The sequence below is a fragment of the Martes martes genome (genome assembly GCF_963455335.1).
Source record: "Martes martes genome assembly, chromosome: 4".
Classification (NCBI taxonomy): domain Eukaryota; kingdom Metazoa; phylum Chordata; class Mammalia; order Carnivora; family Mustelidae; genus Martes; species Martes martes.
Genome location: NC_137891.1, coordinates 100566803 through 100710981, shown reverse-complemented (window position 1 = coordinate 100710981; position 144179 = coordinate 100566803). Strand labels below are relative to the sequence as shown.

Sequence of the window (144179 nt, the reverse complement as noted above, 5' to 3'; positions counted from 1 at the left end):
CACCATATCATCTGACCTGTATGGACTTCCATTTTGACCAGCGGATTGCAGTGGCATTTTGTAACCCTAGGAGGTAGTGTCAGCTCAGAGACAGCGGGCAGTTATCCCAGAAAAGTCTTGTAATTTTTCAGTAGAAGACATAAAATATAGTTATAGCAAGGGTCATAGGATTCTTCCTCCAAGAGACTGACTTTCCCTTCTAATCAAGGGGTTATAGATTTGAGAACCAGCCCAGGTCTAGAAATACTAAAAAACATTAGCTCTCCATTGTGATTAAAATTAAGCCTCTATTCACAGACCTAGAACTTTTCTATTTTATAGATGAAGTAAAACCTTGTCACAAAAAAGTAATGTTGACCATCTGTATCAGTCTTAGGGATCAATTTTTCACGTCTTCATGATCAATTAGCCATCTTTAAAAATGTCTATAGATTAAACCACTGTAATTATCACTATTTGGTCTCAGTATCACCTTGTCTTGGCATTATCAGTTGCCACTCTGTCACTGAGATCCATCATCCACAATGAAATCAAAGAGACCATTTCTATGGCACTACCTTCAGCTGTCAACTCAAGGCCTTCAGGGACAGACACTAGAGCTCTTTCAAAGAAAACTGGTGCTCCTTTAACTAATGTCTTTCCCAAAGTTTTGATAAAGGTAAAATCCTCTGAAAGGATATTATTAGTTTACTAGAGCTGTCACAGCAAAATACTACAGATTGAGTGACTTAAACAACAGAATTGTTTACAGTTCTGGAAGCTGGAAGTCCCAGATTAAGATGTTAGCAGGTTTGGTTTCTATTGAGACCTATTTCTTGCATCCCTGGTGTCTCTTCCTCTTCCTACAGGAGTACCAGTCATAGTGGGTTTGGGCCCTACCCTTATGACCTCATTTAACCCAAACTGCCTCTTTAAAAGTCCTATCTCCAAATACAGTCACATTGGGAATTAGGGGTTCAACACATGCATGGGGAGAGGGGCACAATTAAGTCCATAACACACTCTTTTGTAATATGTTCTACCTTCTTTCACATATCAGACTTCTCGAGGTAATAAATGCACTTGTTTTGCAATTATTCCGTGTGTAAGATCAAACTTTTGGTCATTTTTGTTACACTGTTTTCTTATACTGTTTTGTTACATTGTTACATAATTCTAAAAAGTAAGCTTTTATTTGGGGGCAGTCATGTAAGTATTCTGGTTTTCTGAGAATATTTTGAGGAGACATTTTACAACCCTGAGCTCATCATTTCTTTCTGTAATCTCTCCAGCGCACCCAGAAATATCCAATCTACTAGTTCCTTTGCCCTCACTCCAACAACATCCAAATATTGCAGGAGCCACTTTGTCTCCCAAAACTGTCCCTTTAATCTTAGGCACTTCATGCTATGCAAGTACAGGTAATAATTTATGCAACTGTTTTGTCATTAGCTAATAATAATCACCACTAGGTAGGTCATCATTTCTTCAAATATTAACTACTCCAAATAACAAAGTTTAAATTTATTTATTTATTTATTTGTAAGGGAGAGAGAGAGTACACACACGAGCAGGGAGAGGGACAAGCAGAGGGACAGGGAGAAGTAGGCTCCCCGCTGAATGGAGAGCCCGATGTGGGACTTGATCCTAGGACCCTGGGATGATGACCTGTGCCGAAAGCAGATGCTTAACCAACTGAGCCACCCAAGCGTCCATATATTCCCTTTTTTTAAATGATTTTATTTTTAAGCAATCTCTATACCCAATGTGGGGCTCAAACTCACAGCCCTGAGACTAAGAGTCTCATGCTCCACTACCTGAACCAGCCAGACACCCCCTAAATTCCTATTTTAGCATGTCTATTTCTTAAAGCCCTCTTAGTAAGTGTTCAGTCAGAAAAAAAAAAAATATCTATCATAGGGAGTCCAAACAGGAAATTATCTAATGTAGTCATCTCATGTTGTTGAAAGGGCTAAAGTGGTAGGAAGGAGCTACTAAGCAATCAGGAAACCGCATAACTCTGCTGGTAAAATTACAACTGCTAGGTCTAATAGCAAAATGTAAGAAAGCTACTGCAAAAGCTCATGTTAATCTGTCACCATTTCTTTTTTTTTTTTTTAAGATTTTATTTATTCTGTCACCATTTCTGATGAGAGAGGAATAAACCCTATCCTACTTCTTCCTCCCAAATTTTACATAAGTACCTTTAATTGGTCTACTCTAAACAAGGATGTTGCTAGCAAAGAATTCTGGGAAAATTAGTTGCCTCTCTCATGTAAGGGAAAACCATAAAAGTTACTAAAAGCCAGCAGATATACTTAGCACACCTTTTTTTCCAGAAGCTCTGAAGGATATGCTCCACAGAAATGAAAATTTAAACCAAAAAGTTGGAAATCCTGAGATTCTAGAAACTAAGAATTCAGAAGAGAAGAGAGGCAAAAGAATTTCCCAGGAAGATGGGAACAATAAGTTCTAGGATGACAGCTGTGTTAACTGCCTATAGAGTAGCCAATCCAGGTTAGAAAAAGAGGATGTAGGATTTTTTTTAAAGATTTTATTAATTTATTGACAGAGAGAGAGAGATCACAAGTAGGCAGAGAGGCAGGCAGAGGGAGAGGGGGAAGCAGGCTCCCTGCTGAGCAGAGAGCCTGATGTGGGGCTCCATCCCAGGACCCTGAGATCATGACCTGAGCTGAAGGCAGAGGCTTAACCCACTGAGCCACCGAGGCACCCCAGGATATAGGATTTTAAGAAAGGCATCCAAGGAAAACAAATGAAACTGATAGAATATTTTAACTGTGTTCATAGGATTTTTACAGTACTGTTGGAGAGATAAGGAAGAATTAGGTCTAGGTACAGGTACATAAAAATCTAAACAAATTAACAAAGCAGGGCAATAATTCAGGAAAAAATTCTAAAAGTACACTACTTATTTTAACAAATAATGTTTATAGTCATAACACTATAAATACTAAATATTAGTTTAATCAGAACTGTATTATAATTATGTTGGATGAAGGGAAAGGAAGGAAAGTCAAGGTGGTTGTGTAAAAATGTCAAATTTTTACCTTCTGTGATAGGAAGCACAGGTTAGTTCTAAAATAGACAAACCTATAAATAGCAATGTGATCATATTAATTTTCGAGTTAGAGGTAACTATTAGAAGAAATGACTGAAAGATCTAAAAGTGGTTAATTCTAGGAAGTGATTAGTGGCAATGGAGAGGGACAGAAAAGGGGTCTGCCATTTTTTCGTTATTTGACTACTAGAACTATATACACACATTAGTTAGTTATATTATATATTGTATATTGTTATATTGTATATTGTATAAAATACAATAAGCCCTTTCAAAAGACTGAAAGGGAGATAAAGGAATGGAGCACAAGTGGTAGCCTTGTGCTTCTCAAATTGCATCTACACAGAAAGTATCTGGGGCTCTTGCTTCAGTAGATCTGGGTGGGATCTAAGAGTCTACACTTCTTTCAAGCTCCTGGTCCATGGACCATACTTTGAGTAACAAAATTATATACTCTTCTTTGTCTTAGGGAAAGATGTGTGAGAGAGAAATAATTAGAGAGATACCAAGGATAAAATTGAGGTTTTAGTTAGTTACCTTTTCTGCCTGAAAATCTGGTTCCTTAAGACCTAATTCATATATCATCTTCTCTATGAAACCTCCCTGATCTTTTGCTCCCTCTCAGTTGCAAGCAAAATTACTTTCCAGTGTGGTGACTTCCAGAAAAATCTATAGCCATAGGAGCATTTGTCTCACTGTATTGCTGTAGTTGGTACTTGTCATTCTTCTCCCATTAAGGTGTGAGAAATAAATCATGATTTCCCCCCAAATCTGTATAATTCTTGAATTCAGCATAGATATTAGAAATACTAAAGTTTAAACAAATGCTTAGAAGAAACAAATCATGATGGATGAACACAATAATAAACTATAGTCACTAGAAATATTTGGAAGACAGGGGTCATTGTAACATCATAGAAAAGATTTCTTTATGCCATAGGAAGATACTGATCCTATAAATCCCCTCCAGGATTCCATAATTCTATGACCTTGATATTATAAAATAATAACAATATGAATATATGAAATAATATTTTTGAAGGAGATATGTTATCATACTTTCATTAATTTATTTGGCAGAATATTTTAAGGTTTTAACATATCTGGTTACAGTTGATGACCTGAGTAATAAGAAAAAATATCCTCTAATATGGTAGAAATAGATTCAACACAAAGTTTTAGCTGTCAAGGTCACTTTGGTAAGATTCAGATCCCACAAACAAAACTGACCTCAGCTTGGCAGCTTCTGCACCCTAAATTATAGGACTAAAAGGAAAGCCAACACTCCTTCTAATTAGGGTGATAACCAGCTGTTAGTAATGAGCAAATGTCCTAGAGAGAGTACACTGCCAGCGCAATTTTTAAATAGCAGGAAGTTCATTAAAATGATCAGGAAAGAGCAGTAAAAGACTGACACATTGTTTCAGCTAGTCCTGGGAGGTGGGAAGTGCAGGCTCCAGCTGGACATATCATTCCAGATACTGGATTTAAGGCTACAGACGTCTGCCAATGCAGGAGCTAATTATCATAATTAGAAAAAAATTAACAACAAAAATAAATTGTCACACCGTGGCAGCTAACGGCCTGTCATCTGCCAGAATTTAAGCTTCAATTTATACCCCAAGATCTAGAAGCGAACTTACAGTTACTAGTCACTGGTTCTCATACCTGGATGCATGTTAGAATCACCAGGATGTTTCAAAAAAAATTCTGATGCTCAAATCCACAACCACTAATTTTTATTTATTTGGTTCCTGCTGGGGCCTGGTCTCAGGGTCATTAATGTACTCAAGGTCACCAGTTTTGGGTTAGCTGCAGGCTAGAGGTGATCATTGTTGGTATCCAGACCTGCACATGTTTTCCTCTACCCTGCTTCTATTTGTAACTATCCCCTGATAGGCCAAAGATGTAATGGATAAATGGCCTCGCTCAGCATTTCATCTTTCATGGTGAGATCAAAAGTGAACTCAAAACCATGTGTGGTTCAGTCCAATTGGAGAGACCATGTCAAAAGAGCCTTGTTTCTATCAGGTAGAATACTGTCCATTCCTCTTTACTCATATCACAAGCCAATCTTGCAGAACCCAGGAAGTTCTGAGTAAGGTCTGGGCAAAGAAATAATAATTGTACAATTCCCTGTTGGCCTGCTTCATCCTGTAACCAAACAGCTGTTGTCTGTTTGTTGAGTATGCGTGTCCACACAAACACACACACTCACACGGATTGTAACTCACACTCAGATATAACCAAACAGTTCTCTCATGCCTCTAAAATCCAGAAAGATTCTAGCATTGATGTATTGGCACTTCCCCCAAAATACTAATACTTAATTCTACCTAACCCTGATAAACACCTTGATATCTATATTATAGATAAAGAAATCTAGGTGGCCAAATAGTTTTTAAATGTTCCAAATGAACAAAAACACATCATGGTAACCACGACTTATCATGTCACCCATTACCGTTATGTGAAATCTGCTCTCCCTCTCCAGATGGTAGTACCACATCCTTCCCTGCACCCCAGGCCTGAGGACTCCCAGGCAATCAGCCAGGGTCATCCCAGGGCTCACCTCAGTTCCTTCTCATTCCTCAGATCACCATTCCTTGGTGACTGATGTTTTGACATCTTGAAAACTGTTATTTCGGGCACCTGGGTGGCTCAGTCGTTAAGCATCTGTCTTCTCCTCAGGTCATGATCCTGGAGTCCTGATCGAGGCCCGTTTTACACTCCTGCTTGGTGGAAGGCCTGCTTCTCCCTCTCCCACTCCCCCTGCTCATGTTCCCTTTCTCTCTGTCAAATAAATAAATAAAAAATCTAAAAAAAGAAAACTGTTATTTCATATATTTTGTTCCATTTCTTTAGTTGTTTCAGGCGAGGGTTAAATATAGCCCCTCTTATTTTATCTTGACCCTAAAGCAAAAGCCTTGGAGGCAATTTTAATTTTAAAAGAGTAATATTAAATGCATGTTTAGAATTTGATGAAGAGAAAATAAAATTGCTTTGTAATGGTCCTCACTAGATTCACAGGGGAAATGATTCAGAGACTGTTCTTTTCACCTCCCATAGATGTTTTGACTGCCAGATCTTCTCAATTCTTAAGGTGGATCACCTGTAAGACACATCATTAATTTAAAAGTAATTTGAGAGGGTTTGGTGAGAAACACCACACTGAATGTATACACCAACTGTAAGGTATATCTTTTTTTCAGAAATATAAATTGTGAGAAAGTATTCATCTTAAAATTGAGGAAATGTAATTTCCTTTTTTAAAAGATTTTATTTATTTGACAGGGAGAGAGAGAGAGAGAGCGCGCGCAAACGATCACAAGCAGGGGGAGTGGGAGAGGGAGAAGCAGGATCTCTGTTGAGCAAGAAGCCTGATGAGGGAATTCCATCCCAGGATCATGACCTGAGCCAAAAGCGGACACTTAACTGACTGAGCCACCCAGGGGTCCCTGGATTGGCTTTTTTTGTGTCTCCATCCCTCTAATAACCATAGTTCCAGGTTCACTGTCACTCCACTTTGTTAGCCTACATTTTCCTAACTGATGTGACATAATGAATGAAACCTTTATTGAAGACAGATACTCAGAGACCAGCCAGCCACTACATGGTGACTCAACACCTGGGAAGCAGAGAATAAGCCGGTGCTGGGAGCACACTTTAAGAGTTAATGCTCTGGAGCGTTGCAGGTGCGTAAGGGTGAAGACAACCCACGGTCTTAAGGAACACTCTTCCCTCTTCTAGATTTAGTTAATAAGCACAGACTAAGCTTCATACATACAGGGCATTTATAAGTCAGATATTGTCACTTTGAGGAATCCTCATCCTTAGGGACACAAGCTTGTTTATCCTAAAATTTTGTCACATTTTATCTATTTTACTTTTTAAGGAAAGAGAAAGAATGAATTTAAGATTGCTATTTCCCATTACAATACTGCAGGGGAAAATATACAGGTTGTTTTTACCCAAGAGAAGAGAAGATACTAAGCCAATTATTCCTTCTAATCTCTTCTAGTTTTGTTATCCTGTCATTCAATAATCAAAAGCCAGTAGTGAACATGGAAACTGTCAACTCTCAGAAGCCAGGACTATCTTTATAATTACATATGGCTGATGACAATTTGAATGCAAATCTCATATGGTAACAAACAGTCCCACTAGCTGTCTCTAGCCCCCAAATTGTGAGAGTTTAAAAACCTTCACGTCTCTCCCACTTCCTTTCTGCAGAGCTGTCATATGCTTCCCCTTCCAGAATCAGACAGCCTCTTCTACCTGATGAACCCAGCTGAGGAGACAGATGTCTTAAAAAAATGCAAGATTCACTAAGATCTTATGTTTGCTTTTTAGCATATTAAAAGGTATATGCTGACCCAGTAAATGGCCTAGAAGTCAAGCTTTCTTTTGGCTTTGGAACATTTTGATGATAAGTAGTTTTCATACTTTGAAGTGTATCAGAATCTTCCAGTGGGAGCTGGGAATGTGTATTTTTTGAATTGGTGTTTTTATGAATAGCCTTTATTTTTTAGAACAGTTTTAGATTTACAGAAAATAAAGGCAGTAATACAGGGAGCTACCAGTGTTCCCTACACACAGTGTGCCCTGTTAACATCTTATATTACTATGGTGCATTTGTTAATATTAAGGAACCAATACTGATATATTATAATTAACTAAAGCTGCAAAGTGTATTTAGATTTCCTTAGTTTTTACCTAATGCTCTTCTTCTGTTTCGGGAAATCGTATTATAACATGCTTGTCATGTACCCTTAGGCTCCTCTTAGCTGTGACAGTTTCTCAAATTGGTTTTTGATGCTGTGGCAGTTTTCAAAAGTATTGGTCAGCTATTTTGTAGGAAGGCCCTCTATTGGAATTTGTCCAATCTTTTGCTCATGATTAGACTGTGCATTATGAGTTTTGGGGAGAAAGATCACAGAGGTAAATTTGCATTTTCATCGCAGCATGTAAATGATACATATCATCAACATTATTTATGACCATTGCTGACCTTGATCATCTGGCTTAAATAGTGTTTGTCAGGTTTCTCTACGATAAAGTTACTCCTTCCCTTGGAAGGAAGTCATTATGTGCAGCCCACAAGTGAGGAGGGGAAGGTATGCTCTCCCTCCTATAGGATGGAGGATCTACATAATTAATTTGAAGTTTTTCTGAATGGAAGATTTGTCTCTTCTCCCCAGTTTATTAATTTACTCAATATTTATATCTGTATGTACTTGTGGATATTTATTTAATACTTGGGATTATAATCTAAAGCTACTGTATTTTGTTGCTTAAAATGTTCTGGCTTTGGCCATTGGAGCTTTCAGTTGGCCCCTGTGCACCTTTGCCCTTTCTATGTGTGTTTATACGTATCTATAAATATTTCTATGTTAACCATCTGGATCAATAGTGCCATGAGATTTTATTAAAGCCCCCAATTCTAACACATTACACACGGGTCATTTTCCCTTCTCTGAAAACTCCCACTCTAACAGTCAGAAACTTGGCAACCACCAGCCACCATTCATTTACTTTATTGTTCAATCCCAACATATATATACATGTATAATGGTATCAGAATAGTTAACTCTTACCTCGGTGAGAAACAACTTTCTGACTGGAGGCCAGTACTTTTGTGCGCTCCCTTTTGCCTTGGATCTTACAAACTCTGCTCACTTCCAAAGCCATCAGGTCACACTCCAGTGAGAGTGTTTTATGCATCTGTAACACCCATAGATTGTCTTGTCACAGTTTGCCTTCTTCCCTGGGACCCCCTAACCTCCTAAATGGTTTTTTCCAATTTTCACATGTTAAGGTTCACTCTTATGTTGTAACTCCCTAACAGGCTTTCACAAATGCATAATGACATGTACAAATCATTATGGTATCATACAGGATAGTTTCATCACCCTAAAAATCCCCTGTGCTCTCCCTACTCCCTCTTTTCCCCCTGTCCCCTAAGGCCCTGGTAACCATGGACTTAGACTGGCTTCTTTCACTTAGCAATGTACATTAAAGTCTCTTCAATGTCTTTTCATGGCTTGATGGCTCATTTCTTTTATTGCCAAATACTATTCCATTGTATGGATGTACCACCATTTATTTGTCCATCCACTTAGAAAATACCTTGGCTGCTTCTAGTTTGGGGTGATTAGAATTCAGGCTGCTATATAAGCCTTTGTGTGCAGGTTTTCATGTGGACATAAGTTTTTGACTCAGTTGAGTAAATACCTCCTCAGTTGAATGGAAAGGTGTGATTGCTGAATCCTATGTAAGGCTATTTTTAGCTTCGTAAGAAACTGTGAAACTGCCTGCCAAAGTGGCATTTTGCATTCCCGCCAGGATGAATGGAAGTCCCTACTGCTCCACATCCTCACCACATTTGTGGTTTTGAGTTTTTGAATTCTAACAACTCTAATAGGCATGTGGTGATATCTCATTGTTGTTTTAATTTGCAATTATTTAATGATAGATGACACTGAGCATCTTTCACCTGCTTCTTTGCCATCTGCATGTCTTCTTTGGTAATGTCTGGGAATGTGTATTTTTTAACAAGTCTTCTAAGTGATTCTGATGAACACCAAAGTTTGAGGACCATCACTCCAAACCCATCATTTGCCACTGTCACCTCTACATCCCTGCTTGTTCCTTATTACAGTCATCCTAGACAACAGAAATGTTTTCCCTTTTACCTGATACCAGAGCTAAACATTTTTTGTACTTGAAAATTCACCACTTGCCTAGTCATTAACAGTCTGTTTAAATAGAAGAGTGATCAGCTCTTCAAGGCCTGAGATGGAAGTACGCATGAGGATGCCTATGCGTAAGGATGGGCTCTTCACTTATACTATAGCTTAGAGACACACTAGTTTCTATAGTTTGATGAATCTATCCCCAAAGAAGTGTGATTCCCTGGGCTGCCAGTGCAGTATCTCCCTAAATGGAGATTTCTGGTGTCATAGCTTTCAGTTTACAGTTTAGGACACATGCTTCTTCTGGAGAAATACAGTTGTTGTTGTTGTTTTTTATTTATTTTTTTTAATAAACATATAATGTATTTTTAGCCCCAGGGGTACAGGTCTGTGAATCGACAGGTTTACACACTTCACTCACTTCACTCACCATAGCACATACCTTCCCCAATGTCCATAACCCCACCCCCTTCTCCCAACAGCCCCTCCCCCCAGCAACCCTCAGTTTGTTTTGTGAGATTAAGAGTCACTTATGGTTTGTCTCCCTCCTGATCCCATCTTGTTCCATTTACTCTTTTCCTACTTCCCAGCCCCCCCACATTACATCTCCACTTCCTCATATCAGGGAGATCATATGACAGCTGTCTTTTTCCAATTGACTTATTCATTAAGCATGATACCCTCTACTTTCATCCACGTCATCGCAAATGGCAAGATTTCATTTCTTTTGATGGCTGCATAGTATTCCACTGCGTATCTATACCACATCTTCTTTATCCACTCATCTGTTGATGAACATCTAGGTTCTTTCCATAGTTTGGCTATTGTGGACATTGCTGCTATAAACATTCGGGTGCACGTTCCCCTGCAGATCACTACATTTGTATCTTTAGGGTAAATACCCAGTAGTGCAATTGCTGGGTCATAGGGTAGCTCTACTTTCAACTTTTTGAGGAAGCTCCATGCTGTTTGCCAGAGTGGTTGCACCAGCTTGCATTCCCACCAACAGTGTAGGAGTGTTCCCCTTTCTCCGCATCCTCGCCACATCTGTCATTTCCCGACTTGTTAATTTTAGCCATTCTGACTGGTGTGAGGTGGTATCTCATTGTGGTTTTGATTTGTATTTCCCTGATGCTGAGTGATGTGGAGCACTTTTTCATGTGTCTGTTGGCCATCTGGATGTCTTCTTTGCAGAAATGTCTGTTCATGTCCTCGGCCCATTTCTTGATTGGATTATTTGTTCTTTGGGTGTTGAGTTGCTAAGCTCTTTATAGATTTTGGATACAAGTCCTTTATCTGACATGTCCTTTGCAAATATCTTCTCCCATTCTGTCAGTTGTCTTTTGGTTTTGTTAACTGTTTCCTTTGCTCTGCAAAAGCTTATGATCTTGATGAAATCCCAACAGTTCATTTTTGCCCTTGCTTCCCTTGCCTTTGGCGACGTTCCTGGGAAGAAGTTGCTTCGGCTGAGGTCAAAGAGGTTGCTGCCTGTGTTCTTCTCAAGGATTTTGATGGATTCCTTTCTCACATTGAGGTCTTTCATGAATTTTGAGTCTATTTTCATGTGTGGTGTAAGGAAATGGTCCAATTTCATTTTTCTGCATGTGGCTGTCCAATTTTCCCAGCACCATTTGTTGAAGAGGCTGTCTTTTATCCACTGGACCTTCTTTCCTGCTTTGTCGAAGATTAGTTGACCATAGAGTTGAGGGTTTATTTCTGGGCTCTCTATTTTGTTCCATTGATCTGTGTGTCTGTTTTTGTGCCAATACCATACTGTCTTGATGATGACAGCTTTGTAATAGAGCTTGAAGTCCGGAATTGTGATGTCAGCAACTTTGGCTTTGTTTTTCAATACTCCTCTGGCTATTGGAGGTCTTTTCTGGTTCCATATAAATTTTAGGATTATTTGTTCCATTTCTTTGAAAAAAATGGGTGGGATTTTGATAGGGATTGCATTAAATGTGTAGATTGCTTTAGGTAGCATAGACATTTTCACAGTATTTGTTCTTCTAATCCAGGAGCATGGAACATTTTTCCATTTCTCTGTGTCTTCCTCAATTTCTTTCATGAGTACTTTATAGTTTTCTGAGTATAGATTCTTTGCCTCTTTGGTTAGGTTTGTTGCTAGGTATCTTATGGTTTTGGGTGCCATTGTAAATGGGATTGACTCCTTAATTTCTCTTTCTTCTGTCTTGTTGTTGGTGTAGAGAAATGCAACTGATTTCTGTGCATTGATTTTATATCCTGACACTTTACTGAATTCCTGTACAAGTTCTAGCAGTTTTGGAGTGGAGTCTTTTGGGTTTCCACAGATAGTATCCTATCATCTGCAAAGAGTGATAGTTTGACTTCTTCTTTGCTGATTTGGATGCCTTTAATTTCTTGTTGTTGTCTGATTGCTGAGGCTAGGACTTCTAGTACTATGCTGAATAGCAGTGGTGATAATGGACCTCCCTGCCATGTTCCTGACCTTAGCAGAAAAGCTTTCAGTTTTTCTCCACTGAGAATGGTATTTGCGGTGGGTTTTTCATAGATGGCTTTGATAATATTGAGGTATGTGCCCTCTATCCCTACACTTTGAAGAGTTTTGACCAGGAAGGGATGCTGTACTTTGTCAAATGCTTTTTCAGCATCTACTGAGAGTATCATATGGTTCTTGTTCTTTCTTTTATTAATGTATTGTATCCCATTGATTGAGTTGCGGATGTTGAACCAACCTTGCAGCCCTGGAGTGAATCCCACTTGGTTGTGGAGAATAATCCTTTTAATGTACTGTTGGATCCTATTGGCTAGTATTTTGGTGAGAATTTTCGCATCTGTGTTCATCAAGGATATTGGTCTGTAATTCTCTTTTTTGATGAGATCCTTGTCTGGTTTTGGGATCGAGGTGATGCTGGCCTCATAAAATGAGTTTGGAAGTTTTCCTTCCATTTCTATTTTTTGGAACAGTTTCAGGAGAATAGGAATTAATTCTTCTTTAAATGTTTTGGTAGAATTCCCCTGGGAAGCCGTCTGGCCCTGGGCTTTTGTTTGTTTGAAGATTTTTGAGGACTGTTTCAATCTCCTTACTGGTTATGGGTCTGTTCAGGTTTTCTCTTGAAACTACCACAACCTTCAAGGTTGTGGTAGTTTATATGTCTCTAGGAATGCATCCATTTCTTCCAGATTGTCAAATTTGTTGGTGTAGAGTTGCTCATAGTATGTTCTTATAATTGTTTGTATTACTTTGGTGTTGGTTGTGATCTCTCCTCTTTCATTCATGATTTTATTTATTTGGGTCCTTTCTGTTTTCTTTTTGATAAGTCTGGCCAGGGGTTTATCAATCTTTCAAAGAACCAGCTCCTGGTTTCGTTGATTTGTTCTATTGTTTTTTTGGTTTCTATTTCATTGATTTCTGCTCTGATCTTTATGATTTCTCTTCTTCTGCTGGGTTTAGGCTTTCTTTGTTGTTCTTTCTCCAGCTCCTTTAGGTGTAGGGTTAGGTTGTGTATTTGAGACCTTTCTTGTTTCTTGGAGAAAGGCTTGTATCGCTATATATTTTCCTCTCAGGCCTGCCTTTGCTGTGTCCCACAGAGTTTGAACCGTTGTGTTTTCATTATCATTTGTTTCCATGAATTTTTTCAATCCTTCTTTAATTTCCTGGTTGACCCACTCATTCTTTAGAAGGATGTTGTTTAGTCTCCATGTATTTGTGTTCTTTCCAAATTTCCTCTTGTGATTGAGTTCTAGCTTCAGAGCATTGTGGTCTGAGAATGTGCAGGGAATGATCCCAATCTTCTGATACCGTTTGAGACCTGACTTATGACCCAGGATGTGGTCTATTCTGGAGAATGTTCCATGTGCACTAGAGAAGAATGTGTATTCTGTTGCTTTGGGATGGAATGTTCTGAATATATCTGTGATGTCCATCTGGTCCAGTGTGTCATTTAAGGCCTTTATTTCCTTGTTGATCTTTTGCTTGGATGATCTGTCCATTTCAGTGAGGGGAGTGTTAAAGTCCCCTCCTATTACTGTATTATTGCCGATGTGTTTCTTTGATTTTGTTATCAATTGGTTTATATAGTTGCCTGCTCCCATGTTAGGGACATAGATATTTAAAATTGTTAGAGCTTCTTGTTGGACAGACCCTTTGAGTATGATATAGTGTCCTTCCTCACCTCTTATTATAGTCTTCGGCTTAAAATCTAATTGATCTGATATAAGGATTGCCAGCTTTCTTCTGATGTCCATTGGCATGGTAAATTGTTTTCCACCCCCTCACTTTAAATCTAGATGTGTCTTCAGGTCTAAAATGAGTTTCCTGTAGGCAACATATTGATGGGTTTTGTTTCTTTATCCATTCTGATACCCTGTGTCTTCTGATTGGGGCATTTAGCCCATTTACACTCAGGGTAACTATTGAGAGATATGAATTTAGTGCCATTGTATTGCCTATAAGGTGACTGTTACTGTATATTGTCTCTGTTCCTTTCTGATCTACTACTTTTAAGATCTCTCTTCACTTAGAGGACCCCTTTCAATATTTCCTGTAGAGCTGGTTTGGTGTTTGCAAATTCTTTCAGTTGTTGTTTGTCCTGGAAGCTTTTTATCTCTCCTATTTTCAATGATAGCCTTGCTGGATATAGTATTCTTGGGGGCATGTTTTTCTCATTTAGTACTCTGAATATATCATGCCAGTTCTTTCTGGCCTGCCAGGTCTCTGTGGATAAATCTGCTGCCAATCTAATATTTTTACCATTGTATGATACAGACCTCTTTTCCCGGGCTGCTTTCAGGATTTTCTCTTTGTCACTAAGACTTGTAAATTTTACTATTAGGTGACGGGGTGCGGACCTATTCTTGTTGATTTTGAGGGGGGTTCTCTGCACCTCCTGGATTTTGATGCTTGTTCCCTTTGCCATATTAGGGAAATTCTCTACAATAATTCTCTCCAATATACCTTCTGCTCCCCTCTCTCTTTCTTCTTCTTCTGGAATCCCAATTATTCTAATGTTGTTTCGTCTTATGGTGTCGCTTATCTCTCGAATTCTCCCCTCGTGGTCCAGTAGCTGTTTGTCCCTCTTTTGCTCAGCTTCTTTATTCTCTGTCATTTGGTCTTCTATATCACTAATTCTTTCTTCAGCCTCATTTATCCTAGCAGTAAGAGCCTCCAATTTTGATTGCACCTCATTAATAGCTTTTTGATTTCAACTTGGTTAGATGTTAGTTCTTTTATTTCTCCAGAAAGGACTTTTATATCTCTAGAGAGGGTTTCTCTAATATCTTCTATGCCTTTTTTGAGCCCGGCTAGAACCTTGAGAATCATCATTCTGAACTCTAGATCTGACATATTACCAATGTCTGTATTGATTAGGTCCCTAGCCTTCAGTACTGCCTCTTGTTCTTTTTTTTTGTGGTGAGTTTTTCAGCCTTATCATTTTGTCCAGATAAGAGTATATGAAGGAGCAAATAAAATACTAAAAGGGTGGCAAAGACCCCAGGAAAATGCGCTTTAACCAAATCAGAAGAGACCCCAAATCGTGGGGGGGAGAAAGGGGATAAAAAGAAGTTCAGAAAAAAAAAATTTAAAAAAGAAAACAAAGAAAAAATATAAAAAAGAAAAAATATATATATATTAGACTGGTGACTAGAACAGGGTCACCCACTTAATTTTGGGGGTATTTTGGTCTCTTAGAAGAAACTAGCTCCCAAAATTTTAAAGAAAGAAAAACGTATATAAGGGTAAACACAATGAAGGGATGGAATATGCCTATAAAGATGAAAAAAAATTTTTTTTTAATTTCTAAAAAAGGAGTTGATAAAATAAGTTGGTTGGGAGAATAAAGAAAAAGAAAGTGGAGAGAATTTGCTTGGGCTGGAGACTAGAACAAGTCCGGAGCTAGATTTAGTGTATATTTTGATCTATTAGAAGTTGTACCCCAAATTTTTTAGAAGAAAAAACCCTATGTGTATACAAAAAATAAAGTTAAATACAATGAAGGATAAAATATGACTTTCAGTAAGTGGTCTATTTTCTGTTTCTAGAATTGCTGTTCTTCTTCTCTTCGATCTCCCACTGGATTTGTAGGTGTTTGCAATGGTTTGATAAGCTATCTAGCTGATCTCCTGCTACCTGTCTCAGCCTGCTACTTCTCCGCCATCTTGATTCCTCCCCTCCCAGAAATATAGTTCTTGAATAAAATAGAGCCTGTATTGCATGCATATTAGACATCAGCATGACATGCAATTTAGAATAAGGCTTAAAACTTAAGTAAAAATAAATAGCTTCCCACACCATAAACATCAATTCTTAAACAATGGTCACTGAATCTAACACTGTTTCTATTTTTTATTTTAGAAAGAACTTTCTATTTCTCTTATGCTTTGATATCTAAAGTTAAGGCCTGTGTGACTCAGACTTTCTGGAGACTCATCATTTCACACACTGTTCTCAGGAGCTGCAGAGGGTATTATGTTCTTCATAGAGGAGGGGGTTTCATCTCCTCACCTTTTCTTTTTTCAAAGATTTTATTTATTTGAGAGAGAGAGGGGGGAAAAAAAGAGAGAGAGAGGGCATGAGCAAGGGGAGGGACACAGGGAGAAGCAGACTCCCTACAGAGCAGGGAGCCCGACAAAGGGGTGAGGGGGTTTGATCCCAGGACCCTTGGATCATGACCTGAGCTAAAGGCAGACGTTTAACTGAGCCACCCATGCGCGCCCCCCCCTTATCTTTTCTAATCAGCAGTAAGCTGTCCTTACCCTCTCAGAAGGGATCAGTTTGCCCCACCTGTTCTATTTACTCTCTTTAAAAAGTGAAACCACAACAAAATAATAATCATCTTGTTACCCTTATGCATGCCTAAACATCGGCAGGTATCACTAACCACCTTTTCTTTGCACCCCCAAAAAGGATGGGTTTGCATTCTTGAAGATCAAGTTCCTGCTTTCAGTTACCTGTCCCCATGTCTTGCAGCTCTGGGCATCTATGAATATTTTTGTAACTAATTCCTTAAAATTATCTGGTAATTAGCCCTACCACCTCCTCCTAAAAACCACCTCTTTTGACCTCCCATTCCTTAAAGCCTTTTTAAAAAATCTCTCCCCCCAAAATATGTTTTTTCTGAATCTCTCCAAAATTTTTAACATGTTAGAGTGAGCCATTCTTAAAGAGTTATGATGTAGTTTCTTCACAAGGACCTAGCAGTAGAAATCAAGGTCATATCTACTGCCTTTCCCTAAGGAACACAAGCCACCGACTTTCTGTATTAATTGCCATTTGCCTTGGTTTATGTGGAAATCCATTTGAATGGGGACTATATTTATTTATATGCTCTGTATTATGTATTCAGTCTGAGATAACTGTTAAAGATGTATACCTGTCAAATAATGGCACTTGGTTATTCTTGGCTGCAATGCTGACTTCAGCTATGACCTTCCTCAAGTCACATAGATTTCTCTGTTTTTCAGGTTTCTCCTGTAAAAATACTGACCTACTTAAGCAGAAACACTCTGAGGCTTAACCAATAGATTGTTCTGAATATGTCAGGATCTATAAATATTATTATTAATGTCTTAAGCTATAAATACACACACACACACACACACACATATCTTGAAGTAAGTTCTTGATTTTTAATTTAAAAAACTGTCAGCTTGAATAATGTTGTTACCTATACTTCCCAAGAATAATGCTAGATTTTAAAAAAAAGACAAAACTGTAATATTTTGTTTTCCCAAGACACTGGCCAATATATACCAAGGATTTTTTTTAGTTGTCTTTCATCTTTCTCTCTCTCTCTTTCTTTCATTTTTTAGAGAGAGGAAGAGGGAGACACAAAGGGAAAGGAAGAGAGAGAGGGAATCTCAAGCAGGCTCCACCCCCAGCATACAAAGCTGGGTGTGGGACTCAATCTCATGACCCTGAGATCATGACCTGAGCGAAATCAAGAGTCAGAAACTTAACTGACTGAGCCACACAGGCATTCCTGTTTTTCATTTTTTAATGTTTACATTGAATAGTTTCCTAGACTCTAAGACTAGGAAGAAAGAAAATGACCATGATATCAAGCCTCCTACACAAAGTAGGGCTACAATTTTATTAAACTATTTAAAGATCTGTCATCTAACCTCTTGAAAAACTAAAGAATCGCCCCACTTCATACAGTGACCCTCTCAAGTGTGGTGGAAGCTAATTGTTAGAAATATCTTCCTTCACACCAAGATGAGTTCTTCTTCTTTTAAATTCCCACTCTCTGGTCTGCCTTCTGGAGCTAAATGCAGTAAACCTCATCACTCTTCCACAGGACAGACAGCCTTTCAATGGGATGGTTGTCAGAACCACCCAAAAGCTTTTCTTCTCCCCATTCCCAGTTCCTTCTTTCACTCCTAATGTGACATGATTTCCTGAATCCAGCCTCCTTTCTGTTTACTCTCTCAAGACAGGCCCAATTTGTCATGCTTCTTTTCAAATGTAGCACCAAGGACTGATGACAGAACTCTACAAGTAGCTTCCCTCCCAGTGGGAGATTACACTGGGGCCATCCCCCTTCCTGTCCTTCCCCGGCATTAGCACCCAGCTGCAGGCAGTGATAAGATGCTCTGCACCTGGGCCCTGCTTCAGGCCGGCCTGCTGGCCAATGGCTTCAGCTGCAGACCATCAGTGCTCCCCAGACTCGGAGACCCCGCTATACATCCTGCGCCCTGGGTGCCAAAAGCAGGTGCCACTCAGCACTCACCCCTACCCCGTGTCAGCCTCAGTAGTGAAACCTCTGTACCCCCAAGGACTCTTCGTTCACTAGTGATCCGCCAGCCTGGCGGCACACTGGAAATCCCTGGGGCCTTTACAACATAGTGCTGCTGCGCCCTACTAATGCTGCTATCAGACATTCCGATAGAAATGGACTGGCACAGGACATTCTAACGTGCAGTCAGGGTTAAAAACCATTGAGGAAATCTGGATCCTTCCTAAGCCTAATCCTTCCCATGTGAGATGTTTTAGCTCCCTCCCCCCACTTATCACGGAGTCAATAGGTGGTTCCCCCAGTTATGCTCCACTGATCCCCCTGGTCGTGAATGTAGCCACTTAATATTGAGTCTTAAGTGAACAGCCCCTTATTCCTTTGAGACCCATGCCCTCCAAGAGTGACAAGCTCTTCTCATCTCCTCCTCTGCGGTATGCCCATCTCTTGTCTACTCCTGCATGTTCGCCATCAGCTTCAGATTGTCATCTTTCTCACCATCTCACCATGGTCTGCTTGAGGATCAATGGGCATTGACAGACTGTTTCCACATACAGGCCTACACTTCCTTGGCCTTGACTCCAGTGACTTCGTTCATTTTGTACCCCTCAGTCACCCACTCCCAAGTCCCCATGCAAACCTTGTTGTCACTCAGAAAAACTCCCTCAGAGATTTTAAACCCCACCGTGTTTTCTGACCATTCCCTGTTCGGTTCCCATACTCTTTCTCACTCCTATCCCAAATATCTCTTTTCTTGCACAGCCAAGCTTTTTAAAAAAACAAAAAACAACAACAAAAAAACATAGTTTTCACTCACCAACACCCATTTCCCTACTTCCCGGCCACTCCCAACCCACCTCACACTGGCTTCTCAGCCCAAGGTGTGACAGAAAGTACTTTTCCTAGGCACACTTCTAAATTTTCATTCACTTGAATGTTTCACAATAGATGGTGCTTCTCTTGAAACCATGTCTTCCTTCAGTTTCTAGAACCATATCTCCTGGATCACCTGTTACTTCAACTGACCACTGTCTTAAGTGTCCTAACGAGCTTCTCTTCTGCCAGACTCTTAAACATTGCTGGTCCTATGGCTCCAATCTGTTCTCCTAATAATGTTTAAACTCATTTAAGCATGCGCATTGCCTCAACGACTGCTCTTACACAGATGACTCCCAAAACTCAGATCCTGGCCTAGACCCCTTACTTGATGTGTGAACTGAATTTCAGGTTACTACGTATCTCCACATCCCACAGACTCCTTAAATTAAGAACATCCCACAGTCTCCTTAAATTTTGTATATTCAAAGAGGAACTCATTATCTTCTCCCCACTGTCACAGGATTCTAAGGCCAAAAGGAACTGCAGAGGCTGTCTCAGCTTCACCCTTCAATCCCATAGCTTTAAGAGTCCTATTGTTGGGTCCATTATCAAAGGAATGAGACTGAGACAAAGTGAAAGTTAAGCAAAGTCTTATTCTATGCCAAGCATTAGAAGTCAGACTGACCGGCCAGGGCCGCCTCCAAAGAGAGCGACGAACCCTTGGTCTTATAGTCTAGTTTTATAGGGCACAATCGCAGACCTCTACATAGGTAGCTTTGGCTAATTGGATGTTTCCACCTGTCTGGTCTTGTTTTAGGTGTGTGTTTTAGTAATAGTTCCTGGAACTGATATTAATAACTGTTGAGGCGTTTATTAAACAAAATGGCCTTGTTTTAGGTGTGTGTTCAGTAAGTTACCTGGAACCGATATCAATAACTGTTGAGGTGTTTATTAAACAAAATGGCCTTGTTTTAGGTGTGTGTTTTAGTAACAGTTACCTGGAACTGATATCAGTAACTGCTGAGGCATTTATTAAACAACAAATTATCTACCTCAGCAACATGGACTCACTATGGCTAAGTAGGCCCAGGCAGGCCCTAAGGGTTTAAAAGGTTTTAACGTGGAATTGGCCCCAACTCTATGAATATAAGCATTACAGCATAAGAGCTGCCTTGTGGTTCATTCAACTCAATATCATCCTGGAAAGAGCCCTTTTGGGAAGTACACCCTAACTGGTCCCCTCCCAGATCCCCTATCTTAGAATATGACACCAAATTCACCCGGTTATAAAAGGTTAAAAAAAAAAAAAGAATGAGGTCCTGCTTGTTGTACCCTTCTCTCCTAATTCCACATTCAGGCAACCACCAAGTCCTATAAATTCTGCCTCTTAAAGTTCTTCAACTGTTTCATTTAAAAATATTTATTGAGCATCTACTATGTTCTACTAGTTCTAGGCACTATTTTAGACTCTGGGGACACGGTGGTAAATAAGAAAGTCACAGTCTTCCCCTGACCATCTTCATATTCAGTATCAATCAGGGTTCAATCAGAAAAGAGAAAACCACTCAGAGTGAGGAGGCCTAGTCCAGGGATTTGACTTAGTGCCATTTTGGGGAGCTGGTTAAGGAGTTAATGTACAGCTACTCCTTCTTCATTTGGTGCTGGCCTATAGTCAGCAGGGCAGGCAGCTGGTAAGGAGAGGTGGACAGGAAGTGGGGGAAAGCAAGGACAAACTGGAACCCACAAGGGGAGGTTAGAGCCCAAGAGGACAAGCTGAAACTCCCCTCATCTCCCAGCACCTCAAAGCTTTCACCTTTTATCCAGAATCTAAACCACAGCTGGCCCAGAGGCAGAGGAGCTGAAAGAGGAGATCAATGATAGCGGGACTAGATGCAGACCCAACTGCTCCCCACAGCCAAGAATATGAACCAGCAAATTCCTGACCATGTGTGAGCTGCAAAGGCACCCAGCCCTACATCCACTTCCCATATAAACATTGCTGCTGTTCCCCACTTCCCTTCCAAATCCTGTGAAATTTCTCTTGAGGTCAGCCCTAACTGACAACCACACAGGGAAGGGAAGTTTAATTCCAGTTTAGCTCATCTGACCCAGTACAGAGCCACTGCATCTTCATCAAATGGCCCTACCTATGCTCAGGTGGTCCCCCCTAATCCATCCTTCACAGTGTCCTCATGAGATGGCTGTCTTATGCAACCCCGATGATGATGCTGTCTCAAATTGCAGCAATTCACCCATCAAATTTCCCACTACCTATCCATCAGCAACAGCACAAAATCTAAACTCCTTTGCATAATGTATTAGTTAGGATCAGGTATGTTTGCAAGAGAGAGAAAAGTTGACGTAATAGTTGTTTAAACGAAATAGAAATGTATTTCTCTCTCAGGGAGAAATCTGCATAGGTGGTCTGGAGCTGTAAGGTTACCCATAGCATCAATGACCCAGGCTTGCTTGCTTTTTTTTTTTTTTTAAGATTTTATTTATTTGCCAGAGAGAGAGTACACACAGCAGGCAGAGAGGCAGGCAGAGGCAGCGAGAGAAGCAGGCTCCCCGCCGAGCAAGGAACCTGATGCGGGACTCGATCCCAGGACCCTGGGATCATGACCCAAGCAGAAGGCAGCGGCTTAACCAACTGAGCCACCCAGGCGTCCCGACCCAGGCTTTCTATCTTTTTTTTTTTTTCCCCCAGCCTTTCTATCTTGGTCCATATGGTTGGCATTATTTGCTTTTCAGAATTTAGATGGAGAAAGGGACAAAGACAAAACAAAGAAAAAGGATGTTCTCATGCTCACTGTCTTTAAGGGCCCAGAGGCAGACTCCCTGGACCTGCCATGGTATCTTCTATTTAGGGAACTTAGCCACCAGGCCACACCTAGCTTCAAGGAAGTTTGGGAAATGTAGTCTTCAATCTGAGCTTCTATGTGCCCAGCTAGCATGTTTATTGCTAACTGAAGATGGGAGGAAACAAATATCAGGGGACAATTAATAGTCTCTCCCACATGTGACATATGAGACCCCTCATCACATGTCCCCGACTACTCTTCTAACCTCATTTCCTGCCCACCCACCTTCATAGTTTAATAGCAAAACTAAAATACTCGACGTTTAACCCAATACTTCATGAACTATTACAATTTCATGACTTCTCACATTCTGTTTCTTTGCCTGGAATCTCCTCATCCACTCATCTGCTGGGCAAACACCTATTTATACTCCAAGAAAAGCTCATTGGCCCTTTGTCCAAGGTGTTCCATCTCCTTTCACACCTCCTACCCTTTGAACAAATATCCATTATAAATTATAGCATCATAGAATAAATACTTTCTGCTGTATTTGCCTCCCGTCTGTCTGAGTTCCTTAAGTGTGTTCCTTTTCCGCCCTGAATCTCAACATTCAGCCAGGTGTCCAGTGCATAATGCATAGGAAATGTCTGCAGATCGAAGACTTGCAGAGTACAAAGGGGTTGGCATTTTATTCTGTCCATATGCTGCAATTCTATTAATGCATTCTAAAGTTGCTGGGGTAGCAGCCGGCCACAGGCTTCTATGGTGGTGGAACTGCTACATTGTCCCTACTATTTACTAAGGAGGGATCAAGGCAGAGCCTTCCTGACAGAAAATGAGCTTACCTGAGGAAAGAAATAATTGCTTCTTTATCTCTTAAGTACAGTGTTGAAGGCAAGCACAGATGATTCTCTAAGTCTCCCTGTGCCTTTAAAGAAAAAGACAAAATGTCAAGTCTAGAGCCAACATGCTATAGGGTGCATAAAAAGGTTAGAAGAGGGTCCCAGGGGACAAACTAATAGCCAAAATGACAAACATCACACATTATTAGGACATAGTGTTCTTAATGCTACAGTCTGATGGGAGAGGTAGCTAGCTCTATCCCCACCAGGAAATACTTCCTGACCTCTCCAGGCATCTCCCCAAGAACACGAAAAACTTTGAGATGCAACTTTGTTCCAACCCTCACCCCACCACATTTGCTGTTCTTTTGGAAGTATATAAAGATTCTGCTTTTGACACACAAATACTCAGAGCATTAGGAAAAACCCTTCCTGGAAGTTATTAGTATTACAGCTTTCATTATATTTTGCTAAAGAGCAAATATTAAAGATATATTCAATAAAAGATATATTGAGAGAGAACAGTTAACTGTACTATCTAGTTTGTTATCCAGGGACTTCGAAGTAGCTGTTGTATGTGAACAATTCTAAGCTTTAATTGCATTCTCTTATGGACCATTTAAAAGAAAAGCCGTAAGAGAATGTCTTCTGAGTTATTTCCTATGACTACTGACAGCCCTTTGCAAAGGCCCATATGCTTCTGGTCTTGGAGTACAGTGGAGTGCCCTTTGGCCCACAAATTCCACTTCTGGGAAATCATCGCAAGGAAATAATCAGTAGTATATCCAAAGATGTTTGTAAAAGGGTATTTATCTCATCACTACTCAACATAGTGAAAAAACTCAAAATATATGCCTCAAATTGTTGTAGCAAGATGTTCATGAAGTTAAGTAAAAACATGAAGGTCATAAAAGAGAATATTCAGTGTGATCCAAATTTTGTTTTTAAATCAAATTATTGTATCACATATTACAAGATAATTTGGCAGGGCAGGTGCTGGCCCAGACTCAGGACGATGGCAGATTTGCATAAAGCCCCTCCTAATATATCCATTTGTGTTAAAGCTTAACAATTACCGAGAATCTGACCCCAAGCTTTATGTACCCACAAATTAATAAAGGGAATAAAGACTTCTGGAAGACCCCAAATCCTTCCCCTTCAGATTCAGTTTTTGTAAATTGTCTGATGGGTTAGAAATGAGAGGGTCTGAGTTTGAACTTTAAGGAAGAATAGTGAGAATCCTAAAAAGAACAGCCCATGTAGGTGAGAGGAGTCAAGAGCAGTAGACTGTCCTTGTCACAAAGGGCCAAGGATTAGGATAGTATTACTGTCTCAGAACTCCCCCCAACTCAGCTGCCCTGGAAGTGGACTTATAAGAGTTTTAACCCTTGTGGACTAGGCATATTTCTGTGGGGCATAAAAGGCAGAGAGAAGACAAGCTGTCCCTCATCCAGAGAGATACCATGGCGGTCATCTGTCCTACCGATGGGTAGATAACAGAGGTGGACGATGAGGTCAGCAGGAGTGGGAGTCCAGTTAGCCAGACCCATACAGGTCTGCCAGGGTCTCCACAAAACTGGCAGTGACCACCCAGTCTGTCCCAGAGGCAGGGTTAAGAGCTACAGAAACAAGATGCCTTGGGGCATAAACAACTTTGCTTAGAGGCTCCTCTCCACCACCTCCTGATTCTCATTTAATTGAGCCTATCACAGAAACTTACCCTATTAGAGTGAAATTTGGATTTCTCTGTTAGTAGGCAACACATTTCTGTCCTGCCGATTTCAAAGCAGGCTATTCTCTCTGGAGAACCAGCCCCATGGCCAACAGTAGTCTCAAAGTGGCATCCAGGTTCTTAGATTACCTGTAAGCAGTAGAAGGATCAGGACAATTTTTTTAAAAAAATATTTTATTTATTTGACACAGAGAGATCACAAGTAGGCAGAGAGGCAGGCGGCGGGGGGTGGGGGGAAGCAGGCTCCCTGCTGAGCAGAGAGCCCAATGCAGGACCCGATCCCAGGACCCTGAGATCATGACCTGAGCCGAAGGCAGAGGCTTAACCCACTGAACCACCCAGGAGCCCGGATCAGGACAATTTTTAGGAACAAATTAGCCCCCACAGTAATTCCAGAAATATCGGGAAAGAAAAAGAGTGGGAAAAGCTGGGCTTTTGCTACTTTGGCTAGTGCGATCTGGGAGTCATATCAAGTGATAACACTTGAGGTATCAGTGTAAGGATGACTGTGAGGAAAGGGGACAGGGCACCGTCCAGAATGATAATGGACCTTCGCTCAGTATATACTTACCCCACAGACTAATTATCTAGAACAAGAATTATGTGATGTTGGGAACAACTGTATGTACTTTTAAGTGTGCAGGAAAGAGTATGGACTCTCCAAGGTGACTGGTAGACCCCAGTGACAATGAAATTTAAGGAATATTACCAACGTTTCAAAGGTTTACTTATAAGAGGTTCAAGAAAAACAAGGACAAAAGTTAACCCTATTACAAAAATAGAGGGGCTTTGGTACTCTAGAGGGCTCAATTGCAACAAATGACCATAATTTTGAAATTGTCCTGATGACCACCTAAGCCCTTCCTGTTGCAAGCATTGTATGGATTGGGATTCCATGGCCAAGTCCAAATACCTCTCTTTACTTCAGGTGTGGGAGTTGGAATCTCCTGAAAGAGGGGTGGGGATAAAGGGGATATGGTTACATGCCTGGATAAGGGATGGGATGGTTCACCAACAAAGTACAACCCCAGTCCATCCAAAGGACTTGCCTAGTACTATAGGTGAGAGGTTGGGGAACTTCTGGATATTCTTCTCATCCTTGTCTTGAGTGCAGATTTTGCTAAAAGACAGAAACCACTTCTTTTCCTGAAGCTTCCACAACTGAGACACCTTGTTTAAATCTTGAAATTAAAGACTCTTCAATCCCCAGACTGTGGAAGAAAAAACAGTAGGAAGATACAAATAAGGAGTAAGGTTATATTCTTCCTGAGTGTAACAGAATCTGTGTTCAGAGTAACAACATAAAATAGAGATATAAGAAACTTGACCCTGAAAAAAGCACCATAAAAAGTTCTCTGCCTTAAGTTAACATCTGGTTAGAGCCAGCAATCAATGACATCACCTCAAGGGGGACACAGGTCTTGATCTCAGAGTTGTGAGCTCAACCCCACCTTGGGCTCCACACTGGATATGCAGCCTATTTAAAAAAGAGAGAGAGAAAGACCCCAGGGAGTTCCTTTGTCCCTACTGCCATGTGAAGACACTGCAAAAAGACAACTATCTATGAACCAGAAAGTGGGCTTGCACCAGATGCTAAATTGGCCAGCACCTTGATCTCCAGAACTCTGAGAAACAAATTTTTTTGTTTATAAGCCAGCCAGTCTGTGGTAAGCTGTTAAAGCATTTCGAACAGACTAAGACAGGGAACATGGCTGCTCAGTTTGCTGGGTTCCCAGACACCTATGAGATGTCCCAAGGTCTCCATAAATAGATGCAACCTTTTTTCAAACAATGGAAATTCTGATAAAGCTAGAAGGGTAAGTTTTAAAATGTTGTGCTGATGTGTCTTGCTAAATATAGATTCCACAAATAAGACACTCTGTCTGTTTTCTTTCATTTTTTCTTCAATTTGTGTGATTTTATGAATACGATGTTTTTAGTTACAGCTAGATTCAAAAGAATTCTGTTTTGATTATAGTGCTTGTTATTTTACTTCCCATTGCCAAAACAAAGACAGAATACAAAACAATATGTGCACTGTTATTACAACTATCTAAAAATATGCAAGCGTAAGGGCAAAGACCAAAAAGTAAGATACAGAGAAAGAAAAAAATTGCCTTTTAAAACTTGGAGACATGATAATTAAAACCACAATTTATTGTCAATATATATATTTCTAGTTATAATAATTTCTAGTTACTGGTATTTCAGAACAAGTTTGTTTTTTTTTTTCCAAAATCTCTTATCAAAACAGTTTTGAAATAAATAAGATTACTTTTGCCATAAAAATGTCAGATTTGACAATTACATACTAATATTTCAGTGAGTCCTCCCCATTTTCTAAGTGTTGGATGTTAGCTTAAAATGTGTTAGGAAATAAGATAGCATCTGAGTGAAAAAGCAATGGATGGCGCCTGGCTGGCTCAGTCAGTAGAGTGCGCAACTCTTGATCTCAAGATTGTGAACTCAAGCCCCACAAAAGATTGTGAAATCTTTTAGGGGTGCCTCGGTGGTACAGCTGGGTAAGCATCCAACTCTTGGTTTCGGCTTAGGTCTTTTTTTTTTTTTTTTAAGATTTTATTTTTATTTATTTGTCAGAGAGAGAGCACACAGGCAGGCAGAGTGGCCGGCAGAGGCAGAGGGAGAAGCTCCCTGCATGGCAGGGAGCCTGATGTGGGACTTGATCCCAGGACACTGGCATCATGACCCGAGCCGAAGGCAGTCACTTAACTGACTGAGCCACCCAGACGTCCCTTGGCTTAGGTCTTGATCCCAGGGTGGTAAGATCAAGCTCTGCATCTGGCCCTTGCTCAGTGGGGAGTTTGCTTGAGATTCTTCTCTCTCTCCCTCTGCCCTTCCACCCACACATTCTCTCTCTCTAAAATAAATAAATTTTCAAAAAATGAAATCTTTAAAAAAAATTTTTAATAAAGGGAAAAGAAGACTTTCTCTTGGAATGTTATTAGCTTAATATTGATAGTTACAACAGTTTTATCTAGAAATTGGTTTCAAAAATGTGACTCCAAGTCTATTGATTATTAAGTGAAAGGGCAAAACTATAACCCTGGCCTCCTGTCTCCTTGCCCAACACCATTCTAAACCCCTCCACTGCTCTGAAACACAGCTAAATCCTTGTTCTTGTGCTATCAGAGCAGAAACATCCTTATTTCAAAAGATGTATACATTCCCCATTGGACCATGCCAAACTTGATAGCCAAATAGCACACAGGAAGTTCTTGTGCTTTTGACAATGAGAGGCTTCCAGAAACAAAACATATCCGTTCAACTCTAATAGATTAACTCCAGTAAGAATGGATAGACAATTTTGGATATTACCATAGTTAGATGTATAGGAATTCTCCAGAGATGGTGAAATGGCAACAAGACTTCTAGGAAACTCATCTGTTTATGATGTTAGAAATCCAGGCACTTCCGTAAACAAGAAAAAAAAAACAAAACCAGGCACTGACCTCATGAGAAGCACCTTACACCACTTCTCACTTTAGCAAATATCAAGGCCCAGAGGTTGGGTCAATAAGTGGAACTCTAAGAATTTTTTTTTTACATCTATGCAAGGTCAAGGCCTGAAGACAGTAAGCAACAGCTGGATGTTGCACTTGGAAGTGTGGTATGTAAGCCAGCAGGAGTCCCAATTACCTTGCCAAATAGTACATGTTCCTTCCCTGATAGTCTGGGTTCCTCTGTATCTGTTTGAGTATCTGATTCAGAAAATTCCCCCAGAAATCAAAAATTAAAGAAAAACTAAATCAATACATAAATGAACTGTATTTCATGGTATTCAGTACTTGCCGCAAACACAAAACCTTAAAGAAATGAGAAAGAATTCCTATAGGAAGGGAATGCAAAATTGGAATCAAAGTTATTTTCAGGGATAGTGAATATCAAGTCCCACTCCCTCCCCCTTCGTTAGATAAGTGAGCAATGACCCAGAAAGGCAGGTAGAAGGATGGGGAAATGAAAATATGTTCACGTTTATGTATAAATGAATCCTAAACCACCTACCTGAATTCCCTCTTCTTTTTCTTTCATCATCTACCAATATAAAAAGGGAAAGTGGAAGGAAGTTAAGAAGTAATCTTTATTGTACAACTACTAAGTGCCAGAAACTCTAATAATCACTCAAAAATATTATAAAGCATATTCTAAATGTGAAGCATGATACTAAGGACACAACCATGAATGAGATGCAACAAATGCCCTCAAGATTACATTGGAAATCAGTTAGGAAGTAAATAGGCAATTACAATACAATTAATGGTTGCTCTTTTGGAAGTATATACAAACCACGAGGGAAGCACAGAGAGTACTTAACTCTAGCAATAATTAAAAGCAAAATAGATTATAAGACACCTAGGAATAAATTTTATTTATTTATTTATTTATTAAAGATTGTATTTATTTATTTGACAGACAGAGATCAAGGTAGGCAGAGAGGCAGAGAGAGAGGGAAGCAGGTTCCCCGCTGAGCAGAGAGCCTGATGCGGGGCTCGATCCCAGGCCCCTGAGATCGTGACCCAAGCCAAAGGCAGAGGCCCAACCCACTGAGCCACCCAGGCGCCCCATAGGAATAAATTTTAAAAGATAGGGGTATGATATTTATTAGAAAAAAAAAAAACCAAGGGACACTTGAGTGGCTGAGCCGGTTAAGCATCTGCCTTCGGCTCGGGTCATGATCCCAGGGTCCTGGGATCAAGGCCCACACCAGGCTCCTTGCTTGGTGGGGAGCCTGCTTCTTCCTCTGCCTGACACTCCCCCTGCTTGTTCTCTCTCTCTCTCTCTGACAAATAAATAAATAAAATCTTAAAAAAAAACCACACCAAAATAACAAAATAAAATTTTGCTAAAAAATATAAAGGAAGACCCAAATAAATGGAGATTCAAGCCATGTTCCTGGTTAGAGAGCTGTGACACCATAACAATATCAATTACCCCCCCATTCACCTATAAATTAATGTAATTCCATCAAAATCCCAGTTGGATAAAAGGTGCTGTGTAGAGACACTAGTTTTCAATCCCAACACATGTTTTTAAAAGTCTCTTTCTTAGTAATAAATCTTCCAAATTTAGGCTGCGCACTGGCCATACAGGACAAAGAATATATTTCCAGGCTTTGCAACAATTAGGTGCACATATGGCACCAAGTTTTGTCAATAATGTATAAATATAAATGTTATATTGCAGCCACAAGGAAACCCCCTCAAAGGCAGCCAGCATGCCCCCTTTGCCTCTTCGTCCTCACTTGTCACTTCCCATGTTGCGGTGGGAACTTGAGCAGTCATTTTAGAACATGAGGTCGAAGCCAAATACTGAGGATAGTGAAAGAGTAGGATAGAAAATACTGATCTCCTATTAATCATGTACCCACCATAGTATCCCTGGACCAAGTTTTGTTTGATGGAGAAATAAATACACTTTCATCTAATTTAAACCACTGTTGGTTTTAAGTTTTCAGCTGATTCTGGTCCTAATCAGTCGCATGCCCAAGAGTGAATGAACAATAACAGCTAAAAAAACTCTGACAAAGATGAATGAAAGACTTGACATCTTATCTGTTAAAATATACTCCAAAGCTCTAGTAATTAGACAGGGTGGCACTGGCACAGGAATAGAAAAAAGCTCAACAGGACAGATTTTAGAGCCTAGAAATGGACCTGTGTGTGTGTGTGTGTGTGTGTGCATGTGTGTGTGTCTGAGACAAAGTAAACATCTCCAAACAGTGGGGGAGAAAAAAATAATTCAATGTAAAAACAATAAATAAATAAATAAATAATCACTAAATCCCCATCTCACATCATACAAAAGAATTTACTCCCGATGGCTTAAAAAAATCCCTAAGTATAAAAATAAATGATTATAAGAAAATATAGAACATTTCAAATTGTGAGATAGAAAAGGTCTTTTTCAAAAAAACATAAAACTCAGAAGTCATAAAAAATAAAGAGGTATCACAATATAATTTTTAAAATTCTATATAAGCTATAAACAAAGTTACTAGACAAATGACAGACTGGACATAAAGATTTGGAATATGTTCAAGAAAGAGTTCATACCTACAGTATATAAGAGTTTCTGTAAGGTAAAAAGAAAAGGTTCAATAGCAATGTATATACACACCGTACAGGCAATACAATGACACTAAATTCATATCTCTCAATAGCTACCCTGAATGTAAATGAGCTAAATGCCCCAATCAGAAGACACAGGGTATCAGAATGGATAAAAAAACAAACCGATCAATATGCTGTCTACAAGAAACTCATTTTAGACCCGAAGACACATCTAGATTTAAAGTGAGGGGGTGGAAAACAATTTACCATGCCAATGGACATCAGAAGAAAGCTGGGGTGGCAATCCTTATATCAGATCAATTAGATTTTAAGCCGAAGACTATAATAAGAGATGAGGAAGGACACTATATCATACTCAAAGGGTCTGTCCAACAAGAAGCTCTAACAATTTTAAATATCTATGTCCCTAACATGGGAGCAGGCAACTATATAAACCAATTGATAACAAAATCAAAGAAACACATCGGCAATAATACAGTAATAGGAGGGGACTTTAACACTCCCCTCACTGAAATGGACAGATCATCCAAGCAAAAGATCAACAAGGAAATAAAGGCCTTAAATGACACACTGGACCAGATGGACATCACAGATATATTCAGAACATTCCATCCCAAAGCAACAGAATACACATTCTTCTCTAGTGCACATGGAACATTCTCCAGAATAGACCACATCCTGGGTCATAAGTCAGGTCTCAAACGGTATCAGAAGATTGGGATCATTCCCTGCACATTCTCAGACCACAATGCTCTGAAGCTAGAACTCAATCACAAGAGGAAATTTGGAAAGAACACAAATACATGGAGACTAAACAACATCCTTCTAAAGAATGAGTGGGTCAACCAGGAAATTAAAGAAGGATTGAAAAAATTCATGGAAACAAATGATAATGAAAACACAACGGTTCAAACTCTGTGGGACACAGCAAAGGCAGGCCTGAGAGGAAAATATATAGCGATACAAGCCTTTCTCCAAGAAACAAGAAAGGTCTCAAATACACAACCTAACCCTACACCTAAAGGAGCTGGAGAAAGAACAACAAAGAAAGCCTAAACCCAGCAGAAGAAGAGAAATCATAAAGATCAGAGCAGAAATCAATGAAATAGAAACCAAAAAAACAATAGAACAAATCAACGAAACCAGGAGCTGGTTCTTTGAAAGATTGATAAACCCCTGGCCAGACTTATCAAAAAGAAAACAGAAAGGACCCAAATAAATAAAATCATGAATGAAAGAGGAGAGATCACAACCAACACCAAAGTAATACAAACAATTATAAGAACATACTATGAGCAACTCTACACCAACAAATTTGACAATCTGGAAGAAATGGATGCATTCCTAGAGACATATAAACTACCACAACCTTGAAGGTTGTGGTAGTTTCAAGAGAAAACCTGAACAGACCCATAACCAGTAAGGAGATTGAAACAGTCCTCAAAAATCTTCAAACAAACAAAAGCCCAGGGCCAGACGGCTTCCCAGGGGAATTCTACCAAAACATTTAAAGAAGAATTAATTCCTATTCTCCTGAAACTGTTCCAAAAAATAGAAATGGAAGGAAAACTTCCAAACTCATTTTATGAGGCCAGCATCACCTCGATCCCAAAACCAGACAAGGATCTCATCAAAAAAGAGAATTACAGACCAATATCCTTGATGAACACAGATGCGAAAATTCTCACCAAAATACTAGCCAATAGGATCCAACAGTACATTAAAAGGATTATTCTCCACAACCAAGTGGGATTCACTCCAGGGCTGCAAGGTTGGTTCAACATCCGCAACTCAATCAATGGGATACAATACATTAATAAAAGAAAGAACAAGAACCATATGATACTCTCAGTAGATGCTGAAAAAGCATTTGACAAAGTACAGCATCCCTTCCTGGTCAAAACTCTTCAAAGTGTAGGGATAGAGGGCACATACCTCAATATTATCAAAGCCATCTATGAAAAACCCACCGCAAATACCATTCTCAGTGGAGAAAAACTGAAAGCTTTTCTGCTAAGGTCAGGAACATGGCAGGGAGGTCCATTATCACCACTGCTATTCAGCATAGTACTAGAAGTCCTAGCCTCAGCAATCAGACAACAACAAGAAATTAAAGGCATCCAAATCAGCAAAGAAGAAGTCAAACTATCACTCTTTGCAGATGATAGGATACTATCTGTGGAAACCCAAAAGACTCCACTCCAAAACTGCTAGAACTTGTACAGGAATTCAGTAAAGTGTCAGGATATAAAATCAATGCACAGAAATCAGTTGCATTTCTCTACACCAACAACAAGACAGAAGAAAGAGAAATTAAGGAGTCAATCCCATTTACAATGGCACCCAAAACCATAAGATACCTAGCAACAAACCTAACCAAAGAGGCAAAGAATCTATACTCAGAAAACTATAAAGTACTCATGAAAGAAATTGAGGAAGACACAGAGAAATGGAAAAATGTTCCATGCTCCTGGATTAGAAGAACAAATACTGTGAAAATGTCTATGCTACCTAAAGCAATCTACACATTTAATGCAATCCCTATCAAAATCCCACCCATTTTTTTCAAAGAAATGGAACAAATAATCCTAAAATTTATATGGAACCAGAAAAGACCTCCAATAGCCAGAGGAGTATTGAAAAACAAAGCCAAAGTTGCTGACATCACAATTCCGGACTTCAAGCTCTATTACAAAGCTGTCATCATCAAGACGGTATGGTATTGGCACAAAAACAGACACACAGATCAATGGAACAAAATAGAGAGCCCAGAAATAGACCCTCAACTCTATGGTCAACTAATCTTCGACAAAGCAGGAAAGAAGGTCCAATGGATAAAAGACAGCCTCTTCAACAAACGGTGCTGGGAAAATTGGACAGCCACATGCAGAAAAATGAAATTGGACCATTTCCTTACACCACACACGAAAATAGACTCAAAATTCATGAAAGACCTCAATGTGAGAAAGGAATCCATCAAAATCCTTGAGAAGAACACAGGCAGCAACCTCTTTGACCTCAGCCGAAGCAACTTCTTCCCAGGAACATCGCCAAAGGCAAGGGAAGCAAGGGCAAAAATGAACTGTTGGGATTTCATCAAGATCATAAGCTTTTGCACAGCAAAGGAAACAGTTAACAAAACCAAAAGACAACTGACAGAATGGGAGAAGATATTTGCAAACGACATACCAGATAAAGGGCTAGTATCCAAAATCTATAAAGAGCTTAGCAACTCAACACCCAAAGAACAAATAATCCAATCAAGAAATGGGCCGAGGACATGAACAGACGTTTCTGCAAAGAAGACATCCAGATGGCCAACAGACACATGAAAAAGCGCTCCACATCACTCAGCATCAGGAAATACAAATCAAAACCACAGTGAGATATCACCTCACACCAGTCAGAATGGCTAAAATTAACAAGTCGGGAAATGACAGATGTGGCGAGGATGCGGAGAAAGGGGAACACTCCTACACTGTTGGTGGGAATGCAAGCTGGTGCAACCACTCTGGCAAACAGCATGGAGCTTCCTCAAAAAGTTGAAAGTAGAGCTACCCTATGACCCAGCAATTGCACTATTGGGTATTTACCCTAAAGATACAAATGTAGTGATCTGCAGGGGAACGTGCACCCGAATGTTTATAGCAGCAATGTCCACAATAGCCAAACTATGGAAAGAACCTAGATGTTCATCAACAGATGAGTGGATAAAGAAGATGTGGTATAGATACACAGTGGAATACTATGCAGCCATCAAAAGAAATGAAATCTTGCCATTTGTGACGACATGGATGGAACTAGAGGGTATTATGCTTAGCGAAATAAGTCAATCGTAGAAAGACAACTATCATACGATCTCCCTAATATGAGGAAGGGGAGATGCAACATGGGGGGCTTGCGGGGTAGGAAAAGAATAAGTGAAACAAGATGGGATCGGGAGGGAGACAAACCATAAGAGACTCTTAATCTCACAAGACAAACTGAGGGTTGCTGGGGGGAGGAGGGTTGGGAGAGAGTGGTGGGTTTATGGACATTGGGCAGGGTTTGTGCTATGGTGAGTGCTGTGAAATGTGTAAACCTGGCGATTCACATACCTGTACCCCTGGGGCTAAAAATATATTATGTTTATAAAAAAATGTATATGCAGTATTTAAAAAGGAAATTTATAGCTAAATAATGGTGGTCAATAAATAGTTGAAAAGATAATCACTCTTACTTATGAGGCAACTTTATAACTGAATGTGGTATCTTTTGCCCTTCATGTCAGCAAATATTTTTTTTAAGATTTTATCCATTTATTCGACAGAGAAAGAGATCACAATTACGCAGAGAGGCAGGCAGAGAGAGAGAGGGAGAAGCAGGCTTCCCGCTGAGCAGAGAGCCCAACGTGGGGCTCGATCCTAGGACCCTGAGATCATGACCTGAGCCAAAAGCAGAGCCAAAAGCCTTAACCCACTGAGCTACCCAGGCACCCCAGCAAATATTTTTTAAAGATTGATAGTAATCTGGGGAAATTAGTGCTCACACAGAATTGGTAGGAGGATAAATCGATAACCTTTTTGGAGAGCAATTTGGTTTTTCCTTTTAAAATGTTCATATTTACTCCTACAAATTTATGTGTCAGAAATACTCCCTCGACTGCCCAAAAATATACACTTAAAATTCTTCCTTACACCACTATTTGTAATTACAAAATTTGGAAGCCATGCTAATATTCATCAGTATGGAAATAATTAAATACACTTGAGTTCACCCACACCATGAGCCATGTAATGTAGAAAGATGCCTTGGAAATACTACTTAATTTAAAGAAGCAAGCTGCAAAAAAATATGTATGTAGCATAATCCCATTTTCACAAAATAATAATATGTATAAAAAAATCACTGGATAAATGGAGGTTAAAATGTGACCATGATTATTTCTGGGGTTGGATTTGCTGGGGACTTACGTAGCTATTTTGCTAATGTTCGAATATTGCCTATGTACTGTATTTGTAATCAGAGAAAAAACAAACGTCATGGCTTAAGGAACTCTTCATGATCTGGAAACTACCTCTCCAATCATCTTCACTTCTCCCTACCCATCAATTTATGCTCTAGGTCACACAGAATCACATACAACTTGTTTCTCACCTCCTTGCTTTAGTTGATGCTATAATTCCCATTCTCTGAGCCACAAAAGACTCAGACACAAAAACATACCCAGCTTTTATTCATCACTTCATACTCAGCTGAGCTGTCTGCATCTCCAGAAACCCCTCCTTAGATGTCCCCTCTCCACTCTGGCTGGCTTGGGTGCTCCTTGTCAAAGGTATCACAGCATGTACTTCATTATGTCAACATTTGTTACAATGTTAGGTCAACACTGCATTGCAATTATCACTTAACATGTCAATCTCCCCCATTAAACTGGGAGATCTTGAAGGTAGGGATGTACTCAGTGCTCAGGGCACTTAGGTTACAAATTCCAGGAAGGATCATGGCACCATTATTCACTAACCTAGTATCTGATAGGTAGTGGGCACATTGATGAATGAATAATGAATCATGAATGAATTAACTGCCCACCTACCTGACGTACCTTTGTAGTCATCTCTTCAGTTGGCCTGTCAATGCCCAGCTCCATTCAAGAACTTGAATTTCAGGCATAGACTTAATTCTTAATTAATCAATTCTTAATTCAGCAGAGGTGGAAAAAAATGGATGCACAGTTGTTCACAGCACTATTTTATTTATTTATTTATTTATCTTCTCATTTTTTTTCACAGCAATATTTTAAATAATAGAAAGAGAAAGTGCAGGTAACCAAACAACTGAGATGTCTAACTTAAAACACGGGTCTTAACCAAGGGAACATTTACCAAGCATCCACTCTCTAGTAAAAGAAAAATGAGATTTAGTCCCTGCTATGGGTTGAATTATATTCTCTAAAACGATATGTTGAAGTTCTAAACCCCAGTACCTCAGAATGCCACCTTATTTTGTATGAGGGTGATTGCAGATGGAATTAGTTAAGATGAAGTCATATTGGAGTAGAAAGGATCCTTAATCCCATATGATTGGTGTCCCTAGAAGAAGAGAGAGACATACAGAGAGAAGGCCATGTAATCACAGAGGCAGAGACTGGAGTGCTGCAAACCCAGAACTCCAAGGACTGCAGCCACCAGAAACCAGGAAGAAGCAAGGAAGGATTGCCCTACAGCTCTCATAGGGAACATGGTTCTGCTGACACCTGGATTTCAGACTGCTAGCTCCAGAACTGCAAGATAATCCATTTCTGTTCTTTTCAAGCCACCCAGTTTGTAGTACCTTTTTACTGTAGCTCTAGGAAACTAATATAGTCTCTATCTTCAGAAACCATAATAAGAGACACACATACAAACAAATAGTTACACCATAGAGTGATAAGACAAAAACAAAATAAAATTGTGTACAACACTCAAATGTAATAACAAGTAGTGGTTAACTCTGCTGGGGATCTATGTGGGGAGTGGAGAACTCATGGAAGGCTTCACACAAACAGTGATGTTAATTTGGGGTGTGGATGATGACTACTGGAATGCAAGGTGGGCATGGGGAATGAGAGCATGTTCTTCCAGACATAGAGACCAGCCTGTGCAAAGCCTGTGAAGTGTGAAATGGCACTGTGGATCCAAGAATGGCAAGTAATTCATTACTGCCCTAGTTTAAGTAGAATGGTGAAAGAAAATATTGACCAAAGAAAAAATTGCAAGAAACAAGGACTAGATTGTGCAAAACCTTGTATGCCTCGTCGAGGAAACTGAAATTTATCCATTTCATGATGGGAAGCACTGAGGTTTTGAAGGGAAATACAGGGTGAGAATAGAAAAGTCACTCTGTGGAGCAAAATGAAGAAGGAATTGGATAGAATATGGAAAGCCACAGGCCCGACAGAATGACAAATTAGTAGGGGACTTTTTTTCTGTCCCTCATGATGCCCTCTCTTTCCTCTCACAGCTTCCACCCCTTACCCACTGATAGTCCTCAGTGACCACCATACAGGTTTTCATGTGGAAAGGAGATTACCCATTCTTTTTCAGTGGCTCCAGGTCACAATGAAAACTAATTGCTGTACGTGTAAGAGAAGATATAAAAATACAAATTTCTCTCATTATAAAGAGTTTTATAATCCGCTTTATAACATTTTTCAAGTATGTCTTCGGATCCCTACTATGAAGAGGTAGAAGTTCCATGGCTAAATGTGTGGAAAATTTTGGTTTAAACAAAATAGTTTTCTTCCCTCCTGATCTTTGCAGAGCTCTTATTACTCTAATTTACATGATGGCTCTCCAAGAGCAGGGAATTCTGTAAAACGCTTTCCTAATAATTCATTTGATCTCATAACCTTTTTCTGCAAATTTTCACTTTCCAAAATGGAACAAACTTGGGGAAATGTTGAATAGAATTTTCTAATGAGGTGGCGGTCCCTGCTTGGCTGCATTTTTGTTATGAGAACTCAGCCCTCTCAAGGATGATGTAAAAGGAGATTTCTCCATAGAGTGGAACGTTGGATTAAACTACTTCTGAAGTCACTTTCAACTCTACATGCCATTATTCTGTGGCTATTGATGATTTCCTCATTCAGAACCTGAAATCTGATTTGTTCTATCTTCAAGACTTCATTGTATTATTGATTTTTTTAAAGGGGAGGAAATTTCACCCATTAATTAAATGGTAAACATAACTGGGCAATGAAGATTGGATTTTTTTCCCTGCCTAAGATCACTTACTCCCAGGATCAGACCACAAGAGCTTCCTTAGTGAAGAAACCCAATGCTTTCTGCTCCAGAGAGCCACTGGCTCCAACATCATGCCCAATTGTGTGGCTTCTTTACAGACATGCACCTCCAAGACTCCTAGTAACTTAAGCTGTTCTTGATTTTTCCCAGGGAAAATGAGATTTAAATACTTGACTGCTTCAAAGGAATGCTGTCATCAATGATGTGAGGAGTGCTGAAGAGAAACAAAGAGAACCACTGTCTAAGGGCATGCTGGCAGGACATACCTCCTGCCAGAGAGGCTGTGTGGAATGTAACTGAGGATGACAGGCAGGAAGATGGGAATGAAGAAATCAAGGAGGAAAAGTAATTTCTTTGCTGACTGAAGAACCTGCTGCTCTATCACAATCCCAGTCAGCCCAGTGGAGGTTTCAGACCCTGACCCTCCTCCCACTTAACTCAGTTCTAAGTTACAAGTGCATTTGATTGGCAAAACCTAAATTGCAACTAGTTAAGGGAGCCTTAAAAATGTGATCTTTAGCTTTGTAGCCTCTGGTGTCCAAGAAGAACAGGAAGACATGCTAGAAAGACATTATGAAAGGTAGAGAGAAGGCCAAACAAACTACAATATATGCCACCCAATAGATAGATATAACAATACTTAGAGAAGGCAGATATTTTTGAAAGAAAACAGAACAGACTAGAAAGAGTCAGGTGAGATTCGATGACAAGTCATAATCTACTTAAGGAAGCTGCTGGTGATCTAGTTACTCTACCAGTCATTAATAGTCAGTCGCACCTAAGTTGAGTCTGAGTCAGGTTGGACCGTATATAGCAAACATCCTTCCACTTTCCCTTTCCAACCCTGCAGCAGACATTAATAATCGATCACATCACTTTTGTGGTAAACCTAGACTCCGTTTTAGAAAAATTTTCAGAACAATGCATCAGGCAGCTGGTAATATCAATCAGAGCAAACAGAAAACTTGGAAATTCTCATCCTTCATGCAGAGTCTTTATAACATTTTACTTTTAAAAATGGTCTGTCTGCTGGTCTGTTAGCTATTGCCACAAAAATTATATGCAAAAATAAAACAAAACAAAGAAACAAATATAAAACAAAATTCAGTGATTTAAAAAAAATTCATTTATTACTGCTAATGCATCTGCCATTTTGGCTGACCTAGATGAGGCATGGCTAGAGCACCTCTGCTCCGCCTGTCCCTCATTCTCCCTGGACCAATGGGCTAGTCCAGGCACATTCTTCTCATGAAATGACCAATGCACAAGAGGGGCTACAGAAATGCACAGCCCAGGTTTGGAACTGGCACACTATCATTTCTATGCACAGGTCCCTGGCAAGAACAAATCACAAAGTTGGGCCCAAATTTAAGGGCAAGGAGATACAGTTCAGCCTCTATGAGGCACCAGTAAGGGTGCAGAAGCAAGGGGTGACAGGAAATTGGGTACAATAAAGCAATCTACCAGAGGTCCTTGTCAAAGGTCATTGTCAGCTCACAATAAAATTGAGTATAATCTCTAAGTTTCATTGCCAACAACCTTGAGAAATTCTGCCCTAATTTGTAAGGCACTGCATCTTGTCAACTAAGAAAGCTGATCCACATCAGAGGCCCATGGCAACAGTGCTGGCATCTAAAGACATCAATTTGTCTCCATTATTCAGTGCTATTTATGAAGGAAGTTAATACATTTAAATTTGTGATGTTGACAGTCTCAGGAAACAAATATAGCCTGACGGTAATAATAAGTCCTAGAACATATACGGTGTTATAAATTTTTAGTTTATTGATGCCATGATTAAAAGAATTGTTTTTTTTTTAAAGATTTTATTTATTTGTCAGAGAGAGAGAGAGAGAGCGCGAGCGAGCGAGCACAGGCAGACAGAATGGCAGAGGGAGAAGCAGGCTCCCTGCGGAGCAAGGAGCCCGATGTGGGACTCGATCCCAGGACGCTGGGATCATGACCTGAGCCGAAGGCAGCTGCTTAACCAACTGAGCCACCCAGGCGTCCCGATTAAAAGAATTGTTAACAAAATATGTTTTAACCATATAGTAGTATAAAAACATGCCATTTAACTATAAATCTTCACAACATGAAAAGCAACTATGTGATTTGGTGTTATATACTGCATTCATAATCACTATTTTGGTACCAGGTAGTAGAAAACTATGACTACATTTACTGAATCCACCAATGCTATAAATGCATTTGAATAATTTTTCTACCAAAAAAACTACATTTCAGAACACTTCATGTTCCTGATTCCTTTTAACAAAGCTTAGTCTTAGTACTTGCATTAAAGATTGTCTTTCCTCTTTCTCCCTCCATGCTCAAATCTATAATCACCAGTGATCATGCAAGGTGGGGAAAAGGGAAGGAAAAGATGTTAGTTTAAAAAAACTAACAGAGAGAATACTTTTAAGAGAAAAATTATCTTTCATTTATAACATCTTGGGTTGCCTCTTGGGTTGTTGTAGAAAGATATCCCTTAAGATTATGCAGGATGGTCCAGGAGTGAAGAAAAGAGAATTAAATTGTTCTATGCAATAAGTAAGAAGTTTTTGTGGGAGTCAGGGTGGTGGTGTCCGAGAACATAGTAGAAACTGGGGAAGAGATAAAAGCGGTTGAAGAGAGAAAAAGGGGTTCATGGCAGGAGACCAGAGAACAGATGGCTATGTGGAAGTCCAAAGTTGTGAGCATAGCTACTGATCTTAAAGGAGAGGGGTAGCTGATATTCTATTTTAAATTGTTTGCTGGCTCTGCTGCAGTATCACACAAACCTGACATCAACCTCCAAGTCACTGGTAAAAGTCTACAGTATGTTTCATAAAAATCAGGAAAAGGAACTCTTCCTTTCAGGTTAACCAAAAGCAGAGAAAAGGAATATCCACAAAAGATGAAATTAAGAAGCAGCAGAATTTGGTGGAAGCAGAAAACATGAGCAAAAGGTGACTAGACGAAATGAGAGCAGGGTTGCCAGGTAGAATAAATGACATCCATTTAAATTTTAATTTATGGTAACAAAATTTTTTGCAATGTCTCAAATATTGCAGGGACATACTTATTCTTAAAAAATTAGTATTGTTATTTAATAAATCAAGCACCTCTAAATGTAAACCTCTTCTACAAAAAAATCCTCAGCTCTGTTGTAGCAAGTTTGTGCTTCCTTTTTTTAACTTACAATGGGGTTTCAGGTCAGTTTTATTTAAATTCATTAAACATTATTCCCCACCTTCCAAAAGACAGGAGGACCTGCGGAATTCCAGAGAAGTGAATAATACTAAACTAATCAATTGACCTTGTTATTAGCTATTAATCTATGTTAACCTAGTTACCTATTCCCTATGTCTTTTTGGTGTGATCATAGCACTTTAAAATGGGGACTATGCTCCCAGTGACTTTTGCCTCCTATGCAACAGAAAGAATAAAAACTAAAAACTAAATTTAAAGACTAGACTTAGACTTCCTTTTCTAGCATTATAGACAGATTAGATACTCTGAACAACCCTCACAACTGAATCAGCTGAAATGCAGGATAAAATGTTTCTTAAAATATTTTAAATGTATCATTGAGCTGTCACAAAGGAATCTTAAAGAATCCAAAAATGAAATGAAAGCAGGAACTCTAGGTGGTAAGCAAACATGAAACTCTGCATGGAGAATCTGTACTAAATCCTAGAGACACATTTAATAAAACTGCAGAGTGCATGGCTGGTGGGGGTGTGTGTAAATCCTAGCTACTCCCCAAGGTAGGGCATCAAATGGAAGACCCTGCACAAAGTTGAGATCACCAAGGCCTACACCCTCAGAAAAAAATAATAAAAAACCAACCCCTACATGCTGAAAGTGATAGTCCACCTCCACCTTGACACTGGGTGGAAAAGGAAAAAATACTCTCCTTGAGCTCTCATAATCACAGAGTGCTCTCATGGGTTCACAGTCTAAATTCACACCAACTCTGTGGTCCAAACACCCAAGCAGAGAATTTCAAGTGGCCCCAATGCACTTCTGAAAAAGAACAATGACCGCAGCATGAAGTTGTTGAATCTCCCCCAAATCCATCCTGAAACCTAGCCAAACAAACAAAAAAGCCTTGCAAAGACTCCCCACCAAAAGTAGACCCATCCAATAGAAATGTGGGGACCAGGTGTGAGGACCACCTGGTGAAATTGAGAGGAGCCTTCCTTGGCTTCAAGTGTCAGTGCAAGAACTATCCAGGGGGATGGGAGAGGACCAACTCTGGTACAGTGGGCTTTCCTTTCAGAATCTCAGAAATACCCCATCCTTTCTCCCCAGTGCTTTCCACTGGCACACCCATGAGAAGCCAGCTGACATGGAAGGTGTGTCAGCTTCTTACACTACAGAGCAAAGCAGGAGAGAGATGAAGAATAGGGGCACAGGCAACCACACAAGCCACCCCTTTCCTTCTCGCTGTGGGGCAACACTTGCCAGTGACTGTGAGGGGCAGAGCCTCTGAGACTACGCTGAACTCTTTGAAGTCATCTGGTTAGTACTGTGGCACAGCTTTGACAGGCACAGAAATCGGTATCAGAAGGGGGACTCTGCTAACAAGAAAAATGCCCTCAGTCAGTGACACTGGTTTTGTGCTCAGTTGGTCAGCAGCAGGGAACCTGAGCAGAGTCCAGAACGGCAATCTATTTTATACATCAGGAAGCCTTTGGTGGAATTATCACTATAGGAACCTGGAAGGCAGCTCATATATCTGGTGAATTTATAACCCTAGCAGAAAATTTCAGAAGACAAAATGTTAGCTGTATGTTTTGGTTACAATTGGATGCATTCAATAAGGTGCCACAGGGAAGCAAGGAGCTTGGAGAAGACTTGGTTGGCTTTCAGAAAAGGATGAAAGAGAACACCGTCCACAAATTCAAGGATTCGTATGGTACAGGACGCAACTGCCTCTCAACCCCAAACAGTAAAAGGTAACATTGAGCAAGTTTTGGCATACCACAGCCAATTAAAGCTCAGCTTTGGGGCAAACATCTGGTCAAGCTATGGACATCTGAATTCAGAGATCAAATTCTTCAAAATGAGAATGGTGGCAGGGAGTAGAGGTTGAACTAACAGTGTGGTATTCAATAAACACTGTCATTGGAAAATTGGCTCAGGGAAAAGATATTGTGCCTATCTGAGATTTGGGGTTGTTTTTTAAAATAGAGATACTAAGATTAGAAAATGGTGACCAACTTTTTGTAAATCTGAAAACCAGATGAACCATTTCAATCCCTGGTGGGGGGGCAGTCCTTACCAACAATAACTGAAGAAATAGAAAATCTGGATAATCCTATAACCATTATATAAATTTAATTAATATTTTAAAACTGCCCCCCCAAAAGTAGGCCCTGAGAGCTTTACAGGCATGTTCTACTAAATATACAAGTAAAAAATAACTCTAATCTTACATAAATTCTCTCAGAAAACATAAAATGAAGAGATGCTACTCAACTCATATTCTGTCATAATTTCATACTCAACTCACACAAAGACAGCACAAGAAAGAAATCAATCACACAGGTCAGGATAAACTCATGAGCAAAAATTTAAATATCCTAAGGAAAATACTGTAACTTTGAAGCCCAAAATGTGTAAAACGATCATGTAATATGATCAAGTCAGTTTTCCTTCTCAGGAATAAAAGTCTGGCTTAAAATTAAACATCAAGTAATCTAAATGATCATAGATGTAAGAAAAATAGATGTAAGAAAAGCATTCAATAAAATTCAATATCCACCCATGATTTTCAAAAAGAAAACCTCAAGAAACCGGAACTAGAAAGTCTTTAACTTATCAAAGTATATCTAAAAATAACTGACAGCAAAGCATACTTAAACGTAGTGCTTCCAGCATTTCACTGTCATACACTGTCTGGTAAAAGTCATGGATGCCTATTTAATACAGTTTCTATTTAACATTGTACTAGAGATCTTAGCCTGTATAGTAAGACAAGAAAAACAGACCAAAATGGATTTGAAAGGAATAAATATGTCAGTATTTGCATATCCTATGATTATCTACATAGACGTCCAGAACAGCTGCAAAAATCATTAGTAACAGAGTTTAATAATTCCTGTTTATAATGCCAATTGCATTGCTCTACACCCTCATCAATCAGTCAAAAAATCATAATTTTTAAGATACTTTAAAAAAAAAAGATGCTTTTAGCTAGGGAAAAAAGCTAACCAAAGAAGTAAAACGTTTTACTGAAAAAAAATATAAAACTTTACTGCAGGACTGTGGGAGACTTAAACAAATGGAGAGAGATGCAAGATTCTTAGATAGAAAGATTTAACATCATAGTGCAGTTAATTCTCACCAAAGTGATATTTAGATTCACCTGTATACTTTTCAGAGCCCCCAAATATTGTTCAGAGAAACATGCAAAAGGAAAACAACTAGGAAGAGGAAAGTTAACATAAATGTCAGGGCAGTTTCCTTTGGGTGGGGCCGAGAAGAGAATTAAATTCAGAAGGGGTTCACAGGAGGCTTCTGAAAGCTTAGTTTCTGTTCCTTAAACCTAGACACAGGCCTTTGTTTTATTATTTTTCATTAAACTTTACATTTGAGTTTTACACACTTTGACTATATGTTTCCAAATTGAGATTTTAAAAATAATATTAAGTAATTTTCCCAAATTGTCTACCAGCCTATGGTTTCCCCCAAAATTCCTGGTAATGTTAACCCACTAGACTTGGTAAGTACAAGAGGGTCGACACTTCTTCTTCAACCTATTTTCTATTGCCTAGTACAGTACCTGGGATGGAAAAATAGCTCCATAAATTTTTTTTAATGAGTGAATAAACAAAGACTCATTAATAATCCTCTATACTGGCATGCAACCGTGCCAACGCCAATTATTCTCATCCTTAGAACTATGCTTCGTATTCATGTATCTCTAAGCCCTGCTGGTGTTCCTATTATTTCCTGCCCACTGTCTACTGGATTTCCTCTCTGCTGAAATGCTTGACTCACTTCCTCATATATGTTTAATGAAGTTGTCAGCAAAGCACTTTCTCATCAGACAGCCTGGCATACGTTTTACTTAAGTATGCCTTATTAGCATGCCTAATTCTACTTCTAGAAAACACAGTTAATTAAACTACCAGATCTGTGAGTGTGGCCTGGCATCACTCTTGGCATTTAGTAGCATTTATACACCAAGGGAAATTGAGGAACCCAGCCCCTCTGCTGGGACTTGAGTAGCATGGCAAAGGCTAGGCTTGTCCATGAGGAAGGAGCTGAGGCAATAGTTGGACGACTGTATGAGCTTGGGCTCAGACACAAGCAGCAACAGTGACTGGAGCCCATTCACTGCAGCCCCCTCCCCCCAAACAAATACCTGAGGCTCTGGGTTCAGTCCCCACAAAAAAGCTGCCATTGCATTTTTAATGCATTTTTTAAAAGAGACTTATGGTATCATACTTCCCAGGGGTTCATGTTCATGAGTGACTTTGGGATAAGGTGTCTTCTGATAAACTTGACAGAGTAACATTAAGCAACTTGGGGATTCTGGGCCTTTTGGGGGAGAAACTGGCACTATGGGACAGATGTGGCCAAGTTGACGTATATCCAGACTAGTCCACTCTCAGGTGGCCACAGAGATCTGAGTCTATCAGAGGTTCCTCCTTCTACCATTCCTCCCCAAGCTTTCCTCCAGGGTCCAAGGCTACATATGTAAATGAAGTTCTTGCATTAGGTTTCAAAACTTTCCAAGGAGTTTTGTGGTTCAGGGTTAATTAGATAAAGAAACATAACAAATTCAGAGTAGGTAAGTAAACTTCATAGAATTCTAGTTCTTGGGTCTCAATTGCTTCATAAATGCGGTTTATGCCAGAATCATGATGTTGAGACCTCCAGCAATATGTCCTCCAAACAGCACCAGCAGTTTATGACCCTGGTAACAGAATTCAGGTGGTACTACTTTGCCTGACAATCCAAGCTGCCTCTCCCCCTAAAGATGTATAGCTTTGAGTATGGTCATGCAACCCCTCTTAGCCTCTCTTCTCATTTGTAAAATGGGGATCACACGGCCCTCCCTGTGGAGTTATTGAGAGGGTTAAGGATATGACATATATGAGATGAGTTACACAGAGTAGGTACCCAATAAATGGAAGTTATCTGTACTATTATCATTATTATTTCATTACACTCTCACAATGCCTTCTGGCCTTGCATAGATGATCCCTCCCTTCCTTCACATAAAAGTGCTCAATGAGACATAAGCATTGACGACGCTGAAGTCAGAATATTCTGGGTTCCAATTATGACTCTGTCAATTAATAGGGCTATGACCTTAAGCAAGTTACTTACGCCTTCTTGAAATCCATTGGGATAATAATAGTACCAGACTCAAAAAAATCCTTACCAGCTAATTCATGCAATCAGTTTCATAGGTTCTATGTAAACAGTAATCATTATTATTACTCCCTCAATTCCTCAACTCCAATTCCTATTATCCCAATGCAGATATTTATACTAAGAAACAAATTATTAACAGATTCAACCCTAAGAATAGGTATTTGTTAACGAAGAGAAAGTTCTTGTTAGTGGGAACACCGGAAAGACATTTTTGAATAGGAGGCTCTCCCGGCCCCATGGGTCCTTCCTTCCATACCCACAGGATTGAAAGCACAGCTTCGGAACTGCCCCTGACATCCAAGAGGAGCCTGACACCTGCTCTGAATGCTTAGAGACCAAAAAGACTGTTCCTGTTCATATTCTTAGAAGAGTACAACAGGGGTTATTAAGCAATTATTTCCTTGATATGATGGTCTCTCCAATTTTTTTTTTTTTTGGCAGTTGTTCCCTCTTCTTTTAATTTGGCCATTTAACATCTCTAATTAAAGATACTTCTGTAACCCAAAACCACTGTGAATGTATCTTGCATATCTACCCTGGGGACACATACACATAGGGTATTGCCAAGGCTCACTTTGCGCAGTGCCCCTGTGCCTTGTGGGAAATGGGATGTTGTTGTGGGGGGGACGTACTGGTGGGGGTGTCTTTGAGGCTATTTGAGGGCTGGCTGATCTACCTGAGCAACAACAGTGACTTTTTTTTTAAGATTCTATTTATTTATTTGAAAGAGACAGAGAGGGCACACGCACAAGCAGGCAGAGCGATAGGCAGAGAGAGAGAGGGAGAGAGAGAAGCAGCCCCCCGCTGAGCAGGGAGCCTGATGCCGGGCTGAACCCCAAGTCCCTGGGGTCATGACCCAAGGGCAGACGTTTAACTGACTGAGCCACCCAGGTGCCCCAACAACAGTGACTCTTATAGCACTTTTCTTTCATAGTAAAATTCCTTTAACATTTGTAATAAACTAATTGGGGGATCATCTATTTATTGACTATACACACACTCTGGGTATTGCCTCCACAATGCTGGATTTAGTTACCACAACACGCCCAGCACCTAGCACCATACTGCCCACCAAGTACGTACTCAATAAATATCTACTGACTAAATGAGCAAATTTGAAGTTTCCACTGCAAGGAGATTCTTTATGTCCCTCTCTTCTTTGGAATAAATTCCATTGATGGGTTAGGATTTTAGGGGCCAATAATTCAGAACTATTGAGAGAGAGGAGGAAAAAAGGAATCAGCTTTATTACTTATATAACTGGATTGAAGCATGTGGCCTAGATGTGTAACTACAATGACTTACCAGCAGCCACTCCTCATCCACAGCTGAGCCATCAGAGGCCTCCTTGACTGGTCAGGGAAAACGGTATATAGCAGAAAGCAGACCAAAATAAGTCTATTCTATAGACAGGGTCTCCAAAGAGACTGAAAAGTGGAGGGTGGCTGGCAGAGCCACAAGTATTGAGTGCCTCCCGAAGGCAATCACTAATTGCCTCCTCCCACCTGCCATGCATGGGGAGAAATGAGTGGAGTGATGGATTAAGAACAAGGCCAGATGCATCATTTCCAACTGGAAAAACCCGCCTCCATCAGCAAGCCATTAACATGGGTCCAGTGAGCCCCAGACTGTGGTCATGATGCTGAGTCTACAAAGGGCCAGCAAACTCATCATGACAGGTGACCAAGAGTGGACCATCCAGACCTGGCCTGGGCTTCCCCTCAGGAGACAGAGAGAATGAGGCTTTCATGCTGTGAGTCCTTAGTGCCATCAGAGACAGAAAAACACACACACACACACCCCACTATCACTTTTCCTAGAACCCTGCCTAGCCAGCTTGGAAAGTATCCCCAGGTTTCCATGTAAATAGCACTGGAACAGTTGAGATGGTGGCCCCATCCTGAAGATAAAGTGACAGCTTAGGCTTTTCTGGAAATGGGACTCTTATCAAAGATCCCTGAGGGGTAGGGAGGGAGCAGGGCATGTCCTACATACTGTTCAGAGGCATTCCTCATCTCCCTTCCCCTGTACCTCTCTCTCATTTCCCTCCCTCTCTTCTGGCAGGAGGGCTCCCCCACAAAGTTCCCAGTGCTCTCACTAGCTCCCAGAGCCCACTCAGATCTGGTCTCCCTGAAGTGTTCCCCCAAATCACAAAATTAAGTATCACTTTTTTGCATCATTATTCTCATCCCCCAAACTCAGTCTCCCTCAGGAAAGCTAAACTAGGAACCGGGATGAAAACCTCTCATTGAATTCGTTCACACAAAAGTTCCCCTTTTTTTGTCCAAAACACAACCGAGTAGAATTTCACCAAAGGCATGTCCCTTCTTTGCCTCTGCACATAGTCACATCTGAATGTCATTCCTGGAATACTGTCGCACGCAGCAATCTCATGGGAAACTAGCCTTGGCAGATGCTGAAACTGGCCTTGGGCTGAAGCTGATGTGGAAGAGAGCAGAACAAAAGATGAAAGGAATCTGGGTCCTGAAAGACAACTGAGCTGATGATTGTAATATGCCTAAAGCCTGCCCTTTTCTTCCTATAGATTTCTCCTTTGTAACATAGGAATTTCTTATTGTTTAAGGGCCAGGATTAGGAGAAAGTGAGTAAACGAAGCAGGTGCAAGATCAGATTCTGTTGATATTCTATTCATCACAGATTTTTTTTGCATCAATGCTGAAATTTTAAAGCAGTACATTAAAATGCTATAAATCTGTATTACTGTTTTTTGGTGTCCCTCTCCCAAAAGTGCACCCAAGACAAGTCCCTTAGCTGCACCACTCAAGTCCTGACCCAGCTACTTTCAACTGCAATTTTTGTTACTTGCAGTCAAAGTCACATTCAAAGTGGGAAAAAAAAAAAAGAGTTTGATAAAAAGCTGTCAGGGAAATTTGTTATCCATATGGGATAAATGTTTGAGTAAGATGCTAACCAGACAGACTCCAGGAAAAGCCCATATGCTAGCACTGCATTGTGGGAGAGAGGGAGAGCTAATGCATGGAGGGGAGTTACTGAACTGGCCACAGCTTTGCAACCAACACAGCTCATTACTTGGTCTCACAGGATGTCTGCAAGAAGGCCGTATGAAACCACTGCATCTTGGAACTCCATGGGAAGAGGACAGGCAAGGAAACAGATGGCCACATTCCCTCTTTCCCTCTTCTCGTTCTTGACAGAAGTCCACCGGCTAGGGCTTTCACACTCTTCCACGTCCTTGTTTTGCCCACTCCGGTCAGCCACTGGAGAAATCTGAGCCTCCACAGGTCCCATCTAACCAGGGTGCCATTATGACAGACTCTCCTTGTCAGTCTGTGCTGCACAAGGGGCTCCTCAGGCTATGGCCATCAGTGGCCATGGCTTTATGCCCATGAGAGCAAAGTGAGCCATTGCCATGGTCCCAACTGGCCAGGAAGCAGAGCAGGTGGCCAGCATCCTGGCAGAGCCTGGTCGATCTAGATCCCTACCTCCCCTTTTACACAAAACTAATTTCTAGGGCACTAAAGACCTATTTAAAGAATAATAAACTATAAAAGTACTAGAAGAAAATAAGAGTGTGCTTCTATTATTTAGGGTAAGACAGACTTTCTTAAACAAGACACAAAAAAGCAAAATCATAAGAAAAAGCCTTACTAATATAACTGTACCAAGAATTAAGCTTTGTGTAAATAATTTCTTGACTGGGACAATTTTGCTCCCTAAGGAACATCTGGCAACACCTGGAAACATTTTTGCTCACCAAAACTGGGGAGGGGAGTTTGGATATTACTGACATCTAACGTACTGAGGCCAGGGTCACTGCTAAATATCCTACAGTGCACAGGACAATCCCACATCAAAGAATTATCTAGCCCAATATTTCAACAGTGTAGAGGTTGAGAAAGCCAACCATAAACAAGGTTAATAGGCAAGTTAAAGACCAAGAAAAGTTGTCTGGCATATATATCCCCAATAAAATTTAGTTTGAGATGGAGAGAGAATTACAAATCAATACCCAAAAAAATTCAACAGAAAAAAGTGAGATCATTTCTCATCCTTTCAATTAGTAAAAATTTTCTTAGACCCAATAATATCAAGTGATAACGAGACTATAGGATTGGAAGACTCTCATATCCTCCTGGCAACTGGGTAAGTAAGTACGACTGCAGAAAGTACAGAAAGGTATTCAACAGAATTTTTAAAAATCTGGGATACTCCTATCACACCAGCTGAACATCTGCAAAAGTGAGGTGTGCCCCTTTTAGGTCTATTCCTTAGAGCACCTAGTGAGAGGTCCTCCATGCATTTCCTCTCTTCATGATGATGGAATTTAGAGCTACCTTTGACCTAGCTTCAATCATGCCTAGAAGGCTAAGACAGCAGGAAGGTCTGTGACTGGCCGCATGGACAAAGCCATCTTTTTATCTGAACTGTTCACCTTGGGACCATTATGTGAGAGAACACACATGTCAACTTTCTTTAAAAGTTTAAACTATATTTGGGGGCCCCTCTGCGGAAATAGCTTTCCTTACTCTAACGAAGACATTATATCTGTGTGCAGTGTGTGTAAAAGCAAAGGAAAAGGTCTGGGAGACTATACACAGAACTCAGGAGTTTCCTCGTGGCTGGGGGATGGGTTTGGGAATCAGCAGTCAAAGAACTCTTTCTGTGATGTTTTTCTTTTAAATAAGAGACAACAGTCAGTGCATTTTAAAAACTGTGCATTTTTAAAACAACTGACTAGATTATGTTGCCAAAGCACATTCAACAAACAGCAACAACTAGTAGCAAGAGGCAGATGCAAGATAATAGAAGCATATATTTGCACTCAGGAGATCCAGGTCTGCAGATATGTTCCAAAGTCCGTTTGCTGCCAGACCTTGGTCAAGCTGCTTCATCTCTGAGGCTAAGCCTTTCCATGTATAGCATAAAGACAATAACACCTCCCTCACACAACTGTTGTGAGGAATAAAGAGAATCATGTGTGTAAAATTCTTAGAATGGTGCCTGGTCTTTAGAAAACACTCAATAATTGAAATGTTTGTTGTTGTTGTTGTTGTTGTTGTTAGGATATGTGTGAAAAGCAAAAGAAAAGCTATCTATTCTGCTAGAAATATATACATGAGAATAAAAATCAAGGGGTACATAGCTGATAAGGAAAGAACAAATGAAACAAAATTCAGCTCCACTTAACATGCATACATTGAGCACATATTATGTGCTAAAAGGTCAGGATGGGGGCAGGACAGGCAAGCAGGAGGCCATGTGCAAATAGATTAAACAGGGAACCACATCCCGTTTTTGGAATCTCAACATGAAAGTAGGAGGGCTGAAGGGTGAGGAAGTAGGAGGGGTGAGCGGCCAAAAAAGGAGGGGCTTTGAATGCCCTGTTGGAGAATCCAGTGACATTGTGGAGGGTGGGTGTGCAGGGGACATGGCTGGGAAGCCAGAGAAACAGGAGAGGCTATTGCTACATCAGTGAGCATAGAAAGGGCAAAGGCAACCCAGAAGAAAGTCTATTTAGGTGGCAAAAGCCAAGTAAGAGATGATCCACTAGACTTGGGGGAAGAGACAAGGAGCTGAGGAGGACACACTGGCTTTCTAGTGATGATGACTGATTGCACCTCTGAACTACAGAGATCAGGAGGTGGCCGCCTCCCCAGCAGGAGGAGGGTCTTTTCACAAAGCCATCCAATTCCTGGGCTACCAGGTCTGAGAGTGTGAATACTTGGGTGGCACTACCAGATCCTGCGGAGGGATGCTCACAGGATCAGGAATACCTTAGAGGAGGAGAAAGACAGCTGCTGGCCTCTGTCCTCCACAGACCCCTGGAAAGTGGCATCTGTCTCATGGCCAGTAATCTAGGGCTTCCATATACCCTAGAATGGCCCAAGTCCATGTCTCAGCTCATCTCTGTCTTTCACGGGCATTTCTAGCTGCATTTAAGCCTCACAGGTTGCAACGGCTAGAGAGACAAAAGATGGAAATGTGTTACCCTGTATTAGAGTCCCTGGTATCTGTGTGCTCAGTCGTTCATATTTTCAATTAAACCATGAGGAAATAATTATGCAAACCAGAACTTCACCATCCATAGGGAAATGATTTAGTTTATTATCCTTGAGAGGTTTGTACCAGGGCATCTAAATCTTTAGATAAGGAGCTAATTTAATTTTGGTACCCTTCTGCTAAGATTTCATACTCTGGGGTAATATATCAAATAAAAAAAGAGAGAGAGAGAAAGAAAACATGTGAGATCTCTGGGTCAAGAAAATTAACATGATTATCAATAAACAGAAAGTTGACTGTTATACCTCAAAAGTCTACAAAGTTCTTTCTCACATGCATTTCCTCTTAAAGAATACACATTTATTCTTAAAGATAATAGGAAGCAAAAATTCCAAAAACGAAACACCTGAGTTATACTTAAGGCCAACTATTCTAGGAAAAGTCCTTATTTTTATACGTTTATTTCACCAAATTTATAACACCTTGAATTATAGAGTTTTCAAGCTGAAAAAGACCATTGCACAGAACTACACTCACTTCAGAGGTGAAATGAAGGCTCCAAGTAGAGCAATAGCTTGGTGAATCTCACTCAGTTGGTTAGTAATGCAGCTGGGACGAGGACCCCGGTTTTCTATTCTCAATCCAGCATTTTCTCCTCTAGACTATACTATCTCCATTCCTGACATCTAGCCATTTGTTTAAAAATTAAGTGTTAATTAGAATTTAGATTCTAGGGGCACCTGGGTGGCTCAGTTGGTTAAGTGTCCAACTCATGATCTCAGCTCAAGTCATGATCTCGGAGTGAGTTCGAGCCCCACATTGGGCTCCACACTGGATGTGGAGCCTACTTTAAAAAAAAAATTAGATTACAGGCATTGGGGAGGGTATGTGCTATGATGAGTGTTGTGAAGTGTGTAAGCCTGATGATTCACAGACCTGTACCTCTGGGGCAAATAATATGTTATATGTTAATAAAAATAATTTAAAAAATAGATTCTAGCACTTTTCATTTTATATGGAAATTTTTGTGTTCTTCACGTCTGTCTTTCCAACAGACCAAGTTCTGAGAACCAAAAATACGTATTATTTATTTTTTATATACGCCTATTGCCCAACAAAGGCTCTGTGAAGTAGTTAGCACACACCAACAAAATCTTGTTGAATTGATTACTCTGTTCTCAGTGGTACCATGAATACTTGCTGCCGGTCCTTCCTATCAAAATCTAGCATGTTCTGGGTTGATTTTATGTCTTTACAATTGTCTACATCTCACTACTTCTTTTTGTTCTATTTATGTACTTCAAGTGGAAAAGGCAAAACCTGACCTCTTTTCTTATCCCCCAGGCTCCTCTTCTTTATTAGGCTGAAATCAAAAATATTAAACCACAAAAAAGGCTTTTGGTTCATGCCCCTCCTCCTGTAGATAGCAACGAGCACAGATGTTCTTTCATTGGATTTGATTAATTCGTTCATAATGGAATAAAAATTAACTTCACAGAAACAGTACATACAGCCAGAGGTAATTCAGTGCCTAATGAATGAAATATTACATAACCAAACAGCTTAAGTGGCTATTCTTGATTCAAAAGGCACAGCCTCTCTATTTTACAACATTTAATTTCCTCTCATTCTTTCTAATTTTGTCATTGTGTAGTAATTACTACTCTTTGAAAACCATGCCTTCCGCTCATCCCATTCCCACCCTTGTAAATGAACCCCGCCCACCCACACTAGACTTCACTGGGCTTGATTTGAAAAGTCACCGCACACAAAAGCAGGTCATCTCTGTCTCCAGGATGCTCCCAGGCCCCCTCCTGCTTTCCCATCCCTCAATTTCTCCCACTCAGTTTCCAGGTTCCTCCACACCCTGACATTTGGGATTTGTGCCGTGGCCCCATACTTTCACAGTAATGTGGACAGATGATTCAGTTTGGACTTGCTGTCCCTACAGGATGGAATTTCTCAGCTCTGCCTTCTTGCTCCCCTCTTTGACAGCCAGAAAGCAGAATTCTACCTCTGGCCACAGCACTCTTGGGAACACAAGCTCCAAAGAGCCCCCATCTCACAGAGGAGGAAGCCTAGCAGGCATCAACACTGCTCACATTCCTATTTCCACTCATGAACCCCACATATCTTAAATTCTCCCCCTCATCAGCTTCCCTAAAACCTTAGCCTATAAAGCTCTGTACCCTTGTACCTTGCCTCTCCCATCCTCCCCTTTCCTTGGAAAGCCTGCCTCTCCCATGATGACACCCATGGCCCTTTGCAGGGTTGGGGGTGGCTATGGGTGCTCCTCACTGATCTCTTCTACTTCAAGACCATTGTCCACATGTACCCTCTCATTAAAGGGCTGTTCCACCAAGGTCCTGCCTTCTGACCACTTATTCCCTTTGTCATCAACATTTTCCCCTACTTCCTGGTTACTCCCTCTCATGCATTAAAGTATCTAGATCACTAGAAATTGTTCTCACCCCACACTGTTTCTCTGTTAGAGTTATAACTCAAAATCTCAGTCCCACCCAAGCTCTTTCTTTCTGTGGTCATTCCCACCATCTCTGTTCTTCAGATCCTTTAGGACCTGTGGGCCATCAAACCACGCCCTTCTTTATGCAACAGTCTCTCCTCCCATTATGCTACTTTGATTCCAACGTCCTAAGGGATCTCCACCTTCCTTTCTTCTCTGTGCTCTCATACCCTGCCTAACCCTAGGTTAATCAAGCTATCTGATGCTAAATACTGCTAGAGAAAATCCTGTGTGCTGTGGTAGTATTTTCTCTTTTGTCATACACCTCTGTTCCTCTCCTTCCTCTGGCCACCTCCATGGAATGAAAACCAAGGGTCCGTTCTCAGTCTCTGCCTTACCTAATGTGACCTCCAACACACCCCATGTTCTGGCTTTCCTCCTACCTCACAGCTGCTCCCTTGTCATCTCTCTGACCTCTCCCTGGAGCTGCATCAGGCCTTGATCTTCAGCCCCTATCTCCTTCCTCCCCCTTACCTATACTTACTGCTTAGGTAACCATCTGAGCTCACTGCTTTAAATACCACCTCCATGCTGAAGACTCCCAGATGTGTGTGTCTAGCCTGGATTCCAGAACAGCCTTATTGAATTTTTGCCTAGGCTACCTCAAAGGCATCTTGAACTTCATATGTCCCAAACCTAGTCCTCCACCTCCCCACTGGGCCCCACCTTTTGTGGGATTCATGCAGTCTGCCCATTCAATAAAAGGCAGCTATCATTCTCTCTCTTGGATCAAAAACTTGACTCAACAATTTCTGTTAAACCTGTACTTCACCTCATCTGTCAGCTAATCCTGTCAGCTCTCCCTCCCAGTCTCCTTTCCATAGGAGGGCACTGGACAGCATCACCCTCCTGATATCCTTTCATCTCAACCATTCGTAACATCTTTATATACAATGGTCAGGAGGCGACTGGTTTGCAATGGTTCTCAGCGTTGGCTGTACCTGGGAATCATCTGGGGTGGCAGTGCCTTTAAATATTCTGGTGTCCACATCCCACCCCCAGAGATTCTTATTTAAATGATCTGGGGTATGGCCTGAAACTTTTAAAAGTCACTCTTGGGAGCAGGGTGGGGGAATCGGCTAAATGGGTAATGGGTATTAAGGAAGGCACTTGTGAGGAGGACTGGAAGGGATATGGAAGGGATGAATCACTAAATTCTACTCCAGAAAACAATAGTACACTACATGTTAACTAACTAGAATCTAAATAAAAGGGGGGGGGGGCAGAAAATAAATAAATAATAAAATCTACTCTTGTCCCCCCACCCAGGTGGTTCTAATGAGCTACTAAGTTTTCCAGCCACTGTGCTAGGGCTTTATAAGAGAGACCTGGTGAAAACCATTAGTTTATGAAGTAGATTTCAGAATCGGTATCACACATTAAAAATAATATCCCCAAATCAAAATAAATAATATAATAAAATAAATAATATATTTATATCACTATAAATATATAAGCTATATCACTATGCTCTAGTTCCATGAACAAGCCTTATAATCTCAATCTTTACTTTTATTTCATTTTTTTAAAAGATTTTATTTATTTGACAGAGATCATAAGTAGGCAGAGAGGCAGGCACAGAGAGAGAGGGGAAAGCAGGTTGCCCGCCGAGCAGAGAGCCCGATGTGGGGCTGGATCCCAGGACCCTGGGATCATGACCCAAGCCAAAGACAGAGGCCCAACCCTCTGAACCACCCATCTCTCTGACCTCTCCCTGGAGCTGCATCAGGCCTTGATCTTCAGCCCCTATCTCCTTCCTCCCCCTTACCTATACTTACTGCTTAGGTAACCATCTGAGCTCACTGCTTTAAATACCACCTCCATGCTGAAGACTCCCAGATGTGTGTGTCTAGCCTGGATTCCAGAACAGCCTTATTGAATTTTTGCCTAGGCTACCTCAAAGGCATCTTGTTTTTATAAGAATCTTTTTTTATTCATTTTAAATAGTGATCATTTGGTGAGAAAACCTTACCACTGGCTAAAAGATTGGCTAGAATATCACCAGATCTCAGTTCCGGATCTTCTGTATTTTCTTTTCAAGCACATTTTTCTGTGAATTTTGAGGGAAATGAGCTGAGAAGCTCATCACAGTTTTAGGCCGGGTTGAAGGAGTTTAACAATTTAACAAGGTAGGGGCTCCTGGGTGGCTCAGTGGGTTAAAGCCTCTGCCTTCGGCTCAGGTCATGATCCCAGGGTCCTGGGATTGAGCCCCGCATCGGGCTCTCTGCTCAGAGGGGAGCCTGCTTCCTCCTCTCTCTCTCTCTGCCTGCCTCTCTGCCTACTTGTGATATCTGTCTATCAAATAAATAAATAAAATCTTAAAAAAAAAAAAAACAATTTAACAAGGTTGGTTTCATCACCTTGACTTTCTTTTTCAATTTTTGCTCACTTTTCTTGCAAAGGCATACAGGCCATGGTGTACAGGCTTCTCATGGGTGACCCGTCTGCAGTTTTTTAGTGCTAAGTTAACAAACAAGAGGAAAGAGAGAATTGGGAAGTAAAGAAGGATCACTAAAAAAACACTCAAGAAGTGGTGAGGTGGGGAGGAAGGAGAAAGGAAGAGGCAAAGGCGGCCAGGGCCTGGCACCTCTTCTCAGTTCCCACAATGGGGTGGGGTAGGGGGAGCCAGTAAACACCTAGTAGACCCTGTGAGTAGGGGGGGACCCCACAACACAACTGAATCTAACAGTTCTCTTCCCACCCTAATTTCTATTTTCCTCTGATCGAAATTTGTAAATATTTCCACCTGTTTAATGGAATTCATGAACACCCCAGATTAACCCAAAAATACAGATTGAGTTACCTGATTTTCTTATTAAATTCTTCTTCTGGTACTCATTGTTCCAGGGACACCAGAACATGTTTATCTTAATCTCAGTCTGAAACCTGAGTCGTATTTCTTTTAAAACATGTCAGCTAGAGGGGCGCCTGGGTGACTCAGTGGGTTAAACCTCTGCCTTTGGCTCAGGTCATGATCTCAGGGTCCTGGGATAGAACCCTGCATCGGGCTCTCTGCTCAGCGGGGAGCCTGCTTCCTCTCCCTGCCTCTCTCCCTACTTGTGATCTCTGTCAAATAAATAAATAAAATCTTTAAAAAACAACAACACAAACAACACGTCAACCAGAGAACTACGCAAATTAATGAAAACAACTTTAAAAAAAAATCCCAAAAAGAAAATGGAGCAAATTCAATTTTCTGGTGCATTTTGCTTATTTGTTTTATTTTATTTTTATACTTATTTTACTGCCCTTGCACTTCAAGCTGGAATTATGAGTATACTTCTCAAATTATTTTAAGCAAATGAGAAAAGATTCATCACACTATGAAAACAAATATCAAAATATCTCCTATGGTCGCAATGTTCATATCAGCACATTTAAGTATAATCCTGCATAGGATCAGTAATATTTGTGTGTGGTTTTTTTTCAATTGTTTGTAATTGGACTTGTAAAACATGAAATTTTTCAATTTTTGAAGAACTGTCTAAAAAAAAGAAGGAGCCTCTCTCCAGTGTTACATATAAAAGACCTCTTTGTCGGGGCGCCTGGGTGGCTCAGTGGGTTAAGCCTCTGTCTTCAGCTCAGGTCATGATCCCAGGGTCCTGGGATCGAGCCCCATGTCGGGCTCTCTGCTCAGCAGGGAGCCTGCTTCCACCTCTCTCTCTCTGCCTGCCTCTCTGCCTACTTGTGATCTCTGCCTGTCAAATAAATAAATAAATAAATAATCTTTAAAAACAAACAAACAAAAAAGACCTCTTTGTCACCTTCTCCCATGGAATCGGAACAGACCAACCCTACCCTCACTCCTCTAACAAGGTAATGATGGTTTGTGCTGGAAATCTAAATCTGGCCCTAGGCTGCCTAGTGATTTTCCAGACAGAAGCAAAGGGAGAAAGCAGCGCGAAGAGAGGCTTTGTGTCCCTCTGCCGGGCGCCTGCAGCTGGCAGAACTGGGGGAAGTCTGCCACCTAGTGGAAGGTCGAGGCCAAGGCTGGTTTCTTGAAATAGTCTTGTGCCAGGGCCTTGTGGCTGTCAAGAACCGCTTCTATAAATGGAGCCCTGGGGCTGTAGCTTCCGTTCGGGACATGGTGTACTATCCAGAGAATATCCAGCACCATCTATAAACAATATGCAAACCCAAGACACAAAACGTTCCTTCCTATAAATGAAAACCACACAGCGGCGCCCTACATAAAGCCTCTTCATAAAGTGGTGCCTCATGAGGTATTGTTTTACTTAACAATCCCATCCCATTGCCACAGTGATTACTAATGTATTCTGTGTGTCTTTTCCTACACAGTGAAAACACGAGGTGGGAAGTATACTTAAACCCCCATTATTATGATTAAAGTTGTACATGTGAATTTTCTGCACAGAGAGTATTTTCCGGCTGTTCATACCCATGCAATACTTTATCCCAGTTTATGGATGCCACTCAAAAATGACTAACATTTTCAAATAAAGTTAAGAGATTGGGAGCTGGATCCCAGGCCAGGCCATGCAGATATGTTTGTGCTCTCTTGTTTTGGTCCCATTCCTCACAGTATTCTAGTTTGCTTTATGTTTTAAATGCTTGTTTTAAATTTATGTTAAAGTAGCACATGTCTGCAGCCAATTAAGCCAACTGTGCTTTTTCTCCATGGGGGCCCAGTGTGCCATGGCTGCAAATGGTAGCCTCCCTGGCAGTGTATACAGCCTGTTGATTTTATGGGTTACCCGAAGGGACCTTGGAGATAGCCCTTTCCAGTAGACATTGAGGTCTGACCACATGTTATCTCTAATCTAGGCTGCAGACAGGTATGTGGGGTACCTTTGGAAAGTGCCAGAGCACAGTAGCCTAGGTGTACATTGGTCAAGTCATCGTGTCCATCCATACCAAGATGCAGAACAAGGAGCATGTGACTGAGGCCCTACACAGGGCCAAGTTCAAGTTCCCTGGCCACCAGAAGATCCAGATCTCCAAGAAGTGGGGCTTTACTAAGTTTAATGAGGATGAATTTGAAGACATGGTAGCTGAAAAGCAGCTCATCCCAGATGGCTGCAGGGCCAAATACATCCTTAATTGTGGCCCCTTGGACAAATGGAGGGCTCTGCACTCATGAGAACCTCGGCACTGCCCCCTCCCTATCCATGCCCACCAATACATCCTACTTCCTGTCAAAAAATAAAGTAGCACATGGATAGGTACCTATTTGAAGGCATCAGTCCCCTGTTCTACCCCTTCCTTCTGTAGTCCTATTCCCTAGAAGTAACTACTTGTTGGTCTGTTAAATGCTTCTTTTGCTATGTTCCTCCATAATCTCAAAATAAAATGTGTTTGCTGCGATGACCGGATCTATTGGTGGTGGACTATTTCGGTTTGTGTTCCCTCTGAAGTATACCACAAGGTAAGGTATTCCTGGGCAGGATGGGGAAATACAACGAGGCAGGGAAGGAAGCCAGGAAAGGGTAGGCATCAAACCAGCTGCCGCTGTAGGAACCTAGAGCTAGAGCCCAGTGCAGAAATGGGAGCCAGTGAAAAACTGTGTGCAGTATCAGCAGTTTAGAGCTACTCTTGTCAAATGGGCAGCCAAGTGAGCTCCAGCAGCAGGAGAAACTCCAAAGCAAAGAAATGCAGAAGCCTAATTGGACACAGGGCCGCTGTGTGCAATTGTGGTCAGGGTCAGGTATCTGGGCAGGGCACTGTTGGCACCCACTAAGGCCATCTTACCTAGATGGGCAGGTCCCTAGCACACAGCCACCTCCCCTTCCCATCTTTCTGATTCATCATTTTTAGTCCTTCCTTGGAAACCTACGTCACTTAAAGGATATACTAACAGCTTTCTTTTTTGTTCCCATCCACACTAAGCAGTATCCTCAAACATGAAGACTTTAGGGCCCCCATACTTCCCTTGAGCCCCTCCTCCTCTCTCCAACCTCTCCGCTTCTGATTATATTTGCTTTCTCATTTACCTTATTCAATAGCTATATTTAAGTCCCAAATGCTCAGCCTATAGATTCTAAAAGGATACAGATGTGTTGGAACAGTATTTTTCACTGTAGAGCTAGTGTTCTCTATCATTACATTTCCTTCGTATTTGAGCTTTTTTATGTTTCCTGAAATTCTAACTACTAATTCTTGCATCTTTTGTTTGCCTTTATTTTATATTGACATTTCCTCCTGACCTCTTGTGCCACTCAGGGATCGAGTACTCTTTTGAGCCCCTAGTTCTCTATAGAGTCTCTCTGCAAGCCCTCCATCATCCTGCTCCATTCTGGAGTTCTTCTCTCTGCCTGCTGCCATCTTGATTGAGATCCCCTGGTATTGCTTTCCCATGATGGAGCCACTGTTGCCTGTATTCCATTCCCTCTTTTTTCTTGGTATTCTCACTTTGCTTGAATATATCCTAAAGAGCTATGTGGGAAGTAAATTTCCTTTCACTTCGAGCATTTATTTTTCTTATCTTTAGCTTATAAATTAATGCTTTTAATTCTAAGTTAAAAGTCACTTTTCTACTTTCTAGGGCTACAGTTCCAAAATCTGATGTTTCTTATTCCTTTGCAGATGATCTGTGTCTCCCTGACCACCTCAGAAGCTTTTAAGATTGTTTACTGCTTTTCTAATTTCTAATATAATCTCATATTGCTTTTTACAGTTTTAAAGATTATAAAAGTAAAACATCTGTAAAGTATGGTGTTTTTTGGCTATGTCATGGGTTTTTGTTGGCTTCGTACATATTGCTATCAAACTACAAAGCACTACTGAGAGAAGGTTTTAAAATTAATACATGGAAAGGTATGCCTCTTTCATGGGTCAAAAAATGTCATTTCTCTCCAAATTAATCTATACATTCCATATAATACCCAATCAAATTTCCCACAGGCTTTATTGTAGATATTGAGAAGCTAATTCCAAATTTCTTATGGAAATGCAAGGGACCTAAAATAGCCAAATCAACCTTGAAAAGGAAGAATGTTGGATGATTTACTGTACTTGATTTCAAGACTTACAAAGCCATGGTAACAAAGACAGTGTCATGCTGACTTAAAATACACAAGTAGATCAACAGAACAGAAGAGAGTCCAACAATAGAAGCACATACCTATGGACAAATAATTTTCAACAAGGTACAAAGGCTATTCAGTAAAGAAAAAATGGTTCTTTCAACAAATAGTACGAGAACAATTGAATATCTATTTGCAAAACTGTGAACTTTAAACCATACCTTGCACCAGATATAAAAAAATTAACCCAAAACAGGTCATAGACCCAAATTTAAAGGCCTTTAAACTACAAAGCTTCTAGAAGCAACACAGTGGAAAAATTTTGTGACTTTAGTTTAAGCAAAAGTTTCTTAGATACAATACTGTTATTCATAAAGAACAAATTAATAAATTGGATTATATCAAAATTTAAAACTGAACAAATTGATAAACCAGACTACATCAAAATCAGAAACTGTTCTCCAAAGCCACAGCTATGGAAATAAAAAGACAAGCATCTGAGTGGGAGGAAATATTGGCAAAAATATATATCTAATAAAGGACTTTTATGAAGAATATATAAGGAACTCTCACTATTCAATAATAAGGAAACAATTTTTAAAAATGGTCAAAAGACCTGAGGAAATACTTCAAAAAAATGAAACAGAGTTTCTTAAGTTTTAACTTAGGTATACACCCATAAACACAGTGGGAAAAAAACTAGCGCAAAAAAAAAATGCCTAAGAAAACACTCAACATCATTAGTCATTACGGAAATTTAAATTAAAACCACAAGAAGATGGCACTACTCCTACTAGAACGGTTAAAATTTTAAAAGACTGGCCACAATCAAGAATGTGAAGTAACAGGACACCTGGGGGGGGGGCGGTGTCAGTCAGTTAAGTGTCTGCCTTTGGCTCAGATCACCATCTCAGGTCCTGGGCTCCACCCCTACATCCTGCTCCCTGCTCCACGGAAGTCGGCTCCCTCTTCCCCCTTCTCTTGCACTCTCTCTGTCAAATAAATAAATAAAATCTTAAAAAAAATGTGGAGTAACTAGGACTCTCAGTGATGGTAATAAAAATAGTATAGAAACTTTGGTAAACAGTTTGGCAATTTATGAAAAAGTTAAACATATACTACCAGATGATCCAGTCATGCCACCCCTAGGTATTTAACCAAGAGAAATAAAAACATATGTCCATACAAAGTTTGTACATCAATGTTCATAGCAGCTTTATTGTAATAGCTGGACACTGCTCTAACATCCATCAGCAGGTCAGTGTCCATCAACAAACTGTAGAATATCCCTACAATGGAATACTGCTCAGCAAGAAAAAGAAATGGACATGCAGCAACACAGAGGAACCAGTTTGCAGTCAAAGAAGCCAGACATTTATGTGAAATTTATAAAACGCAAGCTAATCTATAGTGATGGCAAGAAGGAAGATCAACAGTTTCCTAGTGGAGGAGGAAACTTTTAAGGCTGATGGTATGCTCATCATCTGGATTGTATTTATAGGGATATACATATGTCAAAACTCATCAAATTATACATTTTAAATATATGAAGTTTATTGTATCTCAATTATACACCAATCAGATTGTGTAAAAAAATATTACTTACAAGACTCAACCGGGTCTAAGACCTGCTTAAGAAGTTACAATGTCTAAATGTGATTCCTATAAATATCAGTTCACTTTTTTTCCTCGAAGCAATTAAATTTATAACAGCCTCATTAATCTGCATGATGGTAGGTCCCCCTTGCCCACAAGGAATATGTTCCAAGACCCTCAGTGGATGCCGGGATCATATGGAACCCTCCTTATACTGTTTTTTTTTTCTTATCTGTAATATGTACATGTGATAAAGTTTAATTTATAGATTAGGCACAGTAAGACATTAACTAATAATAAAATAGGACAATTATAACAATATACTGTAACAAAAGTTATGTGAATGTGGTCTCTATAAAAATACCGGACTACACTCACCCTTCTTGCAGCGACATGAGAGAAGAAAATTCCTACTCACCCAGATGAAGCGCGGCGAATGACGTAGGCATTGCAACGGCGTAGAGTTAGACTACTTATTGACCTTCTTATGATTCGTCAGAAAGAGGAGCGTCTACTTGTGGACCACCACCGACCGCACCACCGAAACTGCGGAAAGCGAAACCACAGGTTGGTAAGGGGACGCTTACTATGCGTATATTCGATATGGAATCAGCATGATTTACATAATTCTTGTCTCACTTTGAAAGTTCTGGTTCAATAAAAATACCTGCCTTTGCTTTAAACGGAAATATGCACTGCAGTGGCTGACTTCTGATAGTGGGGGGGGCCTGGACAGTGCATCCTAACAGTGTATTGGCAATTACGTACGTTCATTTAATTTACCCAACCAAAGCTGTCAGTATACCCGTGAGAGACGCAGTCAGGAAAGGATGCAGAGACAGTCCCTTCCTCCAATGAGAAGCACCAAGTCTATTGTATGGAAAAAAAAAATGACATCTCTCAGAGGGAGCATATAGTATTTGAATTAAAATTTATGTGAGTCAGGAGTAGAATCTTTGGACCCACCAGGCTGAGGTAAACTTGGCTCTACCTCAGTTTGCATGTCATCATAATCTAGATCAACTGAAATTTAACAATCTTACCTGGGACTATGTGAAAAACTAATGCAAAGTAGACCATGGTGTTGAAAATTAAATTTAAAAATAGGTTTAAACAATTTATACTTTTTTAAAGATTTTATTTATTTGACAGAGAGAAAGAAAGAGAGCGAGCACAAGCAGGGGAAGCAGCAGGCAGAGGGAGAAGCAGACTCCCCATTGAGCAGGGAGCACCATGCAGGGCTCCATCACAGGACTCTAGGATCATGACCTGAGCCAAAGGCAGACCCTCAAGTGACTGAGCCACCCAGGTGCCCCCAGTTTATACCTTTTAAATGGTGGTCACTAGGCTGCTGTGGGAAAAAGTCCCATGATCAGCACCTTCAAAGACTTGTTGTTGTAAGCCAGGTGTCATTGTTTCACTGGTCCTGTGCTATTGCCACAACAGGCAAAGAACAGCCTTCCTATTTCATTTTGCATTGGGTGATAGAAACTTAGAATTGTATAAGTCCTCTGTTTGCAGTCAGGAAAGCAAAAGGTAGACTATGGGAAGAAATCCTTGGAAAATATGACTTCTGGAGGTTCTTGGCCATTTGTCACATGACTATCCATTCATCCAGAAACGGATGAGCTTGATTGCATTAGTGTTCCCAAAGCCTGTGCTATTTATTTCCAAAGAGATAATTTATGCAGTTCAACAAGGGAAGGCATGAAATGGGCTGCAAAAGTCATAAATCTATTCTCTCTTTCCCTCTCTCTCCTCTCGGAAATTATGCGTGGTTGATACTTGCAATGCCTGTATTGGAGAATCATATTTATGGTTCTTGGTGCCCCAAATAGAAAAATCTATAATTGAATAACATCATGAGCAATTATTAGTTATAAACAAGGATGTCAGTTCACTTCTTACCCTAAAGGTCTGTCCACAGAGTTGTACCAAAGCAAACTCTCATGCTCCTTTTGCGCAGGCTTCCTCCAAGGGGAAGTCCACTGTGGGGAATTCTGAAAAGCAGAGGGAATACCTCACCAGCAGTTACCATCTGATTATTAGTTAATAGTACCATGAAAAAAAAAATAGGGGGTGCCTGAGTGGCTCAGTCAATTAAGTGTCTCCCTTTGGGTCAGGTCATGATCCCAGGGTCCTGGCAGATCCCCCCATCTGACTCCCTGCTCAGTCAGGAGTCTCTTCACTCTCTGCCCCCACCCCACCCCACCCCCTCATACTCACTCTCTCTCTTTCAAATAAATAAGTAAAATCCTTTAAAAAAATAAAAACTTTGCTGAATAACTGTTTTGACCAGTGTATGTCTCTTGATGTTCTGAATCTTTTTGCTCATGCCTTATATGAAGCATAAGTGAATTATTAAGGCTTGGTATAGACGGGAAAGTCTCCCATAATCTCTGGCCAAAATTCTCTAAAATAATAATCATACATTATTATTAGTCAAATGCAGATAAAAAGGCAAAATATTCAAGCTACAGCAAAATTCTTCAATTGTCTACTCTTTCCTCTCCTTAACAGTTTTATTACCTTACGGAAGCTTTTCTCATATCTTTCCAGGAAGAACATCTTAATGAATAGTAAAGTAGGACAGGAACAATATTAGAAGAACAGAGATCACAAGTGAATAGACTTTAAAAATTCTTCCTCACCTTTAGTTTTCTTCCAGATTCTTCTACTGTAAAATTCTAAAGCATCTGACTCATTAACACTACCTACGCTTGCACCTTATCATCTGTATTCCCTATGTTATCCGAAACAAAAGATTCAGAAACAGTTCGAGACTCTAAGTTCTTCTCCCTATTACGACTAATTTTTCCCTCTCTTTCCTATATCTCCTCCCAAGCCCTTGGAAAGTGTTGACTCTCAGTGACAATGCTGATTTTTCCATTTAGACATTGTTTGTGGAACTGTCTGGCTATGAAGCTACATTGCCATATATTAATAAAATTGTAGGGATTTAGAGATTTAGTAGGTAGAACAATGTGGTGTCTCACCTATACAGAGCCCTCTACCCCATAGCACAATGAGGCTTACTCCTGAGAAAGAGTGCCAAGGGACAGGAGGGAGGTTGAGAGCCTGTAGCAGGATAACCTAGGGAAATATTAACCTGTTTTTGTTCCCCTATATGTTCCCTTTCATCTCACTTCAGGTAAGGAGGCGAGTCTTTAGCATATCCTTTCCTGAGAAATTTTTATTTATTTTAATTTTTTAAAAGATTTCATTTATTGGGGCGCCTGGGTGGCTCAGTGGATTAAATCGCTGCCTTCGGCTCAGGTCATGATCTCAGGGTCCTGGGATCAAGCCCTGCATCGGGCTCACTGCTCAGCGGGGAGCCTGTTTCCCCCCGCCTCTCTGCCTGACTCTCTGCCTACTTGTGATCTCTCTTTCTGTCAAATAAATAAATAAAATCTTTAAAAAAAAAAAAGATTTCATTTATTAAAGAGAGCACATGTGCATATGAGCAGAAGAGAGGAGGGAGAGAGGCAGATTCCATGCTGAATGCAGAGCCCAACTTGGGGCTCCATTCCACAACCCCGAGATCACAACCTGAGCCAAAACAAGAGTCAGATGCCCAACTGACTGAACCACCAAGGCGCCCCTCCCTGCGTGAGTTTTAAAAGCAGAAAACAGAAGTCACTTTGATTAGTCTCCTGTGTCTTTTCCAAACATCTAAATTACCTACAGAAAGGATGCTACAAGCCCCAGAGGGTATAAAGACGAATACTTTTTTTTTTTTTTTAAGATTTCTTTATTTATTTATGTGACAGAGAGAGATCACAAGTAGGCAGAGAAGCAGGCAGAGAGAGAGGGAGAAGTAGGCCTCCCGCTGAGCGGAGAACCCGATGTAGGGTTCCATCCCAGGACCCTGAGATGATGACCTGAGCCAAAAGCAGAGGCTTTAACCCACTGAGCCACCCAGGCACCCCAAGACGAATACTTTAAAGAGCAAAGAGAAAAAGAGGTAAACTCAGAGGATGGGAAAGAGATAAAGATTGGTGGGTCCCAGGGTTAAGAGAGATTTACATTCGGCTTCTCACCCCTTCAGAATGGAAATGCTGGACACCAAGTACAGATGGCCCATGTGTTCCCACCTACTCCCATGCCAACCATGGCACAGACGCGGACCATGACCAGTATCCAGAGGGACCAAGACCCCAGGTCACTGGCACAACACTGAATGGTAAAGAAGCGTCCAGCTGCATTTAAGCTAATACAAAGAAAATTAGGAAATGTCACGTTCTCTGCACAACCCATTTGGTGCACTAAGGGTCATGTGTGGACCTCTTGTGGGGGATGACTGATACATACCTAAAGCCCACATTGATTATAGGGCTGGAATTTAAGCAATTTCATCATGAGCCCATGGTCATGACTGTTTTGTAGAACTTGTATAAAGAGACGACTATAAACTCTTGGAAAACATAACTGATGAACGAATACTGAGGGTGTGTGGTAAGTTTAAGTTTGAAAGAGTACTTTAGAATGTTTTAAAATCCCTGGCCAGATCAGTGCCTTTTTCAGGAGTAACAAAATACAGATCACTTCTTTGTTACTGTTATCTTGGCTTTGTGGAAGTGGATTCAAAGCAGGACAGTATCAAACAACAAAAAATAAAAGTACTGTTCCCAATATTGTACAACTTGTGTAAATTATAAACAAATAAACAAACCCTGGGCAGATACAGGGTGGTCGGAGAAGGATGCGAAGAGAACTTGCTAGTTTGCTGAGATTGAAGTTCTCTGTAATTCTCAGGAAAATAATCTAGAAAGATTTTAAGGTCTCTGATTTCTTTACTTTTTTTTTAAGTTCTCAAAAAAAAAAAAAAGAAATTAAAATTCTCCCTGGAGAGGGAGAGGCATACAGCAGCCAGGAGACATGCTACCTGGGGAAGGGGCCAGTGTGTTAGGACTGCAGTGGAGACAACTGTGGCGATGGACGTGAAGGTTACCAGAAACGGCAGCCAGCCGTCTTCCAGCATTTCCAATAAGAAAGCCCCACCCCCAAAGGAGAGACTTTTGAGTCTAGTCCTGGAGTCCTGGAGAGTGAGAAACGGAGAAGGGCTCAGCTGATATGCCTCTCCTGGTAGCCCTGGGGCTCTTTTGCTCACACCCTCCCCACTTTGCTGGCCCCGCTCTGCTCCAGCCATACATGAGGCCTGCGTCTGCATCGTCTTTACCTGGAATGCTCTCCCTAGACGTTGGTATGGCCCATTCCTGTACCTCTTCTGGGTCTTTACTCAAATAGCACCTTCGTAGCCAGGCCTTCTCTATTTCAAATTACAGTCCCAACCCCAGCACTGCCTTCTGCACTTAACCCCCTTTACAACATCACGTATTTTACTCATCGTGTGTCTCGTCTGTCTCTTCCCTCTAGGGATTTTCTGCGAAGAAAGGCACTGTGTCTTTTGTTCAGTGCTGTCTTCAGCCCCTAAAAGTGTCTGGCACCAAGTACATGTTTAATAAATGCTGAAATGAAAAATGAGCACATACGTTTCTACGGAATAAGTGCCCGAGTGGCCTGGGCTTGGGGTACTTCTGTTTTCACAGCAAACAATGTTGCAGTGGATGTGGCAGAGCAGCTGAGTATATAGCCAGGGGGCCTGCTGACAACCAGGGAACATGCACGTCTGGTAAAAAAAAATTAAAATTGAAAAACAAACAACAAACAGAAACAAAACCCACACACAAGAACAAAAAAAAATCATGTCTCACACCAGTCACAGGGCTGTGAACGGGCATCTTCAATCACACGGGGCCAGAGGGCAGCAGTGGGTCCAGGCTGGGGCAGCTTGGACCTCAACTCAGCTCTGTCTTATACAGGAGGGAGAAAGCAGGTGGACCGTGGCAGGGTACACGCTCTCCAAGAGCTGTCTAAATGAGCTCTGTCCACTCCATGCTTCTTCCAACAAGGGGATACGGCAAAGCAGGGAGAAGAGGGTTACTGCCTGCTCCTCTCCACAAATATCCACCCTCCTGTGGTGCACATCTCAACCACAACAAGGAACTCCAAAAGGGCTGGTAAAATTCCTATCTGGGGAGAGGAAAACCATACCACACTTTTAAATGTGTCCTGATGTACAGCTCAAAGAACAAAATAGCATAATATATGATCCCTGTTTGCATGAAGGTTATTCTCTTGGTGTGCAAACAAGACTGAGAAATAAATCCAGCAGCATTTTTCTAACAAAGGGTCCCACACACCAGACAGAGAAGGGCTGATAATATGTTTATTCCTGGAGTCTGGCTGGCATTTGGGTTGGAATGCAGAAATTTCTTTGCAGTCTTAGTATTATTTTTATTTTTTTAAAATCAGATTTTGTATTTAATTGTAATCTGCATTGTAAAGATTTTATTTATTTATTTGACAGATAGAGATCCCAAGCAAAAAGAGAGGCAGATGGGGGTGTGGGGAAGCAGGCTCCCTGCTGAGCAGAAAGCCTGACTCAGGGTCCATCCCAGGACCCTGGGATCATGACCTGAGCTGAAGGCAGAGGCATTAACCCACTGAGCTACCCAGGCGCCCCAAAAAAATGTTCAATCACTTACCAGTAAACCGACTTAGCTTTGCTTCCCACAGCTTCCAGACAAACTGATTTGCCACCAAGTTGTGTCAAGAAATCCCACAATTTTGAATTCAGCCTGACACTGTGAACCCCCAGAGGTGTAACCCTAACTAGCAAATGTGGAATTCGGATGTTAGGAAAAACATCATCTTATGCCAAAATATATGACAGAGACAACTGCTATGGCTATTCAGGAAAAGCCAAAATATTTGGAAAGATTATATGGGATCAGATGTGAAAACGATTATTCAAACTGCTGCCAGGGATAGAAGCTGTAAGATACAGATTTGGGGGGGGGGTGGCCTATTTTTTTTTTTTTAAATGAGGAAACGAGTCATTTTTAAAACAAATATATAGCTTTTTTTTTAATATAAATGGAAAGTACATATGCAGCAATACTGGAAATAAACATCTTCAACTCTGGGCTCTTTTTGTAAGACACAAGATGATTTTTTCAAAAGATACAAGATGCATGGATAAATCACATTCATACCTTACAATGTTAAGTAGCAAACAATTTAAATTCATAATGAACAATGACTGCTTTTCAGTAGCTTGAAATTCTAGTCATTCATTTCATAATTCTCATGAGTAAAAAAAGAAAAAGCGAATCATGTACCTTAATATTGTCATTTCTGGATTATTCAAAAGTATAAACAACTCTGAAGAAAAAAATAGAGTCCTGTGTGTATCACAGGTATAATAAAAATAAAAAGACATTTATCAAGCATAACTAATGTATTAAAAACTGTATTTTAGGATAATGTTTCACAAACACAACTCCAACATTTCTCTTTGGTTCAGGAAATATAAGAGGTAGGTTCAAGTAAAGTAAGTGCCTATTACATCACTGGATTTTCACTAAAATGTTGGCAATTTATAACAGAAACCACTAGAAATCAAACGTGAGTTTAGGAACTAAACTAAAAAGCTACAGAACAACTTTGACTAATGAATATCTAAGTCTTAATCACACAAATCAAAACAAGATGGTTAACTACAAAAATGTTTTAGTAAAATAAAAAACATGCTATCAATATAATGAATTTTCTATATCATAACATGTTCCTAAAACTGGGGGCAAGAGAGAATATGAATTATATGTTTATAACTTGGGCCTCTCATTTAAATGTAGGTACCTAATACATAATATTGATACATACTACTATTAAAATGCACTAATCTCCTAGGTTTGTGCTGGCCAAATTGAGAACTGCAGGTTCAAACAAATTCAACAGTGTGGGGGAAATGAAAATATCATTCACCCATGATCAACCTACCTCATGTAATTAAGAAATGTCAGATTACTAATAATGCACCCAATAAGCTTTCCTGATTAAAACAGAATCTGACTCAAGTAGGAAACGAAGGACAAAGAGAGATGCTCTGAAGAAGCTGACATAAATAAGAGGGTTTTGTCTCCTGGTGCTTTTCAAAGTGATGACAGAATAAATAGAATCTTTCAAATAAGTTGCCTTGCATTGATAATTTAACAGTAATATACTGACAATCAGTGTACCATTCCAGGAACCAAATAACAGTGCAAGGAAAATGGAAAAGGGCCCACTGAAATAAATATTATTTCATCACTCCTCCTTATACAAAAATATAAATGGACTACAGTATTTGCATGTCCTGGAATTCTGCCACTTAAGATCTTCCTCATTCAGCTTCAAGAAAGATAAGGATAGAAGCCCTATACTTATTTGGCTGCTGTAAGATATGTTTTCATGCAATGATTTTCCATTAATGGTTCTACAAGGAAATTTTAAGAAGTCTATAAAGACATTCCAAATACATAAAACAACTCAAGTTTCAAGTTTTTCTGATCATTTTGTTTTGTCCGAATAGACACTTAAGTATTAAGGAACTGGCATGAACTTGAACCAACCAAAATAAAGATTAGTGATGTATAATTATCACATAAAACATATTTAATTCGAGCAATACATTTTTCAGATTTAGGACTCAGGGCATAGATGTGTAGAAAGGTATTAATAAGAAAAGATAAAATACAATTTTTCTGGCCTTTTTGAAATTGTATGAGCTTATCAAAACTATGATTTTTGACATATATATATATATATATATATATATATAAAATTGAGCCCAAATGTTTGAAATAATCATTGATATGCTCTTCCTTTTTTTGGTGAGAAATAAAGGCCTTCTTTTGCTATAGACTTTAATTCTAGGAGGAAAAGTCACTCCAGAGATTGTTGAAAATTTCAATAATCATGCTAAAGCAAAAAAATTCAACATGTTATTTCTTCTGGGATACTCCTAAAGTTTGCTTCATATTTTCATAAACCACATAACTGATGCCCACAGCAGGGAGCACCTTCATGAAGTTTGGAGTGATGCCTCTGTAAAGTCCTGGGATTCCCTCTTTAGAAATTATCCGTCGAAAGAGGCCAACCATGTTCATCTGTTTGTTTCCTTCTATCATGGCTAGAAAAAAAAAAGAAGAGAAACCAGGCTAATTTAATATTCAAGCATGCTTTGTTATTACTGTCATATATAATTATGATTCCAAATGACATGCGAGAATATAATGAAAGGATAATATTTACTCCAAGGGGCTCAAGAAAGTACCCCTTTATGTAATTCTCCTTGCATGGCACCTGAGAGTGAGGTCCATAATTATAATAACAATGATAACAACGGTTACTTGTTGAGTGATTACCATGTGTTAGATACTGGGTTAGTTACCTTATCCGCCAATTCTGCGAGATAAGTATTATAGTCATTTTATAAATGAGGAATTGGAGGCTTAGAAAGATGGAAAAACTTGGCCTAGTCCACTTAGCTAGTAAGGGGAGAACTGAGAGCCGATAGTCTTTCTGACTCCAAAGTTCACGTACTTTCTCGAGCCCTGCACTGCCACCGCCACACCTCCTCATTAATCACACACTGAAAAGAGAGTGGTTCAATCCTGGGAATTAAGGGGAGCAGGGGGAACACTCTGGGGAACTTGGGAAAATGTAGGGTGCCAGGGTGGTGCAAAAGACCTCAAGAGGCAAGAAAGGGGGTAAGGGGAAGCCCGTGTTGCTGGCACAACAAAGACAGGGGCGGGAACATGCAGGTGCTAGGGGACACCGCTGACCGTCTATGTGGTTATTACACAGAGGGCACCCAGTGGCAGGAGGCGGAGAAATAAAGTGGGGCTAGATTACTACAGGCTTTGAAAGTCATACTAAGAACTTTAGAGTTTATTTGGAAGACACTGGAGATCACAAAGGTTACTGCACAGGCATAAAAGGATCAGAACTTGACTTTAAAAACAACAGCCTTGTGGCCCACGGGAGGACTGAAGTGGAGTTGGCATACGGGAGCGGAGGGATTGTCAGGTGATGCCGCCAATCAGACAGCCTGGGTTTGAAGTCTAGCTTCACTATTTACCAAATGTATAACCTTAAGGAAATTACTTAATCTCTCTTTGCCCCAGTTACTCATCTATAAAATGCAGAGGATATTAGTATCAATCCCAAAGATGGCTGTGATGGTTAAATAAAAGAATACATAATATTTGGTTACTATGTTGCATTTTTCTCTCCAGCCACATGATCTTTTGGTGCCTCAAACAGTCCCCATTTCCCCTGCCTTAGTGCCTTCACGTATACTTTTCCTCGGGCTAGAATGCTCTTTCTTTTCCACCCCACGGGCATCTTTGCTCAGCTAACTCCCACCCATCTTTCCAGGAGGAGCTTAAATGATAACCTTCTCAGGCTCCCAAGTAAGGTTAGGGATCCTTGTTCTGTGCTTCCCCTAACAAAGGGTGTTAACAAGGTTGTTTACTTGTTGATCCTGTGTTTTCTCCACTCAGCAAAGGCAGGGACAACATCTGTCTTGTAGACTGCTTTAACCCGAGTCTGGCAGAGTTTCCAGCACCTGACCATGGGGCTCTAGAAGTAGTCATTAATTAATGAGTGATGACTTGGTTGGGGGTGGGGGTCATTGGGACTTGGAAGAGAGACTGGAGATAGAGCTGTAGATACCCAGGGGGCACTATTTAAAGAAATGACAGTGGGTGAGTGAGACTGGCCAGCAAAAGAGCCAAAAAGAAAAGAAATGCACTGTGGACTCTGAGAAACAAACTGAGGGTTTTAGAAGGGAGGGGGGTGGGGGGATGGGTGAGCCCAGTGATGGCTATTAAGGAGGACATGTATTGCACGGAGCACTGGGTGTTATACACAAACAGTGAATCATGGAACACTACATCAAAAACTAATGTTGTATGGTGACTAACAGAAAACAATTAAAAAAAAAAAAAAGAAAAGAAAGTCACAGGCTACATATTTTAAATAGCAATAAAAGCCAGCAAGTCCTAGGAAAAGAGAATACTCAATGAGCTGGCAGAAGAGCCAGGAGGACACAGTGTAATCAAAGCCAAGGGAGGGGCTCCTGGGTGGCTCAGCCATCTGACTCTTGATTTCAGCTCAGGTCACGATCTCAGGGTCGTGAGTTCTAGCCCCACATCAGGCTTCCTGCTCGGTACAGAGTCCACTTGGGTTTCTCTTTCCCTCTGCCTCTCCTCCCACTGCCATATGCTCTCTCTCTCAAGTAAATAAATCAATCTTTTAAAAAAAAAACAAACATAAAACAAAACCCACCTTGAGCCTGCATGCGTGTTCTCACCAAAGCCAAGGGGTAGCTGGCCAGCTGGCCACAGGTGCTGGATAAGGCACCACACCCCAGCAGCACTACAACTCCGGGGTTTACAGAGTCTTTGGCATAATTATCCAGCCAATGGGACTTCAAGAGCTGCCAGAGAAATAGGAAAGAAGAAAAACAGTGAACAACCAACTTGACAACAGCTCTCACTCAGCATGAACACTTTCTTAGCCACTCTTGTCCTTAGGAGACACGGGCCACATTTCTGCAAGATCAAGGGGTACACTCCCAGGAGCAGCAGTCCCAGGAGGCAGCAGCTCTTCAGGGAGCAGGGAGCGGAGAGGTGGGGGCGGGGGGAGCCAGTGGGGATCCAGAACACCTGAGGTTTGCACTGGTTGCTCCTTTTCTTCCAAACTAATGTTTGGAAGAGCACTCCAAACACAGTATCTCAAGAACATTTCTTACAGTGAGTATTAATAAAAACAACATAATTCTACTAATTGCATTAATTTTATACTTTACACATATATTTCATTTTGTTGTTTCCCTGAGGTGGAGCTATTCTTCCAATTTTAGAAACAAGGGAAATGAGTCTCAGTGGCTTTTTTTTTTTTTAGATTTTACTTATTTGACAGAGAGAAACAGTGAAAGAGGGAACACAACAAGCAGGGGGAGTGGGAGAGGGAGAAGCAGGCCTCCTGCTGAGCAGGGAGCCCGATGCGGGGCTTGAGTCCAGGACCCTGGGATCATGACCTGAACCGAAGGCAGATGCTTAACCCACTGAGCCACCCAGGCACCCCTCAATGTAATTTTTTTTAACAAGGGTGCAGAATCAAGGGTATTGATCTCCAGGCTGTGCCTTTGCCCCAATTAGCCTACATCCTTGTATTTCCATCAGAAGGCGATGATTGAAAGTAAGTGTATAAAATATGCTAATCCATTTTTTAAATATATGATATTTTAAGTATAAGAATCTATGCTAACATGCGGGGGAAATTATTGTTATGCTAGTGCAAGCAAAGTAATATACTACCTAAAGCAATCTGCAGATTCAATGCAATCTCTACTTAAATCCTCATGGCAATTTTGTTTTTAAAGACTTTATTTATTTGCTTGACAGAGAGAAGGAACACAAGCAGGGGGTTGTGGGAGAGGAAGAAGTAGGCCTGCCGCTGAACAGGGACCCCTTTGTGGGACTCAATCCCAGGACTCTGGGATCATGATCTGAGCCCAAGGCAGATGCTTCACTGACTGAGCCACCCAGGCGCCACAACCCCATGACAATTTTTGAAGAAAAAGAGAAAACCACCCTAAAATTCATATGGAATCTCAAGGGACCCCACTGAGCCAAAATAATCTCAGAAAAGAAGAATAAACTCGGAGGCCTCATACTCCCTGATTTCAATAGATAGTACAAAGCAGTGTGCCTGGGTGGCTCAGTCGAAAGCCTCTGCCTTGGGCTCAGGTCATGATCTCAGGGTCCTGGGATCGAGCCCCGCATTGGGCTCTCTGCTCAGCGGGGAGCCTGCTTCCTCCTCTCTCTCTCTGCCTCTGCCTGCCTCTCTGCCTACTTGTGATCTCTGTCAAATAAATAAATAAAATCTTTAAAAAAATAGATACCACAAAGCAATAGTAATCAGACAATGTAGTATTGCCATAAAGACAGATACACAGATCAATGGAACAAAACAGAGTCCATAAATAAAGTCTTGAATATATGGCCAAATGATCAAGACTACACACTGGAAAAAGATGTCTCTGTAGCAAATGTTGTGGGGAAAATTGAATATCCACATGCAAAAGGATAAAGTTGGGCCTTTACCTTACACCATGTACACAAATTAACTCAAAATGGATTAAAGACCTAAACAGAAGACTTAATACTTTAAAACTCCTAGGAGAAAACATAGGATAAAAGCTTCCAGGCAATGAATTAGGCAATGATTTCTTGGACATCAAAAGCATAGGCAATAAAATAAAAAACAGATAAAAGAACTTCACCAACTTAAAAACTTCTGTGCAGCAAAGGAAACAATCAGCAGGGTGAAAAGGCAGTCTATGGAATGGGAGAATGTATTTGTAAACCACATATCTGATAAGGGGTTAATACCCAAAATATATAAAGAACTCTGATAACAACAATTTAAAAAATTAAAAATGGGCAAAGGAAACAGATATATGAAAAGAGACTCAACATCACTAACCATCAGGGAAATGCCAATCAAAACTATAACGAAATATCACCTTACACCTGTTAGAATGACTAGAATAAAAAAGACAAGAAATAGGGGCTTGTGGGTGGCTCAGTCAGGTAAGCATTTGACTCTTGATTTGGCTCAGGTCATGATCTCAGGGTTATGAGATTGAGTCCTGCATCGGGCTCCATGCTTGATGTGGAACCTGCTTAAGCTTCTCTTCCTTTTCCTCTGCCCCTCTGCCTACCCCGACAGCTCATATACGAAGAGAAGAGAAGAGAAGAGAAGACAAGAGAAGAGAAGAGAAGAGAAGAGATGAGAGAAACAAAACGAAACAGCAAGTGTTGGCGAGGAGTTGGCACAAGAGGAACCTTCATGCACTGTTGGTGGGAATGTAAACTGGGAATGTAAACTGATGCAGCCACTGTGGAAAACAGTGCAGAGGTTTCTCGAAAAATTAAAAGTAGGACTATCATACAATCCAGCAATTCCACTACTGGGTATTTACCCAAAGAAACTGAAAACACTAATTCATAGCCCTATGTTTACTGCAGCATTATTGACAATAACTAAGATATGGAAGCAACCTAAATGTCCATGGATAGATGGATGGATAAAGAAGATATGGGGTGTGTGTGTACATGCACATGCACGCGCGCACACACACACACACACACACACACACACACACAGGAATTTTATTCAGCTGTAAAGCTAAGATATTGCCATTTGCAACAATATGAATGGACCTAGAGAGTATGATAAGGGTATTAAGTGAAATAAGTCTAACAAAGAAAGACACATACCTTATGATTTCATTTATATGTGGAATCTAAAAAACAAAACAAATGAACAAACAACCCCCCCCAAAAAAGCAGAAGCAAACTCTTAAATACAGAAAATACAGAAATACAAATTCTTAAATACAGAAAACAAATTGATAGTTGTCAGAGGGGAGGAGAAAGGAAGGGAAGGGATGGGCAAAATGAGTGAAGGGGAATGGGAGGTACAGGCTTCCAGTTACAGAATGAATAAGTCACGGGGATGAAAGGTACTGCACAGGGGATACAGTCGATGGAACAATACGAGTGTCGTATGGTGACAGATGGAGGCTACACCTGCGGTGAGCACAGCATAACATATCGAGTTGCTGAATCACTATGTTGTACACCTAAAACCAATATAACACTGTGCCTCAACCATACTTCAACCAAAAATTTGCAAAAAGTGTTGTCATTTCTCCAAAAAAGATATATAAATGGACAACAAGCATATGAAAAGATGCTCAACCCCACATATTATAAGAGAAATACAAATCAAAAGCATAATGAGATACTGCCTCCCATCTATCAGGATGGTCACTATTAAAAAAAAAAAGGTAGTTTCTTCTATCAAGTGTTAGCAAGGATATAGAGAAATTAGAATTCTTGTGTACTCTTGGTAGAATGAAATAGGGAACCAGTTTGAAATCAGTTTGACAGTTCCTCAAAAAGCTTAAAATAAATTTACCATAGGACCCAGCAATTCTATGCCTCAGTATATACCCAAAGGAATTGAAAGCAGAGACTTGACCAGATACTCATATACTCATTGCCAATATTCACTGCAGCATTATTCACCAAAGCCAAAAAACAAAAAAACCAAAAACCCAAGTATCTACCAACAAATGAACAGATAAGCAAAATGTGGTAGATACACCAAATGAAATATTATTCGGCCAATAGGAATGAGGTTCTGACACATGCTACAACATGGACAAACCCTGAAAACATCAAGCTAAGTGAAATAAGCCAGACAAAAAAGGACAAATACTGTTAAGATTCTACTTGTATGAAATAACTAGAATGGATGATTCATAGAGACCGAAAGTAAATTAGTGGTTACCAGGGGCTGGTGGGGGAAGGGAGAGTAGAGAATTATTTCAATACAGTTAATGGAGTTTATGTTTGGAATCATGAAAAAGTACTGGAAATGGGGGCACCTGGGTGGCTCAGTCGGTTAAGCCTCAGTCACATCAGGCTCCCTGCTTGATGAGGAGTCTGCTGCTCCCCCTGTTTGTGCTAACTCAACTCTTGCTCTCAAACAAATAAATAAAATACTTTAAAAAAAGTATTGGAAATAGGTTACTATCTATTTGGATGGGACAGGACACTGTGAATGTAATTAACATCCTTGAATTGTACTCTTAAAAATGGTTAAAATGGCAAATATTATGTCACATACATTTTATCACAATTTTTAAATTAAATTTTAAATTCCAAAGGCCATTGAATTGTACACTTTAAATGAGTGAAATGTATACTGTGTAAATTATATTCTAGTAAAGCTATTTGCATTCCATGTTCCACCCTTCCCTCCACTATAGGATTATTTCCATCACAGCACAGTTCCCTACACTGTGCCTTAGCAGCTGGCTTGTCGCCCTCCCCAACCAAAAATTCAGTTTTCATTATTTTATTTTATTTTTTTAAAGATTTTATTTATTTATTTGACTGAGAGAGATCACAAGCAGGCAGAGAGGCAGGCAAAGAGAGAGGAAGAAGCAGGCTCCCTGCTGGGCAGACAGCCTGACTCGGGGCTCGATCCCACGATCCTGGGATCATGACCCAGGCCGAAAACTTCAGTTTTTTAAAGGCAAAAACCGAGACTGTTTGTCAGATTCATAAATTATTAAATGGTGTAAATGGCAGAGTTGATCCAAGATGTGCAGTCTAAGTTGTCTTTTCAGTGCCAGCGATGAATCTGTGTCATCCACATCAGCCTCCTGGCTTTATGATGGCATATTTTAACAAATCAAAGAAAATGTGCCCTCTCCCCTCAAAAAAAAAAAAAAAAAAAGAAAGAAACTCTAGTACCATCTTCTAAGCTGAACAAATATATACTACATTATAATTATATAACAATTAACAATTACATTATATAATGTGAATTTGTGCTCTTCCTTAATAAACATAATTAACAGGGAACTCTGATACAGAGGTGACCACAGGCATACCAGTCTCATATTCAAGGTACTTAAAAAAAAATTGATCAAATAACACACCCCTGAATCTACTTTGAGTGACAAACTATTTCCTGGTATATATGTGCTTCTTTATATAAAGTCAAATTCTAACAATAGGAACTATTTAATTACGTTTTCAGATTCAGAAGATTGCTACAGACTCACCTCATACACAGCAAGATCTATACCTGCATAAGGTATGATGCCTAATAAGTTGGGAACATAACCTTTGTAAAAAGCTCCCATGCCTTCGTGTTTCAAAATCTTCTTGGCACAATCAAATATTCCAGAATATTGTCCTGTTTTGCCTACAGCCAGCCTGGTTTTCATAACCTAGTTATAAAAGAATGTAACAGAATATTATCATTTATATTAATTCAATCAACATGGAAGTCAAAGGAAGTGATTTTACAGAGAATAAATACCTAGCACATAATGTCTCTCAAATGACTGCCCAATTTGTTGAAGTGTTATCCCTCACATAGAATGTCTACTGAATTCAGGGCTAACACCAGAGCCAAGAAGATATGTTTGTTGTAAAGAGGATCTGAATGAGGGCAGAGAAAATAGCAAATAATTCACAGATGTCTTATAATTGACTGGTGATCAATTAGATATGGAGAGTGAAGGAAATGGCAGCCTATAGGATGACCCCAGTGTTTCTAGCTTGGAACACAGGAGCGGGGCAGCAGGGAGGCAGGACGGTGATGCTATTAACTGAGATGGAGGATGTAAGAGGATGTATTCAGTTAGGATATTTTTTGAGGAGTGTGACTAATCATAAAGATAACCATATTAAGATGCTTGTAAGGAAAGCCATGTTAATAGGCATATCACAAAGGTAAGGATTAAGGGTATATTTTGCTTAGATTTTATTATTTGTTGAAAAACACTTTGTCATATCAATAAAGACAGCCATGTCTACAATACTGTTTTTCTCTAAAGCAAGAGTTGGCAAACTTTTCCTACCAAGGCGACATAGTAAATATTTTAGTCTTTGCAGGTCTAAAATTTCAGGTCTGTTGCATATTTTTAAAATCTTTTAAACCAACTTTTTACAATGTATAAAACCATTCTTAGTTCCAGGGCTGTATAAAGTACTCCCCGCGTACAAGGTTTGCTGATCCCATGCTCTAATGGTAGGATGTCTAGTGAGGATTACCATCACCTAATCAAATCTACTCTTAAATTTATAGCACAGAAACTCTTTGGACAGGAATGGGTGTTCTAATTCTTATCAACATTGTAGCAGCTGGTGTCCCCTCCCATGCTCTCAAAGGGTGGTCTGTGTGACTAACAGGAACAGCAGAAATGACAAGATTGCAGCTTCCGTCTTGGGTGCTGGCTAACAATTCTCTCCCCCTCTCATATCACCAGCTTGGGGAAAACAGCTAACCTGTTGTGCGGATACTCAAACAGCCAGTGGAGACGCCCCTGAGATAAGAAACTGACATCTCCAGCTGTAATAGCCAGGGAGGCCCAGCAACAAACTTGGGAGCAAGCTTGGAAGTAGACCCGTCCCCCAGTTGAACCTTGCCGTGATTGCAGCTCTGACCCACATCTTGACTCTAGGCTGAGAAGACCCCTGATCCAGGGGCACCCTGCTAAGCTACTCCTAGATTCCTGACCCACAGAAACCGTTAAAGGCCTGTTAAACTGCTAATCTGGGGATGACCTGTTACCCAGTGATAGATCATGAACTGAACACCACCAACACAGTCAGGCTGCACAATGGTACTTACCTCCATGGGGTAAATAATAGTCTGTGCTGTTGCTCCAGCCAGTGAACCAGAGATAAATCTCTCAAAGGTTCCTACTTTTTGTCCTTCCTCAGTAAGCAATTTCTTGTACTGTATAAATACATTTAAAAATGTCCATTAAAACCTGCTATAGACTGAGTCATGTCTCTCCCTCCCAACAAATTCTTAGGTTGAAGCTTTAACCCCCACTGTGATAATATTTGGAGATGGGGGCCTCTAGGAGATAACCAGGGTTAGAGGAGGTCACGAGGGTGGGCCCTGTGAAAGGATTAGTGTCCTTAAAAGAGACACCAGAAAGTTTTCTCTTCCCCACTCCCTTCCCTTCTTTCTCTTTCTATACACAGGTGTACTAAAGAAAGGTGTACGAGCGCACAGCAAGAGGGTAGCCATGTGCAAGCGCGGCAGAGAGCCCTCACCAGAAACCAAACTGGTCAGCCCATTGGTCTTGGATCCCCCAGCTCCAGAACTGTGAGAAATTAATTTCTCTTGTTTAAACCACCAGTACAGTATTTTGTTATGGCAGCCCAAGCTACATAAATACCAAAACACAAATCAACACCTAGTAATCAGTTGACAATACAATGATGTTTTTCCAAATGTATACACTGCATTAACAATACCTAGCAGAAAAGAAAGCTCAGGTGCTAAGACATTCAGTTTACTGGACAGTGGTTTTTCAACTTAGATTTCCACAGAACACAGATGTTCCACAAATGGGACCCAGTCACTCCTTTGCTAAAACACAATAATAGCACTCTTTCCCAGAAAACAGGGGGTTGATAAACTATTCACAATTTTGGGATGTCTTCCTCACAATTTTTCTTTTCTTTAAGATTTTATTTATTTGACAGAGATCAAGAGAGAGAGAGAGAGAGAGAGCAGAAGCAAGGGGAGCAGCAGGCAGAGAGAGAAGCAAGCTCCCCGCTGAGCAAGAAGCCTGACATGGGACTCAATCATGAGATCATGACCTGAGCCAAAGGCAGAGATGCTTAACTGACTCAACCACTCAGGTGGCACTAGTTTTTCTTTTCTTAAGATGAGTTTATTTTCACCAGTATAAATAAAATAAGTGACAAACATTAACAGAACAACTGAGAAAGACATTTCTGTAGGTAACAATTAAAATAACATATAATTACACATCCACATCAACCCCAGAGCCCACGTGGACCAGCAGTACTAAAGCAACCAACATAGCCAATCAGGCCAAGGGTAAAATCGGACCCCAATGGTGGCAACATATCAATAGACAAGGATGTTAGTAGCATGGGCTGTGGAGTCAGGGAGACCTGGGCTGGAACCCCAGAAACGCGTGGCCCTGAGCAAGTTCACATATGTGTTTCCTCATCTGTGGTAACATCTATTTTTGCAAGGTTGATGAAAGGATTAAATAAGATAATGCATATAATACAGCATAGTGCTGAGCACATGGCCAATATTCAGTACATGCTATTAATATTACCATTCTCTCCTACAACTTGGAAAGAAAGGCTCTGCCCAAACACAGACTGGTCATAAACCAGGCAAACCAGACCGCTTGTTTTAGAAGGTGAGGTGAGTCTACAGAGGTAATTAACCACTGGCCCAGGAGGGAGAAGTGGATAAATCAACAGAGAGAAGCAGGAGGTTAAGGGGGCTCCCAAAGCCACCCTGAAATCCCTGTGTCTCTTCTTTTCTTTTCCATTTGTCACCTATTTCAGTATTTCCATTCTCTTCCAGCTTCCAACACCATTTCCTCCTCATTCTCAGGAAATGTCCTTTCTTGGCAACTCAAGGAAGAACAGAAGCCATTAAGTAAGGATGTTCCTGCCCACCCTCCGCAGAATTATCCACAGCCACTCACGTCTTCTCTCTTCCCAAAGTGACAGAAGAGTCCCCCATGCCACTAGCGCCAATCCTTCCCAAGGCCTCTGGATGGTACCATGTTTCCCTAGCACACATACTTCCTGTGAACACCTGATGCATTCACTAGCCTCTCCCTTCTATGCTTCTCACTGCCTTGTGTTGATGCACTTCCTTCAGCAACAAGCACATTAAAATAAAACCCATCAAAACTCCCCTCTGCCCGCCGTCTTTCTTATCTATCACTCTCCTTCATTTCTTCTCCTTCCTTTTACTCAAGTCGAATTCCCCCCAAATGTGTCTACCCTGTACAATTTTTGTCAGCCCCTGGTTTACTTTCACACATTTCAGAATGGTTTCTTATCTCTTCACTTGCCTGGAGCCTTTATTCCAAGCTCTTCTATCTCTGGATTGATAAATCCTAGAAGATACTCTTCTTATTGTATGTACTGCCCTGTAGCATGTGAAAACTTCACAAAACCTTCACAAAATCCTTTTTCATCCTCTCACTTCTAGGCCATCAGTCTCTGCATTTCCTCCATCCCTCTGGCTATTCCTTCTCAGTTTCCTCTACAAGGGGCTCCTTCTTCTTCCCCCTGGAAATATTCCCAGAGTTCTTTCATTCTGTAAGTCTTCCTCAGTGATCCATTCCAACGGCTTCAACTCAAAAACCACCTCTCTGTCAGAGAGCAAAAGTCCTACTGGACGGCCACATGTTCATGTTGTAGAGAGGTCTCAAACTCAGCATGTCATTGTACCCCAAATCTATTCCTCTTATTATATTCTCCATGTACACCATTGCCCAAATTAGGACCCAGAGTATCATCCTTGATTCCTCCTTCTTTCTCACTTCCATATCCACTCAGTCAGTGAGTCCTGTTGATTCTATTTCCAAAATTTTCTCAGTTCATTTCCTCCTTCTCCAGTTTCTCTAGTCACCACCTTATCTTGGTGCTCATCATTTCTGACCTGGATGATTGAAATATTTCCTTAGTCTTCCTACCTCCAGTCGGGCCTTGCACTCCTCTAGTACATTCTCCATTTTTTCTAGGTTGATCTTTCTTAAATGTAAATATTCTCATTTCACTTGTCTACAGAAGATGCTTCAAGAGCCCCCTCACTCTCTTCAGGATAAAATCAAGACTCCCATTACAACTGGCTTCTGCCTACCTGTCCAGCCTGCTTTCATCATTCTCTTCCCAGGAATTCACACTCCACTACACCAGAGCCAAATGAACCACCTTCAATTTCCTTAGTGAACAACGCTCCCCTGTGCCTGCATTTCTGTCCACACGCAGCTGCTTCTGCTTGAACTACGCACCTTTCCCTTCACCTTAGTGGACCTGAGATTCAGGCCGGCTTGGGCTCAAACTCTAGCTTGGGCACCTCAGTGCTTTCACTCATTCAGTAAGGACTCACTAGCACCGGGCCAAGTGCTGGGAATACAAACCTGAAAACAAATACTGCCTAAGGAAGCTCACAGTCTTGTTAAGGAGAGAGAGAAGTACTGAGTTCATCAGAATTTAGTGTGAAAGTGCTACAACAGAGGGAGACAAAAGAAACTGTGCCAATGAAGATGGTTTACTGGAGGAAATTTCTTGAGTCAAGCCTTGCAGGATGTTTGCCACTCTCTGACATTCATTCAACAAACACATACTGAGCACTTACTACATGCCAGGCTCCAAGTGATGGAGGCCGTGAAGAAGCAGCCAAGCCCCTGCCTTCAAGGAACTTTCACTCTAAATTCAATTCAACTTTCTAGCCATGATAACTTACACAAAGGACTTCAACTTAAAAATTTCCTGTCCAGATGTTAGACTGGGATGCTTTCATAAAACTCAGGTTAGCATGCAGCTTCTACTCTGAATTCAAAATGAATAAGCAAAAATGCTGTATTTCCTAAAAGAGCTACTATGAAATGAATACGTAAGTCTTTTTAAAAAATAGGAAATGAAGAATTCTAAAGTTTGGTCATAAAGAATCTGAGTTCATGTAGTTCTAATGTCCTGGAAGAGATATTCCTCTTGGCGTATATGCAGAAAATTATTATATAGTAAAACAAGAATCCAAAAAGCACTATATGTTCATTGCTACTGAATCAGTTTATTAACTCCTCTTCGTTAATAAATTCCACAGGTGACAACAATTACCTGTTCATATGCCCAGAACTTAATAGCTGTCTCAGGAGCAATTTTAATGACATTTGTACCATTTCCTCTCCAAAGGGAGCGGATACCTCCTTCTTTCACCATCTGTCGAAAGCCATCATATATGTTCATTTTGCCTGATTTTGAACCGTGGACCTAAAAATAAAAGTAAAAGGATATAAAACAGTGGTGGCATGTTACTATTACTATTTGTAAAGTAACCATGCAAACCACCCTCTTTATTTCAATATTACTGCAAGAAGATGCATTTAAAGATAAAATATAGAAAGTTCAGGTAATGTATAATGATAGGAAGAATTACTACCACCATTTTAGAGGCCTGACTCAATCTAAAACTAAGAAAAATCAGTATCCTCAGCATGGGAAAGCAGAGAGGACATGATCTAAATTAAAATTATTATGAACAACATTCATATAAGACAACATGAACTGAATTATGAATTAGGCTATGGAATACCCCTTGGAATGCAAACAAGTTCATTTTAAGACAATTTTCAAAAATATACTGCAGGTAATACACTATTTCTTTCCCACAGAAGTAATACCAATATGAAATATAAATGGGTCAGGAAACAATTTTGTATTATGTGTAGCAGAGCCACAGATACTGGAATTTACATAGCCTGGCACCAAAAATAAAAATTATACCTTCTATGGCTTATCTCAAAGCCTCTCTAGGCAATAACTTCACGGCAACATGAACGCCTCACCCCGTGAATACTTGGTTCAGACTACAGATGTGGTCGCTGTTTATATACACTAGACCTTCTAATTCCCTCCACGAAAAACAGTTAAATCCAAAAAGCCAAAAACAAGTAAAGAAATCAGCTCTCTTCTGGCACACATAAGATGAGTGGCTACTGTTAAAAAATGGAAAAACAAGATGTGCTAAAGACTAAAGGTCGGCCACGAGGGCAGTGTGTGGTTGGTCCACAATAAAGACTCTGGACATCAAAAACTCAGGTGAACTTTCTCGGTCGGTTTGCAACACTGTGTGTATCGTCACACCTCAAAGCCAGGAAAGTAACACATTGTGACTGTACAGGGAGAAGACAACAAAAGCTCTGCATCTGGCATTTCCTCGGACTTGTCCTGCTATGCTGCTTTCTTTGGCTGATTTTAATCTGTATCTTTGCCCTGTGATAAACCACAACCAGGAGTATTAAAGCTTCTAGTGTGTTCTGTGAGCCCTATTGACTTACTTAACCTGAAGGTCATTTTGGAAAACTCCACCCACTCACTCCACAGAACTTGCAAGAAATAAAGTCCAGTTTTATTTTAAAGAAACTTCACAATAAAATATGACAAAGGGAAAGAGGAAGGCTTATTCAAACTCTCTCAAAGTCAATTTGCTATCATTCCTAAAGAAAAATACAAGCACCAATTCCTTCTCCTTTTTCTTTAAAGCACTATTTTTACCCCTAAGTGTATTTTGAGATTTAGGTACATTCTGAATGGATGCTAGCTTAAAATACTGTCAGACATCTTTTTTATACAAAAATCTAATAAGGACAGACATAAAAAGCGTTGACCATAGGTATGACAACACAACTTCTAAAACTCTTTTTTTAAGCAACTACTATATTTCAGTAGGGTGTTCCAGTGTACCTGGCATTCTCACATACTTTACATCACTTAATTCTTACAACCATCCTTGTTAGATATTCTTAATCCCATCACAGGGTGAAGGAAAATGAGACCCCGGGGGTTTCCTGCAGTGTAAGAACCACATACTCTGGAGTCAAAGATATTCCATTCCTCGTCTAATTTGTTGAAAAGGAAAAGTTATTTACTTCTCTGAGCCTCAGGCTCTCCACAGATAGTGTGAGGATAAAATACCCACCTCACGGGCTTGCTCTGAGAATTAAAGGGGTTACCATGATGAGCACCAAGGAAGTGTCAATTTCTTTTCTTTCTGTCTTTCTTTCCACTCTGACCAGCCAGGACCACATTGCTAGTAAATAGTAAAGTCAGTCTATAAATCCAGGTCTTTTCTGCTAACCTCATTTTTAGAATAATCATAAAAACTATATCCCTGCTCCAAGATTCTCAACTTTGGAAATATCTCACTTTTGAGAAAGTGCATAAAACAGAAGGAAAATATTATTATTTCCTACAATAATGGCTGGGGACTTTTTCCCTCATTAACCATTTGAAAAGTGACGGAATGCCAGAGATTAAAAGTCCCTCACACACCTGGACCCACAATTTAAAGTTTGGTGAAATACTCACAGGGACTGAACTCAGGGTTAATAACAACAGAGACTTCATACCTATTTTTTTAAAGGTATGAGAAAAGATTTTGGAGAAATTTTAAAAATTCCTTCTCCAAGCAGCCCACTTCTCACCGTTTTAGAGAATGTAGGACACCGAGACCCAAGATCATAAGGTTCACCTGCATCATGACTTTCAGACGGTCCAAAGGGGCAGTGCTCGTTCGAGAAACGGCACCCGCGATACCCCCTGCCAACAGCTGCCTCCACCACTGTCCAGACTTCTTCTCATCTTCTGTGAATTCGTCCGGAATAGTTAAACTATCTCCTATGTCAATACCCTGTTAAGATGGAAAAAAGATCCCCACGGTCCCTCCATTAAAAAAGCGATCACTCCAGGTTTGTTGTAGAGAAGAATCATGTGTTATTTTACAGTGATAATCACCTTCATTCCTTAGAAAGTATACTACACTGACCTGAGCATACAGATGACTTTAAATAGCCTGGTCACACGAAATGAAGCACAGTATCAGTTCACCAGAAATGAAAGTTAATGGTAATTAAACATTTACCAAACCAACAATGACAACTTTCTTTCTTAGTAGATTCAGAGTAACTTTTCTCCTCTTGGTCTAAGTCAGAAAGAAAGGTCAGCCTTAGCTACACAAAGAAATTAGTTTGTCAATTCTTAAGAGATATTCCCTTTATTTCAAAATTCTATACATGTTATTCTTTATACCATGATACATGCTTTAAACCTGTCAATGAAAATGAAATTAAAGCTATATATGTGAACACTCCAGAACTCATCTCCTATGGAGATTGCCTATAAATATTTTTATAGACTTGTCATTTAAAACATGCAACAGCTTCTTTATAAAATTTAGCTAACAGGGAGGTACTATTTAAAAATAATCCTTCTCCAATCTACTCTATAAACCTTACATAGATTACAAATATAGCTTGAGATAAATGGAGTTCTAGAATGATATTATCTAAATGATTCTGCTGTAAAAGATTTTATAGGTAGGAGTGTAGGGGTAAGAGTAGTAACCCCCTCATTTCTTCATTTTACTATCAATAAAATGAATACAAAATTGTTGACAACTATCTCAAAGGTACAGTAAGGGTCTGATTATGTAAATATAAATTCACATAAGTAGAAAATGTATCTAGGCAACTGAACTACTAATATAGTATATTACTCTATACTCACAGAAGAGTCATTAATCAACATAATTTTACAATGCTCTACTTAAGTGTAGGCATTGTTACTAGCAGCAATGTAAATGCTAGGTTTCATTTATTACACATAAAACTTATTGAAATCCAAGAATAAGCTAGCAGAGAAGCCCACTGGGAAAATTAAAATTCCCCCCAAGAGTTCCCATTGTTTTCAGCAGCAGATTGCTCAATAAACTGCTCTTCATTTACATCAATATATGTTAGCAGAATATTAATGAAATTTCATTAAAATTTGAAAGTTTTGAGAAATACAGACAGATAGGTGTGAACTGCTACACAAAAGAGCCAAAAGTGTTTTAACCATCAATGATTATTATTACAAGTACCTTATCCCAAGGATAAATCTAGATAGTCGACAAAACCAGCAAAAGTTTCAGAACTGGGGCGCCTGGGTGGCTCCATGGGTTAAAGCTTCTGCCTTCGGCTCAGGTCATGATCCCAGGGTCCTGGGATAGAGCCCACATCGGGCTCTCTGCTCAGCAGGGAGCCTGCTTCCCTTCCTCTCTCTCTGTCTGCTTCTCTGCCTACTTGTGATCTCTGTTTGTCAAACAAATTTTAAAAATCTTAAAAAAAAAAGATTAAAAAAAAAAAGTTTCAGAACTCGTGCCTGGCCATTAGTCATGGCTGAGGAAGTAAAATCCCGGCAATCATGAGATGCTGAGATTATTTAAGCAATGTATTATCTATGAAAAGTAAAAACCTATGACTTTCACACTTCTCTTGGCAAAATACTTAAATGCAATAAAAGCTGGGCTGCTCATCTTCTTAAGATTTTTAGAAGGCAGTATCTCCTCCCAGTATTTAGAATGGCAAAAATGGGTACCACATTTGCAATGTTGTATAGCCCCAGGGTTTGTTTTTCTTATGACATTCTGAATATACACCTAATAGAATAAGCAGAACTCTACAAGTTAAGGAGCTACTGGGAATTGAGCACCCTGGCCTGTATGCATTACAGAGTGTTCTCATGTAATAACTAACTATGGCTTACAAATAAGTATAATGTAATACATACGGCATACTTACAGTAGAATGTTTCCAGAAACGGATAATTTCCTCAATGTCTGTAACAGGATTAAATAAGAAATAGTCCCTCCATTCATTCCAGTCTATTGTCATTGTTCCATCAGCATCAATACTGAAAATAAAAAGAAGCTAATTAAAAAATAAAAAACTTACAAGTAAAACATTATTGGCCATTTTGCAGAATGATAGTTTCTTCTCCAACGCAATATTCTTATGAAAATGTCCCAATTCACAATAATACGTTGTTGGAAATGGCAGCAAGCTTTTGATATTCTGTTAGATAGTTTTCATCATTTAGGTGAAGAAGGAACCCAAAGTCACAAAGAGATCTCACTAAAGACTACTTTTGGCACTGTGTCAGACTCGAATCAATGAGCTACCAAATACTAAGCTGGGAGATTAAATATTAGGAAGTAGTAATGAATGGATTTATGACCCATTTTTTCTTGCATTGGCTCAGGAAGATACTTCTTAATGTTCTAACATTTGGATGTGATTTTGGAATATACTCAAAATATTCTATCAATTTCCTTCTCCAACCTCCTCAAAGCTAGGAAAATTATAGTAATCGTTTAAAAAAAAAATCTAACTTGGTGATTGGGCCTTTTGAGTCTTAAGAAATCCTAGTACCTCATCTTCAACATTTAACATTAATATCCTCTAGCCTTAGATATTTTGATTGTTTTGTTCCCTATCTACACCTAGGACCAAATGTGGCTGGTGCAAAGAAGATTTTCATTTATTTGTTGAATTAATGACTGTCTCTAAAAAAAAAGTTTGGGTGTCTCCCCTAGACCTTATATTTATCAATAATTCATATAAAAATGATATATAAAGATGGTAGTCAAATCAAATGCAATTTTCAGGTCTTAATAGTATGTTTTCTGGTACGAATTAATTTTGATCTGCATATGTGAAAATGCACAAACTTTAATTTGTCTCAGCACATGGGTATTAACATTTCACATGAGAGCCCTAGTTACTACTCTGTCTATAACATTATTGTGGGTTGCAATATTTAGAGCTCTATTTTTATCACTATTTTCTATTTTAATGCAACTGTTTATTGTCTGACCCTACTCCTCAACCTCTCATATATGCATTCATAAGTATCTTCCATAGGACAAGGATTTTTGTTGATTTGGATCACTGAGATGGCCCAAGTATTTAGAACAGTGCCCAGCACAGAGAAAATATTTACTGAATGAACAAATGAATTCTAAATTCCGTAGCTTAAAGCCACAGAACACTGACAAACTTCTTAAATAAAATAGTCTTACTGTGGGTTTAAAGTGCATTTCTCTTCAAATCACCAAGGAGGTTCAACATCCCATATCATATTCACTTGCTATTCATGTTTCCCCATGTGGAAAACGCCTGCTTGTGTCTTTTTCCCATTTTTTTTAGTGGGTTGGCTATCTTTTTCTTTTGTATGTACAGTTCTTTATATAGTTGATTCTAATACACCAAATTATAAATTAGAAAATATCTTTTGTCTTTTCACTTTGTTTATGGTATCTGTGGAGATGCTCTTAATTTTAATAGAACTGAATGTATCAATCTTTTCATTTATGCTACTGCCTTTTGTGTTTTTTTTTTTAAATAAATCCTTTCCCACATTGAGGTAAAGACACTTCCTTTTCTTCCCCTACAAGTATTATAGTTTCACTTTCACATTTAGGTTGATTTTTGTGTATGGTGTGAGGTAGGTACCCAGCTTCATTCCTGTCTGCATGGATAACAGAGGCACTACCACCATGTACTGCATAATCTCTTCTTTTCTGCAAAGTGATCTGCAAAGCTACTTATCTTATGTGACAAATCCCAGATATGGATGGGTCTGTTTCTGGGATATCGTGTCCCTTTTGTCAACTTGTCTATATGGGTACCACTACCACTGTCTTAATCATAGCTTAATAACAACTCTAGATATCCGATAGAGCAGGTCCCCTGCTTCCCATGGCTCTTCAAGAATGTCTAGGTTATTCTTGGGCCTTTGCCCTTTGATATTAATTTGAGACTCAGCTTAACAAGTTTCTCAAAACAAACAAAGAAACAAAAAACAAAAAAAGAAAAAAAAACAGCTCTGGGAAGCCCCGGCTCAGGCTGTAGGGGTGTGAGAGCAGTGGGTACTGGTAAGGGAAAGCCTTGGACCAAGGGGTGGCCCCTGGGTTTGGCAGGGGGGCGAGTGTGTCCTGGTCAGAGGTACCATGGAAGTCATTGTGATCATGGAGGGACACGTTGGCCATGTTGCCATGGAGGTCCCCGAAGATGGAGAAGCACTGCCCAGAGGTGAGCTTGTTGCCAGCGCAGCGGGTAAAGTTGCTTTTGGAAGGCTGCTGGCTACTGGCTGGCCTCCTGCCAATCATGGAGGCCTTCCCCATTATGGCATAGCAAGTCCACCACGCCCAAACCAATGAAAGCACTGGGGATGGTAATCTTGAGCTGCAGCCACTGACCTCCAGCCCAGATTCAGAGGCCATGGCTTTGACGATGGTGGCCCCATCAGTGTGGAAGGACACGTGTAAGTCGTCCAGGCACTCTGTCATGAATGAAGCTCGTGATGGAAGAGCCAGTGGAGGTGATGGTACTCAGGACAGGGCTCATGCCAGAGGCCACAGCGTGGGTGACCCAGGATGCAGGGTTAGTGGGCCGGATGGGCTCACTCCTGGGCAGTGTGAAGTAGCTACGTGGACTTGGGTCCCAGCTACCCTGGCTATAGTTAGGGTGATGGCCCCAGTCTGTGCACAGTCTGCCACAAAACCCGTACCGTGCTGTCATTACTCATGTTCTCACAGCTCATCTAGCTTGCCTGTAACAGCGTATCCCCTAGATCTACACCTCCACCAGCAGCCGTGGCCCCAGCCTTCACGACAGAGACAACGTAGACGCCTCCATCACCACACTCATTGCCTTGGCCTGCAGTGGAGATGCCCAGAAACTTGTACTTTTCCCTGAGAGTGACTGTGATGTTGAGTGACATGGTGGAGTCCATGGTGCTGCTGAAGGACCAGGTCCACTTAGGCCATGAAACCCCCTGCTTCCAACACCGCTTGTCTTCTCATCAGCTGTGAGGTGCTCTCTGCTCTGTGGAGCTGCGGAACCTGCAGATACAGTCATCCTCACCCAAATCGAAGAAGCTGGTGGTCTCCAACTTGCTGCTCATAAAGGTGGCTGAGCAATCACAGGCCCCTGGCTCTCACCACGGCTCCATGTCTGCAGTTTCATTTAGCTGGGTTGTGTGCTCTGAGCCGTCCCTCCTGCATGGCCACTCGTGTCAGGCAGATATGAAGGAGTCTATCTGTGTGTCCCTGTGCAGGTTTTCCTGGCTGCTCCCACCAGCACGAGGGGAGAAGTGCAGGCCCAGGAGTTCCCATGCCTCCTCTGCGCTCCATGGGGCGTGGCACGTGTCAGCACAGAAGGGAGCGGGTTCTGAGTGCAGCCCTCAGTGGACAGCAACTTCAGCTAGGCATTGTCATCCCACATGTCCTCCTCCACCGCTCCAAACCCATGGTCCACAGACTGAAGAAGAATATACTGCTGGGTCATTGCAGAATGCCCTTCAAGTCCATAAAGATGCCCTTGGTGGGCAGGGGCAGCTTCACCAGGTACCATGACTCCTGCCCGTCCAGGTGGTAGATGATCTTGATCTCACTCATGGCTCTGGCCTCGTAGCCCGTGCACCCCTTAATTCTCTAATACAAGCTTCAAAGCTTTAACATTCCCCCAAAGTACCACTTCAGCTATATCTCAAAAGCTTTCACATGTGATATTCTTTCAAGTCAAAGTACCCTTGAATGTCTACTATGATGTCCTCTTTGACCCCAAAATTACTGAGAAGTGTATATCATATCCCAAACCAATGGTATTTTTAGAATTTACTTCCACTATTAATTTCTAAATTAATCTATATGGTCAAAGAAAATGGTCTCTGTGATACCAATTATTTGAAACATGTTGAGCCTGGCTTTAGGGCCCACTATAAAATCAATTTTTATACATGATATATGTACATGAGAAAAAAATTTTTTCTGATTTTTGGGTACATGTTTCCATCGATGCCTATTAAATCACGCTTATTTATTTCTCTTCCATCTTGACTAAATTTTTTCTCAGCTTGATCTAACAAGGAAGAGATTTGTTAAAATTTCTCACCACTATAAAAGACTGTCAATTTAGGACGAAACAAGATGGCGGGGAAGTAGGAGGAGGCGCCTTTTCAACCTGTACCCTAAAGTGAGCTGATTACCTACCAAAGAACTCCGATCACCCATGAAATCAGCCTGAGATCAGAATTATACACGTCTGGATCTCTACGGGGGGCAGAAGACGCCAGTGGGCAGGTAAAGTGGAGTGGGAATGTCGGACTGATATCGGAAGAGAAACAAAAGGGGGAGGGAGCCACCAGAGGCGACCGATTGGAAAATAATACCCCGATACGAGAGTGCCCTGTGTCTGGGGACCAGCATTAACTTGGAGTCTGGTTGAAAGCACTCAAAAGAGCAAAGGATCGAGGGGGGAAATTGTGGGAATCAGGGTGGCTAGGGACAGGGGCTTAAGTCCCCAGACCCAGGACAGCCTCCCCTGGCGCTGAGCCAGAGAGAGTGCGGCGGAGAAACCTGGTCTTTGTCCCTGAGCCACCAGCGCGCCCGAGAACGAGTGGAGTCCGGCTCCCGTGAGGGGCTGGGAGCCACACCAGACGGCAGAACGCGCCTCACCCTCCCCTGAGAGAGGTGCACGAATGCCCAGCCTGGTGTTCTGGGACCCCCGCCACGATAGAGCCGATAGAGCCGATAGAGCCGGAGACGCCCGCGCCCCAAACCCTCCCCTGGGAGAGGTGCTAGCAAGCCCGGTGCTCTTAGCCCCGGCCAGCGGGAAAATCTCAGTGTGCGATCGCTGCTTGGAACCTCTCTGGCGGTCTGGAGCTGCCCAGACAGCCGCCGCTGCCATGGTTTTGCGTACAAGCAGGAGATCCTGCGTCCCCAGGGACCGCAACTCAGAACCTGCTCTGCCAGTGGCCCAGCGGCTGCAGCACCTGCAGGGGAGCAGACTGAGGCTTCTCTCCGAGAGGGAGGTTGGGGTGCAGTTTTCTTTCCTCTAAACCTCCAAAAACCATCAAAAGCTGTCAAGGCGAGAGAAAAGAAGTGAACAAACATAAAAACCTCCAGAGAACAAAAGCCTGAAAAAACTGTTTTTCTCAGAGCCCACCCCCTTGAGGGGGGCGGGAGGACTTAACTCAGGAAACATCATTGACTGAAAACCCACGTGGCCGCCCCCTCCCCCAGAAAACAAATCAGGAAAGGAAAAAAAAAAAAAAAGACTACAAGAGAACAACCACCACTACTTCATAGATACAACTTTTATTTTTAATTCATTCCCACTATTCTGGTTCATTTTTTTTTCTTTTTTTTATATAGATAATTTTTTAACCTATTTACCATCACAGTGAGATGTCCAGTACATCAAATTCCATAATAAACTTCTAACCTGAATTTTTTGATACATACACATGTGTTTTTCTTTTGCTTTTCTATTTTTTTTAATTTTTAAAAAAATTTTAGTTTAGTCCAGTTTATTCCTTTTTTATTTTTATTTTCTAATATTCATACAGAGTTAAACTTCAAGGTAACCCCCTTTCTCCAATCAATGCTACCCCTATAGGTAAACCAATTTTTAATCCCCCTTTTTCTTAGGAAAGTTGAGTCCTTTAACAAAGATATCAAGATACATCCAGGAAGAATCAAAATAACCTTCCTCGCCCACACTGAGAATCTATAACCATGCTCCCATCTTTTTCTTCTGCCAGTGTCTCTGTGTATTTATGTTTGTCCTGATAGTATATAGATCTTATACTTGGGGTTCTTCTTGACGAGGCTCCTCCTTTTTTTGCTTTTATATATATATATATATATATATATATATATATTTTCTCTCGTCATATACTTTTATCAGTCTTTTTGTTTATCTGTTTTTGTTTGTATACGTCATAAATCTTACCCTGGGGCTCATTTGGGCTGAACCTTCTCTTTTATCTTCCCTTTTTTTCCTGTCTCTCTCTCTCTTTTTTCTTTTTCTTTTCCTTTTTCTCTCGTTTGGGTGGGGAATCCTGAGTGCTCAGAAGCGTTCCAGGGTGCACCTTGACGGCACCACGGTCGATACATCCAGCTACATCTGTCCAGTCATCTCTCCCCAAAATGACTAGGAGGAGGAATCCCCAACAGAAGAAAAATACAGAGGATGGGCCTTCTGCAACAGAGCTAATGGCTGTCAACATAGACAATATGTCAGAAAGAGAATTCAGGCTAACAATTATCCAGGCAATAGCTAGGTTGGAGAAAGCCATGGATGACCAAACGGAATTGATTAGGGCAGAATTGAAAGAGACCAGGGATGATGTTCATAATGTTAGGGCAGAGCTGAAGGCCACCAGGGATGAGGTTCACAATGCTCTCAATGAGTTCCAATCTAATCTAAATTCTCTAAAAGCTAGGGTAACTGAGACAGAAGATAGAATTAGTGATCTGGAGGACAAACAGATAGAGAGAAAGGATCAGGAGGAAGCCTGGAACAAACAGCTTAGAAGCCACGAAAACAGAATCAGGGAAATAAATGATGCCATGAAACGTTCCAACGTCAGAATTATTGGAATCCCTGAAGGGGAGGAGAAAGAAAGAAGTCTAGAAGATATAGTGGAACAAGTTCTTCATGAAAATTTTCCCAATCTTGCAAATGGAACAAGTGTTCCTGTACTAGAGGCAGAACAGTCTCCCCCCAAGATTATAAATTCCAAAAAAACATCCAGGCACCTCATAGTAAAATTGAGGAATAATAATTGTAGATATAATCTCTTGAAAGCCGCTAGGACAAAGAAGCTCCTTACGTACAGAGGAAAGCCCATCAGAATAACGTCAGACCTGTCCACAGACACCTGGCAAGCCAGAAAGGGCTGGCAAGACATATTCAGGGCACTAAATGAGAAGAACATGCAGCCAAGAATACTTTATCCAGCAAGACTGACATTCAAAATGGATGGAGAAAAAAAAAAAAAAAATGGATGGAGAGATAAAGAGTTTCCAAGACTGGCAAGGCTTAAAAGACTATGCAACCACCAAGCCGACACTGCAGGAAATACTAAGGGGGGGTTCTATAAAAGAGGAAAAATCCTAAGAATAGCATTGAACAGAAATATAGAGACAATCCACAGAAAGAAAGACTTCAAAGATAACACAATGTCAATAAAAACGTATCTCTCAATAATCACTCTCAATGCGAATGGCCTAAATGCGCCCATAAAACAACATAGGGTTGCAGATTGGATAAAACGACAGGACCCATCCATATGTTGTCTACAAGAGACCCATTTTGAACCTAAAGATACACCCAGACTGAAAGTGAAGGGATGGAGAAGCATCTTTCATGCCAATGGGCCTCAAAAGAAGGCCGGGGTAGCAATTCTCACATCAGATAAATTAGATTTTAAACTAAAGACAGTAGTCAGAGATACAGAAGGACACTACATAATTCTTAAAGGGACTATCCATCAAGATGATCTAACAATTGTAAATATCTACGCCCCCAATATGGGAGCAGCCAATTACATAAGAAAACTATTAATCAAGATAAAGAGTCATATTGATATGAATACATTAATAGTAGGAGATCTTAACACGCCTCTCTCAGAAATAGATCATCGAAGCAGAAAATCAATAAAGAAATAAGAGCATTGAATGACACATTGGACCAGATGGACCTCATAGATATATACAGACCATTCCACCCTAAAACAACAGAATACTCATTCTTCTCAAGTGCACATGGAACCTTCTCCAGAATAGACCACATACTGGGTCACAAATCAGGGCTCAACCGATACCAAAAGACTGAGATGATTCCCTGCATATTCTCAGATCACAATGCTTTGAAACTGGAGCTCAATCACAAGGAAAAGTTCAGAAGGAACTCAAATACCTGGAAGCTAAAGACCACCTTGCTTAAGAATGCTTGGATCAACCAGGAGATCAAAGAAGAACTTAAACAATTTATGGAAACCAATGAGAACGAAGACACTTCACTCCAAAACCTATGGGATACAGCAAAGGCGGTCCTAAGGGGGAAATTCATAGCCATCCAAGCCTCCCTCAAAAAAATTGAAAAATCCAGAATACACCAGCTGTCTCTACACCTTAAAGAACTGGAGAATCAACAACAAATCAAACCAACTCCACACGTAAGAAGGGAAATAATCAAGATTAGAGCAGAGATCAACGAGGTAGAAACCAGAGATACAGTAGAACGTATCAACGAAACTAGAAGCTGGTTTTGTGAAAGAATCAATAAGATCGATAAACCATTGGCCACACTAATCCAAAAGAAAAGAGAGAAAGCCCAAATTAATAAAATTATGAATGAAAAGGGAGAGATCACAACTAACACCAAGGAAGTAGAAACAATCATCAGAAGCTATTATCAACAGTTATATGCCAATAAGCTAAGCAACCTAGATGAAATGGATGCATTCCTGGAAAACTATAAACTCCCAAAATTGAACCAGGAAGAAATTGACAACCTGAATAGACCGATATCTAGTAACGAGATTGAAGCAGTGATCAAAAACCTCCCAAAAAACAAGAGCCCAGGACCTGACGGATTCCCTGGGGAATTCTATCAAACTTTCAAAGAAGAAATAATACGTATTCTCCTGAAGCTGTTTCAAAAAATTGAAGCAGAAGGAAAACTTCCAGACTCTTTTTATGAAGCCAGCATTACCCTGATCCCCAAACCAGGCAAAGACCCTACCAAAAAGGAGAATTTCAGACCGATATCACTGATGAATATGGATGCTAAGATTCTCAACAAGATCCTAGCAAACAGGATCCAACAGCACATTAAAAAGATTATCCATCATGACCAGGTGGGATTCATCCCTGGGTTACAAGGATGGGTCAACATTCGCAAATCAATCAATGTGATAGAACAAATCAATAAGAGAAGAGAGAAGAACCACATGATCCTCTCCATTGATGCAGAAAAAGCTTTTGACAAAATGCAGCATCCGTTCCTGATTAAAACGCTTCAAAGTATAGGGATAGAGGGAACATTCCTGAACTTCATCAAATCTATCTATGAAAGACCCACAGCAAATATCATCCTCAATGGGAAAAAGCTTGCAGCCTTCCCGTTGAGATCAGGAACACGACAAGGATGCCCACTCTCACCACTCTTGTTCAACATAGTATTAGAAGTCCTAGCAACAACAATCAGACAACAAAGAGAAATAAAAGGTATCCAAATTGGCAAGGAAGAAGTCAAACTCTCTCTCTTCGCAGATGACATGATTCTTTATATGGAAAACCCGAAAGACTCCACCCCCAAACTACTAGAACTCATACAGCAATTCAGTAACATGGCAGGATACAAAGTCAATGTACAGAAATCAGTGGCTTTCTTATACACTAACAATGAAAATACAGAAAGGCAAATTAGAGAATTGATTCCATTTACTATAGCACCAAGAACCATAAGATACCTCGGAATAAACCTAACCAAAGAGGTTAAGGATCTGTACTCGAGGAACTACAGAACACTCATAAAAGAAATTGAAGAAGACACAAAAAGATGGAAAACCATTCCATGCTCTTGGATCGGAAGAATAAACATTGATAAAATGTCTATACTGCCCAGAGTAATCTATACTTTTAATGCCATTCTGATCAAAATTCCACCAGTATTTTTCAAAGAGCTGGAGCAAATTATCCTAAAATTTGTATGGAATCAGAAGAGACCCCGAATTGCTAAGGAAATGTTGAAAAACAAAAATAAAACTGGTGGCATCACGTTACCTGATTTCAAGCTTTACTACAAAGCTGTGATCACCAAGACAGCATGGTACTGGCATAAAAACAGACACATGGACCAGTGGAACAGAGTAGAGAGCCCAGATATGGACCCTCAACTCTATGGTCAAATAATCTTCGACAAAACAGGAAAAAATATCCAGTGGAAAAAAGACAGTCTCTTCAATAAATGGTGCTGGGAAAACTGGACAGCTATATGTAGAAGAATGAAACTCAACCATTCTCTTACACTGTACACAAAGATAAACTCGAAATGGATAAAAGACCTCAATGTGAGACAGGAATCCATCAGAATTCTCGAGGAGAACATAGGCAGTAACCTCTTTGATATCAACCACAGCAACTTCTTTCAAGATATGTCTCCAAAGGCGAAGGAAACAAAGGCAAAGATGAACTTTTGGGACTTCATCAAGATCAAAAGCTTCTGCACAGCAAAAGAAACAGTCAATAAAACAAAGAGGCAACCCACGGAATGGGAGAAGATATTTGCAAATGACAGTACAGACAAAAGGTTGATATCCAGAATCTATAAAGAACTCCTCAAACTCAACACACACAAAACAGATGATCATATTAAAAAATGGCCAGAAGATATGAACAGACACTTCTCCAATGAAGACATACAAATGGCTACCAGACACATGAAAAAATGTTCATCATCACTAGCCATCAGGGAGATTCAAATCAAAACCACATTGAGATACCACCTTACACCAGTTAGAATGGCCAAAATTAGCAAGACAGGAAACAACGTGTGTTGGAGAGGATGTGGAGAAAGGGGAACCCTCTTACACTCTTGGTGGGAATGCAAACTGGTGCAGCCACTTTGGAGAACAGTGTGGAGATTCCTCAGGAAATTAAAAATAGAGCTTCCCTATGACCCTGCAATTACACTGCTGGGTATTTACCCCAAAGATACAGATGTAGTGAAAAGAAGGGCCATCTGTACCCCAATGTTTATAGCAGCAATGGCCACGGTCGCCAAACTGTGGAAAGAGCCAAGATGCCCTTCGACGGATGAATGGATAAGGAAGATGTGGTCCATATACACTATGGAGTATTATGCCTCCATCAGAAAGGACGAATACCCAACTTTTGTAGCAACATGGACAGGACTGGAAGAGATTATGCTGAGTGAAATAAGTCAAACAGAGAGAGTCAAGTATCATATGGTCCACTTATTTGTAGAGCATAACAAATAATATAGAGGACAAGGGTGGATGGAGAGGAGAAGGGAGTTGAGGGAAATTGGAAGGGGAGGTGAACCATGAGAGACTATGGACTCTGAAAAACAACCTGAGGGCTTTGAAGGGGCGGGGGGTGGGAGGGTGGAGGAACCAGGTGGTGGGTATTGGGGAGGGCACAGATTGCATGGAGCACTGGGTGTGGTGAAAAAACAATGAATACTGTTACGCTGAAATAAATAAAAGATTTAATTTAAAAAAAAATAGCTAAAAAAAAATGGGCAGAAGATATGAACAGACACTTCTCCAATGAAGACATACAAATGGCTACCAGACACATGAAAAAATGTTCATCATCACTAGCCATCAGGGAGATTCAAATCAAAACCACATTGAGATACCACCTTACACCAGTTAGAATAGCCAAAATTAGCAAGACAGGAAACAATGTGTGTTGGAGAGGATGTGGAGAAAGGGGAACCCTCTTACACTGTTGGTGGGAATGCAAACTGGTGCAGCCACTTTGGAGAACAGTGTGGAGATTCCTCAGGAAATTAAAAATAGAGCTTCCCTATGACCCTGCAATTGCACTGCTGGGTATTTACCCCAAAGATACAGATGTAGTGAAAAGAAGGGCCATCTGTACCCCAATGTTTATAGCAGCAATGGCCACGGTCGCCAAACTGTGGAAAGAGCCAAGATGCCCTTCGACGGATGAATGGATAAGGAAGATGTGGTCCATATACACTATGGAGTATTATGCCTCCATCAGAAAGGACGAATACCCAACTTTTGTAGCAACATGGACAGGACTGGAAGAGATTATGCTGAGTGAAATAAGTCAAACAGAGAGAGTCAAGTATCATATGGTTTCACTTATTTGTGGAGCATAACAAATAATATAGAGGACAAGGGTAGATGGAGAGGAGAAGGGAGTTGAGGGAAATTGGAAGGGGAGGTGAACCATGAGAGACTATGGACTCTGAAAAACAACCTGAGGGTTTTGAAGGGGTGGGGGAACCAGGTGGTGGGTATTGGGGAGGGCACAGATTGCATGGAGCACTGGGTGTGGTGAAAAAACAATGAATACTGTTACGCTGAAAATAAATAAAAATTTAATTAAAAAAAAAGATTGTCAATTTATCCCCAGAATTCTATCAAGCAGCTTAAAAATTTTATATCTTTGTGATGAATTTTCAGATTTTATCTATCTATCTATCTATCTATCTCTATCAGAATGAGAGAAAAAGAAAGCACAAGCAGGGGGAACAGCTGGCAGGAGAAGCAGATTCCCTGCTGAGCAAGGAACCTGAAGCAGGACTTGATCCCAGAACCCTGGGATCATGATCTGAGCAGAAGGCAGACGCTTAACAGACTGAACCACCGAGGCATCCCTTTGTGGTGAATTTTAAATATGATGACACTTTTTATTTTTTTATTTTTAAAGATTTTTTATTTATTTATTTGTCAGAGAGAGAGAGAGACAGAGAGACAGAGCGCACGTGCACAGGCAGGCAGAGTAGCAGGCAGAGGTAGAGGGAGAAGCAGGCTCCCTGCCGAGCAAGAAGCCCCCGATGAATCCCTATGGTGACACTTTATTTCCCATTAGTATTTTTTTACTTTATAATTTTATCCGATATTAATTAGCTACCTCAGCTTTTTTTTAGTTTGTAGGATTTTATTTTCCTTTTTCTTTCATCTGACAATCTCTGTGTTCTAGCAAATCTTATGTTTTTGTTTTGATATACATTAAAAGTCCACTATAAGTAGGGATCATAAAAAATAATAGTCTCACACCACTGTGAGGTCAGTAATACTTTTCTTTTTTTCCTTTTTTGTTAATAATATTTTTCAATGAGTATATTCTGTCACAATACTATGAAAATATTGAAATTCTTTGTCCCCATCAGATTGTACACTAAACTGAGAAAATCCTGACTGACCAGAGGCAATTACGTCTTAACTTACTCTTCTCTCCCGCCCCACACCCCCCAAAAATATAGTAACTTTATTTAATCTGCCCCATTTGGGAATGGAGGCGAAAGGAAAATAGGACCTAACATAATTCCAGGCACATCTTGGTGGGGTTTTATTGTACCTAAAACTTGTTTCTCCCATCCCATCTTCTGCTTCCTATTTGTCTCATTTTTTTCTTTGAATTGTTTTCCTCCTTTCTTTACTTTGTCAGATTGCCTGAATTTCATGCTTGTTGAACTTCTTATTCCAGTTTCCTCCCTCGCTGGTTTAGAAGTTATATCCCCAATTCCAAGACTTTCAGGGCTTACCGTGAAATTTTGCTATGTACATATAATAACAAAATCTTTAAAGTTAGTATTTCACCTCCCTCTCCTGAGTAAGAACCTTAGGACAGTTTGAAACAAATTAGTCTCCCCTGACTCACTCTTCTTGTCTACTGTTTCAGCTGTCCTTTTTCTTAAATCCCACAAATTGGTCATTATGATTACACTCATGGCTGTCTCCGATGGACCACTCAAACCGCACACGGACCACTAGCCAAGAGACAGACCACTGGTGGTCTAGAGACCATTCCACGAATGTGCCCTTCACGACGTGCTTCCACGTCTTCACGTGTCTCTCCCGCTACCTAGAATGTCCTGCCGCCAACCCTTTTTCACTAGAATAACATCTACTCATTCTTCAACACATTCTTCAATATTTTCCGAGGGCCCATGATTATAAGGTGCTGAGTATGTAATAGTTAGCAAGACAGAAGTGGTCTGTGTCCTCAAAGCTTAGTGTAGTAGGAAAAACAGGCACTAGACAATGGCAGGTAATAGCTAATACTCACTGAGCCTTTGAAGGCATTGTTCTGAGCACTCTTCAAGTAAATGTACTTAATCCCGAAAACAATCCTATACACTTTCTATTGTCTCAGCTTTATTTAGAGAAAAAGGCTAAGTATTTTGTCCTGGGTCACAGGCCTGGTAAGTGGAGTAGGCATTCTAACTTTAGAAACTGTATTTCTAACCACTAACTACAGAAATAAGCTCATGGTTACCACCTGTAAGAGCCACAGAGCAGGGAAACAAGTTGCACAAATAAAGAAAACTGCTGTAGGATGGAAGGGGGAGGATTTAGGCAGTGCAGCTCCCTCTGAGGTGAAAACTGAAGGCTAACAAAGGATGGGGGGGAGGGGCTTAGTCCCTTAAGCGGTTCTTACTGCTCCAAAGTTGGAAAAGACTCTTAGAGAGCTCAGAGAACTGAAAGAAACGTGGTGGGAGCAACCTCAACAGACTTCAGCCATGTCTAGCTGAACATGTTCTTTGAAGTAACACAGAATGGACAGTCACTAAGAGAGTGGCAGGCAGGAATGACATGGTAAACATTTGGAATAATCACTGTGGCCAAAGGAAGACTGAAAGAGTCTAAGCTTCAACTGAGTAACTCCTACCTCATACTCTGAGGACCTAGCCACAACTGCTTCAAGCAGCGCCTTTCAGATTTCTCTCATCAACTTGCGGTTTGGGCCACTAAGGGATGGTGAAATGGCAGCAAAGGAGCTGATACCTGGAGGTATGCTAGCCACACTGACAGCTCAGTACTCAAGGGAAGGTCCATGGTTTCCACTGCTGAAAACCCTAACTACACTCTGCCTTTGAGAACCTTGTGAGGTGACAGAAAATACATTCATTAGTCTCTGCCCCCAGTTCCTGACACAAAGCTCCTAAAACCCTTATAAATTCCTAACTGATAAGAGCCCTAGGGGCATCTCTTGTTCTGATATCTGGTCTCTGACCCATCCCTGACACAAAGCTCCTAAAACTCTTGTAAATTCCTAAATGATAAGAGCACAGGGAGCTTTTGTTCTAATGAGGGGGCTGTCAGTGGGCTCCTGGATGGGGGCTGGTCACCAGATACACCAAACCATGATTAGAAGCTTAGAATATTCAGTCCCTCACCACTGAGTAAGCGTCATTAGTTTCATTAACATCTCCCCTCCCACTGCCATCATGTCTAAGTCAGAGACTCCCAAAGAGCCTGACCAGCTCTTCATCGGAGGTTTGAGCTTTGAAACCGATGAGAGTCTGAGAGGCAGGCAGAGATAGGGGAGGAAGCAGGCTCCCTGCCGAGCAGAGAGCCTGATGCGGGGCTCGATCCCAGGATCCTGGGATCATGACCTGAGCCGAAGGCAGAGGCTTTAACCCACTGAGCCACCCAGGCGCCCCCTGATGAGCCATTTTGAGCAATGGGGAACACTGACAGACTGTGTGGTAATGAGAAACACCAGATGCTCCAGAGGCTTTGGGTTTGTCCCGTATGCCACTCTGAAGGAAGAGGATGCGACCATGAATGCAAGGCCACACAAGGTGGATGAAGAGCTGTGGAACCAAAGAGGGCTGTCTCAGAGAAAATTCTCAAAAACCTGGTGCCCACTTAACTGTGAAAAAGATTCCTGTTGGTGGCATTAAAAAAGGCTCCAAAGAACATCATCTAAGAGATTATTTTGAACAGTATGGGAAAATTGAAGTGACTGAGATTATGACTAACCGAGGCAGTGGCAGAAAGAGAGGCTTTGCTTTTGTAACATTTGATGACCATGACTCTGTAGACAAGACTGTCATTCAAAAATCCCATCCTGTGAATGGCCACAACTGTGAAGTAAGGAAAGCCCTATCTAAACAAGAGATGGCTAGTGCTTCGTCCAACCAAAGGTCGAAGTCGTTCTGGAAACTCTGGGGTGGTTGTGGAGGTGGTTTTGGTGAGAATGGCAACTTTGATCACGGAGGGAATTTCAGAGGGTGAGGTGGCTTTGGGGCAGTCAAGGTGGTTGTGGATACAGTGGCAGTAGGGATGGCTATAATGGATTTGGTAATGATGGAAGCAACTTTGGAGGTGGCAGAAGTTATAATGATTTTGGCAATTACAACAATCAATCCTCAAATTTTGTACCCATGAAAGGAGGAAATTTTGAAGGCTGACAATCTGGTCCCTATGGTGGTGGAGGACAATACTTTGCCAAACCACGAAACCAAGGTGGCCCTGGCAGTTCTAGCAGCAGCAGTAGCTATGGGAATGGGAAAAGGTTTTCGTTACTGCCAGGGAACATAACTTGGCAGGAGAGGAGAGCCAGAAAGTGACATGGAAGCTACAGATTACCAGAGATTTTGAACTCGGCTGAGCACCGTGGTGGGAGGGCCTACCTGCTACAAAGAAAACATGTTTTAGACAATACCCATGTGTACGGGCAAAAAAACTGAGGACGTATTTGTGACTAATTGTATAACAGATCATGTTAGTTTCTGTGCTGTGGAAAGTAAAAAGCATTCCAACAAAGGGTTTTAATGTAGATTTTTTTTTTTTGCACCCACACTGTTGATTGCTAAATGTAATAGTCTGATCATGACACTGAATAAATGTGTCTTTAAAAAAAAAAGAGGAAGAATATTCAGTCCCCCACTCCAATTTCTCCACAGAGAAGAGAGAGGCTTATAGTAGAGTTAATAATTGAACATGCCTATGTGAGGAAGCCTCCATAAAATCCCCCAAAGTATGGGACTCAGAGAACTTCCAGGTTGGTTAACACATCCATACCAGGAGGGTAACACACTCCAACTCCACAGGGACAGAAGAGCCTATGATTGGGACCCTCCCAGATCTCACCTTATGTATTTCTTCATCTGACTATTCATCTGTATTCTTCATCATATCCTTTAATAAACTGGAAAACGTAAGTAAATATTTCCCTGAATTCCATAAGCCGCCTGAGCAAATTAATCAAATGAAATGAGGAAGGAGGCCTTGGGAACCTCCAATGTGTAGCCAAATTGGACAGAAACTGTGGGTAACATGGGGACCTGCCACTTGTCATTGGCATCTGAACCGGGGAGGAGTCTTGTGGGACTGAGCCCTTAACCTATGGGATCTGACACTGTCTCCAGGCAGATAGTGTTAGAATTAACTTAAATTGTAGGGTACCTGGGCTAATGTCACAGATAATTGCCTGTTGTGGGGGGAGGGCACACGTTTGGTGACCACAGGTGTCAGAAGTGAAGTGTTTTCTGTGTGAGTAGTAAAGAAGACACATAGAGAAAGGAAAACTCAGGTTTTTCCAGTATAAACATATTCTAGTATTTTTGCTAAAGAAGCACAAATGCTAATAATAATAATAGCCCAAAGGTGCAAAGGAATATACAGTTTATTAGCCATCGGGGAAATACAAATCAAAACAATAACGAGATACCACATTATACCCACAAAGATGGTAAAAATCAAAAGACAGCAAATAACAAGTGTTGGGAGGGTGTGGGGAAACTAAAGCCCTCCTTCCTGGCTGTTGCAACTATAAAATGATGTGGTTACTTTCAAAAACAGTCTGGCAGTTCTTCAAAATGTTAAACATCAAGTTATCATACAATCGAGTCATTTTACCTCTAGGTGCATACCCAAGAGAACTGGAAACATATGTTCACACAAAAACTTGTGCATGAATTATTCATAATAGCCAAAAACGGAAACAACCCAAATGCCTATCTCCTGATGAATGGAGAAACAAATTGTGATATATCCTTACAATGGAAGTGATGTGGTCTAAGAAAGGAATGAAGTACTGATACACACTACAACATGGATGAACTTTGAAGATATCACACTAAGTGAAAAGAGCCACACACAAAAGACCGCATATTGTATGATTCCATTTTTTTCTGATATGTCCAGAACAGACAAATCCAAAGAAACAAAATGGAGATCAGTGGTTGCTGGGGGCTTGCAGAGGAGGAATAAGGAGTGACTGTTAGTGGGTACAGGGTTACTTTTTGGGGTGATGAAAATGCTCCAAAATTAGGTAATGGTGATTACACAACTCTGCGAATATATTAAAAGCCATCAAACTATACGTGCTTTAAAAGGTCAAATTTTTTGGTATGTGAATCATATATCAATAAAGCTGCCCTAAATTAGTTACATATATAATTATTTAGCCACTTTTATTTGTTTTTTAAATTCCACTAAAGTGAACACACAGTGTTATATTAGTTTCAGGTGTATAATACAGTGATTCTCATCAAGACAAGTGTACTCTTTAATCCCCATCACTTATTTCAGCCATCCCCCTACCCACTTACCAGTTTATTTTCTAGTTAAGAGTCTGTTTTTGTTTTTGTTTTTGTTTTTGTAGGAAACAAAGGTTTTGTTGGGTTTTGAGGGTTGCTGGAGGGGAGGGGCGTAGGGGGATGGGGTGGCTGAGTGATGGACATTGGGGAGGGTATGTGTTGTGGTGAGTGCTGGGTGTTGTGTAAGACTGATCAATCACAGACCTGTACCCCTGACACAAATAATAAATTATATGTCAGTTAAAAAAAATGAAAAAAACGTTCTTAAAGTTTGTTTTTTGGTTTATCTTTTTCCCCCTTTATTCATTTGTTTTGTTTCTTAAATTCCACATATGAGTGAAATCATATGCTATTTGTCCTTCTCTGACTTATTTCACTTAGCATAATACCTCTAGCTTCATCCATGTTGTTGCAAATGGCAAGATTTTGTTCTGTTTTAAGGCTGAGTAATAGTCCATTGTATGTATGTATATATAGATACATATATACCACACCTTCTTTATCCATTCATCTACCAAAGGATGTTTGGGCTACTTCCATAATTTTATTCAGCCACTTTCAAATATCCATTCTTTTGCATTACCCATGGTCTATTCTGGAACTTGGGTTTATAATTCACATTATTCCTAAAGCTATCAAAAAGAGCAGAGGAATATGATTTTTGGCCTAAGAACCAGAGAAAAACCTTCATTTCCCTGGAAGAATGTGACTTCAGGAACAGAATATTACATACCCCATGCCCCACTGTCAAAATCCGGATTACTCCTTTTCATGTTTTAGTTGATTTTCCCCAGGAAAGCTCTCCTCACCCAATATTAACAACAGCATGCCCAGCTTTGAGACTTGGGGTCTCCTCTTGAGCAGCTGCTTTTAAAAGAAATTCTGAACAGGCAGAAAGGAGGAAAATGCTACTGGTACAGATATAAAAGGAGATAAATTCAATGATAAAGCCATTTAGCAGAAACTTTTGAGATAACGTCAAAGACTGAAAGCATTCATAGGAATATAATTCCTTTTCCTGTTTTCTGTTATCACAAAAAAAATTAATTAGTCCCGAGGGTGTGTTTGTAATAGAAGAGTCTTCAAGGGCACGGAGACTTCAGAGATCATTGCTCTATCCTGAGAAATAAAACATTAAGGCTGACTCACTGAACAGCTGAACTGATTACCCTGGGCAATAATGTTCAAACTGGCATCTCTGTTTTCTAAGAGTTTAAATCGGTGTTTCTTTGTGAACCTCTGGAATTTCCCTCTTACCTAGTCACATGTAGGTTAAATAATGTGATGAACCTGCTGAACATCTTATCTTGCAACAATGAGATCCATTATCACCTTGGAGACCAAATGGGAAAAACAGCAGCGTGAAAATGCTTAGGCTCCTTCTCTATGGAGTGAATATCTCACTGCCATTCCACTGCCCCAGGGCCCATCCTTGCAAGAGAGAACCCAGGCTGAGCTTATGCTTACCCACTCCTACACTTTAAATGTGTACATATGAAACAAAAGGGAAGACAAAGACACCGAACACACATAATGAGGAATGGTTAAGGTGCAGAGAGTTTTCAGCTATTCTTAAAATGAAGATCCCTAATACGAGATATGAAAAATAACATCAAAGAAACCCCACGATTGCCAATAAGAGAAAGAGCTCACCTTTGAAGGATCAACTCTGCTTGCTGTTCAGAAATAGTTAGACCTAGTATCCGGAGAGACTGGACAATTTCGGAAGCCTCAATTACACCTTTAAAAAATGAAAAAGAGCATAAACTCAGACTCAGAATGGGTAAGGATCTTAGAAATCATGAATTTCAAATCTCTCATTTTGTAAGGGAATGTCTTGGACTCATTAGAGCAAAATTATGACTCTAGGCAAGTTACAGATTTCCTTAAATACATATTGCAACACCAACTCAAAGTGTAACAAATACATTTAACAAGTACATGGACATTACCTCATTCAGAAAGCATGCAGTCCCATTGGTAAATAATGATATTCCATCTAAAGAAGAAGAGACTGAGAACTTATGTGACCCTACTTAAGTACCAACAGTAAGCAGCAGCATGACTGAGATTCAAATCAGGACACTCTGACTCTGACGTAAAGTCCATTAGGCTAGGATCTATCAATATTACATGTATGCATTTCTACACTTTAATAAATGACTAGGCAACTTTCACACGTGTAAAGATGTGTCGCACAGGGTTAAAAGGAAGTAGAAAATGACCAAAAGAAGCCAAAGACTGTGGACTATTCTTTTGAGAAATCTGGCAATAAAAATAAAGAAAGCGGGGGTGGTAGGACAATGGAAGAGGGAAGATTATTATTATTAGAGAAATTAGAGCACGTTTGTAGATAGAATGGGAGGAGTTAGAAGAGAGGAAGAAAGAGAAAATAGAAGCAATAAATGGGAGTGATAAATCCTATGTTTCCCTCAAGCAGCTCACAGACTCATGAGCCCAAGACCAATATGCATGAAACAGGAGGAAACCAAACAAAGCACGAGATGGTCTGATGCCAAGTAGGCCTGACGGCGAAGTTCTCCAGGAAAAGAGGAGGACAAAAATTACTCTTAGTGGTGAAGGCAAAGACTTCATTTAAGAGAAGGACTCTGAAGAAATCCCAGGATTTGGAAAGAATTTTCCTGGGGAGAGGAAAAGAGAAACATGAGAATCTGCACAGGGTAAAAAACAGAGGGATCAATTTGTTAGCAATGAAATTCCTTAAATGCCACTCTGAATATTCTCCGTTACAACTGCACTCTTAAAGAAATACAGCCAATCCTTATCATTCTTGGTAGTTATGTTCGACAGGGACACTACGAACCCTGAATTAACAAACCACTGTTCTTATGGGGAATACAGGGCTAGGTTCCTTGAGCCTCTGATCACAACATATTCTCCAACCAATCAATATAAAACCTTGTCGGTATAAAACCTTGTTACAGGTGTGTATAAATACTATATAATTCCATATTATAGTGTTGATTCTGTAACGTTGAACTCATGGCCAGTTATACTACAACTCATGCCTGAGTGACGTACACCTGCTTGCGTTTAGGAATGCCAGATGGCACTTCAGCACTATGCTTGGGAGCCACTGCGAACAGCAAAATCACCAACAAAAAGCACAAAAATGCAAGACACATGGCACTAGACAGAAGGACACCTGTTTATAGTATGAGAGCTCAAACATCACTTTCTTCTCTCTCAGCGAGAAACGTGCTCACCAAGCGAATGAAGTCAAGTCCATGAAGGACTGCCAAAATGCTGCAAGCACTGATTCTGGAGTTACTTTTGGGGTTAAATTTTAGCAAGAAGGCAGGTTCTCAAATACACAATCCACAAATAAGCAGGAAAGACTGTTTGTGCTTTGCTTGAAGAAGTCTGATCCACAAAAATATGAACTTCTAACAAGAAACTGAAAATCTACAAACAAGATAAATTAAGTAAAAACAGTTTTCATGTACTACAAACGCATCACAAAATTTCACCTTGAATTATTTCCTTTGGTTCATGGAGACTTTTCTGAAATGGACAACTGATATGGGCACAACTTACGTACGGGGATGATTGACCTCTGCCCCAGAGGTAGCTCCGTCTCTCAGCTACCGCCCGCCTTCACACTACACAGACAGTCCGACCTATGTGGCTGAACCGTATTAGGCTCAAGACAGGATGACAGTTTGTAGAGAAGCAAAGCTGCTTTTAATAATTACATTTTGCTAGAAGATTGGACTAAGGCTAGACTTGGAGGTATGCAGTGTAAGGCGTCTAGGAGGTAACAAACGTTCAAAGAGCACTACTTTCCACCACAAACTCATGATGATGAGTATAACTGACTGGAACCATCATCTAATCCATTCAAAGGGTTTAGCTGTTTGAAGAGATTTGCTTTATCCCTAACTAAAGTTAAATTTCTTTATTCAGTATAAACAAGGGGCCAATAAACTATGACCTTCCAGCCAAATAAGGCCTGTTGCCTGCTTTTGTAAATCAATTTTTATTGGAACACAGCCATGTTTATTCATGTATATATAGTGCATGACTGTTTTTGCACTATGATAGCAGAGATGAGTAGCTACAACCTGTGAGACCACATGGCTCACAAAGCTGAAATATTTACTATTTAGATTTTTATTAAAAAAAATTGCCTGCACCAGGTATGAACAATATTTTTTCCTCAATCTATTTGTTTAACTTGTATCTTGAATAACAAGTCTATGAATGGAATGGCCCTGACTATTCATATAGAGGGAGGGGTTTGAGGATGCATTTTAGTTTTTTTATTAAGTTTTATATGCATTATAATGTTTTTAAAATAAATTCCTACTTCCTATCAAAGGCTACCTCTAGTGATAAGGGTTTCATGACTCCTCCCTTTCTCCTACTGTGGCACTTGCTTTTTCCTCTACACACTGGGACTCTAAATTTAAACTATTTATCTAAATAGTGAAACCATTATCTCAACCGGAAGATACATAATTTAGGCACACCTGACTAACTCAGTTAGCAGAGCATGTGACTCTAGATCTCAGGGTGGCAAGTTCAAGCCCCACATTGAGGGTAGAGTTTACTTAATTTAAAAAAAAGAAGATACATATTTGAAATACGCATCTATTTTTTCCTCCCAATTTTCATGATTAGAGAGTAGTTGCCCTAAAGTAAGCTTTTCAAAAAGATTATTAAATCTAAGATAATCTGAAAGTTTTTAAACTTTAGAACATATAACATTATGCCTATATATGAACAAAAACAAATTTGTTCATATATATATTTCAAAAAAATATATATAACTGTAAGTCAGATCAGCACAATATTCTATAGTGAACATATACACACAGCCCTATTCACAGTTTTTTTTTTTTTTTTAAGATTTTTTTTTTTTAATTATTTATTTGACAGACAGAGATCACAAGTAGGCAGAGAGGCAGGCAGAGAGAGGGGAAGGGAAGCAGGCTCCCCGCCGAGCAGAGAGCCCGATGCGGGGCTCGATCCCAGGACCCTGAGATCATGACCTGAGCTGAAGGCAGAGGCTTTAACCCCCTGAGCCACCCAGGCGCCCCCTATTCACAGTTTTTAATTCAGTAGACAAAGCAATGTACAAGTTTTCCACATTAAAAACAAATTCTACAGAAAAATCACATTACTATGAAAAACAAGTACTAAAACTACTAGTTTTAGAGAGACTAAATACATATCATTTTACACTTTTGGAAATATGAGAAGTGCTTCTTCGTAGCTGGTAATGAAAATAAAATAAAGACACACCATCGTTATTTTTGTCCAAACTCTTAAACGCCAATTTCATTTTTTTCTCATGGTCTTTAAGATACTTCATAAATTCTTCAAAATCGAGCTTCCCATCTTTGTTGATATCACCAGTTGTAAAGATTTTCTATAAAAAAAAGAAAAGAGTTTTTTTTTAAATAGGCTAAACTACTAAATTATTTGGACATACACTTCCAGCAGCCTGATTAGCTATTTCCCGGTAAGACATGCACTTTATAAACTCCAAGATAAAAAACATAGCACAGGATTTAGATGTCTAAAATAGTATTTTTACTGAGGCGCCTGGGTGGCTCAGTCAGTTAGGCCTGGGACTCTTGATTTTGGCTCAGGTCATGATCACAGGACCATGACATCAAGCCCCGTATCAGACTTAGCAAGAGCAGGGAGCCTGTTCAAGATTCTCTCTCTGCCTCTCCCCACCCACTCCTCTCTCTCCCCACCCATGCACGTTCTCTCTCAAATAAATACATAAATAAATAAATGCAAATACATGTATATTGCACTGAAAAATAATTACTGCTGTTTAATTACTTTTACAAATTAGATGGATCATGTTCACCTGAAAATTACATCCTGATTACTCAACATATACCAAGATGTGCATAATCCAAGAGAAAATGGCACAGCATTCTGGGGCCCCATTTATGTACTGAAGTTTCATCTAAGAAGCTTATATTTTGGTCCATGGAAGTATCAGGGAACAACTATCATTTGGGAAACTGTAAGTTAAAAGACCCTATCTTTGAAGAGCTTGATTTTTTTACCCTTCTTATGGTAAATAAGGACTCTAACCTACAATAGTATGAAAGACTAGGGTTTCCCTTTTGAATTTTCTTTTGTATTCCTCTGTAGAAATAAATGAAGACCAATTGAATGAGAAAAGCAAAGGCAATTTGTTCTGAGCTTCCTACATAGCAAGGCAGTAAGCCGTGGTCAGTTTTGGCTGAAAGTCAAAGGCAGGCAGAAGGGTGGGGCAAGCTTTATTTTGGGGAAAAAGGAGGCTTCAGGTGTGCCCTGATTGGCGGCTCTGGGCCTGCAGAAGTCATAGGCAGGCTAAAGAGAAGTGGGGCATCCTGTGTGACTGGTTAGGGGTAAGTATTTCCCTCTCTCTAGTTGGTCCTAAGTTGGAAGTGGGGACAAAAACTAGGGAAGGTGTCAGGTATCAGTCAATCTCCGACCATTGGGGCTGATTGTTACAGAAGTTATTTTGCTTCCTGGATTGTCTCCAGAGATAGCAGTTTGGACTCCTGTAAGTCTGATTTATAACAGGTTGGTTCCCTGGGTTGTTTACTACAGAAACGGGGTTGGTTTCCTGAGCAGGTTACTCTAAGTTCAAGTGGGTCAAAGTTCAATTCTAAATATGAGCAAACCATGATCCATACTTGTATATTCAGTCTCTTCCTCCCCACAGTAAAAAGCCAATAAAACATCATTCAAAGAACCTGTTATCAGAATAAAAAAAGCTGTATCTTTTCTTTCTTATCATTATATAATGTAAGTACCATTTCTATTTTTTTTAACTGATGAATTCTTAATTTATATAAATGAATTTTCTACTAGGGAAGGTGGAGACATGTGGGAGAAAACTCACATTAGACCCCCCTAAAGATGTCACTGTCACCCAAGGAAAAGCCGCATCAGCATTCTCTTGCAATGGTTCTGTGTGGTTGATGACAGCCCTCCAGAGCTAACTCTTCCTGGGTTTAGTGTGTGAGCCCTGTCACCACCACTAGGCATACAAACCCTTATATGGCTCACACCATCTCTTAAAAAAACAAAAGACAGATTCGCAAAAAATTTTGTTTTTGTAAGGAAGAAATGTGTTTCAAAGAACTGAACTTGTTTATGGCATAAACCAGAATTTCTTATGAAAGTTTAGTTTGTATCAAATAAAGAATTACAGGTCACACTTGGAAACCTAAGTACAAGAATAAAGGATATTTAAATAAGCATAAAGTGGGGGTGCCTATCTGACTCAGGTAAGCATCTGACTCTTGTTTTCAGCTCAGGTCATGATCTCAGGGTTGTGGGATCGAACCCTACATCGGGCTCCCTGCTCAGTTGGGAGTCTGCATGTCTCCCTCTCCCTTTGCTCACTCTGTCTCTCTCTCAAAGGAAAAAATAAATCTTTAGAAAACAAATAAATAATGAGCATAAGAGATATTTAGCTTTAAAAAGAAAAGCACTTCAAAAAAATTAAAAAAAAAAAGAAAAAAGAAAAAGAAAAACACTTCCATTTTTGTTCTAAGAATTACAAAAACCAAGTGAACTTTATGGAGATAACATTTTGGATTGACCTAATCCAGAGACAACACCCAGTCCAGGCCTCTGATTCCACAAATGAGAAAACTGAGCTATAGCACTTGGCATACAGAACGTGCCCAAAATACAGCTGCTCAATCCCTGGACGATGAAAGTAGAGACCCCCAAAGACCACACAGCTAGTAAGAAGAGCTTTATTCAATCTTAACACAACAGAACTCAGCCAATAGATTTCTGAGCATGAAGTACCAATGATCTGAAATGAATTCAAAAGTCCTCGCTCTCCTGAATCTCCCACCCAGTCTACTGCTGTAAACACCCAAAGAGCAAATATAATTGGAAAATACTTATATTCAATAATAATTTCCAAACAGAAAATAACCTGGAAATACAGTGATAGAAATATGCATCAGGCATTACATACTGAGACGCCATCTGTAATCTAGGCAGCTCGGAAAAAGGGATTCCCAGGCAAAATGATGCCGGAGCTCAGTCTTTAAAAGTCTGCTAATGAAGGCATGCTAGGAGGAAAGGTCAGAACTCGCCAGACCCCCAGGGTACAAGCCACAAGACTGAATGCCCTCTTTCTAGGAAAAGAAACCTAAAGATAATACAAGACCTTTTCTAACTACCATCCCCTCCCATACACATCTAAAGCTATTATCCCAGTTCCCCAAAGTGGGGAGGGAGCCTTACTGGCCTAGATGCCCACCCAGGCTACTAGTAACAGGTGAGTACATTGAACAAGGTGATCCCCCCTCCCCAAAACAAGGTGGTAGCCAACATCTTGAGAACACTTTGAATTTGGAAGTTTTATGAGAGCCAGGGGAAATAGGAAAAATGCTTGAGAAAAGTATCAGCTGTGTTGTTTTTCTTAAAATGGTAAAAAGTTGCTAATCAACCTGAAAGTTACAGTGGGTCCCAGGTGAAGCCAGATAAGGTGTCAATTTGGCTTCCTCCATCTCTGCCCAAGGAGTCTCCAGGGCTCCCAGCTCCCACGTCTCTCTGACCACAGCCCCATTGAGGCCCACCTGCCCTTCCTCCAGGAACTCGATGAACCCTATACGCTGCAGGCCTTCCTGAAGCTCAAGGATATCCAGGGTCCCATCTTTATTACAGTCCAGGTACCGAAAGAGTTCTTCATAGAGGGCATCCATTTGGGATGTCTCCGGCAGCAGGGGTGGTCCACGCTGTGGCCCCCGGGAGCCTCGCAGAGGTGGAAGTGGGGGGGAGGAAGGTGCCTCCGGCGCACCACCCATACGGTTAGCAGGGACCTACGATAGCAATGTCTTCCCCAGGCTCCTTCCGCGAGATCAGGCGCAGGAAGGGGAGGGCCCATCGCAACGGCTCCAGCGCCGACGCACGAGGTGCATCCGTGAGCCCTGGAGCTTCCGTGGCGACTGCTGGGGATCTGACCCAGACACCGAGGCATTGGCGCTTGGGATGCGCTCCTACACCACCGGATGAGACGCCCAGGCTCTCACCCCAATCCAGGAGGAGCCTAGAAGGGACAACTCACGTCATTCCCCCAAAACTTCTGGAAAGAACTTTGCACAGGGCTGTCTAAAGGTAGAGCTTCTTTTTGGAGAAAAGTGGGTGGGAGAGTGTTGGGACACGGATGGTGGGGCCATATTGACTGGTGGTGAGGTTCACCTTTTTAAAAAGTTGTTTCCTTACACCTTCTTAGAAGCCTTCTTCTAAGGTTGAAGCACTTAATATTGTGGCGATTAGGAATTGGGGACCTAATGAAAATCTGCCCACTTGGGCCTCTCCTGCTCTGATTCTAGCCACACCCAGCACCTGCGGTGATTTCAGAGCAAGGATACTGTAACCACCAGGGTCCCAGCTCTGTCCTTACAGATGCTGGCAGCACACTCAGGAGGCTAATCTCAAAATGTGTATAAGTTAAGTCAGCTGGGATCACACAGAGAAATCAGTGGGTATTCATACACGATGTCTGTGGCTTCTTCTAAATTCCACTCTTCAGAGTCCCTGAGGCCTCTGGCTTCCCTATACATGGACCTATGGTCCTCACCCGCTCCACTGAAAATGTGGAAGTGTAGTTTCACAAATTCCACTTTTTCTGTAATCTATTTTCCTAAACATGGAGTACTCTTTAAAAAGTTGAATATTAAAATTCATGTGGAACAACAGGAAATTCTCATTCATGGCTGGTGGGAAGGCAATATGGCACAGCCACTGTGGAAGACAGTTTGGCAGTTTCTTACAAAACTAAACACACTCTTACCATACAATCCAGTAACCATGCTCCTTGGTGTCCACCCAAAAGAGGTGAAAACGTCCACACAAACTCCTGCACACAGATGTTTAGAGCAGCTTTATTCATAATTGCCAAAACTCGGAAACAACCAAGATGGCCTTCAGTAGGTGATGGATAAGTAAACTGTGGTCCATGCAGATAGTGGAATATTATTCAGTGCTATAAAGTAATGAAGAATCAAGCCATGAAAAGACAGAGGAACCTTAAGTGCATATTACATATTACCAAGTGAAAGAAGCTAATCTGAAAAGGCTACATACTATATGATTCTAGCCATATGACATTCTGGAAAAGGCAAAATTATGACATTAAAAAGATCAGTGGTTGCCAGAGGGTTGTGAGGGGAGGGTGGAAGAATGAATATGCAGGGAACAAGGGACTTTTTTAGGCCAGTGAAAGTACCCTGTATGATACTATGAAGATAAGATGCTTACATGTCATTATACAATTGTCCAAACCCAGAGCACACCACCAAAAGCGAATCCTATGGTAAACTATGGACTTTGGGTGATAATGATGTGTCGGTGTAGGTTTAGCAACTGAAACAAATGCACCACTCTGGTGGGGGATGTTGGCAATGGGGGAGGCTATTCATGTGTGGGAGCAGGGAGTCTATGGGAAATCTCTGTAACGTCTTCTTCATTTTGCTGTGAACCTAAAACTGCTCCAAGCAAATAAATAGATTCTTTTTTTAAAAATTCACAAAGAAAATTTAATCTGGCCATTATCTGTTAGTTCTTGCTCTATTCACTCATCCTGTCAAGTACTGACAACATATAGAGGCCTGTCACATGTTCGTGAAATATGCACAGTTTGCCTTTAGAAGGAGGTTGCACCACAGTTAGTTCTAAGTTCCACTGTAGGCTTTGCAATAAACGCTTCCCCCCAGAGCAACTGGGCAGTGGCAGACATCTAATCCTGTTTCACAAGATGTGCTGTGGCCCAATCAAGAATGAATTCTCCCACACAAGAGAACTGTACAATCCACAGGGGCCCTGTGCACTGCAGAGAGGCACGTAGCCACCAAGAGTCATCGAAGAGAGACGTCCAGGCAGGGCACAAGAGTCCAGTGGTCCAAGGAAAAAGGACAAAAGTCAGGGCCCGAGTAATAAGGAAAAGTGATAGAATTTTACACAAGGGATAGGAGGGAACCAAACAGAGTCGATACTCTCATCTAATAAAAGGACAACTTTGTTGTATTCAACAGTTCTTTCCACTTTTTAAAAAGATTATCCTGTTCCCTATTTACTTATAATTACCCCCACCAACACAAACACACCTCCTATAAGGAAAGTTGTGAGGACACGGTTCAGGGACCCTATCTGTCTTATTCACTAATACATCCCAGTTCCTGAACAGTATCTTGAACTATCCAAAAATATTAGTTGAATGGATTTATATAATATTTGTACTACTTACTGTGTAGCATTCCTAGTTTACATTTGAGGTTTCCAAGCATTAAATAGCTCACTCAAGGCCACAAGTATAGCAAACAGTGAAAACATCTGAACCCTGGTCTAAGTCCGCAGCTCACAAAAATAACCACTACACACACTGCACCAGTGAATGACATAGATATGATACTCTGCATTTCAGAGTGAGGCATCAAACTTCCTCAACAAATCCTCTTGTTGTTTTCATAGATCCTGTCCAATATAGACTTCTCAGTGGACTCTATGTGACCCTTAAAAAGATAACATCTTTTAAAAATAAAAAAAAACTTATCGTGAGTGGTCAGACTGTGCTTCAGTTTCAACGGGCTGCCCCACGAGAGGGCATGGGGGGATCCGTGGGTCCATCAGTGTTAACTCCCTGTGACAGGGATGAAGGAAAATACTTTAATAGTTCAAAAAATAATAATGTTGAAAGCTCTCTATGAAAGACTGAATGTAAAAGTAAAAAGTGTACATAGTTGTAAAATAAAAAGGAGTTTTTAAACATGTTTATTTTCTATGCACTTTTTTTTATTTAAGTGATAGTTTAATTAATAAACATCAAGTTTATTGCTGCACAAAAATAAATAAATAAATAGATAAATTTAACTAAAAAAAAAAGATAACATCTTTTAATTCAGAGTGGTCAAAAGGAGTCAAGCAGCACCCTTACAGTATGTCGCCTTGTGGGAGTTGGTTTATTTATTTCTAAACATATTAACTGGAATGTTGATAAAAAAATAATAATTCTGACTGTGCTAGGGTATAATTATACAGGTAAGCTGAAGCCTTAAACAAATGGGTAATAACTGACAAGGCAGAAAAGAAGTGAAAACAATGCCAAGCAGAGAAAAGAAAATAAAGAGACAAATGTCCATGGCTGTGGCCTGGTTGGGGAAACAAAATGTTGGGGTTTGGGAAGACTAACAGGTAGACTGCTACCAAGGTGAAAAGGGTATTTTATGCCTTACGAAAGAATTCTTCCATTTTTTTCATTCTTTCCAAAATAAAGAGCCTCAAAGAAGGGATAACATCTGATTTTAGAATATAAGGAGAAAACACAAAAGGTACAGATGTTGTATATTTTAGAACATTTGACATAAATGTATTTGGAATTCATTGTTTTTCTTATACCATAAACTCCCTATGATGCCTTAAAATGTACTTTTGAGTACATTTCATGACTCCTATGACTTCTCTATGACTTCTCTATCACATTCCTAAAGTTTCTAACAACGAAAATGCTAATAAAATAAGTCCCTCCTCTTAACAGAGGAATTACGCTATGGAGTGAAACCCTGAAAAGAAAATCCATTCAAAGCAATTAACATTTATTAAGCTACTGTTTTTGTATGTGAACCTATTCCATCTGTAGTTGTAAATAGAAAATTTTAAGACAGAGAATCAGAACAATCAGAATATCAGAGTTGGAAGAGCCCTTAAATCAGGTCAACCAGTCCAACCACTTGTCAGACACTGCCTAATCATTCAGCATACACTCAGTACTGATGGGGACAGAGGGTCCTCCAGAAGCCCATCATCTAGTACCTGTGACACCACATTTTAAAGGCTTTTTTTTTTTTTTTTTTACATCAACTTTCATATCCAGTCACATGGGATCTTGACAAAAGCTCTGTCCAGGAGTCATGGAAGATACTTGCATTTTAAGAATAAGGAAAGTAAACCAAAGGTTTGATGACCTGACCAAGGCCACACAGTCACACTAAGTATGGCACTCATTGGCTAAGATGCTTTCCTTCTTGCTCTCAGCAATTCTGTTTTAAGAGTCCTAGGCCCCTTATGATGATAAATCTCTCCCAAGAAAGTTAAAGTAAGAATTTGTGCACATGAAGATATGATAACAACTTAGTTTAAAAACTACCTGTAATTCTTTAAAAAATAAAACAAAACAAAAAACTACAAGGGGCACCTGGGTGGCTCAGTGGATTAAAGCCTCTGCCTTCAGCTCAGGTCATGATCCCAGGGTCCTGGGATCGAGCCCCGCATCAGGCTCTCTGCTCAGCGGGGAGCCTGCTTCCTCCTCTCTCTCTGCCTACTTGTGACATCTCTCTGTCAAATAAATAAATAAAATCTTTTAAAAAAATAATAAAACTACCTGTAACTTACCAGGCTAACTGAACACATTCATCAAGTCAGCCAGGTCTGAACTTGGATACAGGAATCCCTACAAAACCTGCCCCCCTTTTTCCTCCACATACAATAAAAGAGATGCCACTAAAATGATGCCAAGATTGGAGAAGTAAGAAAAAAAAAAATCTGTAAAATCCTCTTGGGCAAGATCCACTTTTTTCATTTTACTGCCTTAATTCTACAACTGGGAAAATTTTTGCTTTTTGGGGTTTTTTGGTTTTTTGGGCCTTCGCTGTCCCAAATTCTTCCAAGCCCAAATTGAAACAAAACAAGCATATTTCCAGCTAAAACCGCTCACTCTTCATCAGCTTATTCTCCTCACAATTTCCATTTGAGTAAACTAAAATTCAGATTTTTTTCCTCTATTCTTTAATGTTCTAAAATGTGTTCCCTAGAGTACCTCAAATGACATACAAACATTGGAACTGTCTTTGAGAATGTTCTAATGTGGTCTTCAACAAAAAACAAACATTAAGGAGGAGGAGGAGGAATATAAAAAAGAAAATACTCTAAAAAGTAAAACTTGCTTTGAAGCCTTTTCTCTTCCCTGGGTAGTCTTGGAACGCTTAGTAATAGTTAGCTATTGTATCCCTTATGCCCATTTTCTACACTCTACTTTTATTTTCCATATTCTTTCCATTTAAGATCCTTTATACCGTAAATGGATATTTGCTCTGTTCTAAATGCTAAATTCATTACAAAAGCTTGAAACACAGAAAGGAGATAAAATCAGATAGAAATTTAGTAGAGTTTCACTTCAAGCTAAGTATCTTAGATGCAAATTATTATCTTGAAGCCTTCCCTTGAAGAGTCACATCATAGTTCTCATTTGTAGATGCTCAAATGATACTCTCATTTCTAGATAATCTCCCCAATCCTTGACATTATGCAAACCTTTGACCTACACCTTTGAAATCTTCCCCCATAAAGACTGACCTGTAACCCTAATTCCAAGTATTTGGTTGGCTACTGTTTTCCAGGTTTGCCTCAATGCCCTCTCTTCCTCCATCTATTTCCCACACAACCACCAGAGTGATCTTCCTAAAACTTCAGTCGGCCTGTGTCCCTCTCTTACTTAAAACTTCTCAATGTTCCCATTACTCATATGAAATTCAAACCATTCAGTGGGCCCAAAATGTTTTTCATGACCTGGCCCCTCTTTGCTCCCAATATGACACTATTCTTCAAGAAGTCCAGCCAGTCACCAGGTGAAAAGTCAGTCATACTGAGGCCACCTGTATGGGAGGGGCACTGGCTCACCCCCACAGAAACAGATACCTCTTCCAGGTAGGCGTTACCCTTTCCTGCTCACAGAGGGTTAGAGAGCACCACCATCTGGGGACTTATGGAATGCCTGATCCACAGGCTCGAAATCCCCACATAATATAGCATCTGACCAGGGAATCTGCTTCATAGTCAAAGAGGTGTGTAAGTGGGCCCATGACCAAGAGATCCACTGGCCAGCGCATACACCACACCACCCAGAAGTAGCCATCCTCACAGGATGCTGGAATGGCCTATAGAAACCATAACAGAAGCATTACCGAGACAGTATTTGGCAAAAATGAGTTGCCAGCCTTTAGGATGCAGTACACACGACATGAGAGACCTCCATAGGGCTCCATGCCCTCAACAGGGAGAATACATGAGTCCAGGAACCAAGAGGTGGAAGCAGGAGCAGTCCCACTTATTAGCACTCCCAGTGACCCACTGGAAGACTCTTTGCTTCCCACTTCCACAACTCTAGGCTCTGCAGGGTTAGTTTCTGGTCCCCAAACAGGACACACTCTTGCCAGGGAATACAGCAAGGGTCCCAGTGAACTACAAGCTACAACTTCCACCTGCACACTTGGAATTCCTTGTGTCCAGAGGCTAACAGGCAACGAAAGAAATCACCGTCTTACATGAAAAAATATTCATCCTCATGAGAAATCAGAGAGATTCAAATAAAAACCACATTGAGATACCACCTTACACCAGTTAGAATGGCCAAAATTAACAAGACAGTAAACAAGTGTTGGAGAGGATGTGGAGAAAGGGGAAACCTCTTACACTGTTGGTGGGAATGCAAGGTGGTGCAGCCACTTTGGAAAACAGTGTGGAGATTCCTTAAGAAATTAAAAATAGAGCTTCCTTATGACCCTGCAATTGCACTATCAGGTATTTACCCCAAAGATACGGATGTAGTGAAAAGAAGAGCCATCTGTACCCCAATGTTCATAGCAGCAATGGCCACTCTCACCAAACTGTGGAAAGAACCAAGATGCCCTTCAGCAGACGAATGGATAAAGAAGATGTGGTCCATATATACAATGGAGTATGATGCCTCCATCAGAAAGGATGGATACCCAACTTTTGTAGCAACATGGACAGGACTGGAGATTATGCTGAGTGAAATAAGTCAAGCAGAGAGAGTCAAGTATCATATGGTTTCACTTATTTGTGGAGCATAAGGAATAACATGGAGGACACGGGGAGATGGAGAGGAGAAGTGAGTTGGGGGAAATTGGAGGGGGAGGTGAACCATGAGAGACTGTGGACTCTGAGAAACAAACTGAGGGTTTTGGAGGGGCGGGGGGTGAGAGGTTGGGTGAGCCTGGTGGTGGGTATTATGGAGGGCACATATTACATGGAGTACTCGCTGTGGTGCATAAACAATGAATTCTGGTACACTGAAAAGAAATTAAAAAAAAAGAAAAAAGAAATAATTCCCCATTTAAAAAAAAAAAGAAGTCACCATCTTAGTAGGTATATGCTGACCTCAATCAGCAGGAGATAGGGCTGCTTTTTTTACATAGTGGAGACAGAGAGGCATAGGTGTGGACTCAGGTGAACCATGTGGACACTACACACGCTGCCCACTACTCTGTCACCCAGTGATCGCTATGAACAGGCATGCAGAACACTGGCCTGAGAAGCTCAGACCCCTCACAAATGAAGGTTTGGGGCACATCACCCAAAGTCATGAGGACCTGCAGTGATTATAGAAGAGTATGAGTGAAATTTAAAGAGTCAAAAAGGGAAATGAGGAGTACCAGTGGTGACGAACTGAACCCACAGGGACTGTAGTTTGTCCCACTGACCTCCCTGAGAAAAAGAGGCAGAGAACAGTGAGGTAAGCGCTCCCCAAGCTGATAGACGCAGATGTGTGTGGCACGAGGACAGGGCTCTGGTGGCTAGGTCAGATCACCCTTTGAGAGAACCTGCCGTGGGAGCAGAGCTGAAGGACAGACACCCTGCCTGCAACACCTTTGTGCCTGTGCTGCAGCCCTCCCAGCAAGTCCATGCTTGCCCTGGGCTGCTCCAACCAACGACTGGCTATAGCAGGGTACCAGCACGGGCAGCCAATAGCATGGGATTCCCCCAACTGATAACATTTTCCCCCGGGGAACTCCCTTATTGGCTTAGTTGAGACATTCTAAGAACTGCACTTTGGTTGAAGTTCTTCCCAAATCATTCCTTATTGAACTCTTCTAGCAGGGGTTAAATTTGTGTCCAGTCTTAAGACCTCAACTCACCCTTTTTGCCTCTCCCTTACCCTTCACAAGATTTCTCCCAATACATCTTTTGCATTCCCAATCCCATTTTGGTTTCTGCCCCTCAGAAGACCAGAACTGACCAAGAGTGGTCCAACCCAAGAGGTGGTAACGTGGAATTTGGAAACTGGATCACTCATCATCCAACTGGCAAAGAGTCTGACTGAATATGGGGCAAGAAGTATGTCTTGAACAAGGTGGGAGCCCAGTGCCGATGATTTCCCACTGGTGACCTGGGAAGTGACTGTTGGAGGGCAACACTCTGGTAATAACTCAGGAATTTGAAAAATATTCTGTAAGGGTAGACAAGAAAGTATACTGATATAAGGAGCATTTCACCAGGAAGATACCAAAATGCTAAATTTGACTATACCACCGGTATAGACCACTATATAGTCTATTTTTTAAAATATAAAAGGGAAAATTGACAGAATTATAAACAAAAGTTGGCAAATCCATAATCACAGAGTTTTTGATATCTCTTTCTGTAGTGATTGTAGTAACAGTAATTAATAATTTAAAGGCTAGTGGCTAACTGATTGCTTATTAGGTACCAGGCATTCTTCTAAGTACTTTACATATTTTAATTCATTTATTCCTCACAATAACCCTCTTGAGATAGGTACTTGTGTTGCCTCTGTTGCCAATGAGGAAATTGGGGCTAGAGAGATTAAGAAAATTATCCGGAGAGGGGTGAGGATACAGAGAGGGGTGAGGGACAAAATGAGTGAAGGGGAGTGGGAGGGGGAGGTATAGGCTTCCAGTTATGGAATGGGTAAGTCGGGGGAGGAAAGGCCCAGTGTGGGAAGGTAGCCAATGGCACTGTAACAGCGTTGTGTGGAGACCAACGGGAGCTACACTTGTGGTGAGCTCAGCAGAACCAACAGGGTTGTCGAGTCACTATGTTGTACACCTGAAACTAATGTAATGTTGTGTGCCAACTATGCTTCCATTAAAAAAAAAGAGAGAGAGAGAAAAAGAAAATTGCCCAAAATTAACTAGTTAGCAGCAGAACCAAGATTTAAACCCAGATCGTTTGATTAGCTTTCTCTTCTTATACATGTAAAAGAGGTTTATCTGGCAAAACTATGGAGCTAAGAAAAAGATCAGCAGTGGGGGTCAGAATGAATAGGCAGAGCACAGGACTTTTAGGGCAGTGAAAATCCTCTATGATATTATAATGATGGATACATGTCATTACACATTCGTCCAAACCCAGAGAATATACAACATCACCAGTGAACCCTCAGGTAAACTATGAGCTTTGGGTGATAATGATGTGCAGGTTCACGCTGGGTTAAAAAATGGTACCACTCAGCTGAGTGATGTCGACAATGGGGGAGGCTGTGCACGTGATATGCAAGGGCATATGGTGTATGGGAAATCTCGGTACCTTCTTCTCAGTTAAAATTGCTCTTAAAAGAAATAAAGTCTTCATAAAAAAGTGTTTATTTTATTTTATCCAGCATTTCTTGATATCTTGCGGTAGGAGGATTTTTGGTCATCTTGTCCTATACATACTGGAAATATAAGGACTAACAACTTTACAATTACATTTTATCTCTTTTTTCTGTATTATCTCAAAGGAGGCATTGCCTTATTTAGGCTATTTCAAATCACAGTCCTAAATCTTTTTGCATTATTGTGCTTAGATGACTAAGATATGACCCTCATCTTTGAGATGCTTGGTCTTAGTGGAGGGTACAGTCAATAACTAAACATCACACCTTCCGAAAATTATAATAGTAGTGACATGTGAGACCAAGGACCTACACATAGTAGGGTGTGATCAACTCTTCCATAGAAGAGTTGATAGGCCCAGAAAGACTCATCTCAGAGGAGGTGGTATTTATAAAAACAAAATGAAAATGAAAACAAAAATCTCTTTTCCCCCCTAATCATAATAATATAGTTATTTTTAAAAATGGAAATACAAAAATTGTGAAGAAAAAAGCAAAAAGGCAACTCCTACCATCCATAAATAACCATTACTAACCTTTTATTGAAGAAGACACCAGTCAAAAAAGAGGGCTGGGATTAGTTAATATCTATCATAAGCACAGAGAGTGACATTATAAATGTGTATATGTATGTATAAAGTACATTTTATACTTATGTATAAAATACATATATATGACAGTGATAAATATATGCCATCCTATTGTATGTTTGTATAGACATGATTCTATACAATTTATAATTTGTTCATATATAAATTTTGGAAAATTAAACATATTTCTTATTCCTGATTTTGAGTTCATATTTTCTTAATCTTATCAGAGGTCTGTCTATTTTATTCATGTTTTCTTTTAAGATTTTATTTATTTCACAGAAAGAGAGAGAGATCAAGAGATCACAAGTAGGCAGGCGGGGGTGGGGGTGGGGTGGGGGAGGCAGGCAGGGGTGGGGGTGGGGTGGGGGAAGCAGGCCCCCCCCCCGCCTAGCACAGAGCCTGATGCAGGGCTGGGTCCCAGGACTGCAAGATCATGACCTGAGCTGAAGGCAGGGGCCCAACACACTGAGCCACCCAGGCACCCCTATTTTATTCATATTTTCAAAGAACCAACTGAAAAAGCATGTCTTTGGAAATTTAAAGCACACATTTAAATAATTCAGGGTCAAAGATGAAATCACATTGGAAATTACAAAATACTTGAAACTAAACAGAAACACAAACTTGTGGAATGCAGCTAAAGGGAGGTAGGTGGGGGTATAGGGCAACTGAGTGATGGGAATTAAGGAGGGCGCATGATGTGAAAAGCACTGGACATTATATGCAACTAATGAATCACTGAACACTACCCCCAAAACTAATGATGTACTCTATGTTGGCTAATTGAATTTAAAGGCAAAAAAGTGATCAAATGGATATTGTAGCTCAAAATTAAGGAATCAGCATTCAACTAAAAAAATTAGATAAAGAGCAAATGAGTACACCCAAAGAAAATAGAAAGAAATATACAGAAATTAATGAGAAAAAATTAAAAAGAGAACATCAGTAAAAAGTACCAAAAGTTGGTTCCTTCAAAGGATAAATAAAGTAGACAAATCTTTGGCAAGACTGAAGTGTGGGGGGTGGAGCTCGATATCAGAAATTAAATAGAGCATATAACCGTTTAGAGTCTGAACGTTCTAAAAAATCACAATTGAGTATTAACAAACCCTGGAGACAAGTTTCCTAAAAATTGTAACTTACTAAATCTGACTCAATAAGAAGTAGTAAATAAACTAAAGGGACCTAGAACTACTAAAGACATTGAACGGGTAGCTTAAAATATAACTGTGAAACAGTTGTTGGCTATTAGAGTTTAATCACCTTCCCTCTTGGGATAGGGAATGCCATAGTGTCCTCTTATGTTTCAGAGGGGTTGGAGAGGTTCCAAGTATCTCCACCCTGCTAAAGGGGCTGAGCTTCAGAGGCACAATTAAAATGACTCAGAGAAGTTGAAACTGCTCAGCGACCGGCCAACCCTTTAGATGAATTTATGCAGTTAGGACATTAAGAAGGTCTTAAACAATGGAATGTTGCCTCTCCTCAACAGGCAGTTGGAGGAAACATACGATTGGTTTTTGGTTTTCAAAAGTTCTGAAAGACTAGACAAAACTAGCTAGTGTAACAAAGCAGTTTCTAAGGGATGCAAAATGTGAGGCTTTTACAGAACGTGGGGCCCATTTAAGGCTGAGAGCTTAAAAAAAATTATTGATTAAATTTTGCAAAAAGGCAGGTGAAGGACCTGGGATGCATTCCTATCCAAAGTGCTATGGAACAGTGTTTTAAATTGTTACAGTGGGCCACAGTGTTCGCTGCACTAATTTCATTCGGAAAAATACCTGTAGGCTTTCATGTTGACGCGTATCGGCTCCGGGAGTAACTGGCCCGGTGCCCCACTCCCGAGCTTCGGAACCCATTCGCGGGCTGGAACCCGCAGTTCCGCCTTCTGCCGTCCGCGCCCAGAATCTCCGCAGCCCTCCCGGCCGCACAGCGACCCACCTCCTCGGCGTCCTGGCCCAGGGGGATGCCCAGGCTCTTGAGCCCCTCCTGAAGCTCGCGGATGTCCACCACGCCGTCCTTGTTGTGGTCCAGCCTCTGGAAGAGGGTCTCGTAGCGCGTCCGCGGCTCCGCGTCCTGGCAGGCCGCCGCGGGCAGCACGAAGCCCCGCAGCCAGCGTAGCATGGTCCGGGAGGCAACGGGCGGCCCAGCCCAGGGGAGTCACGGGGACGAGGGCTGCCGGGCGCGACGAGGTCCCGCGCGACGGCCGCCGCCTGGCTTCAAGGGTCGCGCGGCGGACAGGGAGCAAGAGCAGAGGCAGACCCCGGCCCAAGCCAGCTCGGCGCGCAGGGAGTGGCCGCTCCCGCTTCCACTCGGGGAGGAGCCCTCCCGGCGCCCGCCTCCCTGAGAGGCGTGGAGGGGCGGGCCCGGAGCTGCCTGGCACCGGCAGGAAGTGAGAGGCCGGCGACTGGGTCTCGGGAGGGGCGTTGGGACCCGGGGAATGAGTCCCGCTCTTTCTCCGTCGAGCAGTCAGAGGTGCAGGTTCGAGGAGCAAACTCCCCAGAGGCCTTGGTTTGGGGCCTCCGCTGATTAAGTGCTGGGGGAGGGGGGAGAGAACAGTTCGAAGCTTGGGTTACTCCACTTCAAGCCCGCATACCTAACTGCTTGGAGTCTGCAAACTGCCCACAGGTAGTCAGCCTTCTCTGCATAGACATTTGGGACTCGTCGGGCGGCACAGATCGCGGACTTTTTCGAGAGGCTCCATAGATACTACCTATCTCTGGGCCTGTTTTCTGTTGACAAAAATGAGGAAGTTGAGTGCTAGCTCTCCTGGGATGGGAATTCTTTAAGAAGCAGAGGAGTTAAAGCTGAAAGCAATTTAAAGAACAAAAGCAACACCTGAAACCAATACAATATTACATGTCAATTACACCTCAATAAAACTGGGGGTATCAGAAAGAGAAATTCAAGGTTCTTCGGCAGAAAAGAACAAGGTTCGTCCAGGTGGGTGGTGGTAAAAAGAGGGACTACTTGGCTCTACAGCTTAGTTTGATCTGCCCGCTGATAAATCATAGGATTTGCCAACAGCATTTGTGAGCAAAACCTCAGGCCCCTGACTCTCGGGATGGGTGCAATTCCAAATTTAGGGCTTACTTCATAACATGGAATAAGACCAGGACCCTTGGAAGTCGAAAATGCCTTCCGCTCTGTAAACTTGGAAATGTGGCAGAGCTTCTCTCAGTAGCCTCTTATCAGTAAAATGAAAGCACGAATATCTGCCTCATGACAATGTTGTAGGTTGTATGCAAAAGGTCTTAATACTCACAAGTGCCAAATGGGATATCATAAACTGTAACAGTTTTCTGTTCATTCATAGCTGCTAAATAGAAACTGTCGTTGCATTCCTTTATCTACAGAAAATACAACTGGGTACTTGTAAGGCTCTCCCCACATACTCTGAATCACTAAACAAACACTAGTTCTTCCAACAAAACCCAGCAATTTGAACCCTGAGTCACTTCCCCCATATCGTTTTATATATTTAAGATATATGTGAATCTAGAGTTGCAAATTGAGGACTGTCTGTTTAGTTAAATCACTGTGCGATCAATTTATTTCTTTATATTACTTCCAATTTCTGGTCTTAAGAATTATCCTCTTCCTTGGAAAAGCCTTCCAATGTCATCAGATTGTTGTATTTGTCCTTAATAACCTCTTTTAACCTCCACTGTGCATACTCTGTACTCGGAAATGCTGCTTGAAATAGTCATCCCAGACTTGAATGGTTTTTTAACTTCTTTTTTTTGCAGTAATTGGAGGAATTGCCCATCAAAATTTTGACTGAGAAAATTTATGTTCACACGAAGACTTATACAAGAAAGATTATAGCAGTTTTATTCATGATCACCAAAACCCAAGAACAGACAAAACATCCTTAAATGGCTGAATAGATAAGCAACCTGTGTTGCCTTCATACAATGGAACACTACTTAGTGATAAAAGGGAATAAACTACTAAACAATACAGTACACGACATTCTGGAAAAGGCAAAACTATAGGGACAGAAAACAGACCAGGGGTTGCCAGGGGCTACAGTGTGGGAAGTACTGACTATGTAAGAGCATAGGGAGCTTTGGGGGGTGATGGAACTGTTTAGGTTTTGATTATGGTGGTGGTTATACATCTATGACTTTGTTAAAAATGCACACCACTGTTACACTAAAAAGGTTAAACTTTACTCTGTGGAAATTATACCTCAATAAATCTGACTTTAATTAGTACCTGACTTAAACAGGAGTAAAATAGAATAAGAATTCTTAGTTCAAAATACCAGTGTGAAAATCAAAAACAGTTCATGACATGTTGTTACACAAAACTATGGCTGCAGACCAGCAGCACCAGTATCACTTGGGAGCTTTTTAGGAAATAGTCTCAAGACCACCCCAGAGCTGCACTTATGCAAGAGCCCCAGGTGATCCTTTCCTATATTAAAGTTTGAGACACTCTGCTAGTAAAAGTAATACCACTCAAAGTGTGGTTTGCACTCTAGTGCCAGACTGTGAGCTGTTACCTGTTCACAACAAGCTAAATCAAAGGTTTAGAAGCATTTAGAAACTTTATAGCAGCTTTGATGGAGTACTTTTGTTTGTTGAATCTGATAATAGCTCATGGATTGTCTTTTAAATTTCACTTTTCTAATAAATCATTTTTACTGAATTTTGCAACAGTATCTGTCCACAACAGATTAAGAAGACACTGTTACCGTACAGAATAAAAGTAAAGTCAACAATAGAAACTTCCTGCATGAGAGAATAAAACTTTATAAAGACATTAAAACATCTGCAAGAGAGAGGGCATCCCTACCCATTTCTATGTTAATAATTCCCAAAGACCAGTGGTTCCTGTAGAGGTCAAGAGGAGAAACTTTGAACTCACTCAGATTTCCTTACCCTGATTCATTTCTGTGGTCAGGACAGAAGTTGGGGGTTCAGCCCAATTCAGCTTGCAACTATTTTTCCCAGCTTCTAGCTGTTTTAAGTACTACCATCTTCCATGGAGACAACCTTCAAACTTTATCAATTTCATCTATAATTGGTCTTCAAAGACCTTTTCAGCACCTACTCTGAACACCTTGTCATTAGAAAGAATCCACTTAAATGATCATTCTAGATGTTCATAATTTTAGCTAGTAAACAAGTTTACCTTTTTTTTTTTTTAATCTACTGGACCATGTAGTTATTGTGTGGTATTGTTAATAAGACCAAAGTCTCAGCTTCTCTACAAGGACCACCTCTTTGTCAAAATCCTGGTCACTGCTGTCTCAAATTTAAGCGATTACAAAGGAGGCTGTGTAGGAGAATTTGACTGACTCAATATAAAGCCATCACCATTACTAGAAAGAAAGTTTTACCATACAATGAATTTTAAACTTGAATATCCTAGTAGTCTTTAGAAAGACAATAATCATTTTAAGTTTTAATTCTATCACATTAAGCTAAGTGAATATTCTCCCCAGATTTTCTAAGTCATTTAGGAGACAGAATTCAAGATAACAAGGTGCTACATATATTCAAATCGTGAATGTCTTTTAAAGTTTGTCTGCGTATGTCTCTGTAACAACTTCAAACTCACCATCACTTGTTTCTTTGTAGTAATATGGCTGTACCTGTATCTTTATAAGTTTCAAAGGGTTTAAGAGCAATTTGATTTGCAGAAAGTTCATCTTTTCACTACACTTTCAGACTGTTACTTCCTGAAGGAAAAGCAGCCACTATTAGGGAAAATGGCCACTATGTAATATTGCTAACAACTCAGTAGAGGGTGCTGTAACCTAAAGATGAAGGGTGGTCAGTGCCAACTAGAAGCTGGGAGGGGAGTGCAGGCAGGAGGGGATCAAAAGAAAGAAAAAAGTGGGTCTTTATTCTTTAGTCATAAATATAGATCCTTAAACTACACCAACAAAAGATACAACCTAAAATATTTAAAACCGGGGTGTAACAGCATACTTTTTTCCACTTAAAAAATATTCTGTCCAAGTTCATTCACAGTTGCACTCTAACAAAACTAAAGTAAATCAACAGAAGAAATGTAATATATTTATCTTTGAAAGTTATTCTATATATTGAAGAAACAATGCATTACATCAGCACACTTCTCTCAATAACAAAATCAAAGTTTCTTCCAAATCAGGAACTTTATAATCCCTGTGAATGACTGCTCAGTGACTCAGTCTCTATGTAAGCCCTGAAGTAAATAATGTAATTTTGTGCTCCAGAAAAGGCCTTGAGATGGCTAAAGTTCTTTCTGTAACCCTTGAAACCTTCTGTTGTTAAAGTGTGCCACTTTTTAAAGTTGTTACAGTACTGATTCTTGATACTGTTGCCGATTTTAATTAACTCTCCCTTTTAAAGGTCTGCACAGCTTCAAACATCTTCTAGATGTTGACTCTGCATAATGCACTGTATTACGTGTGTGCATGCAGTAAATCTGTAGTCATTTAAAACCTAAGTTTTACATTTTGTTTTCAAAAAAATTTTAAAGAAACTTTAGTGGGATATCAGAATTAGCGTTTGAAGAGCCCCAAGGCAAAAATCCAATTCGAGTTAATTTATGCAAAAAGAGGAGGACAGCGTCTGGAACTCAGGTGAAGCAAGAGCCATGAACTGGAATAGACTTAAGGTTCTCTCTCATGTCTCTGCTCCCATCTGTGTTCCTGCTTCATCTTCTTCTCCCACAGCACAGTTTTCTAACATGGTAGAAAGCTCTCAGTTTTATGTCATACGACCTCAGGCGCTCGAGAGAGCCTTTCTCAACACTCTTTCTAGTATTAAGTTCTCCAGATCTTCATGAGGGACTCATCATGAGGTGAGGTGCTCACCACTGGAACGATCCATGGGCCGAGGATTCTGTCAGTGCGCTGCAGTTCCCAGTGAGTCCAGATAAAAGGAAAGCGGAGAACGGTATTTTCTGGAAGAGGATGTAGACATACAGATAGACTTTCTTTATTAAACTTAACTTGGGTTTCAGTATATCAGATTATTTGTTAAATGTCCAAAAGTCAGTTCCACTTGAAAACAAGTCAGATAAAAACAATAAAGCATCCAGGAAATTATTATTAAAGTCAATGGCAAGATGAGATTGAATTAACAAAAACTAAATTCATAAGCAACATATAGGAACATAAATCTTGTATAAAATAATGAAAATTAACAGGCAGTTAAACAGAAGTTTAGATTAAGATAACTAGACAGCAGATAACCTATTCCAAAATGACATGCAGGACCGTAACGCAGAATTTTCCAAGGAAGTGGTGGTGGTGGAGAGTCAGTTTTGTGACCTTGAAACCTCCACCTATACTGAGGGTCAAAGGGGTTGGATTAGAAGAGGATATCTAGAGACAACTGCTGCTGCACTGAGCCCCCCTTTCTATCCACCCCCACCTTCCACCTAGGGGAAGGGGTCTCAACCCCTCACCTCCAGCTTAGAGCAAGGAGCTTCAGTGAGACTACCTGGAAATTTGACCTAAGTCTCACGCATTTTGAGGCCTGGTGGGCTGTGCTGGACACAGTGGACTGGGTACCTTATTATGGTTACACCAAGTTTGCTAACTGTTCTCACCAATAAAGTGAAAGAGGAGCTGCTGCCTTAGGCCAGCTACATGTTCTGTTGAAACAAAGGATGTATGAATGTTTTTCCTGTACCAGATGTGGGCTGTGCAAGGCGCCGCCACAGGAAACAACCATGTTGTCTTGGGTCCTGACTGAAAGGGCTGAAAGGCTGTCTGAATTCAGAGATCAACTTCAGCAGGAAAGAAAGGTGGAGGCACCATCAGTTGTGTAGAGATGGAAGAAGGAAACATATGGGACCAGGCAGGCAGAGTGCACGAGACCCAACAAGAAACTACAGAAGAGAGTTCCCTAGCGACTGGGTGAGGTGGGGAGTCTCTCCATTAGAGAAAGCTATCAGGGCTGAGAACTCTGTGCAGCCCCTATCAGTATGCAGTTGGCTTTCTCCTCTGTGGTGACTCTGATGGGGCTCAGGGGCTAGAGAAAGAAGAGTCCTGGAAGGGCAAAAGAGATAAGAAACCAAATAGGCCCAGCACGGTCATCACAGCCCTCTCATCCCAGCACGCCTGAGAGGGAGAAGTTATTTACCTTTAAATCAAGACTGAAGTTGTGATGACCATACTACACTAAACCTATTAATTACTTTATTGAAGAAAAATTTGGTAACTGAAAGCAATCAAAAAAGTTGTGGGACTTGCCCTAAATTTCATCTAGAACATGGGAAGAACCAGCCCCACACAAAATAAAGCCCAAGTGACTCTGGGAAACACATTTAAAAATGGCCTAGTAATTCATCCCCTAAGTTATGCTTCATGCTTAAAATAGTTGGCTGCAAGGGTCTCAGTGAATATAGAGATATTTAAGAGAAACGAATGGAGACAGCTGTTAGAGAAATGTCCTAAATTCTGTATAAGCTACATGCATTATTCTCATTTAAGTCTCATAACAATACCCTTTTTCAACTTATGTGAAAACTATCAGCAAGATTAAGTAACTTTCCCAAAAGGTGGTCAGGATTCATATTCATATATATCTGGCCCCAGGAAGCGTGTCTTTACTAAATTAGTTCCCATGTTCTTAGACATTTTTAACTTCCAGCAAACTTACTTAAAATCTCTGATCTCTAGTTTCTTCGTGGACAAGACTGAATTAATAATACCTACTCTGTCTTTCTCCAAAGGGTAGTTGAAGACTCATGAGACAATACACTATAAAGTACTTCATTAATTCCAAAATATTATTATTGGAGGAGAGGAGCAATACCTTATTGTCCCTTCCTCTGCAGACAGAAGAATTACATTGGAGGCAATCATATTTTGTTTGGGACCATACATCATCATGATAAATTGTTTGGGATATATTACAGCACTAAAAGCCATTTTATCTTCTCTGAAAAAATTCAAACCAGAAATGTTTGCTTAAGAATTAAGTGTACTGGGGTGCCTGGGTAGCTCAGTCATTTAAGCATCTGCCATCAGTTCAGGTCATGATCCCAGGGTCCTGGGATACAGCCACGCATCAGGTTTCCTGCTGGGTGGGAAGCCTCCTTCTCCCTCTCCCACTCCCCCTGCTTGTGCTCCCTCTCTCACTGTGTCTCACTGTCAAATAAATAAAATCTTTTTTTTTAAAGATTTTATTTATTTATTTGACGGACAGAGATCACAAGCAGGCAGAGAGTCAGGCAGAGAGAGAGGAGGATGCAGGCTCCCTGCTGAGCAGAGAGCTTGATGTGGGGCTCGACCCCAGGATGCTGGGATCATGACCTGAGCCAAAGCCAGAAGCTTTAACCCACTGAGCCACCCAGGTGCCCGTCAAATAAATAAAATCTTTAAAAAAAAAAATAAGTTTACTGGTCTAAAAACCTAAGATGGCCACCAATGAAAACTAAAAGTAGAAAATGGAGACCATTCTTTTTTTTTTTTAATTTTTTATTTCTTTTCAGCTTAACAGTATTCATTGTTTTTTCACCACACCCAGTGCTCCATGCAATCTGTGCCCTCCCTAACACCCACCACCTGGTTCCCCCAATCTCCGACCCCCGGCCCCTTCAAAACCCTCAGGTTGCTTTTCAGAGTCCATAGTCTCTCATGGTTCACCTCCCCTTCCAATTTCCCTCAACTCCCTTCTCCTCTTCATCTACCCTTGTCCTCCATATTATTTGTTATGCTCCACAAATAAGTGAAACCATACGACACTTGACTCTCTCTGCTTGACTTATTTCACTCAGCATAATCTCTTCCAGTCTCGTCCAAGTTGCTACAAAAGTTGGGTATTCGTCCTTTCTGATGGAGGCATAATACTCCATAGTGTATGGACTGCATCTTCCTTATCCATTCATCCGTTGAAGGGCATCTTGGCTCTTTCCACAGTTTGGCGACCGTGGCCATTGCTGCTATAAACATTGGGGTACAAATGGCCCTTCTTTTCACTACATCTGTATCTTTGGGGTAAATACCCAGCAGTGCAATTACAGGGTCATAAGGAAGCTCTATTTTTAATTTCTTGAGGAATCTCCACACTGTTCTCCAAAGTGGCTGCACCAGTTTGCATTCCCACCAACAGTGTGAGAGGGTTCCCCTTTCTCCACATCCTCTCCAACACACGTTGCTTCCTGTCTTGCTAATTTTGGCCATTCTAACTGGTGTAAGGTGGTATCTCAATGTGGTTTTAATTTGAATCTCCCTGATGGCTAGGGATGATGAACATTTTTTCATGTGTCTGATAGCCATTTGTATGTCTTCATTGAAGAAGTGTCTGTTCATATCTTCTGCCCAACATAGTATTAGAAGTCCTAGCAACAGCAATCAGACAACAAAGAGAAATAAAAGGTATTCAAATTGGCAAGGAAGAAGTCAAACTCTCTCTTCGCAGATGACATGATTCTTTATATGGAAAACCCGAAAGACTCCACCCCCAAACTACTAGAACTCATACAGCAATTCAGTAACATGGCAGGATACAAAGTCAATGTACAGAAATCAGTGGCTTTCTTATACACTAACAATGAAAATACAGAAAGGCAAATTAGAGAATCGATTCCATTTACTATAGCACCAAGAACCATAAGATACCTCGGAATAAACCTAACCAAAGAGGTTAAGGATCTGTACTCGAGGAACTACAGAACACTCATAAAAGAAATTGAAGAAGACACAAAAAGATGGAAGACCATTCCATGCTCTTGGATCGGAAGAATAAACATTGTTAAAATGTCTATACTGCCTAGAGAAATCTATACTTTTAATGCCATTCTGATCAAAATTCCACCGGTATTTTTCAAAGAGCTGGAGCAAATAATCCTCAAATTTGTATGGAATCAGAAGAGGCCCCAAATTGCTAAGGAAATGTTGAAAAACAAAAATAAAACTGGCGGCATCACGTTACCTGATTTGAAGCTTTACTACAAAGCTGTGATCACCAAGACAGCATGGTACTGGCATAAAAACAGACACATAGACCAGTGGAACAGAGTAGAGAGCCCAGATATGGACCCTCAACTCTATGGTCAAATAATCTTCGACAAAACAGGAAAAAATATCTAGTGGAAAAAAGACAGTCTCTTCAATAAATGGTGCTGGGAAAACTGGACAGCTATATGTAGAAGAATGAAACTTGACCATTCTCTTACACCGTACACAAAGATAAACTCAAAATGGATAAAAGACCTCAATGTGAGACAGGAATCCATCAGAATCCTAGAGGAGAACATAGGCAGTAACCTCTTTGATATCAGCCACAGCAACTTCTTTCAAAATATGTCTCCAAAGGCGAAAGAACCAAAAGTGAAAATGAACTTTTGGGACTTCATCAAGATCAAAAGCTTCTGCACAGCGAAGGAAACAATCAACAAAACAAAGAGGCAACCCATGGAATGGGAGAAGATATTTGCAAATGACAGTACAGACAAAAGGTTGACGTCCAGGATTTATAAAGAACTCCTCAAACTCAACACACACAAAAGAGACCATTCTTTTTCACTGCATCATCGAATTAGAAACCTGTATTTGGGTGACACAAATCATTAGTAATCTAAGCGTGACTTGGCTGCAGTAATCCAGAGTGCACATGAATGAATGGACTAAGTAAGGTTGGCCACGATGTAGACCTGTTTGAATTTTCCTTGGCCAAATTTGTTTGTTAAATCTCAGAAGAACTTCCTGCTGCCCACACAACATCCTGCACAGGCTCCCTGGTAGCCTGTATGACCTGACAGGATGAGTAAACATACGACCTTATGAACCCTTCAGCTTTCTTGAGTTATTACCCTCCTCTTCCTAGGAGAACAGAGGTTATTTATAAGACAGACGTGATGACCAAGAACCAACTATTATAAAATTACTAAGTTTTAAAAAATGGATTAGGCATGTCTGGGTGGCTCAGTCAGTTAAGTGTCCAACTCTTGATTTCCACTCAAGTCATGATCTCAGGGTTATGAGATCGAGCCCTGCATCAGGCTCTGCACTGTGTGCGTAGCCTGCCTAATATTCTCCTTCCCTTTCCCTCTGCCCTCTAAAAAAATTAAAATAATAAACAAATAAACAATTACGTCTATTTTATTCTTACATTTTTATTCCATTTAAATTATGTTTAAGGCATTCAGTCTTAAAAACAAGGGAACTTCCTTAGCCAACTGTGTTGCATTGGAATTTTTTCAGCCACCTTAAAATTCTCTCCTTTATAGGGGCACCAGCCTAGCTCAGTTGGTGGAGTGTGCAACTCTTGATTTCAGGGTTGTAGGTTCAAACCCCACACTGGATGCAGAAATTAGTTTAAAAAATAAAATCTTTAAAAAAAATTCTCTCCTTTATAATTTCTTTCACTATTTTTAAATGACCTTTGTAATTTCATTTCTGATTACAAAACTGTTACATATTTATTGTATGAAGAATAAAGAAGATCACAAAGAACAAAATACTCATGAACTCACTGTCCAGAAATTTAATTTAGATATGGTAACCTTTCTCTTTCCCATAACACTTCAAAGAACTGTTTAATATTGTACTGTGTTAAGGGGTGCCTAGATGATGCAGTTGGTTAAGCATCTGCCTTCAGCTCAGGTCATGATCCCAGGGTGCTGGGATCAAGCCCCAGATGGGGCTCTGCACTTAGCGCGGGATCTGCTTCTCCCTCTCCCCACTTGCTCAGGCTGACTCTCACTATCTCTCTCTCAAATAAATAATAAAATCTTTTTAAAAAGTATGTTGCAGTGTGTTAGATTTAAACTAAAATTTTGTGTTAAATGTATTTATTACAATTCTTTGCTATTATAAACAATGGAAAATATAAACACCCCAGTAGATACATGTTTTTTTTAATTTTTTAGATACATGTTTTTTAATAAGTATTACTAAATTGCCCTCCAATAAGTTTGAATTAATTCCCACTTCCATAGGTAGTATATGAGAGTGTTTTATTTATTTATTTATTTATTGCTTTATTTCATTAAAAAGTGCAAGTACTGGGTATTAGAATATTATAAACTTTCTCAATATGAGAGGTGAAAACGGTATCTTACTTAAATATACAATACTTTGAATAGTAGTGTTCCCACTTTTACATTAAGGTATATGATCTATTTCAGGGGCCCCTGGTGGCTCAGTCAGTTAAGCCAGGTTTCGGCTTAGGTCATGATTACATGGGTCGTGAGATTGAGCCCCGAGTTGGGCATCATGCTCAGCAGTGAGTCTGCTTGAACATTCTCTCCCTCTGCCCCTCCCTGCCACATGCCCGCTTGCGCTCTCTCTCTAAGATAAGTAAATAAATCTTTTAAAAAGGGGGAGGTGGAAGATCTGAATAGACATTTTCCCAAAGAAGACATGTAGATGTCAAAAGGTATGTGAAAGCCCTCAACATAATTAATCATCAGGGAAATGCAAACCCAAACCTCAATGAGATATCACCTCAAACCTAACAGAATTGCTAGTATCAAAAAGACAAGATATAACAAGTTTTGTTGAGGTTTGGAGAAAAAGGAACTTCTGTGCGCCATTAGTGAAATGTAAATTTGTATAAACTTTATGGAAGTTTCCTCAAAAAATTAAAAGTAGGACTACCATATGATCCAGCAATTCTACTTCCAGGCATTTATTCAAAGAAAACATAAATACTCAATAAAAAAATATATACTCCCCATGTTTATTGCAGTCTTATTTACAATATCCAAGATACGGAAACATCCTAAGTGTCTATCAATGGATGAATGGATAAAGAAATTATGGTATATATACAATGGAATATTATTCAGTTATAAAAAAGAATGAAATCTGGCCATCTGTGACAACACTGATGGACCTCAAAGGCATTATGCCAAGTGAAATAAGTAAGACAAAGACAAATACTATATGATCTCTCTCATATGTGGAATCTAAAACATACACACAAGCTTAGAGATATAGAGAATAGATTGGTGGTTGCAAGAGGCCGAGTATGGGGTAGGAGAAAGGGGTGAACTGTTTGGTTTGGTTAGTTTACAAAAACTGAACAAAATTTTAAAAAATCTCTTGTAACAACATGGATGGTACTAGAGGGTATTATGCTAAGCAAAATAAGTCAATCAGAGAAAGACAATTATCATATGCCCTCACTGATACATGGAATTTGAGAAACAAGGTAGAGAATCATAGGGGAAGAAAGGAAAAAATAAAACAAGACAAAACCAGAGAGAGAGACAAACCTTAAGAGACTCTCAATCTCAGGAAACAAACTGAGGGTTGCTAGAGGGGAGGGGGATGGATGATGGAGTGGCTGGGTGATGGACATTGAGGAGGCTATGTGTTGTGGTGAATGCTGTGCATTATGTAAGACTGATGAATCACAGACCCGTACTCCCTAAACAAATAGTACATTACATGCTAATAATAAAAAAATAATAATAATCTTAACTTTCTGTTAGAATTAAGCAAGAGAACCTTTAAAAGTGTCTTGAAATAATTCCTGGCACATAGCAGGAACTTAATAAAATAAATTGGATTTTGACTTCTGATATAATAATTGGATCTACTTACTCTAAAAGAAGCCCTTACTCAGAAGCCAGCATTTTATAATTACAACTATGGAAATAACATCCTATCCTAACTGGTCTCACTGGCTCTATTATCTCCTCTGTCAATGGTTTTCTTCTGTTGTCAGTTATCTTCTTACACCAGAGCATGTCATTAGCACATGTAACTCACAGCTCTCTACGACCTAGTATCAGCCAATAGCAGTAGCCTTATTATCTCACTGTATATTTCTATACACCACACATTTCAAAATGACCAGGCTACTTGTCATTTCCCTACTACCACACGAACCCCACCCCACCCCCACTCCCACCCTGCCATTTCTGTGTTACTATTCAAATGATCTCATCAATTTGAATGCATTGTGAAAGTCTATCCAAACAACTACCACAATTACTCAAGTTTCTTACACACCTACTCCTGGACTTCACATCAGATTTGCTTTCCTCCCCTCTGGTGATGTGTGGCTTAGTTTAGCTAAAGTTCCACAATTCTCTCCTCTCTTACACTTCATGCCTCAACTACTCTTCCTTGTTCCACCTCTTCCTACCTTAACTGGGACAGGTCTGAGTAAAACATTCCTCTCTTTGTTCTAATTTCACATCAATCTTCTCAGACTTATTTGGTTTCCCAGGTACCCTGATACCAGCAAACAGTGTGCCCTGGAGAAGGAATGAAAGTATTCTGGTGAGTGGGAAGTATTAAGCTTCACTATAAATTAATAACTTTGCATTGTGATATATGTCTCAATCTTGTGATTTTAACTAATCTATCACCAAGAAACTGATCATCTTGAGGAAACTTTAATAAAGTAAAATTTTGGGATCAGCAAGGCCAAGATTCAAAGTCTGCCCTTGAGTCAGTTTAGCAAGGCCATTCCTCATTTGAAGCCTGTTGTGACCAACCCAGCCCATTACTATCACCTCACCACACTCTCATTTAATTCCAGCAGAGAACAGGATTCATTTTTTCATAAAAGTGCGGAGAAATATTTAAGATTTCCAAGGGCTGACTCAATCAATTCGTAAGCTGAAGTAAGAATTGCTTTGACAGAAAGGGGCAAGATGGTGGAGGAGTGGGGGACTCTGTTTCAACTGGTCCCCTGAATTTAACTAGATATCTACCAAGCCATTCTGAACACCCATGAAATCAGTCTGAGATGTAAGATTATATACATCTGGATCTCTATGGGGCAGAGGATCATCAGTAAAGAGGTACAAAGGATGAAGTTGTGATTGCATGGACAGATGCCAGAGGATAAACAGAAGGGGGAGGGAGGCACCAGAAGCTAGCCACTGGAAAGTAATACCCCAGTGCAAAAGCACCTACACCTGGGGACCAGTGATGACATATAGAGTGGAAGTGGCAGGACGGGAAGAGCTCAAACAGAATCCAGGAACTTAAGGGGAAAATGCCGGGTCTGGGGTAGTCACCTGATGCGGGACTCCATCCCAGGACCCTAGGATCATGACCTGAGCCAAAGGTAGATGCTTAAGTAGGTAAAAAGAAAATAACAGGGGCACCTGGGTGGCTCAGTCGTTACCTACTTATCATTTCAACGAGATGTTTCATATAGCATATTCCATAGTAACTTTTTAACTTATACTTTTTCATACCTATACTTTTATTTTCTTTTTCTTTATATATATATATATATATAGATAGATAGATATAAGTTTCAATGTGGTCCTTTTTCCCCTATTCAATACTACCTTTATATATTTATATATATATATATATATATATATATATACACACACACACACACACATACACACACACACACACACACATACACACATACCAGTTTTAATCTCCCTGTAACTCTGGGAAGCAGTGCTCTCTAACAAAGAGAACAAAATACACCAGGAAAAACTGAAACATCCTACCGAGCTCCCCTCCCCTCACCCTCTCCCTCCCTTTTTGAGCTTTATAAATCTTATTCCTGAGT

General features: G+C 40.5%; 1 protein-coding gene and 1 pseudogene across 2 annotated transcripts; one reads left to right on the top strand and one right to left on the bottom strand.

The window, feature by feature from the left end:
* Positions 1-70890: 70890 nt before the first annotated feature.
* Positions 70891-130050, bottom strand: LOC308340675 (mitochondrial adenyl nucleotide antiporter SLC25A24). Its single transcript, XM_080800013.1, has 10 exons — positions 129664-130050; positions 113989-114115; positions 110374-110461; positions 90610-90721; positions 88521-88679; positions 86108-86260; positions 82098-82205; positions 80521-80688; positions 75156-75306; positions 70891-72993 (listed from the first exon to the last, which is right to left on the bottom strand). The coding sequence occupies exons 1-10, from the start codon at positions 129844-129846 to the stop codon at positions 72806-72808; spliced, it is 1437 nt and encodes a 478-aa protein (XP_080656139.1). The 5' UTR covers positions 129847-130050; the 3' UTR covers positions 70891-72805.
* On the top strand, positions 105619-106746 carry LOC308340710 (heterogeneous nuclear ribonucleoprotein A1-like; annotated as a pseudogene). Its single transcript has 2 exons — positions 105619-105691; positions 105828-106746. The product of its transcript is annotated as a heterogeneous nuclear ribonucleoprotein A1-like (transcript).
* Positions 130051-144179: the final 14129 nt, after the last annotated feature.

Coding starts and splice junctions, on each gene's coding strand:
- LOC308340675 (XM_080800013.1), bottom strand. CDS start 129,846: ATGCTACGCTGGCTGCGGGGCTTCGTGCTGCCCGCGGCGGCCTGCCAG. Junction 114,116..129,663: donor TGGGCCAGGACGCCGAGGAG/GTGGGTCGCTGT, acceptor TTTTTTTTATAG/AAAATCTTTACAACTGGTGA. Junction 75,307..80,520: donor TAGATCTTGCTGTGTATGAG/GTGAGTCTGTAG, acceptor TTTCTCTGGCAG/CTCTTGAAGTCCCATTGGCT.